Here is a 137,223-nt window from a genome sequence, read left to right on the forward strand (position 1 = left end):
TGGAATTATGAGGTACCAAAGGACTTGCACAGGTAGTCGCGAAAAGCCAGAGGGAACCCGAATGTCCGCTGATAGGACGGACGGACGGACGGACGGCCCCACAGAGGACGCTCTACGGCAGGGAGTAAGCCAGCACAACTCTATGCAGACAGGAAAAGTATCTGTCTGCAGATGGCATGAATTTATATACAGAAAGCCTTAAAGACTGTACATACAACAGAATAAAAAACGCGTCTGGCAGTTACAGGATAGAAAATCAACATGCAAGCCTCAGTTGTGTTTCCGTACACAAACAGCGAACAACTTGAAAAGAAGTCATGACAACAATTTCACTACAACAGCATCACAAAGAGCAAAATATTTAGGAACACACTAAACCACGGAGGCAAAAGACTGATCCACTGAAAACCACCAAACATAAGACACAAATAGATGGGAACACATCCCATGTTCATGGATTGGGAGGCTCGATATCGTTCAAATATCAGTACTATCCAAAGCGGTCTACAGATTCAATGCAACCTCTTTCAAAATCCCAATGCCCTTTTTTTGCTGGTTTGCTTTTTGTTTGCAGAAACAGGAAAGCCAGTCGTAAAACGCATATGGGCTCTCAAGGGCACCTCAATGCCAAAGCAATCTTGGAAAAGAAGAACAAAGCCGACTGCTTGCATTTCCTCATTTCAAGCCTTACTACAAAGCTACAGACGTACAGACCAGGGGAGAGAATGGCCTGGAAACGAGGCGAGCCCTCTCACATGTGGCCACACAGCTTTGACAAGGGTGCCAGGACCACTCAGCGGGAAGGGACAGTCTTCTCCACAGACGGTGCTGGGGCAATGACCTCTGCCGGCAACAGAACAGGTGGACCCTTACCTCACACCATATACAGAAGCTAGCTTGGCGTGGATCAAACCCAACAGCCAGAACTAGGGATCCCTTAGAAAAGACACAGAGAGCTTCCAAACTTCGGGTCTGGCCGTGACTTCTTGGACCAGACACCGAAAGCACGGGCAAGGAAGGGAAAACAGATAAATTGGGCAACATCAACATTAAAAACTTTGGTACATCAAAGGACACTGTGAAACGTGCAAAGGCAAACTGCAGAATGGGGGCAGGTATTTTCAATCCTGTGTCTGCTCAGGGATTAATATTCAGAAAATACAAAGGGCTTTTACAACTCAAGGACAAAAACACTATTCACACAAAACGAACCTGAATAGACATTTCTGTGAAGACACACGGACGGCCAACAAGTGCACAGACGGACGCCCCCTGCCACTGACCACGAGGGGGACGCAGACCACAGCCGCGAGCCAGGACCTCACACGCCTGCAGGTGGCTGTTATATCACACACACCACACACAGACACACACAGACACACACACTGAGACACACAGACACCTGTTGCTGGAGGAACGTCTAAGGGCGGGGCTGCTGTGGCAGATAATGTGCGGTCTCCCACCAAATGAAGCAGAATTCCGACGTGGTCCAGCAACCCCCCTCAGGCCAACCCGGGGCGGACTGGAAGCCGGGACGCAGGTCCTTGCACAGCGGTGTCCCCACGGCAGCACTAGTCAGCGCGGCCAGAAGGTAGAGACAGCACAAACGCCCACGGGCCGATGACTGCATAAGCGTCACAGGGCATGGAGTGTTACTCGGCCACGACAAGGAAGGAGAGCCTGGCACATGCCACGACATACGTGAGCTTTACGTCCATCGTGCTCGGTGAAGTAAGCCGTGCACGACAGGCCCAGTCCCGTGGACTCCGTGCATACAAGGGCCCAGAGAGGTTATCTTCACGGAGACACAGTGAGGGCGGGTGGGCTCCAGGGGCCGGGGGGGGTGGGGAGGGTCCGTGTTTACTGGGGACAGTTCTGGTTTGGGAAGAGGAAGAAGTTCTGGGGACGGACGGTGGTACGCACAACCCTGTGAGTACATTTAACACCACTGAACCACGCATTTTAAATGGTTATGGTGGTGGGGGCGTCTGCGTGGCTCAGGTGGTTAAGTGTCTGACTTTGGCTCAGGTCACAATCTTGCAGTTCGTGGGATCGAGCCCCACGTGGGGGGGCTCTGTGCTGACAGCGTGGAGACTGCTCGGGATTCTCTCTCTCCCTCTCTCTCTGCTCCTTCCTCACTCAAGTGTGAGCTTTTCTCTCTCAAAATAAATAAATTAAAAAAAAAAAAAAACCCAGACTGGGGCACCTGGGTGGCTCAGTCGGTTGAGCGTCTGACTTTAGCTCAGGTCATGATCTCACGGTTCATGGGTTCGAGCCCCGTGTCGGGCTCTGTGCTGACAGCTCAGAGCCTGGAGCCTGCTTCCTATTCTGTGTCTCCCTCTCTCTCTGCCCCTCCCTTGCTCACACTCTGTCTCTCTCTGTCTCAAAAATGAATAAAAACATTTAAAAAATTGTAATCGTCATGGTGGTAAATGTTACATTATGTAGGCTGTATCACAATAAAAAATAAATTCATTTCAAAAGCAATGTGGACAAATCTTAAAAATGTGCTATTTCACCAAAAAAAAAAAAAAAAAAAAAGAAGCTAGACCCAAAAAAGTACACTCTGTATGGTACCACTCTTACAAATTTCAAAAAGAGACAAAATGAAATTTCAGTGCTAAGGGATGCAGAGTGGGTGGAAAACCTACACTTCCAGAGTTCAGGGTCGGGGCCGCCCCTGTCGGGTGCCCGGTGTGGGGGGGCACCAGCGTCACATCAGGTAGCCGTTTCAGCGGCTGGGCGAACCACGCAAGCCGTTTCGCATCTCGGCGAGAAATGAAGGGTCATTTTCTTCGCCTGACATGCCTCTACACCCTCCCCCCTCCCCGCCCCGCAAGGCCAGAGCGATGCCCAAGGTCAAACACTTCTGGGAGGATGGCCAGCAGGTGGAGGGTGGGAAGCCCCATCCCGATATGCGTCTCCGGGCGGGGAAAACGCACCCACAGACAGACGGCAGGTGACCCTCGGCAGCTGGTCTCCAGCCCTGCAGGACGGGGTGAGAGAGGGGCGTCTGAGGTCTCTGGATTCTGCTCTCCCCGGACACGGGGGGCCGGGAGAACCCCAGGGACCACCTGCGGGAGAGCCCGGCCAGCCCCCGGCTGACCACCTGCCCCAGGCGCCGGCCCTTCTGCACCCGTGACCTCCACGGAGGCTGGGAGGCACATGACGTAAACTGCACACAGGAAGGGCACGGCCAGCGGCCACGGTCGGCTGCGGTCACCTGGGCCCTGGGACAAGGATGAAGACACCCACCCCACGCCTGCCTGGAGGGCAAAGAACACAAGCGTGTGACCCTCTGGTCCCAGGCCAGAGGCAGAGGCGCCAGAACCGGTCTTCCAGTTAGAAGCCACCACAACACCGGCTTTTGTTTTAGAAGATTAGCATCTCGGGAGCCTCTTTGTTGGAGCGCCAGGTGCCGCTGCCGCCTCCAGCCCCCTGCCCAGAGCCTGGACGGGAAGGACGCTTCCCGGGAGGGGCACTCACCGTGGGGGCCCCAGCGAGGCGGCCAGAGACCGGGGCAATTGCATATAAAGGCTCCACGTCTGGAATGCACCTGTGCCCTCCTCTGAGAAGGGACCTCCCCAAGGGGCCTCTGAGCCGAGGGTGGCCGGGGGCCTGCCTGGGATTGAGAATGAGGACAGAGGCCGCCAGCTGAGCCCCGGAGCAAGGCAGGGACAGCGGTGGGGGGCCTGACTTGTCCCCGTCACTCATGGCGTGACTTTGAGTGGCCGACCCACCTCATTTCCACGTCTATAAAAACAAGAAAGGACTCAGCGAGCCCACGTGTGGGGCACATTAGCACGACCTGGGACAAGGTAACAGCTGCCAGGCAGGTTAGCCTCCCCGGGCCACCGTCACACAGCACCACACACCGGGCTTAAAACAGAGAAATGTCCTCTCTCCCAGGCGGGAGGTCAGAGAGCTAAACCCGAGGGGTCAGCAGCACTGATCCCTTCTGAGGCTCGGGGGAGAACCTGTCCCTTGCCTGTCCCAGCCTTGGTGGCGGCAGCGTCCCTCCTATCTCCGCCTCTGTCTTCACGTGGCTCATCCCTCCCTGTGAGCCTGTGTCTCTCCCTCTGTCCCCCACGAGGACACCAGGCATTGGATTCAGGGCCCACCCTAGTCCAGGACGACCTCACAGCAATTCTTACCTTCATCACATCTGCAAAGACTCTTATCCCAAATAAAGTCACATTCTGAGGTTCTGGATGGACATGAATTTCGGGGAGACCCTATTCAGCCCCTGAATTTCCACTCGGGGAATGCTGAGCATGCCAGGAAGGCCAAGGCTCACCTGAATGGGGGGCACGGGTGAGGGCCCTCAGTGCCTAGCTGTCAGAACACGGCCGCTGGCGAGCAGGAAGGACCCCAGCCCAGGCGTTCGTCCGGTGAAGGCCTTTCCCCGTGGCCACAAGCAGCACCTCGTCTCGCGACCCCACTCTTCACTCTTGGAGTTGCAGGCGTCTTAAGACCCAACCTGGGCCAGGTGGGGAAGGTGCCGGGGTGGAGGGCACCCACCTCCTCCAGGATCTCCGGGGAAGGAGGTGGGCAACCACAGACTGCAGACAGACACCTGGGCAGCCGCTCCAAAGCTGCCGTGTGGAGACCCCAAGAAGTGAGGGGTCCTGACGACGGCAGCCAGTATCTTGCAAGAACAGCCCCCCAAAATGCTTTCCATGTTGAAATACAGAACCAGACTCCAGCCTTCCAGACTCTCATTCTGGGGGGTGTCTCCAAAGCCCCACCTCAGCCCACGGCCCTACTCCTACCCCACCCAGGAGGCAGGGGCCCCGCCCTGAGCCAGAAGGGGACCACGTCCCTCACCCCATCCAGGGGCCTGGGCCATCTGAGCGTCCAAACTTGCTGGGTCTTCCCCCCCCCCCTTCTTCATTCAGAATAAAGGTAAGACCGGGCCCACGGGGCAAGAGACTCCAGGACGCCCCGTGTTCTCACAGGCATGGCGCGGAGCCCCTCTCGTGGCAGCATGGATGGAGAGGTGCCCGGCTGCGGGCCTCTGGCAGTGGCGGCTGTGACACTGGCGGCCTGCGGGGACACAGCTTGTAAGGGTTAAGTTGTAGTGTAGGGCTAACGCTTAGCTTGAAAAATAACAACTTTGTTCTGACACTGAAGGTCAAAAGATAACAGCCTTGCTTTTACTCTTGTAAATCATACTTCACACTCTTGTGAATCAGGCTTTACCAATGAAGGAAACAAAAGCTCAAAGAAAGAGCATCAGAGACAAGGTCAAGGAGATCCACTGGTTGCAACTTAGCGGCAGAAAGTCTGAAATAATCACCTCATTCGATAACTGTTTCTGACTCATCTGGCAACTGTTTCTCTGTTGTGTTCCCAGATAATGATAAAATGTGATCAGCTTTAAAAACCCTGTACCCCGGCTGTTCAGAGCCACACTCTTATCACGAGTGTTGGTCCCGATCGGTCGGCCTTGCCTCTCATTGTCATAAACTTTGTTGTGACTGTCACTGGTGCCCGTAGCATTCTGTTTCAGGAGTCGTGTGGATGCGACAAGCTCTGTGGGGACGTACCTGGCAGAGCTCCCACCACGTCCAGGGGCTTTGCGGGCGATGCACCTGGCTCTCCAAGGTCTTGGGACCAATTGGCATCTCCCCTAGAAAATCCTTCCTCGTCATGACCAATGTGGTCGTTTTATTTCTAGCCATTCTGGGGCCTTAGGGGGCGGGGGGGGGGTTGTCTGAAGTCTCAGTATAATTTTCATTTCTTGGGGTGCCGGTGGGGTTGAACACTTCTTCAAGGTTTGGGCCGTCGACCCCCCACCCTGCTCCGTCCTCTGGGGTGCTACGTCCTCCCCGAGGCTCCCCCGGGCCCAGGGTGGGACCAGCTCCCCGGGGTGGCCTGGCCTCACCCTCCACGGCCGGGCGACGGTCCCTTCCCTGAGCTCTCTGCCGTTGCCCCTTTGGGGGTTCCACCTGTTCCCGCTGTCGCTTGACCCCATCCTGCTGCATGGGTGTCACACAGCCCCAAGATCCCATCAGCGGTCACAGGGCCACACTCACTCTGGAGGCTCCAAGGGAAGACTGGACCTTCCGGCCCCTCCCGGCTCTGGGGCTGCCTACACGGCCTGGATGCTGGCCACAGCCCCGACCTCTGCTCCGTCCTCAGTCCCCGGCGGTCCTCACACCTTCCTCCGAGTGTGTGTGTCCAGACCTCCCCGCTTTACGAAGGCCTCGTCCACACTGGGTGCAGCCCCCAGTGCCGTCCTCCTAACTTGATTAAACTCGAAAAGCCCCAACCTACAGGAGGTCACACTCTGAGGTCCTGGACGCAGAACCCGAACCCAGCTCTGGGGCGGGGTGCCGCTCGGCGCACTGCGGGATTTTGTCTGCGTGGGCGGAGGGCGGGCTCGCGGTCCTTCCGGTCCTTGCGGCGGCCAGCTGCCCCGGCGCCGCGTGCTGGGCAGACCGTCTCTTCCCGCGCTTCTCTGCAGGGCCACCCGCTACAGAAAGGCCCGCTCGGGACGGTCTGCGCGCAGACACTCCCATCAGCACAGCGGCCCTAATGGCAGACTTCGCAGCGAGAACACAAGTCTTCCGCGACAGACCCCACCAGCTGAACCTAGGGAGCGTCCGGGAAACTCGGGGCCGGCTGGTAAAGCTGCACGTGACACACATCCGGCTGGAATTCTGACCGGGATCGGTCCGCCGGACGGGAGGGAGCGCGCACGTCGACGGGAGGGAGCGCGCACGTTTACGCATCGGGACCTCGGACCCGCGTGCGAGGTACAGCGTTTATTTAGTCTGAGCATCTCGATACCAGTTCATAGTTTTCTGGGCAGAACGTCTGCGCGCTTTTCCTGTTGGATTCATTTCCGGCTACTCGACTTTTGTGTTTTACTGAGTCGCAAACTCTCTTCACCCTCCTCATCTCGCCTCGTTCACAGGGGTGTCTGGGGGGGGGGTGAGTCGGGTGAGCTGCCGACTCTTGACTTTGGCTCAGGTCGTGACCTCAGGGCTCTGTGCTGACCGTGTGGAGCCGGCTTGGGACTCTGTCTCCCTCTCTCTGCCCCTCCCCCTGCCCTGCTCGTCTCTCTCCCTCCCTCCCCCCCCCCCAAACAAGTAACAAGCGTTAGAAGAACCGTGCGCTCTCGGGCACAGAAACAGCTCCTTCTGTGCCGGTCCCGCGGTCGCTCACACACACCTTTCCAAATTCAGCAGCGCGACAGACTCACCTACAGGTGACGCTCTTCGCATAACTGCACACCCACCCACGGCCTCACCCACACCTGACACCAGTCTCTCCGCACGGCTTCGTCCCCACCTTTACTGGAAGGGCCGGCACCTGCTCGGTGGCGGTGGGGACCGCCGGCGCCTAACGTCCTCAGTCCTAGAAGGAAGCTTTCCACCTTCCCTGAGGCAGGATCGGGGCAGTCTGCCTGTTTGGGTTTTGATTTTCCAATTTTACCTAAATCCACGTCAGTTAACGTACGGCATAACAGTGGTTTCAGGAGAACCCGGTGATTCACCCCTACATAAAACACCCGGTGCTCATCGCAAAGGCGCCCTCCTCAATGCCCCTCACCCGTCTAGCCCATCCCCCCCACCCCCCATCCCGCCAGCAGCCCCCAGCATGTTCTCTGTATTTAAGAGTCTCTAACGGTTTAACGATCTCCCTTTAAACAGATTAGTTCCCTTTTGTGTCTAGGGCGGTAGGAGTTACTATCACGAATAGTTGTTGAATTTCACCAAATGTGTTTTCTGCAGCAAATACGATGATCGTACGATTTTTCCCTCCACTCTCAATGTGAAATGCGTTGATTCCCGATGGCTGAACCAAGCTAGCAGGGTTAAAGCCACTAGGCCTCAATACATCACGCTTTTCCTATACTGCTGGGCTCATTTTACATGTATTTGGGGCCCCTGAACTTTTATGCGTGTGACCTGTGATTTTTCCTTTCTTGTCATTGTCCTTGTCAGGCTTTGACATTGAGGTGTCACACTGTGAGGGGAGCAGGCCACGGGGATGTGAGGATGGGTGTGGGGAGAGAGCACAGGGTCCGGGCCTTGCTGGGGGTGTGGGTGCCTGGCAGGAGGGAGGGGGGCGAGGGCACTCATGGGAGCACGTGCAAGGAGTCCTGCGGCCAACAAGTGGGCGGCACACCGGGGCTCAGAGAACCTGAGTGTCCCCAGCCCATGGGGACACGGCCACCCACTTGTGCACTGGGCCTACTCTGCTCCCGCGGGCCCTGGGGGTCCCTGAGGACGAATTCAGAATTCAGCCGAGCTCAGGTCACCCCGCAGGGGGAGGCTCAGGACAGGACTGCGGTGGAGACGGGGCTCCTCTGACTCCCGCCCGCTTCCCCTACCCCACTCCCATTATCCCGGGACTTAGGCCTCCCCTTGCTCTGCCCAAATGGGCGGATCCAGGAGAGGTACTGGCAGCCCAGGCCGTCTCACAGCGCGGCGAGGTCCGGCCCCGGGCGCGAGCTTCCTCAGACCCCCTGTCAAGTGCCCGGACACCGTGAGCAAGCCGCTCCGATGCATGGGAGGCTGTCGGAGGACACCTCCCGGCCACCCGGGGCCGTGCGTCAGCCTCGATGGCCGGAGGTCCGGCGCTCAGCGGGAACGCACGGATCCTGGAAGCGGCCCAGGCGGGCCCTGTTGTTCTGGAAACGGCGGGACTGGCAGGACTGCCAGCACCGAGGGGGCAGAGCCTGGCGGCCAAGTGGCATTGTTGGCGGTGGCCGTGACAAATCGAGGGTCATTGTGGGGAGCGGGAGGGAGCCCGTGACGGCCCACCACGTGGCCCGGAACCCTCTCCCGGGAGGGGACAAAAGGGCCACGGCCACAGGCTCCGGACACCTTTCGTCCGTCGGCTACTCCCGCCTCACCATGAACATCCTGAGGCTGGCACTCGTGCTCACCCTGCTCGGTGGCCCCCAGGCCCTGCACATGGGCCCCCAGGACCCCAACTTCACTGAGAATCTGGTAGCCAGTGCAGGCATCAGGAGTCGGGGGGTGCAGCTGGGGGCAGCGGGAAAGGGGCCAGTTCAGGGCTCCCTCTGGAGGGAGGGTCGCCCCCCGCCCCGCCACCCCGCACCAGCACGGCCCCCTCTGCTCTCCTCGGCAGGTCAATGGCAATTGGTTCTCGATAGCACGAGCATCCAATGAACCGAAACTCCTCAGGACGGACTCAGACACGATGTTCTTCATCCACAAGACCCACGTGACCTTCAAGGCCATGCAGTTCCACGTCCACAGAAGGTAAGAAGTCTGGGAAGAGGGTGCCAGACGGGGCCGAGGTCCAGGGTCCCGTGCCGGGCCCCGTGGGGTGCAGGGACACCAAGGTCAGCGGTCGCACGAGGCAGGGCTGGGGCTCGCTGCCCTGGGACGGGACACACGTGTCCAGTGGCCAGCGTGGCCAAGCCCCACCCAGCGCCACCGAGGGGCTCCATGGACACCACGCCTTCCGGATGCCGGGTTCCAAGGGGCCTTGTCATCCTCTCCCAGGATAAAGGGTAGGTGTATCCCAATTGTACTGACGGCAAGTAAGACGAGAAGGAAGTTTCAGTACGTGCTGAAACGTAAGTACGAACCGGCAGCCTCGTCCAGCCCGGGAGTGGGGAGCCCCGGGGACTCCCGGGCAGAGAATGGCCAGGAGCTCGCCGGCCAGGACGCCGCCTCACAGGAGGGACCCACGGGCTGCGGCACCCCTCGGGCCCTCTCGGCGGCGGGTGGGTGGGGTGAGCTGGCAGGGGTGTCCGGGAAGGGCGGGAAGCCTGCACCCGGCCCTGCCCCCTCCTGGGGCCTGACTGGTCATGAGCACCAAGTTGTCAACGGCCGTAAAGGGACAGGAGGGCTCCCAGGGTCCGGCTCCCGCCTGGTGGAGAATCTGCACCCCCTGCCTCCCGCCCACCCCCCGGATTCACAGATGCTGGCCACAACACGATCTTCATGGAGAAGGCGGATCCCCACCGCTTTGTCACCTTCTGCGTCCACAACGGGAGGCACAGGAAGAAGACGGTGATCGTGGACCTCCTCGGTGAGTGCCCGCCACCCAGAAACCGCCCCCCGCCAGGGCAGGGCGAACTCCTGCCCCCGCCGGCAGGAGCCGGGGGGTGGGGGTCGGCTGCCATGAGGCCACGGGGGAACAGGACGGCGATCGGGTGTTAGACGAACAGGGGAGACCCACACACACGTCGGCAGTTCACGGAAGTCCCCTTGACCTTTAGCATCAAGAACGGAAAGGAAAGTCTTGAGCGACCCCATCCTCGCATCCACTCCTGCCTACAAGCAGAGAGACCCTGCAGTGGCCGGTGGCCCCGACGCTGTACCTGAGGCCACCAGGGCCACTGCCTGTACCACCGGGGACACGGTGTCCCACAAGAGCAGGTTAGCAGACGGTGGCCCGTGGGCTGTGACGCCTCCCTGCTGTCATCAGAGGCCTCGGGGTCTGGGTGTGGAGCGCGTCTTCTCTGTGACGTGGGAGGGTTGGGACACGTGGCTCGGGAAAGCGTGTTTAGGAGACAGGTGACCTCCCACGGGCCCACGGTTACGGGCCGTGGGTCGGACTTCACTGGTCACGGGGGTTCCGGAGGCGAAGATCAGAACGTCCTGACCTGTGGTCTCGTCACCCTGAGCCTCCACGAGGCTTCTCCGTTCTCAGACCTCCCTTCCCTTTCCCTTAAGGACACTGGTCGTTGGCTTTCGGGCGCATCCTGCACCCACCGTCTCCTCATCCCGACCCTTGACCACACCTGCTTCTAAACCAGATCCCGTTCCCAAGTCCCGGGGACAAAGACCTGACCGCGCCTTTCAGGGGACCCAGTCCAGCCCGTTGCAGGGAGCGCTGAGATGACCGTATTTAGTAAACGTGCAGGCTGACAGTCCTGCCTTGGGCCCCCAGGCCTCTTGTGCTGGCCCACGAGGTACAAGCGTCCAGGAGCCCCGGGCCGCACCCAGGCCGACTTCTGGCTCAGCACTCAGCACGTGGGAGCTGCCATGGGGGCACAGACCGGTTCTCCCCGGGGCAGAGACCGTTCAGGAAGGGCGAGTGGCAGCGGCCAGCCCCGCGGCCTCAGCACCGCAGCTGCCCCCAGCAGCCAGCGGCCCGGGGCCCAGGGCTGTTTGCTTCAGCTTCGTGGGGGTCAGTTTTGGGGCTGTGGTCGCGGAGCACGTGGCTTGGGTGCACCTTCGCGGGTGTTCCACGGTACCTTCCAAACACGGCTACGTCGACTCACTCGCCTTTAAACAAGCCTAGGGACCCCGACACCCGCAGATGTTCGTCAGACACCGGCCCTCCGTCCCGACGTGACGAACACCAAGGAATCACTGCGTGGGGACGGCAAGGGCCGGGGCACAGACGATGGGCCGGACCCCACCAGAAGAGGGTCAGGGGTGGCTCCATGGGGCCCTCACCTCCGCTCCGGCCTGACACGGAGCCGCCGGGCAGCCCGGCCACCCCGGTCACGGCAGCTCCTGTCCCCACGGCCCCACCCGCACCCTGAAAATCCCAGGCCGCCTCCAAGCTCCCAGAACCCGAGGCCCGTTATCCCGAACGGCCTTGGGGAGGAACAGCCCGACGCTCTGTCTGCAGGCAGGACCCCCACCGCGGGCTGGGACACCCTGCACACGTTCAAGAGTTGCTGCCAGAGCCACGGGACCGGCCCGACCGACATCATCAGCCTGACCCAGACCGGTAAGCGCCCACCCCCAGCCCGGCCTCGGGAGGCCGCAGGGGCTCAGCGTGGACCGCCACTCAGCACCAGTGCCCCTCCTGCCACAGACCGCTGCCTGCACGCCCGACCGTAGAGAGGCTGCTGGGCCCGGGTGAATGAGCTCTGACCCTGCAGGGGCTGCGGCGTGGGGGCCCCTCGAGGCCGGGTGACACGGCAAGTGCTGCTCCACGGGCACCGACCACCTACCATGCCAGCGGTGGGGTGTGGCTAAGGGCTGGCAGCTCGGGGAGACTCCAGCCGCCAGGGCCACGGCCAGGACCCGGAGCGGGGATGCCCACAGGGTCCCCTGAAGACTGTGGGGGCAGTGCCGGCCTGGGGATGCCCACAGAGTCCCCCAAAGGCTGTGGGGGCCTGGGGCGCTGGGGGGCCTGCTGCGAGGCTCGGGGCCAGTCTGCAGAAAGAGACCAGGGGACAGGATCTGCCCCATCGGTCCCCCACCCCCCAAACCCACGCCGCCCCTCTCGCTCACAGGAGCGTCTCCCACACCGGTATCGTCCCGTCGAAGCACTAGAAGTTCACAGTCCACCGGAGGAGCCCTTCAACCGCTCCCCTCCCCCAGGCCCCCGTTCCTGGAGACCTTTCCTGGCGTGCCCAATAAACACCTGCCCCCTGACTGAGTGTGCTCTGTGGGGGTGCTCTGGCTGGTGGCCACAGGGGGCCAGGGCTGCCGGGGGCAGAGAGGTGGGGACCCTCACGTCCACACAGTGGGGGGAGGCCGCTAGGGGTTCCCCAGGGTGCCAGGATGACGGCACAGGATGCCGGGAGGCGACGGGGCCAGACTCCATGGCCACATCGTAGGGTCGGGAGCAAGTCTCACGGGGGCAGAGGCAGCCAGTAGACACAACCTAGGTCGGTCCCTTGCTTCCAAGCGGGACCCAGCTTAGAGACCCCTTCTGGCCACATGCTTGTGTCTCTGTTAAATGACGGTGGCCGAGACCCCAGGCGCAGCATGGACAGTCACTAACCGCACCTCACTCCTCCCGGAGTCGTCAAAGCCTGGCAGGTGCCCGCCCGCAGCCCCTGGGGTGGTCACCTAGGTGTCCCAGGTTCCCCTGCCCTGGAGCCCAGCTGTGGGGAGCGCCCTGCCCCACAGCGGCCAAGCCCCTGTCCTCCCCAGGGCCACCGCCTGAGCCACACATCAAGCCCACCGTGTCCCAGGCCAGGGGTCCCTGGAGGAGGGGTCTCAGGGACAGGCTTGCTGTGCCGCACCTGCACCAGCCTGGACGGAGAGGACCTTTGTCCCATCAGAAGAGGGGACCCCCACCCCTGCTGCTGGAATGAGGCCTCCAGGCCACACCCCAGCACCCAGGGGGCCTCCCCACCCCTCGGGGGCCCACCCTAGAAGGCCACGCTCCCACCTGCATCCGCCCAGGGCCGCTTCCTTCCAGCTCATTCTTCCACCAAGAGCCAACAGTGGAGTCACCTCCTCACTCCCACCCCACCCCTGCCATCGGGCAGCTGCCCTCTCAGCGGCCCCCCGGGCCCCCGGCTGTTCCTGTGTCTCGCCTCTGCGTCCTTTCTGCCCCTAGCCCTCAGCCTGGGGCCGAGGCCAGGCCCACCCTGCGACGCCTGTGCGGATCACAGTCTGGGTGGGGGTGCCCCGTCTCCCTGCTCCTCCTTGCTCTAGCAAAATCTGTCACCCCGAAGCCCCCAGCCCTGCCTCCCGCTTTCCTCTAGGACAGGCCCAGGGCATCTCGCCCCCATCGCCAGCTCAAAAGCCCTGCCAGCACACCAGGGGGGGGAGGGGAGCGATGTAGGCAAAGGGACCTGTCCCATCACCCTCTGAGCAAGAGGCGTGGACCTCAGGACTGCTGCCCTGGCTGTGAGCAGGCCTGGGGGCCCCTTTCCTGCCGTGAGCACCCCGCTGTGCTCAGGGGATGGGCTGGGGGACAGCCAGGCCTGCTGGGGGATGACAAGGTGTCCTGGCTGTCAAGGGACCGACGGCAGGCACGGAACGGCACCGAGCTGGTTTCCGGCTCCCTGAGGTGTGTGACACGGGGGACAGTGAGGCCGGGCCAGTCAAGCAGGGGTCTCGGGAGGACCTCCTCTGCCTCCACTGGGCACCTGGGGTGGGGGACGGAGAACATGGCCCTCCTGCCAAGATCGGATGGGAGCCTGGGGGCGAAGGGGGGCCCCGGGACTGTGACCCCTCCCCAGCAGCAGAGCCCCTGGCCCAGCACCCCCCCCCCCCGGGGCTCTGGGGCAGAATCTGCGTATCCTCAGGGTTACACTGCTGTGGGTTACACACAACCACCAAGCAGCACCGAGCACCCTGACCAAGACGCCAGCTCACAGTGACGACCCCCCCCCCCCCGTTCACAGTGACCCCCGGTGACCAGGAGATCCAAGCAGGGGAGGGGCAGTGGGCAGGGCAGGAGGACAGAGAGGAGAGAGGGCTGCTGGAGGGACAGGGCTCAGGGAGGGTGGGACAACAGGAATGAACAGTCAGCTCTCAGCCCAAAGGCTGATGGGCACCAAACCCCAGCTGTGGGCACAGTCCCTCCAAAACGTCCCCATCCAAAGTGCTCGGCCTGAGGGTGGCTGGGGTCCTGCTGAGCCGTGTCCCTTCTGTGTGTCCTACTTGCAGGCACACAGGCCCTCCCAGCAGGGGTGGTGAGGAGGGAAGCAGGTCACCTCAAGAGCCGGAGGGGAGGTTGTGCCGAGCACTGCCCCCCCCCCAAATCCAGAAAACAAGCCTGTAATCACCAGCCTAACAGTTTTCCGATCCTTCTCTTGAACACGTGCAACGGCAATCACCACCACCAAGGGCTGGAGAGGAGGAGGGTGGGGACAAAAACTGTTCCCTGAAACCTGAGGCTCCTTCCAGCCCCAGCCAAGCCCCCACCAGGCCGTGTGGCAGCCCTGCTCTCCTCCAGCTCACCAGGGGTCCGTGCCAGCGGGGCCCCACCTGCCACTCCCCTGGGTGTCACCGACCATCGGAGGGAGGCCAGGCCCCAGCCAGCTGAGGGACGGGGCTCTATGCCCACACTGCCGGGGCCTGCAGGGCAGAGGCCGTGGGATCACATGGCCAGGGCAGAGTTGAATGCTGGTTCCAGACCCCTCTGGTCCCACTGGGGGCGCTGGGAGCAAGTCCACGAGCCCGACTGGGCCTCAGGATCATTCTCGACAGTGGCTCCAGGGCCCCCCCCCCCAACAGGCCCAAGATGGGGAGGCTGCCACCCGAGACAGGGCCCCGTCCTCCCAGGCAAGGCCTGGTGGTGGGGCAGGGTATCATCTCTGTTCCCGGCACCTCAGTCGAACTCCCGATCTCCCTTGTTGGTGCCGACCTGAGGTCAGCACAGGGCACGGGTGGGCCGCCCAGGGCTCCGGGCAGGACTGTTCTAGATCAGCCTGCCCAGCATCACCTGGGGTTTTCCACGGAGCCTGCACCGGGCCCCCGCGGAGACCGACCTGCTCCCAGGTGGGAGGGGCGGGGCTCAACAATTCTACCCCGGGGTCCCCCTCTGGGCTCAGGGAATGGGAGACACAGGGGCAGGGCCCGGGTGCTTGCTTCGGCCCTGACTCCGCAGGCAGCCGGCAGAGTCACCGGGGCTGTGCTCGGGGTGCAGGGGGTGAGGACAGGGCACCCGCAGTGCCCCACCCCGTGCTGCACACATACAAACACGCACGTATGCACGCACGCGACAACCAGGGAGGTCCTGAGGACTGTGCCCTGGGGCAACGGCTCCCCGGCCGTGGTCCCCTCCAGCTCGCCTCCATCCCACGCCAGCGCTCGTCACCGTTGTCTGCGGCCACTCACGGACAGAACGAATGGAACTTTCCAGCCGCAGAGACAAAGACACACGCAGGGGTGAGGCAAACAGCCTGGACAGAGGGCTCAAGACCACGGGAGAACCCACCCTCCCGGATGGTAGACGGCCCTGAGGCCCCTGAGCACTCTCCACGGGGGGCCTGGAGCCCAGCATCTCCGGAAGGACGTGAGTAGGAGCAGTGTGGTGAGACCCCAGCCAGCTTGGCTCAGAGACCGGCACCTGTCTTTGCCGTGGCTCACGGTCACGCCGGGTAGGGTCCGCTGCACAAGACCACGGGGGCCTGGGACGCCCCTCCCAGTAACCCAGCCGTTCCCCGGGCCCCAGAGGTCAGGGGCACCTGGGACGGCACTGGGACCTGCCAGGTGACCTCTGCAGGTGCCCTGCCCCGTGTGAGGAGTGCAGAGGTCCCCACCTCGAAGACGGAAGCCGGCCCTTTCCTCAGGGCGCCCCAGCCAGGGCAGAGGGCACTCAAGGCGCGACAAGTGGGGTCCCCGCCCACCTCTCCGGGGAGCAGGCCCGGAGCACAGAAGTCCCAGTCCTCGGGAGCCCTCCTCAGACTGCAAGGCTATTCAGGGACTTCTCAAGGCCAAGACCGTCGCAGGAGCAAAGCCCCAGGCAGGTGCCCACGCTCTGAGTGGAAGTGGTGCCATCTGCCCAGTGAATCGCACCGATTACAGAGAGGCGAAGCTCCAGGAGCTCTGGTTTCCGGAGAAGCACCGCCTTTAATACGCAGCCGGCCCTGCCGCCCCCGAACCCGGGATGAGCCACCCGGCACGCGACACGGGCACGTGTGGCACTGACCCCCTCCCCACCGCCTAGCAGGGAAAGAAGTCGGGGAAGATGCTGTCCACCTCATCCCGCAGGGCCAGGCTGGGGCAGCCGGCGTCCGAGCCCCAGGGGTCCAGGGGGCCGTCTGGGAGCTCCTGGGAGCCGGGCCCGATGTCTGTCAGGAAGCTGGGCTCTGCCCTGTCCAGCAGGCTGCTCCTGGCCATGCTCCGAGAAGGGACGCTGGCACCTCTGCCCTCCAGAGACCCTGGAAACGTCAGAGACGGGACACGTCAGCCTGGGCACCTGGGGCGCACGTGGCAAGGTCAAGGTGCGGAGAGGCCCAGCTCTGCCCGTCTGTCCTGCCCGGCTTGCAAGCCCCTGGCGCCCGAGGGCCGTGTGGGGTGAGTGGGCCCACACACACTGGTCCCCCCTGAGACCCGGGAGAACCCACCAGCCCAGAACAAGGAAGGCGTCTCCCACGACGCTGAATCTTATAGACTCATTCCACGTCCAGACACCTTTGTGGGGACGTTGTGTGCAGAAAAGGCACGGATCCTGAATCGCGGGTAACACACAACCAGCCCCAAGTGCCACGCGCACGCACACGGTCCACGTGCATGCTCGCCACCTTACGCTCCCCACCCCAGCGACCCCGACAACCACCAACAAGGAGTGAGAGACAAATACTGGGACCCCGATACTGCCCCGCACCCCGAGCTCGAGCACGTCTCCTCTTAATCCCAGCCACCTGCCCAGCCCCTCGTCCAGACCGCCTGAGACCTCGAGGCCTGTCCCCGATCAGGGCAAGTGGTGGCCCAGGTGGCGCATCCCCACTCACCCAGCCACCAGTCGGGACTGGCGCTCAGCAGGAAGGACGCCCCATCTTCCACATCACATCCGGACGCAGACCTGAACGAGGCCGGAAGAACGCACCCTGACCGAATGGTCCCAGGTGGACCCGGTCCTCCAGCCTCGAGATAAAGGTGTGTGCCCTCAAAGCTGGCTTCAGGTTTAAGATGCACTGGGTGCCCCCCCTTCCCCGCCAGACCCCGAGCCTGCACGCTGGGGACAGACTGGCCCACCCCGCTGCCTCTGCTGGTTTCTCTCCAGCCTCTGCCACGCTCCCTTCCCACGCCCCAGCTGGTGCACGCTCAACAAAACACAAACTCGTTTACTATCAGCCGAAACACAGACGGACTGGGAACACGACAACGTTTTCGGAAATGCATCAGAGAGCCACACGGCAGCGTCTGGCTCAGACAGGCCCGGGCTGGCAGCTGTGGCCCCGGCAGACAGAGAGGGAGGGGTGCGAACTTCCCAGGGGCAGGGGCGGGCAGAGCGCGGGCAGGGCTAGGAGGCGGTGTGTGGGGCTGGTGCGCGCGCCCACCAGGGCACCCACCTGGTGTCCAGTGTCATGGAAGAGTCGGCCCCCTCCATCAGGGGCCCAGCCTGGCCCCGGCAGCTCTGAGCCTCTTTGCTCACCAAAGGGGAGGGTGGCTGCCAGGAGCGGGGAGGCCAGGGTGGAGGCGACCTCAGGGCCTTGGAGGGACTCGGGTCTGGGGGCCGGGTCACCAGGCTGCAGGGCTCTACAAGAGAAGGCAGGTGCAGGTCGGCCTTCCCCACGTGGGCGCAGCCCTCCCCTAAAGGCCCCAGCCCCCGCCCACTGCACCCTGCACGGGGACACAAGGAGCTCGGGAGCAAGAGGCAGACAGACTCCCGAGGACAGACGCCCAGGGCCGCAGGGCTACGCACCTGGGGCCAGGGGAGCTTCTAGGAGGAGACACCGCTGACCTCAGGCCAGGCCCTTGGAGCTCAGATCTGGGACCCTACCCCCACCTGCCCGCAATCCTTGACCCCGGCCTCCACCCTCAGACCCAGCCCCCTTGCCGCGTCACCTCTGCACCCTCACGCCCTGCCTGTGGCCCCGGCTCTGCCGCCAGCCCTGTTCACAGCAAGCCCCCTCCCCTCCTCGACAGGCACGTTCCGGGAACCGGAAGACACAGCCTCGCCTCCTGTGGCACTCGGGGACTCTGGCACAGGGCAATCACCAGCACCCGTGTCCAAGAAGCGACAAATAGCTGGGGTGCGGGGTCCAGCACGAGAGAGACATCATCAGAAGTGCCTGCAGGCTTGGCCGGCACAGCACCAGAGAACAAAGGCCCCGTGCAAAGCCGATGACTCTCACTCCATACAGAAAAAAACATCAAAAAGGCACCGAGGGGGACAAAGAGTGGGGCGGGGGGGGAAGGGGGGGTCGCCCCTGGGTGGCTCAGTCAGTTAAGCGTCTGACTTCGGCTCAGGTCATGATCTCAACAGTTTGTGAGTTCAAGCCCCGCGTCGGGCTGCGTGCTGACGGCTCAGGGCCTGGAGCCTGCCTCAGATCCTGTGTCCCCCTCTCTGCTCCTCCCCTGCTTGCACTCTGTCTCTCTCTCAAAATGAATAAAGATTTTTTTTTTCAACGTTTTTTATTTATTTTTGGGACAGAGAGAGACAGAGCATGAACGGGGGAGGGGCAGAGAGAGAGGGAGACACAGAATCGGAAACAGGCTCCAGGCTCCGAGCCATCAGCCCAGAGCCCGACGCGGGGCTCGAACTCACGGACCGCGAGATCGTGACCTGGCTGATGTCGGACGCTTAACCGACTGCGCCACCCAGGCGCCCCTAAAATGAATAAAGATTTTTAAAAATTAAAAAAAAAAAAAAAACAGGCACCGAGAAGAGCAGGGCAGCGTGGGGGCCGCTCCAGAGAGCTGGCCATGACAGGGGCCAACAAGTTTCCTGGGGGACCCAGGGACCCCTAGAGGCCCAGGGCGGAGGAGGGGCAGGGGGGCCATCCTTGAGGAGCAGAAACAAGTCAGAGACCCGCTAGCTTGGACCCTGCTCCCCAGCAGACAAGCTGACAGAGAACCACCACCGCTCGTGGCTGACCCATCTGGGGCACCTGAGCCCTCACACCTGCCCCTCCCGGCAACCCTTGTCCTGAGGTCTGTACCGCGGCCGAAGGCAGCGTGGGGTCTCCAAGGCTTCCCCCCCGACAAGAGGATCCCGAGAGAACCAACATTAAGCGTCCGCGCCCCGCTCAGGAACAGACCCTGCCCTGCACTCCTGCTCACCGGGGAGGGCTGGCGGCCTGTCCAGCACCTCAGCCGCCCCCAGCGGGGCCTCGCCCTCGGCCACACCTGCGGTCGCAGCCTGGGGCCTAAAGAACAAAAACACAAAGAGAGAGCCCTGAACAGGCTGTGTCTGCTGCCCCGACGGGCTACCCAGCCACACGGGGGACACTCACACGGTCACGCCGGGTGCCGCCATCCCGGAGTCTGGTGCCCCTGCTGAGGTTGGACTTGACAGGGCCAGCTGCAACACGTCCCTCTGCCACTTGTGCCACGTCTCCTTGGACGGAGCGAGAGCCTAGAATTGGCACAGACGTGACACCCGACGACGGTCAGGCAACAAACGGGAGGGAACAACCCGCCGTTCCCTGTCACCCGCCACCCCGCTGGGGTCAAGGGAGTCAGCCCGAGAGCAGACGCCGGACCGGAAACACAGAGCAGGTGGAGACGCGCATAAGGGACTTAAGTGACGACGGAGCTCGTGCCCTGGGACGCCCGCCTCACTCGTGGAGGTGGAACCGGCACAGACAGGGCAACGCCTGCCGAGATCACGGCCGCCCGGGGTGCGCGGCGCAGGGCACGGGGGAGGCCAGCAGGTCAGAGCCGCCCCCCGGGGCCGAGGCGACTGGCAGCCGTGGGTGCGGACGGGGGACCCACACTCACGGCGGTGGGCGGCTCCTGGCTGGGCACCAGGCCGCCGGCCAGCCGCAGGAACTGCACGGACATCTCCAGGACCGAGGCCATGTCCTCCCGCCGGCCATCAAAGCGGGGCAGCAGGGCCCGCAGGCGCTCGCAGCTCACAGAGATCCGCTTCCTGCTTGCGGACAAGCAACAACGACCGTCAGCCCAGCCGGCCTCGGTGGCCAGGTCACCCTTCCCTCCGGGCACCTCGGGGTCTCGTCAGGTTGAAGAACAAGACCCCCCCCCCCTCGTTAGCTCTCCAAAAAAGAGGCTGTGCTTGTGCCCTAGACCACCAGCGCCAGTGATCCCAAGTGCACAACCTCCAGACGCCCACAGCTCAGGTCAAAGCGGGGGGGGGGGGAGGGGGGCTGCACTGGTGGCCACGGGAACCCCCCCTCCCTTGGGGCTTCTTGTTCACCGCGGGCACCAGTCACGGTCCGCTTACTGCACAGACCCCGCAAACCCTGTCCCAGCGGCCTATAACCCCCACAGGGCCGCAGGTCAGACGCCCGACGCCCACTCCCCTCCCCCACGCCCCCCCCCCCCCAGCAGCCCGGCCCCTCCTCCCCCGGCGCGGCTCACCTGCGCTCCCGCTCGCTGAGCACGTTCCGCGGGAGGCCGGAGCCCGCACGCTCGGGCGCCTTGTCTTCGCGGCAGCCCTGGGCACTGGATGGGGAAGAGCCGCTGCCCGGGAGACGCCGGGGCGCCGAGCTCCGTGAACCCCAGAACGCCGTAGTGGACGTCCTCCGGGAGCCCCGCCTTCCCCCCATAGGGCCTGCCCCACGGGCCTCGCCGGGTGGGCGGACCTGCAGCGCAGTCCACTCGCATTGGGTCCCCCCGCCCAGCACCCTTGACCCCCTCCAGCCCCCCAGTTCCTCACCCGCACCCCCCAGCGCCTGGCTCAGCTCCCCGGGACGCCATGACCGCGGCTGCACCGAAGCTGCGTCGCGCGCCGCCCCGGGACCCCCACGCGCCGCCCCACGTGTGCGTCCCGCCAGCCCCGCCCACTCACGTGTGCCCGCCGGCCCCGCCCAGACGCGTGCTCTGCCCCACCCCCCACTCGCCCCGGACCCTCAAGTTTCTCCCCCCGGAAGCTGCCAGAAAGTGGTGGCCTGGATCTGCCCGCTCCAGGGCCGACGTGTGGCCCGGGCTGAGTGGTCCTCCCTCCTCTTCCGGGGGGTCGGCCCACCTCCCACTCGGGTGTGGCCTCCCTGGGTGCCAGCCTCCAGCTGGGCTCTGTCTACAGGGAGGCGTGATGCCCTCGAGGAGCCTGACCGTGGAGGAAGGCGCGGGTAAATGGCCACTGTGGGAAGGGAGGGGCAGGAGGGCAGAAGCGGTGATTTTCGGGACAGGGCTGGGCGGCTGGCGCCCCAAGCAGGAACCGGCAGGAGCCCAGTCTGGACGTGGGCCCGGTGTCAGGAGGCCAGAGGTGGCAGGTTGGACTCCCCTACAGAGCAGTGGGTGTTACCTGAGGCAGGGACAGGCACAGGTGTGGGGGGAGGAGGAGATGAGAGTTTCTGGAACATTGTGCGGCCCGCGGACCCAGGGGAGACCGTGAGGCCCAGGTAGGGGGGTTCCCAGAGGACGGGGGGAGGCTGGTCTGAGAACTGCTCACCAAGATGTGCGGGGCTCAGGGGTCGGTTAGGGACAGGTTGGAGGGTCCCCACCTGCTGCTGGGGGCCAGCCGGTCTACAGTCCACGTGTGCCTGCCCCCTCTTGCAGGGCGCTCCACCTAAATGAAGTGTCATCACCCACCCAGGAGCCAGGGGGCATCCTGACAGCTCGGAGCCCACCCCGACGTCACCTTCCCCCGCTGCGCCTTCCCCGGCACCCCAGCGCCTGCCCCATCCCAGCCCCTTGCCACGCCTGTGCCTTCTGCCTGCCCTGGGCCCTGGATTCTCCCCACCCCTCAGCTCATTCCCCAGGGGCCTGCGGGTCTCTGGAGGGCTCGGTCCGCCTGCTCCTCTTGCTGGACCTCCAGGGGTGAGCTGGCGGAAGTCGCTGAACGCGGGTCTGTTGGTAGGACGGAGCCCTCCTCCCAGGACCGAGCGACCCTGCGGCGCGCTTGGGGTTCTCTGGCCACCGAAGTGCCCCCTCCTGTCTCTCGCGGTTAGGACGGCTCCGAGCGCCGCGATGGGGGCGGGTCCCGGGGTGGGGAGGGGCCCAGCCAGCTGCGTCCCCGCCTGGCCCTCAGCCGCCGCGGTTCCCGGCGCAGCCGGCAGGGGGCGCACCCGGCCTGGCGCCCGAACCCTGACCCTGGAACAGGCTTTTTTTTCTCTGCTCGGAGAGAGAAAAGTGTTGTGTTTCGGGATAAAGCAAAGAAGCTTCTCCCTGGGCTCCGCATCCGAGCCGCCGCCGCCGCCGCCCCGCATGCCGTTCCCCGACGGAGCGCGCAGCCCGGGGGGCTCGTACAGCGGGGCGCGGCCAGCGGCGTGCGGCGGGGGCCACACCAACCGGACCTTCGTGTTCGACGACGGCCGATGCGCCCCCAGGTAGGGCCGATGCGCCTCTCCCCAGGCGGAGGGAACCTAGTCCCCGCCAGCGCCCCCTCCCAGGCCCCTCGCACCCCACAACCGCGTGCCCCGGGGCCCCTCATCTCCCAGAGCCCCACACCCCAGGTGCCCATGAGCGCACCCATGAGCGCCCTCCCCCGCACCACGGGGAACAGGAGCGCCCCACAGGACCAGCCTCCGCGGCACTTACTCCGGTGACCGGCAGGTGCCTGGGGCCGGCGTCTGTCTGTCTACCCCCTTGGCGCGCAGGTGCCCCCAGTGTGGCCATTTTTGGGTGTGGGGCTCCGAGCAGCTCCGGGGTGCCGGGAGCCGGGCTGCGCCAGCCTCCCAGCCCCCCTCCCCCCAGCCTGCAGGAAGGGCCCACTGGGGTGCTCCCGCGAGGGGGTGGCGGCGGGCACAGGGGCAAGGGCACTCCACGTGGAAGCGGGTGTTCCAGGGCCCTGACTGCGTGTGGGAGGCAGGTGGGCTGTGTCGCACAAAGGGCAGGGATTTTGGCTTTTAATGGCTTGGTATTTTTGGCTTGTCGTTTCCCTTTTGGGCGTTTCCATTTGCTCACCCCTGTGAGAAGAGGGCCAGCTGACCTGGCTTCTAGGTGACCTGGGAGTCAGTCGTGCTGGGCCACCTTTCCCTGAGCAGTGTCCCGGGATGCCACATGTCCTGTCCATCCAGGTGACTGGAGCTCTGGCGGAGCCCAGGAAGGAAAACAGACCAGACCCGCTTGTGTCCCAAACCAGGGGCAGGCATGCGGGGGGGAGGGGGGGGTCAGGCTGGATGGGAAGCCCCCCAGGGAAGGGTGAAGACTCACCCCCACCAGGGAAAAGGAGGCCATGTGAGGACCCCCCCCCCTCCCCGCCCAGGGAAGGTCAGGCTGGGCGAGGGAGTGTAATTTGCGTGGGCTGGAGCGGGAGCGTCTGAGGCCAAGACCGTTAGGTTAGGGAGGCTGTCCTCGGCTGGGAGAGGGGAGACCTTTCTCCCGGCAAACGAGGGTCTGGTGGGGGTGGGGGGGACTTCTGCGACGACGGTTCCTGCACTAGGGTTTGACCGCAGGGGCAGCTCTGCAGTCTGGTGGCCCGGGTTTCCTCCTTCCCTGGAGCTTGGGCGGGCTCTGTCCTGAAAGGTGCTGGGTGATCCTAATAACGATGCTGTGGTTTCCTGCAGAGGTGAGGGTGTTGGGACACCCTTTCCTGCTGCTGGCGGGGGCAGCCCCCAGGCCGGCGGGTCAAGCACTTGGGGACCTGGGAAGGGTTCCTGGCTCTCTGGGCTGCAGGAACCTCTACCTTGGTGCCTGGACCCCTGTCTGGGCCCTGTGCCTGTCCCCGGGGGGTGGGGCCCCAGGTCCTAGCCGCCCCCGAAGATCCCTGGGCACTGCCTTTCTTACCCTGTTCCTTCCCCGGGTGCAGATGTCGCTGCCACGCAGGTGACAGTTGCTATGGAAGGGGCAGGGGCCTAGGGAGGGCCGGGCTTGCCCCAGAGCAGGCCGGTGCTGGCCTTCTGCTCAGAGCCCTCTGGCCTTTCCCGGAACTGCCGGTTCCCCACAGCCCTGCCCCTCCCCCCCACTGACCCCGGGGACTGGTTTGGCACCCTGCAAGCCCCGATGGCAGAGGGCACAGAGAGCTGGGGATGACGCCCTGCCAGGGTGTATGCCTGGCCGGAGGTCTCGGCCCGCCCTCTAGGCCCATATTAGGGAGCAGTGCATGCAGGGCAGCAGGAAGTGGCCCAGGCCCTGTGGGGAAGGTTCTCAGGGCCCGAGGCACAGCCCAGGCCTGGCCGGCACAGGGGTGGCTTCCCGGTCCGGGGACTGGGAGGAACTCAGAGCTCTGTTTTTGGCCGGGAGAGTCTACAGCAGCAGCTCAGAAAGACAGGGGTGAGTGGAAAGGGGATAGAGGTGGGGGGACCCACCTGGGGCTCTGTGTCAGAGTGCAGGTCCACGGGTGTGACCGTGTGTCCACACGTCCAGCTGGACCACAGCCTCTGAGTCCCCCAGCCAGCTTGTCCACCTGCCCGGGTCTCAGCAGCCCGTGAAGTTACTCGGGATAGTCACGGTGTGGCGGACGCCGGACTCTGTCACTTGACTTCCCCTCCCTACGGAGGGTCAGTGACCGAGTGCAGATTGTTTCCTGAGGCTTCTCTTTGGGCTCCCCGAGGACTCAGGGTTTTGTGGGCTGTTCCCAAGTGACTCCTGCCTCCAGGGGGCGGCGGTGCCTGTGTTCTCTTCCCAGACAAGCCCCCGGTTTTCTGAAATGGGGGGGGTCTGCCTGAGCGTGTCCAGACCAGGGTGGGAAGGGTGTGTACCTGACTGTGACGCGCCCCCGTGCACACCCCTGCGTTCCGCGTAGGAGCGCTGTGCTGGACGGAGTGGGGGCACCCGGAGTGTGCAGGAGGGCCCTGCCCCTGCCTGGGGCTGGAGAGGGGGGCGATGGGGTGTGTGCGAGTCTCTGGGTGGAGCCCCAAGATGGGTGTTGGCCCAGGAGCAGCCTCTGATCACACAGGTATTTTTAAAGTTGTCTTGGGAATTCTTTAGTGTGCGCGCACGCACACATGTCTGTGTGTGTGTGTGTGTGTGTGTGTGTGTGTGTGTGTGTGTGTGTGTGTGTATGTGTGTGTGTGTGTGTGTGTAGATGAGGCCGCCCACACTGACCCAAAATCTTTTTCTCCTCTGGAGCATGGAGATGAGCCAGGGGCCTTGCCTTGGGGCGTGAGGCCCGTACTAGCTACTGGACAGCTTACGATGTTTGCAAGGGGTGGGGGCAGGACCCGGCCTGGTCCCTGGGCCAGGACCTCTGGAGAGGCCTTCCAGAGAAGTCCGCCGTGCGGTTTGGTTGGACCTTCCACAGGCGTGCTCAGGGATCCACCGTGCGGTCACTCTGGCCTGTTCTATGCGGGGCAGTGAGGTCTGGAGCTTTGGACACGCCAGCCACCCCCAGTGCCAGCTCTTGTCGGCCTGTGACGTTGCCCCACGTGTTTATGGTGACTTAATCAGAGACTCCCTGCCGGGGACCTCGGCTGGCGCTCGTCAGGAAGGGCAGCCACCATCTCCTGGCTAGCGGAGGGGGTCCGGGGAGCCCCTGGGGACCCAGCTCTGGGCTGCTGGGCAGCGAGGGAAGGGGCTGTGTCTGGGCCCAACCAGTGTGCGACAGTGGGCCAGCTGCCCGCCCCGTGGCAGAAACAAGTCCCAGTGGCTCTAGTATGTTCCTCTTGTCAGTGTCATCCCTGCCTAGCAGCTGGAGCCGCCACGCCGAGACAGAACATGGAACCACGTTTCTGCCGTCGTGGCCACCACAGGAAGCTGGGGTCAGAGGGCAGGTCGAGCTCAGCCCCCTCGTGGGGCATCTGTAATCACTGTGCTGGGTGAGGCAGGGAGGCCGGCCACTGCACTGTGGCTGTGGGCACCCGTGGTCTCGGGGCCAGCGGCTGAGGACCCAGGGGGACCCAGTGGCCCGAAGAGGTCCACCCTGACCCTGTGGATTGTGGGGAAGTTACACAACTTCTCTACTGTTCTCCTGACCGCCCCTGTGGAGACCTTGGTCACAGCTGGGGGTTTGCACCAGCTCTGGGCATGCAGGGGCCTGGGGTCCTGGAGAGGCTGATAGCCTGGCGTGGAGCCCTTGTGGGAGGCCTCAGGGTGCTGGTAGGGATGTGACCCCGGACGTGTTGGCAGGTGCCGGAGGTCAGAGGACGGGGAAGCCACCAAGTTGAGCTGTGTGGACACCGGGAGCACGAGGCTTTAAGGCCAAGGTCTGCCAGGTAGAAGGTGTCACGTGTGGGCAGGTGACATCCCACCTGGGCTTCCGTTTCCACATGAGGCCCGCAGCACCTCTGCAGGCCACGCCAGCCTTCAGAGCCATTTGGTGCGGCCAGCATGGGGAGCTGGTGCGGTTCTCGGAGCGCTGAGTAGGGGCGTGGCAGGCCGGACGGGGCAGTCTCCTCCCAGTGGAGCCCCCGTGCCCTGCTGTGACGGAGGGGGCGCCGTCTGTCCTGGCAGGCTCCCAAGGGCCCCCCACCTCCATGCCGGCTCCGGCTGCCCCCAGCTGCACCTCTAAGCAGCCACCGTGTGTCCAGCCGGAAGGGGAGGGACTTGGGCGTCTTCAGCCATCGGATGGGGTGCAGCTCGTCGGCAGGACGAGCCAAGGGTCGTGGGTACCTGGGGACTGAGTCCTGGGCCTTGCAGTGGGGACACAGACCCGGGCGGTGGGTGACCCAGACATGCCGCGTCTTTGGGGTGTGCAACAGGGGGGGCTTTCCTGAGCCTTAGGTCCCAGCCCAGGTGGGCGGGGCCAGAACTGCAAATCCCTGTGGCTTCTGCCTCCCCTACGTCGTCGGGGTGGGGCTCGGGGAAGGTGGCGGGGGGGGGGGGGCGGCCCTGCGTCCACACCGCTACCATCCCCTTCCTGGAACACGGGTTTGATGGGTGCACGAGAACCCCACTCCAAAGCGTCGGTTCTGATGACTCTCCAGTTTGAATCCAGCTCAACGACGGGTTCTCAGCTGTCACCTTGGAACCTGATGCATCTGGGAGATGGTGGCCAGTGGCTGCCACAGTGTGGACTCAGAGTCCCTTCCCCTGAGGGGCGGGAGGACGCTCCCCGGAGACGCCTGAGCGAGGGCTGCTGAGCAGCTCGAATGGCTCTGGCTTTTTAATTATTGTGCAAAGGAAGCACTTAGCGTTTCTGTTGTGGTCAGCAGACAGGCTGCTTTCTGCTTCCACCGGGCGCCAGGCCCGCTCTCCGCTGCCCCCCACCCCGGTGATGCTGCACTGTCTTCCGGACTCGCCTGCATGCTGAGCGGGGACGCGCGAGGGCGTGCGCACACGTGTGCTCGCCTACGTGCCCGTGTGTACAGACATGCTCGCACACGCGTGCATATGTACATCCGTGCGCACGCGTGCACACACGCACCCCCCGTCCCCAATTCCTCTGCAAACGTGGCTCTCCAGGCTCCTTGGGAATTTAGGACTGAGTGTGAACCTTGAGGGACACCTCTTAGGAGAGGGACCGGGTCCCCTCAGTGACCGCAGGCCACGGGACGGCCAGTTTCAGCACTGCCGGCAGGTGGGGAGACGAACTGTTTTCCAAGGATGCCACACGCCCGGCCTGAGGAGACGGGGGCCCCTCGCCAGTGGCCTGCCCAGAGGTGGGCCCAGGACGAGAGGGCTGGGAGAATGTGGTTCTGGCCTGGGGACGCCCGGTGGTGGGCGTGGTCCCCTGGCCTCCTGGCCCCCAATGACGAGGCTGATGGTCTTCTCACGTGGCACCTTGGGCGACACGTGGCCTTTCTCCCCTGCCGTCACCCCCAAACTGAGGTCACTGTGCCGTGGGGACAGTCCATGAGTGGTATGCAGGCTGGGTGCCCAGAGGAAACTTCCTCTCCAGAAGGGTCCTTTGGAGTGGTGCCATGCTTGGATTTTGACACGGGACCCCGCAAAGTGTGGTTCCGTGCTGGGTCACACAGATTGGCCTGTTCATAGCACAGAACTGTCCTGAGTCACTGGGTGTTCAGACTGTTGGTGGCAGCGTCCTAAGGCTGGGGGGGTGGAAACCTGGGCCCGGGCGGGCTTTGGCACAGGTGAGGGTGTGCGGGTATTGGCTGTGGGTGGGCCAGCCCTGCTGTTACTTCTCAGACCACGCGAGGCTCCCTGCGGCTCCTCTCGTGTCTGTCCGGCAGACACGGACCCTGAGGCCGGATCCACGCCCTCCCTGCTCTGGGCCTTCCCAGACCACACGTGGCCACCAGCACGTGAGCGTGCTCCCCCCCTGCTCCCCGGTGACCGGCGAGGCGGGAAGCTTTTCCTCGTCCGTGCCGGCTGGCGTGCGTGTTCTTGGACCTGCCACTCGCCCATCCTTTGCCGCTGTGTCTTTTCTATGAGACCTGCAGACATTCTTGGGGGGAACTGACCGTGGTCATCCCCGCAGGCGCCTTCTCCCTGTTGAGCGCTGTTCTGTCCTTGTCCTTGGCTCTGTTCCTTTCCATGCTCGGGTCTCTGCACATCAGATGCCTTCCTGATGCCAGATGGCTTCCTCCCTGTTTCTCTCCCGGCTTTTTGCGAGGTGGGGGCCGCGAGGTGGGGGCCGGCGCTAGCCCCAGCGTAGCCTCTGAGTAGGTGGGTGTCAGCCCCACCCAGGCCAGGCACGCGCCTCCTGTCCCGTCAGCGCGGTGGGAGGCACGTGGTGCCCACCACCCCTCCCGCGCCCTCAGGTCCCTGCGGTGTGTCCGTCCTTGTGCCAAAGCCTACGCGTCCCGTGGCTGTGGCGCTTGGTGGTGACGGCGGCAGGCACGTCTTGGCTATCGTCACGTGTGTGTTTTCCAGTTTGAGTTTTGAAAACAATGTGTCGCGTTCTGAGAAAACGACGGTGTGTGCTGATGGGAGCCGATCGCCTCTGCCCTTTTGTCTGGAGAACGGACTGCTGAGCTGTGGGCGCCATGACCTCCTCGTGCCGGTAGTGACAGCTTCCAGCCAGTGTCTGGGCACCACGCGGTCTCCCCGGTGGCCCTGTGAGCTTCGTGGCAAGGGCAGCTCGGGGCGTGGGGTTGGCACGGCTGCGGGAGCGGGTCTTCCCGAGGTGGGTCTTCCCAAGGTGCTTCTGCTGTGCTCCTGCTTCTGCCCTGGCTCCTAGGGTGCGCTCAGGTGGGGGCTCGCTCACTGAAGCCCTCTTGTCTCTTCTAACAGCTTTCAGGCGGTTCCCTCGGGTCTTCTAGGTGAGCGGTCACGACGGCCGCAATCAGAGCTGAGTTGTCGGTGTTCATGGCTCTCCTTCCTCTCTCTGTCTCATGTGGCGGCCGTGACGCCCATCACGGTGGGCAGACTCACGTCCCAGGGAATGGCAACCCTGTTTCACAGATATGATGTTGGCCTAGGTTTCTGGAAGACTCCTTCTGTTGTTGGTTATTAAGAAGGTGTTTTCTTGCATTTAATTTATCAATGGATCTTGAACGGTAGCAAGTGCTTTATTTGCGTCTACCGGTATGATCCCGCTGGATTTCCCCCTCGAGTTTCTTAGAATGATGAAGCGTATCGCCCTTTTTTAAGATAAGTTTCATTCCGTGTTGTGTTTCGGCAACGCAGTGTTAATACACCACCGGGTCCCACCCGCCGACGGTTTCTTTGGGCTGTTTGTACTTAGAGCCATAAGGGACGTCGCCCGACGTCAGTGTTGGCTCTGTGCGCGTGTGATTTCAGTGACGCGTTCGGGCCGGCCTTGGGGACCAGGGAGAGCAACCCTTCTGTGCTTGGGCATCGGGTTGACCAAGGGGGCAGAACGCGAGTGTGAAAGCTCCCGGTGCCTTTGGTGGGAGGAGCGTGTCTTTGCCTGTTTGCCTTCCTGAGGTCTTGCCGACCGACCCCTTGAGCACCAAGGGGGTGGTAGTGAGAGGGACAGAGAGGCACAGAGTCCTGGCTCTCACCACCCGAAGGCAGCCGGCACCGGCACGTCTGGTACTGGGGACAGCTGCAGCATCAGCCCAGCCTGGCTTCCCAGCGCCCTGGGGCTCTCCTAAGCTTCAGGACCTCGTGTGGCTGCTTAGGGTTAGGGTTAGGCTCCATGAGCCCACAAGTGCTCAACTCAGAGCACGGGAGTCGTGAGTCCTGGCTTCACCCAGCTTGTTGCCGGGATCCCGTGCCACTGTCCTGCGGCCACAGTGCCAGGCGTGCCGCTGGCACTCAGCCGTGGCTCTCCCTCCCGCGGGGTTGGGGCATGTGACTACGTGTGCACCAGACTGCCCAGGGGACTTCCCTTCGTGCGCACCAGGCTGTGAGCTTCCTGTCTCATCCTTGGCCTCTCCCGCTGGGTCCCATAGGTCAGCGGCCCAAATTGGAATTCCCCAGAGGGGCCTCCAGCTGACCTGGAGAGGGCTGGATGGGGACTTGGCCATCCCAGGAACTTGACACTTGGGATCAGAGCCTTTATCCAGTGGAACGTGGCCAAATGTTGCTCAACGGCCCAGCATTAAAAGCCGATGCTGACTGAGCCCTCTTGGGCCAGGTATGCTGAACGTCTTGCATTTTCCCTTCTTTCACCTGCATCCGGTCTGCTCGTGAGGACGGAAGGCGTCCTTGCTTACGGAGGAGGAAACTGTGGCTCAGAGACGGGAAGTGACTTCCCTGGGCCTCCAGTGTGAACTGATGGGACAGGAGCAGGCCGCACTCGAGTCACCGGGACCCTCGGGTGCTGCCTGAGCCTCATGTGTTTGTGCCGACAGGGTCTCCAAGTACCCAAGAGGAGCAGGGCCTCCCCCCACCCTGCCTGGAGGCAGGGGGCCGCCCCACCCTGGCTCCGGAGGTTGGCAGGTCCCACAGATGAGGCTCCATGTCTCATCCCCAGGGTGTGAGGGCTGGGGGGGAGGGACGCCTTCTTTAAGCTGCCGAAGCACTTAGTTGTCGTAGAAATCAGTTCTTTGGCGTGGCCATCACAGGAGATGTGAAAGACAATGGGTACGGTCTCAGGGGCCCTAGGTTTCCTCCCCAGCCCCTCAGGTAGGCAGGGAGAAGGCGTGGGAAGGGGCACGTAGACTGTGTCTGGGCGGTTGCGCCACGGTCACGTTCTTGCCCCCCCCTTGGGCAGGGACTCATGCCCTGAAGCTCTCAGTGAGACACGCCTTGGGTTAGGGAGAGGTCTCGGCCAGATCCTGATGCCTCAGGGGGCATTGCTCAGCCATGTGTCTCCTACGGTGGACCCAGAGACCCTGGGGCCCCTGCCCTCAGCTAGCACAACAAACAGCGTCCCTGGGCCTTCCACGGTGCTGGGGGAGCGTGGCAGGATGCCAGGAGGCCTGCGGGGTTTCTGTTTACCACCCTGTGCTCCCTCGAGTGTCCAGTGTCACAGCAGCACCACGAGGGACGAGGGGCAGCACAGCCTTACCATCCACCCCGGGGCTGGGGACGTCAGCCTCCCACCCCCTGGTGCTCTTCCGGCCCCCGGCGTCCCCTGAAGCTGGAGGTCATCCGCGGACGCTGCCAGGTCTGAGCCTTCAGACCGTCGGAGAAAACCCAAAGCAGCTCACACTGGGAGGGAGCAGAGGCAGCCATGGTCTTGGGGTTCTGCCGTGGAAGGAGGCTTTCAGCAAGAGAGGGGCGACACGGCCCCAATCTCTGGCCACGTGGTTTCCCCTGCGTGCGCCTCCCCGCAGCCCCGCCAGCTTGTGACTAAGGAAAAACATGAGGGCATGCTGATGCAATTAGGAAAATGTTATTTTTCAAATGCTGCCAGATCCTCAGGGTTGACCCTGTAACCTGGGAAGAGACTGCACGGGCGTGTCAGGCCTGCGTCTGCAGGGACGGTCCTTACGCAGCTCAGCTCCGGAGGCTGTAGGCTCGCGGTGCCGGGACCTGTCTGTTGCAGGGGCCGGGGAGCATGGGGGCTCAGGGAGGGCTCCTGCCCTTCCCAGTGTGAGAAAGGAGAGGAGGGTTTCATAGCATCTCCCCCCCCCCCCACCTGCGTGAACCTTGAGCTCCAGGTGAGTGCCTGACCCCCGCCCCCCGCCTCGTGCTCCCAGCCTCCAGGCGAAGCCTGCCCTCAATTTTCCAGCTCCAGGAGCTGAGTGTGGGCAGCAGACTCCTGGACCTGCCCGAAGGCCAAGCCCAGCTCCTCTGTCCCCCTGCTGCTCTCCTGTCAGTCAGGCTCAGCCTGGGGAGCGGGCCCGCTAAGGTGGAGAACACCCTCCCTCAGTGCACACTGCTCTCCCTGCAGCAGCTTAGGAGGGGCCGGGGGGGGGGGCCAGCGCAGGGCCCCCCCACTCTCAAGTATCAATGTGGATGTGCTGTTCTCCTCGGGGTCTTGGCTCTCCGAGGAGCCTGGTGAGCCTGAGCCCAACAGGTGGAGAATTCCTGCCTTCTCACAAGCATGCCCCGAGGGCTGTCTGGGAAGCAACACGGAGGGATGGCCTGGGGCTGGACTCACCTAGAAGGTTAAGTGATACCAGAGGACCAGGAGTCCAGGGTGCTGGTTGAAGTCAGGAGCCTGGGTCTCTGTCTGCACACCTGTGACATTGGCAGTCTCTGTTTGCACACCTGTGACATGGGTGGTTTCTACGCATCTGTGACATGGGTGTGTGTGTCCCAAGGCATTCCATTAACAGATGTGCGGTTGCCTTGCTGGGTCAGGTGCTGCCACGCTGCTGTGGGGCTCACGGGGTGGCTAGTGGCCCTATGGTCTGGGGAGCAGAGAGGTGCTGATGTGCCGAGGGCTTTGGGGGCTGCTGGCCCCTGCCCCACACTTGTGCATGGGTAACTAGCTAAAGTTCACTTCCATGTGGAGATGGGGGCGGGGAAGGTGCAGGAGCCCTGGAAGACAAATCCTTGCCCCTCAAAAAGCGGTAGACCACCAGGGTCCCTCCTGGGGCCGGCCCCCACCCTTGGTTCCACCACTGCCGGTGTCTTTAACTCATGTGATAGGGGCAGGGGTCTCCGTGGTCTCAGAATCCTGGTGACAACAGGTAAGGGCACTCAGCCAGAGTTCAAAGAGATCCTGACACCCGCCCCCTCCCAGGTTCTGATCTGACCCAAGCCGCTTGGCCCCAGGCAGGCCAAGGACAAGGGCCTCTTCTGAAGGCTCCTGGTCATTCACCCCCACCCGTCCCCCCAAGAGCCTGAGGGCCTGGGAGGAGGCCTTTGGGTCAAAGATGGGTGTCCTGGACCCTGAGGAACCCCAAGCAGCCAGCCTTAGCAAGAACTGTGGAGGGGAAAGCAGGAGGGCTTACAGGGCCCTGAATTGGCCTTGACAAGCCTCCCGCCATGCCCTGGAGGTGCGTCGGAGTGAGCCCCAGGCAGGGGCAGTGAGTGCATCTCAGTGGCCACAGGCCTGGCGGTCTGGGTGGGGCTGCTGGGGGCAGGCCAAGGGCTGTGGGGCTTACAGTGTGTGTGTGGGGGGGGGGGGTGTCATGCAGGCAGGCCCTGAGAGGGGAGGACTACAGGAAGCTGGGCCGGGCAGAGTGGTTTGGGGGTGCAGGCGGGAGGGGGGTGGTGCTGGCCAGGGGCTGTGTGGGGCTGACCAGGCAGGTGGCAGGGGGGTGGGGGGGCGCAAGAGTCCGGCTGGGGTGGAGTGGGGGGTGCAGGCGGGAGGGGGTGGTGCTGGCAGGGGGGTGGGCACAGCGCGGGGCTGACGAGGGGGGGGCGATGGCTGCAGGAGGCGGGGCCGGGAGGGGGGGGCGCGGGCACAGCGCGGGCGCGGGCTGAAGGGGCGCTGGCGTGTGCCTGCAGGCAGCCCGGCGCCGGGGACGGCGTCCGCGGGGACGGCGCGTGCCTGGACACCGCCAGCCTCAAGATGAACGACCTGGACACGGAGGTGCTGCCCTTGCCGCCGCGGTACCGCTTCCGGGACCTGCTGCTGGGGGACCCGTCCTTCCAGAACGACGACAGGTACGGTAGGGAGGGGGTCGCGCCGCGGCGCGCTCGGAGCTGTCCGCGGTGCTGAAGGCCGGTCCGCTCCGCTGCCCTTCAACTTTCCCGGGCTTCCGGACGGGAGAAGTTTCGGGTGGGGGCTGGGCGACGTGGGAAGCACCTTCCGGGAGGGGCTCCCGGAGGGTGTGACTGAGAGCTGTGTGCTGGGGAGTCTTCCCAAACACCGGTCCCGGGGCCAGGCGTCCCCGCGTCTGCGCCCAGCCCCCCGCCCCACTCGCAGCCCTGCCGATTTGGGGGACAAGCCAGCGCCGGAAGCAAGCCGGTGGTGGAGCCCCACAGCCTGGCTGAAGGCTGGTGTCCTCCAGACTTTGGCTGTGGCCATTTGTCATTAACTGAGCGAGTGCCTTTCGAGCTTATGTCGTGGGTTCTTATGGAGGGTGACAGCATTCCCTCACCTCAAATTCTCCTGGGTGGACAAGAGCAGAATGAACTGGAGTCTTTCCGTAAGAGACCAGCAGAACCTTGGGAATAATTCATGCGCCGAGGGAGCTGGCAGGAAGCTGCAAGCAATGTTGCTTTTCTCTGCCTTTTCCCCAAATAGCTGTCTTGGGTAAACAGCGGCCCTTTAGCGCTGTCAGCCTCAGGAGAGACGCTTTCGGGCCTGCCAGTGAAGGCAAGTGCGGGGACTCACGCGGGGCTGGAGCCTGCGGGGCTTGGGAATGAGCCCGTTTTCCTTGCCTTGTGTGTTGAGGGGCCTTTGGTACCTGCTGGTGCCTCCCCCCTCCCCGCCCCCTCCCAGCCCCGGACCCGGCAGAGCGAATGTGCACGCCCCCTCCCCCCAACAGTGCAATTATTCCAGGTGGCACGTGAGGTGTCCAGGTTGAAATGGTCAGGACGCAGACTGGGCCTCCAGAGGATCAGTTGCTGGAGCCGCAGCTGGGAAAATGACATTAGTGACTGAGGTCGGTGTGTAAGGACAGTGCCCGTGAGGAGCTGCCGAAGCTCGCTGTGCCGACCCCTGAACACAGAGCTTCCTACCTGCCCACGCCACATCTGGCCGCGTCCTCCGAGCAGGGGACAGAAGACATAAACCGCCGTGTTCACCCACTCACGGCCAAGTTTGTGGGTTCAGCAGAGGGACCTTCTGCATTCCGTGTTCTCTCTTGTCAGACTGAGTGCTGTGGTCATAAGTAAGCTCACCCAAGGGCTCACACCCGGGAAAGAGCTGAGCTTCACTCTCTGGAGAGGCAGCGGGGTCAGGAGGGTCCTGGTGTGGTGTATGCGGCTGGGGGCTCGCCTGCCCTCCCGGAACGCAGGAGGCCGGGGGCTTTCCCGAGTCAAACCTGTGTGCTGAGCGTCCTCCTACGGCAGCACCGGCCCCTCAGCGCCTAGTCCCCTGGGACCTGCTTAATTCTTGAAAACAGCAGCTCTGGAGATTTTTCCAATGTGGGAAGGAATGGCGTCTGTCTCCCTGGGCAGGCCCAGGGCCTCTGGACGCATCGATAAATGCCAGTGTCTGTGGTTGATAAAATTAGAGCGACGCACCCCTCCCCTCAGTTTTCAGGAGTGGATGGCATAGGTATTCCCCTGCTCACCCCAGAGAGGAGGCGCCGGGCCTGGGTGGACATGCCTGGCCCTTGGAGCGTCCGGGGGCCTCACAGGTGGGGAGGGGGCTGCTGGTTTGCGCGTCAAGACAGGTTCCTGGTGATGTTACCCCCGCTGGCTTGGGGGCTGGAGGGGAGCCTGTGAGGCACAGTGCTGGCTGCCCAGGGTTCCAGGAGCAGCCACCTGGGGCGGGGGTGGGGACCTGTCCCGTATCCCCTGCCAGCCACTGTATCAGGAGCCCAGTGGGAGAAGTCTCTCTGTTTTCAAGCTTCTCTGGCTCAAGTTTGGCTTGTCCCTCTCATGAACCCTCTCGTGCCCATGGACATCGGGGCAGGCAGTGCAGGAAACCAGCATGGCGTACGAAGGGTGGGGTAGGGTACTGAGATCACCGGACACCCCCTTCCGTGAGGACACATACACAAGGAGGCACGTGCTGGGCTTTGAGCTGGCATCCAAGCTCAGGGAGGAGACAGTGAAAGCCTGGCTATGGGAGGCCCCCCCCTCGATGTTTGTGGCCCCTCGAGCCTCTCCCTCTGTGCTTGTCTCATGCTTGATGTCTGTGCCCCTCCCTCATCACTGATTCCCAAAGTGGAGGGTGGAAGCAGGCTTCTCCCCGGCCCGTCAGGACCCCTTCTGCACGTATGGGGAGCCTGTAAGGATGTTTCCGGGGGCACGGGGCCGGCAGGGGGCCTGGGCCTGCGGGCTGTCCGTCTGTGCCATGAGGTTGGGAGCTCAGGAAGACCCTGCCACCAGCACAGGGTTGGCCCCCTGCCCCTCCCCCCCCACCATCAGCAACATTCTCCCGGAACCCTTTCCCTCCCCCTGTTCTCCACCTCCAGCTCACGGGCCCCAGGGCAGGCTCTGGCAAGGGGTGGGGGTGGGGGGGTACTGATGCCCTGGCGTTCGGCAGGCTGTGAGTGGGCGGCCAGGGCTGTGGGCTTCCTGCTCTCCAGAGAAATAAAGCCACCAGCAGTGAGTCACTGCAGCCTCACACTGTGGCCTTGGAGGGAGGGAGAGACTCAGCCCACGTGGGCCGTGGGCCAGGCTGCAGCGCCCTCTGGGGAGAGGGGGGAGGGGGACAGGCGGGGGAGGAGGGCGGAGCCAGAGCTCACAGACCTTCCAGGGAGCAGCTGAGGTCTTAGGACGACCTTCACCGCTGCCTGCGGGACCAGGTCTTGGGGTCCCAGGGGGCAGGGCTCTCTGCAGAAGCGCACCTGGACCCTCCAAGGCCTGGAGCTCAGGACTCCCTGCCCCACCCTGGGACAGCCCGCTGCCCGTGTGCCCGGGGCCCAAGGAGCCGCTGAGGAGGCCCCTCCTGTCCCCTCCCAGCCCTGTCCGGGGCTGACCCTCCTGTGCTCCCGGGGTCTGAGTCACAGCTGGAGGCTGCAGGCCCCCCCACTGTGAGCCCTCCTCCTGAAAAGGTGATGACAGCCCCAGTCACCTTGAAGAGCACTGTGATGGGACCTTGAGTGACACGAGGGGGAAGGGGCTCTGCCACTGGGCGCTTTGCCGTTAAGAGTGTTTCTCCCCCTCCTCGCCTGCATCCCGGACAGGAGGCTCTCAGCCCCACTCCCCACCCCCGGGCTTAGGATGATGCAGGTGGGCTCTGTGCACTGAGGTACAAGGGGACACGGGGGCTGTCACACTGCAGCCTTGTCCCCCACACGGGGCACAGCCGTCAAAAGGCTGGGGTGGGGAAGCCACCGGTGAGGACAGAGGGCCTGGCATGTGGCCATCTCCCAGACTGCAGGACCCGGACCACCTGCTCTCCGCAGCTGTCCGCCAGCCAGGACTGGCCCGGCGGGGTGGCCGAAGCCACAGCTGGAGGCAGTGTCAGGGTCTGTGCCCTCCCCTCTCCCAGGCCTCTGAGTGCAGGACACGTGCACACGGAGAAGCATCGAGGGCCGAGGCTCTCGGGGGCTCTGGGGGCTGGGGGGGGGGGGACATCGGCCTGCTGGAGGAAGGACGAGGAGGCCAGGCCTCCAGGGGTCAGAACGCCACCCCCGCGGCTGTTTGCCTTGGCCCCTCTGACAACAGAGTGTGGAGCTGATGTGTCTCTGCAGTTGAGCAGCACCAGATAGTATTTCACACAACAAGCTGGGAAGTGGGGACAAGGCCAGTCCTGCGTTGCAGGGGCGGGGGGGCCTCAGACCCCTGCTGGCCTGCGGCGGGGACAGGGGACAGCCACGGCCCCCGGGGCAGGGGCTCCTCCTCGACCTCGGTCCACGGGGCCCCTCCAACCTGGACTGGGTGCAGGCAGGGCTGGGGTCTCTGCGGGAGGCATGCCCCTTCTCTGCCCCTCCCCTCAGCCGAGCAGAAGGGGATCAGGCCCCTGGAGCGTGCGCAGTGAAGCCCCCCCAGGAGTGGGGGTCACATGGAACAGCTCTGCCCTCAGGGCCATTCAGCTGTAACTGTTAATAAATGGACGTCACTGAGCCACACTGGAGATGCCGCCAAGCCCGTGCACGGCTCCGAGTGGGTTCTAACCCCTCAGGGTGCTCCCTCCGCTGTGCTCCTGCCCCTCCCCCAGCCCTTGGCCTCCCTCTTCCCTCTTCCCTCCCGCCACCCAGGGCTCCTGCAGATGAGGCAGGGGTAGCCTGGGAGGGCAGCACGGTGCAGAGGGCGGGACACTGTCCTTGCTCACTGGTACAGGACCCAGGACCCTCCTGAGAGCCGCAGAGGACAAGCGTTGGCAGGGATCTCTCGTCTGGAGGGGCGTCCGGGACAGCTCGGGGGCTGTGAGGGAAGCCAGGGCCGTGGGGGCCGCAGGCTGGCCCGAGTCTCGCACACGTGGGTTCCGCGCGTACCGATGAATACGGAGGGTGCTTCACGGTGGAGGGTGGCTGTGGACACGCCCCCCCAACCCGTGGCAGTCCGGCTGAAGCAGGGGCGGCGTGACGCCGGAGGAGCCCCGCTGCTCGGCCCCCGCGTCCGCTGGGTCCCTCCTGCGTGGGGCTGCTGGGCCCAGGCCTCCTGGGGGCCTGCCTTCCCCCTGCGGCCCGACTCCTGGACAGGGCCGACCCACGGGGTGGGACAGGGTGAGGCCCCAGCTCTGCCCCGGCACCTGCTCCTTGCCCCGCCCTGGCTGGGGGCCTGTGTCCACTGCCAACCCACAGGCCTCGGAGGACACAGCCGATCAGGGAAATGGTGGAGGGCCAGGCTGGCGTGGCCCCGATCAGGTTGGGGGGTGTCCCACCACCTTCAGCTCCACGGATAGCATTGGATGGTGCCCGGGCAGCGGGGACGTGGAACGAAAGCCAAGCCCCTCCTCTCCCCGCTCCCCAAGACCCCACTGGGCCCGGAACAGCCACCCAGGTGTCCCGCCTGCTGTCACACCAGCCTGTTGGATGAGCCCCCACCCTCCTCGCTCAGGCACGGCATCCCTGTGTGTGCTGACCGCAGCGTTGTCCTGCCTGTCAAGCCCCTGCATGGTGGCTGGGCGCTTTCTGGCTTCCCGCGGAGCAGGGCCGGGGCGTGGGCGCGTGGGCTCCAGGAGCCGATGCTGGACGCCTGGAGAAGGCTGCTTCTCCAGGATTCTGCTTGGGGCTACGTGACTGAGTCAAGGAAAAGCCTCTGGTGGTGCCAGGTTCTGGGCAATTCCATGAGCTTTAAGGTGTCCTTAGGGAGTAAAATTTGTGTCTTGATTTTTCCAGTCACTTTCTGGGCCCAGGGTTCCTCTGCCTGTGTCTCCCTCACTCCACTGTGGGCCGGCTGGGGCCGTCCGTTCCCCGATCCTGTTCCCCGGTCACCTGGGGTCCCCCACAGGGAACAAGGGCCTGGGGGGTGGCTGGTGCAGGGCAGAGACAAGGGCGGGTGACTCCCTGTGGAGGCTGGCCTCCTGGGGGCAGGTCAGGCCTTCCTCCTGCTGGAGTCCCTCCCTCCAAGTGGGGGTTCTGGGGACTTGAGTCACCTCTCCCCCAAGCCCGGGAGGCCAAGAGGGGACAGGGGGAGCTGCGAGTGGATGGACAATAAAGGGACACCGCAGACGGACAGGAGAGGGGCTGGGGGTGGAGGGGCACAGGCACGCGTGTGCTGAGATGGGTCAGCCGGGCTCGGGGACCTGTGTCTGCACTTGTGAAACGGGCGAGCTGCTCAGTCTTCTGGGGGCCAAGGGTGCATCAGCATTCCTGGCTCCCCCTGCCCGTGCCCTGGGGGCACCTGGGAGTCCGCATGGTGGGGAATCAGGTGTCCCCCGGGAGCCCCGTTCCCCATCCTGCCCCGGGACCGTGCAGGTCAGCGTGTGTCTCCGGAGACTTGTACGCGTGACTCAAAATTCAGTTCCTCCTCAACCGGTGCAGAGCACGGCACAGATGCCCGGTGAGGGGGCAGCCGGCATCCTCCGGGGTCACAAAGACCACGATCAGTTTTGGTTTCAAGTTCTAATTCCCGTTGGTCCCTTGATGTGCCGCTTACTGCTGTAACGGTATCGTGCAGGGACCATCCCGCCGCCTCCATCTGAAGCCAAGCCCGGGGGCGGCAGTGTTCAGGCTGTGCTTCAGTCAGCTGAGCTGCGTAACAAAACACCGCAGCTTAAACAACACATTTATTTCCCACGGCTCTGGAGACTGCGGGTCCGGGAGCAGGGTGCCCGCACGGCCGTCCCGGTGACGGCCCTCTTCCCGGTTTGCAGGGGTGGTGTGGGGCTGGAGGGAGCTCCCCAGTGTCTTCTCATAAGGGCACCAGCCCCATCCCCGGAGCCACCCTCATGACCTCAGCTAACCCTAATCACCCCCAAGACCCCCCACTCACACCATCGCACCGGGGGTTAGGGCCTCAACAATGAGTCCACGGCAGGCTTGGAAGGTTGAGTTGACGCCACAGAAGAAATGGCAGTTCATCCTTCCCGGGACTGAGCTGTGCTCTGGCTTAAACTCCTTAAGCTTTGAGGGCGACCCAGGGGCGCCTGGAGAGAGAGCCCGCTTGGAGCTTCCTCTCCCCTCCGGGCTGGGCGTGTGCGCCGGCTGAATGGAGGCAGTTCCTGCGGCAAAGGGACCTGTCCGGGGTCACAGCGCTGCTTAAGGGGGCCTCAGGAGGAGCGGGTCTCCAGAAAGTGCCCCAGACCCCTGTGGTGTTTTGACTGAGCCTCCACCCGGGAGGCGGGTCTACCTGGAGCCCGTGCGTGTGATCTTACTTGGAAATGGAGTCTTTGTAGCTGTGGTTAAGGTGAAGGTCTCAAGGGGAGCGCATTCTGGGTTAGGGCAGGTGCTACCCTCTGTGAAGAAGGTGTCTTACAAGAAAAGACACACAGGCAAACCCGCGTGAAGGCAAGGGCAGAGGCTGCAGGGACGCGGCCACAGGCCGGGAGCACTGGGGCCCCCAGGAGCCGGGAGAGGCAAGAAGGACCCTCCCTGGAGGGAATGAGGTTCTGCCCACACCTTGATTTCAGACTTCTGGCCTCAGAACTGGCAGAAAATAAATTCCTGTTGTTTCGGGCCTCCCAGTTTGTGGCACTTTGTTACGGCACCCCAGGACCCTGACGTCCCCATCACAGGGTGCGAGTGTGGTGGGGGCAGGCGGCCCCGAGAAGCTAGGGACCCAGGGACCCGGCACCTGCCCCCTTCTCCGGTCACTAAGGAAGTTTCCAGTGTGGGGTTGTGGAGCGCGTGCTGGGCCTGCAGCGTGGTCACTGCCCGTGTGGGGTGGAACCCCCGGTCCGCTGAGGTTGGACGGAGTCTGTGAATAACTTGGCCTCTCCTTTTGCTGGGGTGTTTTCCGGGGCAGGGCCTAAAGTGATATTGAAAATACACTCACAAGCGGAAATGCCGGAAAAGAGGCCCCCTCCCACTGGGCCGTGGGAGCCAGGAGCAGACGGACACCTCCCCCTACCCCCAGACAGCAGGAACAATGGCTCCTGGCCCTGAGGACTCCAGAGGAGGGGCTGTGGGGGCGCTGCATCCTTCGTGACCTTGACCCCCACGATAGCCCAGGGAGGAGGCTGCTCCTATGGGGCAGCAGGAGCAGGGAAAAGGCCCGGGGGTCAGGTCCTGGGGAGGGGACGGGCGGAGCCAGGAAGGTGCCTGTACTGGGCGGGGGCTCGGGTTCTGGTGCAGGGGTGTGTGTGGGGGGGGGGAGTCTGAGGGAGCAGACGTGGATGCCCCCAGCCTCTCTTCACAGCTGTGTGGGGGGCAAGGGCAGCTCCCCAAGCATGGCAAGGCCCTGGCCAACCCCACTGCATGTCTGTCCCTGGGTCCAGGGACAGGAGGCCCCTCTGGGGACTGAGCTGGCAGCACCCTCCTCCCCAGGCCCACGGGGTAGGGGGGCCGGGTCCTGGCTCCTTCCCTCCTCCCTGCCCGCATTCTGAGCCTTTGTGGGCTCCTCACCACGTGCCCGCCTCGGGGGTCCGGGGGTCCGGAGGGGCTAAAGAAGCGAGGTCATCTTGGGAAAGCCCCTCCCATCCAGCCCCTGGAGCCCAGGCCCTGCCCCTGCCCGCAGCAGCTCATTCTCTGTGTGTCTTTGTGTTTCTCTGCCTCTCTGGCAGGTTTTCCTGTGCTTTGGGCCCCCTTTCAGAGCACTTAACCAGGGCCCAGGAGCAGGGAGAAGGGCCCTGACCCTGTGTCCCCTTCTGGAGGGGAGGGTGGGCAGGGACTCCAGCTGAGTCTGCCCGCGTGTGGGGAGATGTGGCAGCAGGGCAGGGTCGGCCCCCCCGGGCCAGCCGTCTCACATCCCTCTGCATCCTCTGGGCAGGAGTGGACACAGGTGGGCTGTCTGGAGCTGCCCCAGAAAGACAGCCAGACGGTGACTCTTTGCGGGGGTCCAAAGTAAGGATTTCAAGACGGGGAGAGTACCCTGGTGGCCCCAGGTGCCATCGAAGTGCCCCCAAAAGAAGGAGGCAAAAAATGGTTAAAATGAGAAGCTGCGTTATATATGTTTTGCCCCAAGTTGAAAGAGAGAGAGAGAGAGAGGCAAAGGGAGATTTAACACAGACTGAGGAGCCCGCTTCAGGACAGGGGCAGAGATCCGAGGGACGGGGCCACAAGCCAGGGGACACTGGAGCCACCAGAGGTGGGAGGGGTCCCCTGGAGCGTCCAGGGGACGGCAGCCCAGCCGTACCGACCGTGGACTTCTGGGCTCAGAACTGGCGGGACCGTTTCTGCTGTTGAACCACCCAGCGTGCGGTCCCCATTAGGGCAGCCGCGGGACCCTCGCACGAGCTCTCCCAGCTGTTGGGGGAGCGGAAACGTCCGGAGAGATCCTCTCACTCCCGCCGGGCGGCAGGAAAGTGCCAGCTGTCCAGCCGCCCAGGCGCCCAGGCCAGGCCCCCATTGGGAAGTGAGTGTCTCACGGAAGCAGATTCCGAGTGGCGTTTGTGGGGCATCTGTGACTCACGCCCTGTGCTGGGGAGGGGGCAGGGGGAGAACGGGGGAGATTCTGGTGGTGCCCAGGAATTGGTTAAGGGGCATGGAGGTGAGTGAGGGGCCGGCGGGGTCGGGGGAGAGTGGCAGCAACCTGGCCCGGGGAGACCCGACCCGGTGGCCCCCAGCCCCTCGCAGCTGGTCTGCTCAGCCCAGGAGTGTTGTGTCCTTCCGGTTATCAGGGCTCAAACCGCTCTTGGTCCAGAATGGCTCCCGCCAGGTGCGGCCCCTCGGGATCTCCACGGCCGCCCAGGACCGTGAATACGATGAGATGTCCCGGCCAGGGTCAGGATGCGTCGCACAGTGTCGGGGGCTGAGCTTCATCTCTCCTAAAGTCATGTGGTGGACTTTTGACCGCCTGAGCCTCCCCGCCCACCCGTGCCTCAGAAGTGACCTCGTCTGGAAACAGGGTCATCGCAGGCCATTGAGTGAGCACGAGGTCGTCAGCGTGGGCCCTAACCCTGTGCGACTGGAGCCCTTTCACCAAGGGGGATCTGGAGACAGGCGCAGAGAGAAGACAGCCGTGTGCGGGACGAGGAGGCGGCCTCGGGAGCACAGCCCTGCCGGCGTCGTGGTCTTGGGCGTCGGGCTCCAGGACCGCGAGGGAACGCGTTTCTGTTGCTTGAGCCGCGCGCCTGTGTTGCTTCTTGACGGCGTAGCAAGGGACTGTGCGTGGTAATTCAGGTTACCGGTCGTCTGAGCGGGCCCCGTCCAACCACACGAGCCCTGTGGAAGCAGGACGTTTTCTCTGGCTGGAGCCCAAGAGTCAGAGCTTTGGGGCCCGGGGGAATTTGGCGCACCGTTCCTGGCTCTGAGGACGGGGGAGCCACGTGCCAAGGCGTGCGACGGCCCTTCATAAGCGAGCCGGTGACAGCCGGCGCGAGAAGGGGCGCGTCCTGCAGCCTCCAGGAACTGAGGCCTGCCAGTGGCTGGATGAGCTGGCGGGCGGAGTCTTGCCCAGAGAGTCCGGCCCTGCCTGACACGCGTCGGCCTCGTGGGCCTCGCGAGGCCCCACGGAAAAGCCGAGCTGAGAAGAGCCAAGCTAAACCCTGCTCAGACGTGGAGCCTACAGCACCGTGAGATGATAAAGGAGTTGCTTTAAGTGGCGACGTCGGCGATGATTTGTTACACGGCAACGGCAGCCGATACACCTCTTTCCTGCAGAACAGTCGCCGTCTGTGTGCGTCTGGGTGCCTCTTCCAGAGCAGCTCAGTCTGCCCCTCTGCCTCCGGTGTTCCTCACAGGCTGGCTGTCGGGTCCAAAGGCCGGGCCAACGATTTAGGTGAAGGGACATTTTAGGTGACATGTGGTCACACGTCTCCTGGTTTTCCCTCCACTGCGATGACAGCTGGGTTAGGGACAGCAGCACAGCCCTGCACATCACCCCTGCTGGCAAGAGGGACTTTGCAGACGTGATGCAGGTAAGGCTCTTTGCGGGGGGCAGGGGACGCTCCCGGATGGTCGCTGTGGCCCAGTGCTGTCACAGGGTCCTCGGAAGAGGGAGGGGGAGGGGCCGAAGCAGAAGTCACAGCGGCGTGAGGAAGGGACCCCGAGAAGCTGGCAGAGGTGGGGGGTGTCCTCCCCCAGAGCCTCCAGAAGGAACCAGCCCTGCCCACACTTAGATTTTAGGCCTCTGGGCTCCGGACTACGAGACGGTAAATTTGTGTTGTTTTAAGCCAGTAAATCTGGGGTGATTTGTTACAGCAGCAGCAGGAAACCCATCCACCGTGTTGTGATCATTGCCCATCGTGATGCTCAGCTGCCCCTGCTGTGTCCGCTGAGAGCCCTGCCCGCTGGGTTCTGTACCTTTCCTCCCCAATTTTTTTTATTGTGAAAAAAACACATAACAAAATTTACCACCTTTTTAAAAAAATTTTTTTTAAGGTTTATTTTATTTTTGAAGGAGAGAGAAACAGAGCGTGAGCAGGGGAGGGGCAGAGAGAGAGGGAGACACAGAATCTGAAGCAGGCTCCGGGCTCCGAGCCGTCAGCACAGAGCCTGATGTGGGGCTTGAACTCACAAACTGCAGGTTCGTGACCTGAGCCGAAGTCTGACACTTAACCGACTGAGCCACCCAGGCACCCCTAAAATTAATCGTCTCAAGGGCACAGTTCAGGGGCGTCTAGTGCATTCACGCTGTCGTGCATTCGCCCCCCCCCCATCCGTCCCCAGAACGTGTTCGTCTTCCCAGGCTGGACTCTGTCCCGTTACACGTGGACCCTCCCCTCCTCCCCCAGCCCCACCCTCCCGCTCTCGGTGTCCGTGGCTCCGACTCCTCCAGGGCTTCTGGTGAGCGTCCACTCCTACAGGACGTGTCCCCCTGTGACGGGCTGACGTCACTCAGCACGGTGCCCTCCGGGTTCGTCCACGTGGTAGCAGGTGCCGCGATTCCCCTCCTTTTTGAGGCTGACGTTCCCTGGTGTGGGCGGACCACGTCTTACGTACTCACCCTTCTGTGGTGCATCTGATGGACCCTTGGGTTGCTTCCGTGTTTAGCTGTTGTGAGTGACGCTGCCACGAACACGGGTGTGCAAATATCCGTTCGAGACCCTGTTTTCAGTTCTGCGGGCATACGCCCCAAAGCGGAGCTGCTGGGTCGCACGGTAATCCCGCTTCTCGGGAAGCCCCAGACCCTCCCACGATGCCTGCAGCGTCTCACGCTCCCGAAAACAGCACACGAGGCTCCCATCCCCCACACCCCGTGCCGGCACCTTTATTTTCCGTTGGTTCCAGAGCAGCCGTCCCGGTGAGTGCGTGCTGGTATCTCGTGGTGGTCTTGAGGTGTTTCCCCAGTGACCGGTGGCATTGAGCATCTCTTCACGGGCTCGTGGGCCCCCAGGCCGGAGCCTGGGAGGCCTAGCTGTGGTCCCGGGGACAGCCCTCTGGTTCGCCTCTCGCGGAGTGGGGCTGCGGGTGAGGACTCCCAGGATCCCGTGGGCACACACCGGTGCGGCTCCGGAGGGTGGAGGCAGGGGCCTCCCCTGGTTCCCCTGGGCACCGCTTCAGAAAGTCCGCGATGCCGGGCCTGCGCCCTAGGCCTGCTGCTTCAGGGTCGCCCCTTGCTGCCTTCTGCCGTTTCCACATCTTCCTGGGCCAGCCTGCCCACCTGCCCTCACACCTCCAGACATCGTACCCGGACCCCGTGGGCCGTACCTGCCCCGGGGCGCCCCTCCGGCCCGGCCGCCCACGGAGTGCCGCCCACGAGACGGCGTCTGGTCGGTGCGTGAAGGACGGATCGGTGACCACCCCGTCTGCTCCTCCCCGTCTCGGGTGTCACCGCCCACCCATCCCCTCAGCCTTGATTGACGCCCCCCATCCAGTCCTCCAGAAGCCTGGCTGCCTCCACCTCAGACACCCTGGACTCGGCCTGGCCTCGTCCCTATCGTCACAGGGATGTGAGGTGACGCCCCCCCCCACCCCACCCCCCCAGGACAGCCGTCCTGCAGCAGGACCCGAGCGGCGTTTATAGCGCTCCAGGCAAGGGCGCTCGCTCTTGTCTGCCCTCCCACCACGGCCGTGGGCTGGAGGTCGCCCGACTCTCCTCACGGTGCGCCACAGCCGGGGAACGAGGCGCCTCGGGCGGCTGGCCGTGCCCAGGGCCGGCTCTCCTGCACGGCCAGGGGACGCGGCACCGGCCGGAGGCTAAAGTGGACGACCGTTTTCCAAACAAATCAGTCCTTATGTAAGTGACACGGCGGCCAGATGGAAAGGCCTCCGCCACCAGCTCCCGGACGCAGCACTGACGGCTGTCTGGTGGTCCTTCCACGCGCGTCAGCCGGTTTCTCTCGTTAGGGCGCGTCATACAAAATGTTGGAGAAGCCTTGCCTTGTCACCTGACACTTATCCTGGACCCCAGAAGCCATCACTACTCTCAGAGCCCAGGACTGCAGCGGCCCCGGCGGACTCGGCAGACGGGCTGGCCCGAGAGGCGGGCGCTGCCACCTGGAGCCGCGGGTGGGCCGCAGCAGCCATCGAGGAACATGAGCTCGTGTCTGTGTGGGCAGAAGTGCATCCCGAGGGCCCCGCGGCTCCCGGCACCTCCCGGGGAGCCCAGCGAGCAGCCCGGACGTCCGGCCCTTCTCCGCTACTGACCGGACCCGGGGAGCCTGGCCCTGCCCGGGGACGCTGCCCGGACCCCAGAGCCACGGCTGTGGGGACGCCGCCTGTGCCCGCGGCCCCGCTCGCCGCGTGCCGCGTGCACCACCGCGTGTGGCTCGCTCGCCAGCGAGCCCCGGAGCTCTTCCAGCCGCTCCGCGTCCCTCCACGGGAAGGGGGACAAGCGGCCGCCATCTCCTCGTCCCCTCCTCGCGCAGGCAGGCAGGGGGCTTTGCCCCCACAGAGCCCTCATGTCTCCAGGGCAGATTCCTGACGGAAACGCGGTCGGGGGGATGCTGCTGTGGGGGTTTGCTGAGGCCGCCGAACGGCTCCGCACCAGCTGTCCCTGCCTCGCGATCTGGGGAAGGGCCAGGCAGGGGCTGGGTGCCCTGGGCCCACCTGCCTCCCGCAGACCTTCCGTAAGCTCAGGCCCCGGTGGTTTACTGGGTCATGCAGGTGGGGTGAAGAAACGGGCAGGCCAGGCAAGCTGGAGCCTCTGGTCTAGATGTCAGGGTTCGGGCAGGTCAGGAGGGCCTGGAGCCGCTGGCCGCTGCGGGGGATAGCCATGCATCTCCGCACCCCTGCGCCCAGGGCACCCAGAGCCAGAGCCTCGGTACCCCCAGCACCGGCACCTGCTGGCTGTTACCTGGGTGAGCCACCTCACCTCCCGGGTCCTCGATCCATTTCTCCCTGCCTCGGTCTCCCGGGGAAGCCACCTCCTACTTCGGTGCCTCCGTCTCCCCACTCTGCGAAAACGAGATCTTCACTGTCTCCTTGAGTTGTTCGTGTTCAGTGAGGTGATCAGAGCCGTCCCCAGCCGGGCGTGGGGTGCGGACAGGGCTCTACAAAGCAGCCGCTTTGTCCAACACGGAGCCGAGCTTGGCAGATGAGCACTGCTTGCTTGGTGAGTCCCCCCACGGACTTCCGGAGAGCCCTGGGAGGTAGGGACAGGGGGCGCGGGGGGTGGACCCACCCAGCCTGAGCAGGCACCAAGAACGGGGCCTGGAAGGCGGGCACCGCTCTGCGCAGGCCATCCGAGCCCCGCCTGGGTCCCCTGGACCCGGAGGCCGACTGTGACTTGGGCGCGCGGCTGCGCACCGAGGCTCCCTGGGCTCCGTCCGGCAGCGCCTGCCTGCGGAGGTGAGTGGCCGAGAACCACCAGCTGTCACCGCGCCACTACTGCTCCCCTCCCCCAGCGCCGCCGTGACTGTCGTGATTCTTACTACTACTTCCGTTATAAGGCGGCCCGGCAGCCGGCACCGAGACCCCTCCTGCCGGGGCTCCGTGCGCGTCCGCCCGCCCCCCGCCCCCCCCCCACCACCCCGCCTCCCGGCGCCCCCCGCCCGCCCGGGCCGATCCACTGCGGCGGCGGCGCGGGGAGCGCGGGGCGGGGCGCGGAGATGGGAGCGCCGCCCCCGCCGCCTCCCGCCCGTGCGCTCCCGCAGGATGGCGCGGGCCAAGCTGCCGCGCTCGCCGTCCGAGGGCAAGGCGGGCCCGGGGGGCGCCCCGGCCGGCGCCTCGGCGCCCGAGGAGCCGCACGGGCTCAGCCCGCTGCTGCCGGCCCGCGGCGGGGGCTCCGTGGGCAGCGATGTGGGCCAGAGGTAGGGGCGCGCGCCCGGGGGACCCCGCGTACCGCCGGGAGGGGCTCTGCTTCTCTGCCGCTCGCCTCCCGCACCGGCTCCGCTCGGCCGCACCTGCCGCGTCGCCCGCAGCCCCGGGAAGGGGGCGGGGGAGGGCCGGGTTCTCCCCCTCCGACCCCTCACCCAGGCGCAAGGACCACCCGCTGTGCTCTGGGAGCCTGTGCTCTCCCCCTCCCTCCTGCTCTTAGAGGCTGGTACGGTGGGCCTGCAGGTAAGACCGGAGGGAAGCAGGGAAGACGACCGGGGCACCCGGCCAGGCGGCTCGGGGACCCCTGCCCGGCCCTCTCCCACTGAGCCCACACTCCAGTGGGTTCCAGCCGCCGCTTGTGGCGAGGTGAGGCCAATATCCGAGTCCCCACTTCAGAAGTGGGCAGCATGAGGCTGGGGGGGGGGGGCTGGCTGAAGGCTGCATAGCAGATTGGAGCTGGGACGCAGGTCTGAGGCTCCCTGGGGGGCTAGTGCCTGAAGCTGGTGGCAACCAGGGTGCAGCAGTCCAATTTCCTGGGGAGGGGCCCGCCTGGGGAAGGGGGCCTCACCAGCCCTTCTCCAGCTCCGCTGAGCCCAGGGCTGGACGCAGCACCCCCATTTCACGGATGAGGACACTGAGGCTCTGTCTGCGGCACTAGTCCTTAGCCAGCAGCAGTATTTAGCCAGCACCTTCTCTGTGCAGGGAACCCTTGTAGATGCTGCGGGGGAAACGGAGATGAATCAGATCCGCCCTGGGTGTGGGCACACGTCGTGGGCACAGAAACCTGTGCCTGGCAGAGAGGTGCAGGCTGGGCCGGGGTGAGGCGAGTGGGAGCTTCCAGGGCCGCTGGCCCTACGGGGAGGGGCACAGGAAGATGGGCAGGGGCCCTCCAGGCAGAGGCGACAGCCAGGGCCAAAGCCTGGAGAGGGTGCGATGCCTCGTCAGAGTTGGGGCCGAGGTTGGCAGGGACTCTCGGCCCGGCAGATGGTAGGATGAGGGGTGCCTCGGGAGCCTCTCGCCTGCCCCTCCCCTCTGGCCACAGGCTACCCAGGCCCCTCCTGCCCTCACACCCTGTTTCTGGCTCCTCCGAGCACCCCTGGTGGAAAGCTGATGCCCGGTGGTTATTCCCATTTGCCAGAGCAGACTGCTAAGGCTGGAGATTAAGTGCCTCTGAGAGGCGCTGGAGCAGCTAATGGGCAGCCCGGGCGGGAAGGCAGCAGGTGCCGGCCAAGGCCCTGAGGACAGAGTCCTCTCCTTTCCATCCTCCTCCTGCGCCGCGGGGGGCAGTGGCTCCGGAAGCTCTGGTTACAGCCAGTCCAGCCGCTGCAAGAGATCGGTTCCCCTTGCTGTCCCTGTTCCTGCAGGGGTGCAGAGGCAGGTCCTGCCCAGCCTGCATCTGAGCCTGCAGTGCAGAATGGGAGCTGAGATGGCAAGGCCACCTCCTCCAGGAAGTCCTCTCCCCTCCCCGCACTCTTCTGCCCCCAGTTCTGTGCTGACCCTTATACGTGTGGCCTCGCTCTATCCCCAGCAGCCCCTGAGGTACAGGTATCAGCCTCCTTGTGCAGAGCAGAGAAGGGGGAACTGTCTATAGCTGCGTAGCTGGCCCGTGGTGTTAGGGCCTGGAGCCCTGCAGCCCCGTATCCTCAAATGCTAGATGCACACCGTGGAGTTTATTCTGGACAGGAGCAGTAGAGAGCCACAGCAGGTTCCTGAGCAGAGGAAGGCATACAGGGTTTTTGCTCCTTGGAAACTCAGATCTGACGGAGGGTCCTGCACAACCAGGGCGGGGTGACGGGGACCTTCTGTCAGAGGGAGCCAGTGGCCAGAGCTCCTGAAGCTGGCCCCATCTGCATGCCGGGCCCCCTTCTGGGGCCAGCCAGGATCAGCGCTCCTGGACCACGAGGCACTGGCCTTCGCCAGGGTGGCCCACTACAGCTGGGGAGGCAGCAAGGCACCGGGAGGTGCCTGCTCCCAGTGCCAGGGCTCAAGGCCCCCCACCCGACACAGTGCACCCCAGTGGCATGGATGCTGGGTGGGCCAGCCCGGGTCCCTCCCCCACGCCGGCCAGCCCGAGCGCCCTGGGCTCTGAGCTCATGGGTCTCCTCCTTCCCCTCCCCCATGTCTTGTGGGGCCAGGAAGGGGAGGGGCAAGGCTTAGAAATCACGACCTGGCGCAGGAGTGTTGAAGACCATCGTTCAAGAGCCTTTGAGCAAGGGGTCCAGTGGACTCTCCCCGTGGGTCGGGGCTGCGCTGGGGCCCCTTCCTGACCCCAAAAAGCCCGGGGCCGTGGGGCCTTTGCCCTTCCCAGGTGCTGCTCTATGTTTGGTGTGCCAGCCTGGACGGACAGACAGGGCTGGAGAGGAAGGGGCTGATTGCTGGGCACCTCCCTCCCGCCCCTTCTCCTCCCCCCCACCAGGTTTGGGTTCTGCACCAGGTGAGGGGCTCACCGGTGTATCCTCGGAAGGGACATCTGAGTGGGTGGCCTGGAGGGCACGGGAAGACTGCAGAAAGATCTAGGAGGCAGAACCCAGGGGTCTGGGAGTGGTGGCGGGGTGTGGGGAGCACTGCGGACGGCTGCTTGGGGTACCTGGAGGCACAGCCAGGCTGGCCAGTGGGACGCTCCCGTCGGTGTGGATGCCCGGAGGGGAGGAGAGGGGCAGCAGGCCAGAGGCCAGGATGGAACTCTGAGGTCCTGCTTGAGGCTGTGGGCAGAGGCCACTGTGTCCCCGGGACAGACAGAGAGTCCTGGGGAAGAGGGGGGCCAGGAGGAGGGCCTGGGCGGGGGAGGAGTCGCTGCGACCAGATGAGGCCGGTGCCCCGCCATTGGTAGCTTCAGGGCAGGGGACCTCCGCGGAGGGGCCTCACTCAGAGGCGGGCTGACAGGCAGGGTTTGGGGAGTAGAAGGGGAAACTCCCGCTGAGGGGCTCCGCGGGAAGCCCCGGGAGGGGCGGGGCCTGGGGCGGGGCCGTGGGGCGGGGCCTGGGGAGGCGGGGCCGGAACAGCTGGAGGCAGTGCCTGGTCGAGTGGCCCCTGGGGGCAGCGTGTCCCTCCTGCCTGTGGCCCTGTCCCCTGACGACGGGTGTGGAGGGGCAGGGCGCACCTCTGCGTGCAGGGTCCCGGGAGCTTCTGTGAACTCGGGGGCCGAGGCAGGAAAGGGAGCGAGGACGGCAGGAAACACCTTTCAGCGGCGGCCACTTTGCTCCGCTGGCCCCCCTGCGCACCCACGCCCGCCCCCCCCCCCCCCCGCCAGGTGCTCCGAGCCCAGCGTGCAGCTCCACACCTCGGGGTCCTTGGGGCTCCAGTGTGGTCCTGCTCTCCTGCTGTCCTTCCCAGAGTCCCGCGTGTCTGCCGTGACCCCAGGCTTGCCACAGCCAAAGGCAGTAGGCGGAGCCCCTTCCCCACAGGCCCGCTCACCCCCCTCCCCTTTAGGTGGCCCCCGTGGTCCTCCAGGAACCCGGCCACTCTCCTCACCCACCCTCCTTGAGCTCCACCGCCACAGCCCCACTGCAACAGCCTTGGCCTTGCCAGGCTCCTGCCCAGCCCCCTCCTCCCCACCCCTCTCCGTGCAGCTGTCGCCCCAACTCAGAGCTCGGGGCGGCGCCGGAGCCAGGACAGGAAACCTGAGGTGGACAAACATGTAGAATCTGCCCGAAGCTCCCGGCAGAGCCCTGGCCTCCCCTGCTCCTTGCGGAGCCCGGCCCCTGAGCACGCCCCCTCCAGTCCCTCATCGTCCCGGACCTCCCCGCAGCCCCACTGTGCCGTCCCAGGCACGAGGAGCTGTAGACCGGGGCACTCGGAGGGGGGCCTGCCCACCCGGAGGGCCCTGCACAGGCGGCGGGCGGCCGTGTGCGGGTGAGCCGGGCCGTGTGAGGGGCTGGCCCAGCCCTGCAGGCCAGCTCCTTCCTCCCTGCCATGGCCTCTGGAAGGCAGTGCTCTTCCCTGAACGTTCACATCCTCTTCTGGAACACGGCAGCATCGAGGGTTAAGAGAGGCTCCCTGAAGTCCTCTGTGCACCAGATGGGTACGTCATCAGCAAATAGACTTTCTGCATATACACGCATACGCACACCCCTCCAGAGCCCCCAGGGGCCAGTCCTCAGAGCCCCAGCTGCCACCAGCACCACCCCCCTGCCGGCCTCCCCTCCAGCCCAGGCCCAAAGCTGCCACCAGCCACCACCCCCCCACCCCAGTCTCCCCTCCAGCCCGGACCCCAGCTGCCACCAGCCCAGGCCCAGCCATCATGGCGTCAGCTCTTGTGGCCAATCTGGGAGAATCCCAGGGCAGGCTGCCCAAAGGGTAGCAGGTGTGTGATTGCTGGCCCAGTGGAGGGGTGTACCCGGGCGCCCCCCAGGAAGCCTCAGCTCCCTGCCTCGGCCTGTCCTCTCCCTGGGAAGCCAGGGTACGGGGCTGGTGGGCTCTGTGGCCGGGCCCGTAGAAAGCAGGGGAGCAGAGAGGAGGCAGACAGACTTGACGACGAGGGAGCCCTGGCTGTTGCGTCCGCCCTGTGGCCTTGTGTGGGAACGGCCTCTCGCCACATCAGCTTCCTGGGTATAAAGCGGGGCTGATGGTGCCCTTCCGTGGAGCTGGGGTCGCGGTGCCTGGGGCGGGCTCGGCAGGAGCAGGGACAGTGACCGCGCGCCGGATAGACTGATTCTTGCTTGGTCCTTGTGCTGAAGGCGGGCGTCTGTGGCCTTGGCCTTGTGTGCCGTCTGGCCTGGGCAGGGGCTGCATGTGCTGCGGGCGCTGTGCCGCTTTCTTGGGCGCCGAGGGGGCCAGGCCCAGTAAGCGCCTCACCACAGGCTGCCTCCCGTGGGCACCTCCGCCTGCCTGGGGGCTCCGCGGGTCTGGGGGTGTGCCCAGGGGTGCCCCCCCCGACCCCGCCGCTTCCCTCGGACCCTGCCTGGAGCTTCCTTGAGTGTCTGTGCCCCCACCTGGTCCAGGAGCCCAAGCCCTCCGTCCATCCGTCTTCCATGTTGATGTGACCACCCGTGTCTGTCCCCAGGCTTCATGTGGAAGATTTCAGCCTGGACTCCTCTCTGTCTCAGTAAGTGCTTGCGGGGAGGGGGCCGCAGCAGGGAAAGACAAGTGGCCTCCCACCCCCAGCAGACCCTGGGAGGAGGGGGCTCAGAGTCCAGTCTGCCCTGCAGCCAGGAGGGACCGGGCACGAGCCAGCCCTGGCCACCGCCGCCCCGTGCCATCAGGTGCTGCTGCTGGGGGTGGAGCTGAGGCCGGGGATGGGGCAGTGGGCGGTCCTCTGGGGAGGAGCCCTGGACCAGCAAACAGGGCCGTCCAGAGACGGACACCCACAGCCCTCAGGGGTGCCCGGCGGGAACGGGGACCCCCACCATTTGCGTGTGTGGGGACAGGCATGCAGATGACTGCTGGGACCCTCCCCCCTCAGCCTAGCCCCCAGGCACGTCCTGGCTTCCGTTAAGATCCGGGTCAAGTGGACGGTGGCTTTGAGGCTGGGGAGACCAACATCCTCCTCGGAGCGGCCACATCCTGTCCAAGCCCTGGGCATTCAGCGTGGCCACTAAGTGGGACCCGATGTCACCAATTACCATTGTCAGCGGCGACAGCCGCCGCTCACTCAGCTTCCAGCTGCTGCTGGCACTCGCCCCCGCCGCGGCCTGTGACCCGGGCCTGTGATTGCCCCGGCAGGTGTGTGGGAGCCGGGAGGGCTGGGCCGCAGTCCCGGGCCTCTGGCTCCCCAGCCCAGCCCCCTGCGCTACGGTGGTGGTGGGGCGGAGGGCCCCTCCGGCACCCGCAGGGCTCTCTGGGGCGCCTCGGGCTTCCCAGGGGGAAGCGGACGATTTGCGGCCACCCCAGCGTTGTCACCGGTAGAGCAGACGCTCCGTGCCCACCAAGGCCCCAAGGGGCTCTCCCAGGCCCCCGGCCCAGCCGAGGGTGCCAGGACAGGGGTTCTCTCCAACACGTGTGCAGGAGGTCCCAGGTGGGGCCGCCTCACGGGGGACACGCGGGCCGGGGTCACCCGTCCGTTGGAGAAGCCACTGGCCACCGTCCCTTTCCTCGGTCCCCCAGGCTGCTCTGCCCCTCCGGGTTCCCGACACGGGATGTCCCCGGCAGCGGGCCGCCCTGGGGCGGCAGGTGGCCTGCAGGAGGTGGCCTGTGGCGCTGGGCAAGAGCTAGAGGAAAGCCCTTCAGCCCCGGTGGACCCAGAGCCCCGCCACCCCGCAGGAGGGTCGTGGTGCCTGGAGGGACGTCCGCCACAGCGACCTTTGCCCACACGGCCACCAGCCCCCCATGGGCGAGTCTGCGAGCCTGGGGCTGGGAGTGGTGGGGACAGCGCAGCCTTCAGCCCTACCCCACCCCCGCCCCCGGTGCCTCACTACTCAGCAGACACCCTGCCCGTCCTCCGCCCCCAAGCCCGGCCCTTTGCCCACACACCTACAGGAAGTGCCGGTGCGTGGGGGGGTGGAGCAGGCCACATGTCTGTCCTGGGCTGGGTCCCTGGGCCGGTCACAGGCTCTGCCCTTGCTCACTCAGAATAGCCGGCCTCCTCGGGGTTGGCAGTTAGGCCGGGGCCCTGCCCTTTCTCTCGCGCGTCAGTCTGCGGGTTCCTGTGTGGAGGGAGCGAGCCACGCGGCGACACGCGGAGGGAAGCAGACAGTAGGACCCCGGCCCCATGTGAGTGCACGGCTGTCGTGGTCCGGCGGGCCGGCCTGCCGTGCTGTGTGCTGAGCGTCCGGCCACCCTCCCCGCCGCCGCCCTCCTGACTCTGCCTACGGAGCTTATTGGCACAGGCCATCTGTGCCGGGACCACCTGCCAGGATTCCCTGGAAGGCCTGCTCCCCGGGCCTGCCTGCCCGCTGGCCTCCGGGTCAGCCTGCCGGTCAGAAGGCAGACGTGCAGCCCAGAGTCCGCCTGCCCGGCTCGCCCCAGGGCGGCCACCCTCGCCTGGCGCGTCCTGTCCCGGTTTCAGGTTGGGGAGGTTGGAGCTGCTTTGCCGGCACAAGGGGGACTCTGTGGGTCCCCTCCAGCGTGGACAAGGCCCTGGCACAGGCAGGCGGTCGGCCTGGGCCCACTCAAACACAAGCCTCGTGGGGATGGGACAGAGGCAGCCGGGGGCTGACCCTTCCACCCCAGACATTCGAGAGGCCCTGGTCCCGTGCACAGCCCCAAGCCCCCGATGCCTCCGACCCCGTGGGCCAGCCTTGGGCCTTGGCGGGCCTTATTTTCCATGCGTGTCGGGATGAGTCTGGCTGGAGCCCTCCGAGGGGCTCCAGGGCAGGCCTCGGCAAGACAGCCCTTTTGTCTGTTCGGTCTGGACCCCTGTCCTCACCAGCCTGAGAGCTGGCAACCTCCGAGGACAGAGGAGCCTGGGGTGGGGCCCAGGTAGGGCCTGTCCAGTCCCCGGGGCCCACGGCCTGACCCTGGGGGTTACACCCAGGGCTTTCTGAGTCCCAGGCTCCCCTCAGGCTCTGGGCCCCGAGACCACGCCCTTGGGGCACCCTGGCTTTAGACCTTCTTCCTGCGCCCCTGGCGGCAGGGGGCCTCGGACCGAGTGCACGAAAGAGCACAGACACCGACGGGGGGAGGGCAGTAGACCCTTGGGCTCCACCGTGGGGTCTGGGGCAGCTCGATGTTGAGGCCGAGCTCCGGGACCACCGCACCGTGTGTTCTCAGGACCCCTCCCCCGGCTCGCGGGGCTTCCCGCTCAGCCCTTCCCTCACTCCCCAGAGTGGCTTCCGTGAGCTTGGTCACGCACCCCACGCAGGGCCTCGAGCCACGGCTGGACCGGGGTCCCACCCTGCCCCCTGGCCGTGGAGGGCATCAGCCAGGTGGATTTGTGGCCCGGGGGCCCGTCCTTTCTGGGCTGATGGGTGCCAGGCCCCGGGCCACGCATCGCGGCGGCCTCTCACTCAATCCTCCTTCGGGCGCAGGCACTTAGCAGACTTGAGAGGTTGAGCGTCAGATGCAGAGGGACAGGCTAACTCTCGCCAGAGCCAAAGCCCCCCCATCTGCCACCCTCCAGACACCCGTGGTGGACCTTTCCTGTCACTGCCCGCCCCCCCCAGGTGAGGAGGCCGGGGCTCGGACGGGTGCAGGGGCCACGGAGCAGCCTGGCAGGGGAGGCGCAGGGCCTCTGTCTGTCTGGCCAGACCCGTCCGTGACCCCGGGGCCCACCTGCTCCTTCCCGTGAGCTCGCTGAGCCGAGAGTGTCCTTCAACCGGGCCCAGGCTGTGCTGCGAACCTCGGGGCCCTCCAAGGTTTCCTCCTGTGTCAGCCCAGCGCCCCATGGGGGTCTAATTACGCTTGTCGCCTCGACCGTACTTCAGGCTAAATGGACAGCTCGTAACCTGCTGTCTGTGGTGGTGTCAGAAGTGGGCAGCCGCAGCTTGTGAAAAATTAAGAGTGAGAGAGGCTTCACAAGGCCCGATTCACGCGGCCACGTCCACCAGCCCACGGCGTCTCCTTCACCAGCCCTCTCCCTCCGCGGGCCCCCCGCCGCTGACCACCTTCAAGGGGCTGTCCCGATGGGTGTCTGCAGCTGACCCCGGGGGACAAGGGCTGGCCGAGAAGTGACCGGGGTTCCGTTTCTGGGGAGCTGGGAAGGGGCCGGGTGACCCGGAAGCAAAAGTGTCCAGGCCCGACCAGTCCCAGGTCAGCAGGCCTGACCCCTTGGGCCTGGGCAGGGGCGTCAGGATGCTCTACGTGCGGCAAGGGGCCGTTGGCTAGCGGGGGCAGGGGCGAGGTTGGGTCAGGTCGGGGGTCCCCGGGGAAGGAGCTGGGGATCGCTCTCTTTTGCCAACAGAGAGCACAGGAAGGAGCCAGGGACTCCGGCTTCCTGCTTCGTCTCACCTGCTGGCGTCTAGCTGTCCAGCAAGGATAGGCAGGGGACCCGGGGGGAGTGGAGCGGGGCTCTCAGCCGCATAGAGCGTGAGGTCCAACGTGGGGAGAGGGAGCGCCTCCGGCTCCGGCTTGGTCTGGGGAGGGTACCCCAAAGGGCAACGTCGGAGGGCAGCCGGGGGCTCAGAGCAGGGCTGGGGTTTAGAGGTCACCTCGCGCAAGCGGGCCAGGCGGGTGTCGAGGGGGGCCCGTGAACAGCCCTAGGGCGTCCCGCATTCAGAGTTGAGATGGGGGAAGCTGAGGTGTCTGGGGGGGGGGTCGACCAGAGTGGGGTGGGGGCAGGGAGGCCACATGGTCGGTGCCCTGGGAGGCTCAGGAAGGAAGGAGCAGGGCCGGGCCTCGCTGGCCAGATAAGGGCCCCGTCAGGGAAGTGGCCTGAGTGGGTGGCCAGGTGGGGAGTGGAGACCCCTCTGTGGAGGCTTTGCTTCGATGGGGCCGGAGGGTGTCGGGGGGGGCTGTTCCCGGGCTGGGTGCTCTTCCCTCGGGCTCACCGACTTGCGTCCATCTGCCCCCCTGAGCTGACCTCACCGGGCCCGGGGCCCGGGGCCCAGCCAGGCTTGTTGGACCAACTCCCCAAAGAGGCCCTCAGGAGCCCCCGACACAGCTCCAGGCGGCGCCTACAGAGAAGGGTGGGATTCGGGGCTTGAGGAGTAAGCCGGGAAGGCAGGGAGAGGGCTCCGAGGAGAGAGAGGAAAGGGGTCTGCGCTGGGGTGCAGTGGGGTACAAGGGTGTGCTGGGGGAGTGGGGGTGCCATGAGGTACAGGGAGTGTGGGGGTCTGCTGGGGTGCCGTGGGCACACTGGCTGTGGTCTGTGGGAGGCCCGTCCTGCCTCTCTGGCTCCGGGGGTCCAGGCTGTGGCCGTGTGACCCCTCCCTGCACCAGAACCCGAGGGAGGGGAAGAGCCCACGGTGCCCAGGCCTCCTCTGGGAGCCGTGGCCAGCGGAGCCCATTGTGGCCCAGGCGGAGGTCCCCCGCCTGGAGCAGGTCAGGAAGGTGCCGGCGCCCCGGCCGAGGGCCCGCCAAGGCATCGCCCTGTCACACCGTCCTGTGCCCACGGCAGGCTGCGGGGAGGAGGGCCGTCTCGCGCAGCTTGGAGACGGCGCAGCCAGCCCCATTCAGCCGTCGGGGGCAGAGCGGTGCTCGTTTCTGCCCCCAGGGGAGCCCGGCCAGGCGGAGGCCATTCACAGCCCGCCCGCCCGCAGGCCAGAGCCCCCTGCCCCGGGGCACGATGGCCGGGAGGTGGGACCCCCAGGACCGCGCTCCGCCTGTCCTACTGCCGTCAACGCCAGGGTTTCCGTCCTAGGGGGACACCGGGCCCCCACCGGGCCAGCGCGCAGGGCACAGCGGCCACCGTGGGCCTGGGTCCAAGGCTGGGGCGGTGCTGGGCGGTGGCCCGTTGCCCCAGACCCCGTGTTACCCCCAGGGACCCGACGGCCCCTCCCGACTCCGCCTCCTTCCCTGACACGCTGGGTGTGCCGTGGCCGGTCCCCGGGAGGACTCGCGGTGCCTGGGTATTGGCCAGGGGCACAGGCGAGCCTGAGGGAAGGAGAGCAGCCTGGGCTGGAGGGGCCACGGCGGGCCTGACGGCCGGTGCCTACGTGCCCGACCCTCTTGCGGGCTGCAGCGGGCCTCAGGGGACAGCCCCGGGGCCAGCAGACAGAGCAGCCGACCATCGGCTTCCACTCCTTCTTAGGGGACACTGGCGTTTGAGCCCTGTGCTGAGGGCCATCAGGGTTTGTTTAATGCTGGTAGCGGGCTGCCTGTGACAGTCAAGACTGAGGGCCCATGGCTGTCCGCCTCCGGGGGGCCTGGAGGGCCCTGGTGCCCAGAAGGTAGCAGCCGACCGGCCCCAGCTGTGCCCCGTGGCTTTGGAAGGGCTGGCGGGCGGGTCTGCCGGGACCACACGGGCAGGCTGGACACCGGGGCGCCGCCCTCCCGGTCCTGCTGTCCCCGCGGGTCTCTCTTGGCTCCTGCGGTGTGGGGGAAGCTGGTCCCGCCCTGGGCTTCGGGCTTGTCTCCCTGCTCGAGCCCCCACTGGCCAGAGCCCCCATGCCCCTCTCCCCTGCCCCCAGGGTCCAGGTGGAGTTCTACGTCAACGAGAACACCTTCAAGGAGCGGCTCAAGTTGTTTTTCATCAAAAACCAGAGATCCAGTGAGTGGGGGCCTGCGGGAGGAGCGGGGGCACAGGTTGGTGGGCGCGGGGCACGGGTGGGGGGGGAGGCCCCTCGGCTTCAGGCCACCTACCCCCAGTGGGAGGGGGGACCCGGGACGTGCGGGGACCCTGCTCCCCTGCTGGACCCCGGGCTGGGCGGTGGCCGTCCAGGGCACCGGCACAGCCTCCTCCCAGGCGGGCCCAGCCCTCCTACCGGCACCCTGGAGGGTCCTCTGGCCACCTGCCACCCTTCGCCGCTCCCCCGCCTTCCCAGCAGGAGCTTGGCTCCCTGGGACCCCATCTGGGGTGCGGGATGGGGCACGGGCCCTAGTCCATCAGTGTGCCCCCCAGGCCCCCACCCTTCTGTCCCAAGGAATGCGTGGCGTGGGGAGCGGTCTGCGCCCCATCTGGAAGGCAGGACGGGGTGGAGGGTCTCCCCCCGCAGTGCGGAGCACCCCTCAACCCTTGGGGGCAGCCCAGGGTGTCCCGGGGGCCCAGGAGCCCTGACCTGCATCCCCCGCCCGCAGGCCTGAGGATCCGGCTTTTCAACTTCTCCCTGAAGCTGCTTACCTGCCTGCTGTACATCGTCCGCGTCCTGCTGGATGACCCGGCCCTGGGGATCGGATGGTGGGCGACTGCGGGGCTGGGGGCAGCTTGCCGGGACAGAGGCCGGTGGGGTCAGTGGGGGGGGGGTGTGTGCCCAGCCCCCGGGGACTCTTTCCTTCCCAGTGTCCGCCCCTGCAGAGCGGGCCCTGGATGCCACTCAGGGTCCCGCTGACCGACAGGCTTGGCTCGGGGAGAAAGGTGCCCAGGCCGCGCACTGCGGCTGTGCGTGTCCAGCGGGGAGGGAGCGGCATTCCGCTGCCTTCAGCGGGGGAGGGGCGGGGTGCAAGCCGGGCAGGGCCACCGCACCTCCTGGGTCCCCTCGCTGGCACAGAGCTCGCGCTGCCCGCCTCCTCCGGGTCCGACTCGACCGCAGTAGAGTCGGTCCCTCTTGCTGCCTGGCCTTCCTGCCACCGGTCCTGCCGGTCGCCCGTGCGGGAAGCACGCTCTTCCCCTGGAGGCCGTTGCAGTCTCTTCTCCGTGCCCATGTCCGGCAGCCTCCGCGACGCCTTGGCACGACCCCTTCCCTCCCATGCTGGAGACCACGCTTCTCCCCTCCGCTGTCTCTGGGCTTCCGGTGCCCGGCTGTGTGGTTCTGGACAGTCCCGTCTGCCCCGTCTCTCCTCTCGTGCCCCCTCTGGGTGACTTCTTTAGCGCTGCGTCCGGCCCTGGCTCAGTCCTTCTGCATCACGCTTTAATTTCGGAGACTTCCTTCTGGCTTTCCGCCTCTCCGGAGGTGATGTCTCTAACCCTGCCTTTCTTACGTGTTTCTCGGGCTCAGTCTCTGCTTCTCCCGAGCTCACACCGGGTGGGTTTCTTCAAACGTCCAGCAACTTGGGCTCTGCTCACACTGAGAGTGGGGCACTCAGAGGCTGAAGGCCCATCGTTCAGGACAGGCAAAGCCTGGTCACCACTGTCACCTGGGACAGGCTCAGTCCTCAGAGCGGATCCGTCCCGCCTCTTCCCTGAGGGTGAAGTGTGGCCACTTGACTCCCGGGGCCGAGCTGGGAGGGAAGCTGGGGCCGGAGGACAGTGCAATCTGCGGAGCAGGGCGGCGGGGGGGTCCCCAAGCCAGACACCCTTTGACCCTCCCTTGGGGCCCCTCGTGTCTCCATCCCAGGTGGGGCTGTGCAGACCCAGCCGTGGTGGTTTGAGAAGGAAGACTGGGGGTCCTAACTGACTCTCAAACCGCTTTCGTCCCACCTTCTCTTTCCAGAGGCTCCTGGGACATCTGGTTGCACATCCCTACAGGGACCAGGTCTAGGAGTCATTGCCGGTCCCTAGCACGTGGATGGGCGGGTGGGAGGGCGAGTGGCCGGATGAGACGAGGGAGTGGCTGGGTAGAACGATGGGCAGGTCGGTGGCTGGATGAGTTACGAATGGGGGGCCGGTGGCTGGGCGGGTAACGGGTCGATGGTTGGAGGACGGTGGTAGGTGGATGGGAGGACAGCCGGCCACTTCTGTGGGCAGCGAGTTTGCAATAATAGCCCCAGTAAGGCTCGGGGAAGTGGGTCAGTTGGAAGAAGAGTGGGAAGGAGCTGCCTGTCACCATGGGGCTCCGTGAGAGTGGGATCCTCTCGGTCCGTGACCCTGGCATTACAGCTGGGGCAGAACGAACAGGTCTGCCCCTACCACCTTCCCAGAGGCTGGGCATCCGGCGGGCTGAGAGAGGCTCGTTCCTGGGGAGATTTGGGGTGCACCTGGGCGTCGGCACCTCAGGGTGGGAGCGCAGCTCTCTCTCCCCCTGGCTCGAGAGCATCGTCCAACCTCGTCTGCGGCGGCTCCGGCCTCCGGGAGGCACCGATTGCCCCGGGGTCCGCTCTGACCTCGCACGGCCCTCCCCGGCACCCTGCCGCCAGACGGGGCAGGATCCCCAGCTCTTTCCCGGCTCTGCCTTTCCCATCCCAGAGTGCTGTGCTCTCCCGCCCAGCCTGTCTGCCCCTCCCCGCCTGGGACCCTGCCCGGCGGTGTGCAGGGTGGGGGCAGGCCGTAGGAGCGCAGACGCCTGTCTGAGGTGCGGGGAGTTGGCCCTGGGTGGGGGAGTGGGTGCCCGCCCACCGGGCTCCCGAGCCCACGGCAGCCGTGGGCGGGGTCTCTTCCGGGGCCGGGCTGGGCCAGCTCTGTCTCTCCACAGCTGGGGCTGCCCGAAGCAGAACTACACCTTCAATGCCTCGTCCTCCGAGATCAATTGGTGAGTTCCCGGCCCAGCCCCTCCGGCCGGATGCCCGGCCTTGGCCGGCGCAGTGGGCGGCGCTAGGCGGTCCCCGCAGAGCACCTGAAGCAGCGGACCCTTTCAGAATTACAGGTGTCGCCCCAAGTGGCTTGACTCAGCGTCCCTCCAACTCCTGGCTCAGCCCTCAGACCGAGGGTGGGGAGGGGGCCCGCGGACTGACGGCGGGTGGGGAGGGGCCCGCAGGGAGGGCCCTCCAGTGGGTCACCGCTCCTGTCCGCACTTGCACCAAGGAGAGCGGTGCCCCCGTCAAGCGGTGCAAGTGACCCCAGGATGACCGTGACGTCTGGCCCAGCGTTTAGGACGCGTCCCCAGGGGCCCAGCCACCTCCTGCCTCACTCGGCTTGTCTGTACAGATGGCCCCGGTCCTTCCATTACCCAAAGGAGCACCGGCGTTTGAACAGACCCTGCCCCCGCCCCCATTTGCTTCACCTCCCGGGAGCCCCCCCACCCCCGGCTGGACTGGGGAGGAAGGGAGGCCCCGCGGCTCATCGCACTTGCCCAGGGAGCCTGTCCAGGGCGGGGGGGCCTCCCGAGCCTGCAGCCCTGCCCCACTCTCGCAGCTTTGGGCCTGGCCTCACCCTGACCTCCCAAGAGGCCTCCTTTCCTGCGGGACCTCTCCCTCCCTTCATGTCCTTGTCCCCTCGAGGGGGAAGGCAGGTGCCTTCCACCCGCCTGAGGAACGGCTCGGGTCAAGGGAGACCTGGGGGTGGGGCTGGGGGACACCAGCCCGAGGCTCACCTCCCTCCCTCCCCAGGGCGCCCATCCTCTGGGTGGAAAGAAAGATGACTCTGTGGGCGATTCAGGTGAGTGGGGGGCATGGCTCCGGGTGGGCCCTGCTCTCCCCCCCCCCCCCGTCCCACTCAGACTGCGCCCCTCCTAGGTCATCGTGGCTATTATAAGCTTCCTGGAGACGATGCTCCTCATTTACCTCAGCTACAAAGTGAGTCCCCCCCCCCCCCGCCTGGCCTGACCCTCCCCTCCGACCCCCAGCCCGTTCCCTGACCTCCTGGCTTGCCTTTCTCCCCCCTCCCCGCCCCCCACGGCCCCCAGGGCAACATCTGGGAGCAGATCTTCCGAGTCTCGTTCGTCCTGGAGATGATCAACACACTGCCCTTCATCGTCACGGTGGGTGAGCGGCCGGCCGAGGAGGGGGACGCCCCGGCCCCGGCCCCCTGACCCGGCTCCTTCACAGATATTCTGGGCGCCCCTGCGGAACCTGTTCATCCCCGTGTTTCTGAACTGTTGGCTGGCCAAGCACGCTCTGGAGAACATGATCGTGAGCTCCCGTCCCGGGTGCCGCGTCCCCCCCCCCCCCTGGCCCCCCGGGAAGTCGCCGGCCGGAGGGAGGAGGGGTGAACGTGCGCGCGGGGCGAGAGACCCGGCCCGCGTGACCCGGGCCCCTGGACGGACCCTCCGCTGAGCGTCGGGCCCACGTCCCTTTCCGGGGCTGTCCGCGGGGAGCCTGACGCGGAGGCGGGAGGGGGCGCGGGGCCGGGGGATGGGACCCGCTCACCCGCCTGCACCCGCGCTGCCGGAAGGGCCAGGCGCCGCCCCTGACAGCCCTTGTCCCGCAGAACGACTTCCACCGCGCCATCCTGCGGACCCAGTCGGCCATGTTCAACCAGGTCCTCATCCTGTTCTGCACCCTGCTGTGTTTGGTCTTCACGGGGTGAGTGTGCCCCCAGGAGCCCCGCCGCCCTCTCCCTCTCGGGGCCGTAGCTCAGGAGGGCCCCGCGGTGGCAGGGGGCCCAAGGACGGCCGGGAGTCCACAGCCCCAGGCTGCGGTGGGCCCAGGTCCCGCTCCTCTGGGACCCAGGGAGACCTAGGTCTGGCTTCCGGGTCCGCACCTCGGAAGGCTGGGCACCGGCCCGAGCCCCGTGGGGACCCTTTGGCACGAGGTCCAGCTGAGAACGAGGTCTGGGAACGGCCAGGGTGAAGAGTGGGGGGGAGGGGGTGTCCCCTTTCGTGCCCGGCTCCCGCCGCGGGTCCTGGGGTACCGGCCCTGCCCGCTGCTGGTGAAGGCGGCCACCACGTCCCGTTGCCCCGGCAGGGATGTGGGGCGGGCACCAAGGCCCGGGAAGGAGCGAGGAGGAGCCACGTGCTTCCTGCCTCCCCTCCCGCACGCCTGCCCACACCACGCAGACCGCAGCAGAGGGGGACGGGCAGCCACGGGGTCCAAAGCTCAGCCTGCTTTCCTCCCGGCAGCCAGTGTGTCCTCCCATCCCCCGGGGGAGGGTCTCGAGCACCTCTCTGTGGCACCCCGCGCTGTGTGCCATGGGCCGCCTAGGCCCTGCCGTCAGCAGCTTCCGGTGTGGCGAGGACTTGGGGTCACAGGTGCGGGAAGCGGGGCTGTCCGGCCTCCTGCCCGACCCCCTGGGTGAGGATGAGGCTCCAGGCGGGGCGCAGGCCCACCCCACTGACCCCCAGGCCCACACTCCACCAGTGTGGGTCCGCATCCACTCAGGGCATGTTGCCCAGGGGCCTCGAAACAGCCACGGGTTGGAAAGGGAATATCCAGGGGGAGACCCGAGGGGCTGGGCTGTGCCCACTCTGGCAGACCTGGATGGGAAGTCCCCGGAGCCGTCGCCCGCCCCAGGTGTCCCAGGCCCCTCCCACAGCCCAGGGCAGGGAGCACAGGGCCCCCCTTCGCCCCCCCCCCCCCCGCCCCAGGTGTCCCAGGCCCCTCCCACAGCCCAGCGATGCCCGGACTTCCAGGACCTGCGGCATCCAGCACCTGGAGCGCGCAGGGGACAACCTGTCCCTCCTCACGGCTTTCTACTTCTGCATCGTCACCTTCTCCACCGTGGGCTACGGTGACGTGACGCCCAAGATCTGGCCGTCCCAGCTGCTGGTGGTCATCATGATCTGTGTGGCCCTCGTGGTGCTCCCGCTGCAGGTGAGCCCCCAGCCCCCACACAGGCCGCCTCTGCCCAGCCCGGAAGCGGGCAAAGCCGGAGGCCCGAGACCCGAGGCCTCACGGCAGGGCGAGGAGCCAGGGTGGCGTTCTCGACGGGGAACCACAGGCCGCTGGTGCCGCGCCTGCCCCCTCGGCCGCTCCTCCGGGGCCGGGGACAGATGCTCAGGACCCCGGATGCCTCCTGGTTATTCGGGAAGAGACGGAGCGCCCGTTCCCTCCCCGAGTGCTTCCCTTTAAGCCCGCTCACTAGTTAGCACCGTGGGAGAAGCGTGGAGATGGCCGCACGCCCGCTAAGCCTCCCTCCCAGGAGGCAGCAGCGGGGTCTCTGACGGTGCCACAGACTGGGCCTTGGAACGACAGAAATGTGCTCTCTCCCGGTCCGGAGCCTGAGTCCGAGGTGTCCGCGGGGCCAGCCCTTCCTGGAGGCCCCGAGGGCGGCCCCCTGCACCCTCCCAGCTTCGGGGCTGCTGGCCCTGGGCCCCCCTGGCTTTTGGCTGCGTCCCTCCCGTCTCTGCCCCGTCTTCACGTGCCTTCTCCCCGTGGGTCCCTCCGTGTCCTCTTTTGAGGACACCGGACAGCGGACAAGGGCCCACCCTGATCCTGTCTGACCTTGTCTCAACTAAGCACGTCTGCAAAGACCGTTTCCAAATAAGGCCCCAGTGGGAGGTTCCGAGCGGACAGAGTCTCAGGGACGCAATGGGATCGGCTACGGTGAGGCCGTGTAGCCCCCACCTCAGCTGGGGGGGCACGTCGCCGGGCCACCTTACAGATGCCCAGGCCCGGAGCCCGTAGCACAGCTGTGGTCGGTGAGGCTGCAGCTGAGTGCCTGTGTCGGAGCCCCCGTCCTGCACAGGGGGCCCCCCACCCCGGGCCCGGCGCCTCCAGCTGTGGAGCCAGGCCTGTGCTTCGGGGTCACGGGGCCCGGTCGCCGCAACCTAGCAGGTGCTCCCTAAATGCGGTGAGCTGCTGGCACGTGGCCCGGCACAGGCGAGCACCAGAGGGGTCCTCTGCTCTGTTAAATACACGAATGGCCTCGATGCCGGGGTGGAAACGGCCGGAGACCCTCAGGGTCTGGCCGTCACCTGCGCCTGAGTCAGGCTGCGGGGGGGGGGGCCCGGGCAGGCCAGCACCCCGGCGGCTCTGCGGGGGTCCCGTCACCATGACGCTTTTATCTGTCCTTTTCCTAATCTAAAAGGACTCCCGACACTCCAGGCAAACATCCGGGGAGCGTGGGCTGGGCGGGTGGCATCCCCAGACCTGCGCTCAGCCCTGACACGGGCTCGTAACCACTCGTACTGAAGGTGCCCTTTCCACGTGCCCAGTTCCGGCTCCGGCTGCCAATTCCCCAGGGCGCCCTCGGGTTTCTCTGAAAGGGATCTCATCGTCAGCTCCGTGTCCGGAGTGCGGACCTCGGCACCGGATAACAGTCGCTCGGCCTCCTGGGCCGGGAGCCGGGGTGTCCGTTTTGCCCCCGCGTGGCCCGCCCGCAGTGCCACCACGTGGCCTGTGGTGTTGGGGGCCGGGGGAGGTCCACGTGTGTGCTCCCACAGGGGACACCGGGGCCCCCGCAGCCCCCTGAGCCCCAGGCCCCCCGCTGTGCCCGCTGTCCCCCGCAGTTCGAGGAGCTGGTGTACCTGTGGATGGAGCGGCAGAAGTCGGGGGGCAACTACAGCCGCCACCGGGCCCAGACGGAGAAGCACGTGATTCTGTGCGTCAGCTCCCTCAAGATCGACCTGCTCATGGACTTCCTGAATGAGTTCTACGCGCACCCCCGGCTCCAGGTGAGGCCCCCTGGGTGCCGTGCGCCTCGGCTCCCCCGTCGGCCCCCGCGTCACACAGGCCGGCACGGGCAGGTCGGGGGGTGCCGAGCGGCGGCAGGGGTGAGCCCGCGCGGGGACTGACGCGGCCCGGCCTGCAGGACTATTACGTGGTCATCCTGTGCCCGACCGAGATGGACATCCAGGTCCGCAGGGTCCTGCAGATCCCCCTGTGGTCCCAGCGGGTCATCTACCTCCAGGGCTCCGCACTCAAGGACCAGGACCTCATGCGAGCCAAGTGAGCGCCGGCGGGGGGGGGAGGGTGTGGCGCTGAGGGTGGGAGGGCACGGATGCCGCCGCCGCCGTGGGGCTGTCAGTCTGGGTGGGGCGTCAGGGCGGGCAGCGGCCCCAGCTCCCTGCCCGCCACTCACCCGGCCAGACAGGCCCCTTGCTGACCTCACCTCGGACACCTGGCCACACCCACCTCACCTGTCAGTCTTCCCCCCCGGGGATGCTCTCAGGTTCCAGCGTGGCTCCACGCGGAGCTGGGGTGGGAAGATGGGCTGGGGGCCAGTTTTCTTTGAAAGACGAGCTGACAGAGTGAGTTAAGGAGATGATGTCCTTACATGGAACTTTCTAGAATGTGCCGGTGCACACCCCAGGAGACCCCCCCCCCCACCGCCACCACATTGTCATTCCAGAAGCCTCTCCTCCTCCTTTGTGATGGAATGTGGGTGGCAGCCCGAGGGGAAGCAGGAGTGCCCATCTCCTGAGTCCCGAGCCCCACTATCTCACCTATAAAATTTCGGAAAGCAATCCAGCATGGAGGCGGCAGTGGCCAGGGGCCCAGCCTGTGACCCAGGACCCAGCTGCAGGCCAAGGGGCTGGGAGAGGCACGGGCCTGGCAGAGACAGATGACAAGCCAGGGTGGGTGGGGTGCAGGGTGGAGGGGGGGCGAGGGTGCAGGCCTCCCCACCCTGGGGGGAGCGAGCCGCAGCCAGAGGCTCTCCAGGTGAGAGAGGGACCAGAACAGGTCAGCCGGGTGCCCAGACCGCGGGAGGGACAGGCCAGCAGGTGGGCACATCTTCACCACCGACTGCCCCAGCCCCGCCCTGGCTTAATGGGGTCACCGAGGCTGGTCCGTGCCCCGACACCGGCTCAGAAGCACAGAGTGAGGTGGGGTCTCGACGGGGCCCCCCCCTTCCAGCTTCTGCCCTGAGCCCCCGACGTCCGAGATGGGAGCGTGGACGGGTCCAGGCAGCGCTCAGACCCGGTGCTTTGCAGGATGGACAACGGGGAGGCCTGTTTCATCCTCAGTAGCCGCAACGAGGTGGATCGCACGGCAGCGGTGAGTGCTGCGGGCCCCCCCCCCCCGCCCCGCCAGAGACCCTCCCCTCCTCCCGCCGGCAGCACTGACCCCGCCCCCGCACCCCCCCCCCACCCGCCCCAGGACCACCAGACCATCCTGCGCGCCTGGGCCGTGAAGGACTTCGCACCCAACTGCCCCCTCTACGTCCAGATCCTCAAGCCCGAGAACAAGTTTCACGTCAAATTTGCAGGTACGTTGGGGGCCGCGGGTGTGCACCCAGCTGAGTGTGCACCTTGAGGGCCGGGCCGTAAGTGGGGGCTGGAGCATGCGGAGGCGTGGCAGGAGGCACAGCTGAGTGTCCTCGCCCCGGCGTGGGGGGCGGTGGAGCCCACGTAAGTCTAGCCGTTTGAGGGGACAGTCCTGCACCCGGGCCCGGGATCAGCGTGGGCAGGAGCCCGGGGCCGGGGCATCCGATAAGCATCTCTGGGGCGTGCTCCAGCCAGGGGTGCCAGGGGGCAGGTGGGCGGGCCCCCGAGCTGGGCTCCGGAGCACAGGTGAGCGGGTGCCGCCAGCCCCGGAGTTCTCACCACGCTGGGAGTCGAGCACGGAGGTGCTGGGGCAGACGAGGTCGGGGAGGCGGGAGCTCCAGGGAGGGCGCTGGGCGGTGGGCCGCCTGCTGTGGGCCCAGTGGGGCCCGGGCGGTGACCCGGCCCCTCCTGCCGCAGACCACGTGGTGTGTGAGGAAGAGTGTAAGTACGCCATGCTGGCCCTCAACTGCATCTGTCCGGCCACGTCCACACTCATCACCCTGCTGGTGCACACGTCCCGCGGCCAGTGAGTGCTGGGGAAGGGGAGACACAAGAGGGGCGCCCAGGGAGGGTCAGAGCAGCCAAGGCAGGGGGGGGGGTGGAGTGGGGAGCCACCAGGGGGCTGCTGGGAGTTGCAGGCAGGGACCAGGGTGGGGGTGCCCAGAGAGCCCTGGGTCGAGGGCACAGTGACAAGGGCAGGTGGGGCCTGGTTTGGGGGAGAAAGTACATTTGGTTCCCCACCGCTGGGCCGGGGTGGGGGGGGGGGTCGGACAGCATCGGGGGCCGGGGGCCGCCCGGGGACAGAGACCAGGCTGGGGGCCCCCAGGGCGGGTCCTCCCGGGAGGCTCGGCCATGCAGGGAGGGGTCAGGGGTCAAAGCGGTGACTCCGGCCGCCCGCCCCAGGGAAGGCCAGGAGTCCCCAGAGCAGTGGCAGCGAATGTACGGACGGTGCTCGGGCAACGAGGTGTACCACGTGCGCATGGCGGAGAGCAAGTTCTTCCGGGAGTACGAGGGCAAGAGCTTCACCTACGCCGCCTTCCACGCGCACAAGAAGTACGGCCGGGCGGGCGGGGGGGGGGGGGGGCCCTGGGCCGGGACCGTCCCCCGGGCCTCTCCTCTCCGAGGCCGCTGGGGGCGCGGGCGCTGCCCCCTCCAGCCGCCCGCGCCCCCGCCCAGGTACGGCGTGTGCCTCATCGGGCTGAAGCGCGAGGACAAGAGCATCCTGCTCAACCCGGGGCCCCGGCACACCCTGGCCGCCTCCGACACCTGCTTCTACATCAACATCACCAAGGAGGAGAACTCGGCCTTCATCTTCAAGCAGGAGGAGAAGCAGAAGAAGAAGGGCTTCTCGGGGCAGGGCCTGTACGAAGGGTCCGGCCGCCTGCCCGTGCACAGCATCGTCGCCTCCATGGGTGAGGCCCGGCGCGGGCGGGCGGGCGGGCGGGGCGGGGCGGGGCGGGCTCGCTCGCGGGGCCTGACCCGACTCCGCGCCCTGGGCCCCTGGGAGCCTCTGTCCGCCTCTGACCCGGGGACCCGCCGCCCCCAGGAGGGCCTGGGGAGGGGCCCGCCGGCCAAGCTCAGCCGCTCCGTTCCAGGGACCGTGGCCATGGACCTCCAGAACACGGAGTGCCGGCCGGCGCAGGGCGGCGGGGGCGGCAAGCTGACGCTGCCCGCGGAGAACGGCTCGGGCAGCCGGCGGCCCAGCATCGCGCCCGTCCTGGAGCTGGCCGACAGCTCGGCCCTGCTGCCCTGCGACCTGCTGAGTGACCCATCGGAGGACGAGATGACGCCATCGGAGGACGAGGGGCTGTCCGTGGCGGAGTGAGTGCCGTGCACCTGCACCGGCACAGCCTCTCGACGGGAGGGGGAGGGGAATGGGCGTGGCCTGTGGAGGTCGCGGGTAGGGGGCCCCTGGTGCGTCGCCGGCCAGGCCTGGACGCCCCTGGCCCTTCCTGAGCCCTCCCCCTGCCCTGGGTTGGGGCCCAGGTCTTCCCGCTGCCCCAGCGTGTCCTCGGGGCTCCTCAGCCATTTGGCCTCGGGGCGGCACGCTGACTGTTGCCACCACGGCCGGGTGCCTGCGCTCCTGCAGCGAGCCTGTGACCGCTGCCCCCCCCTCCCCCCCCCTCTGGTCCTCAGAGGGAGCAGACGCGCCCTGGGGAGGGACCGGCTCTGAGATCCAGGGGAGTGCCCAGGGCCGCTGGACACCGTGGGGCAGGGGTGGGGCTGGCCTCCGAGGCCCTCCCTCCCGGCACTGCTGGGGGCCGGCCGTGGCCGGGTGGCCGCCCCCAGGGGGTGTGAGCTGGGCGCCGCTGGGGAGACTGGCCCGGCGCTACGCAGCCAGCGGAGAGGGGCGGGGGGCCGGCGTCTGCCCGCTCGCTCGCTAGGGTGCTGGGGGCTTCGGGGAGGGAGGACCGGCCATCAGAGCCCCTCAGGGCTTTACCCGTGGTTTCCCGGCCTGGTGTAACTCGTACGTGTGTCCATGTGCGTGCTGTGCGGCTCCTGGCCTCGGACCCCCAGGGAAAGGACCGTGCCCTGTCACAGCTATCCTCCCACACGCAGGCCAGGGGCACGGACGGGTCCGCGGGGTTTGGCGCCTCCGTGTGGCCGCCTGGGAGGAGGCCCTGCCATGCTCTGGGCCCCGGACAGAGGGCTGGGAGGTCCCGTGGGGGGCGGGCTCAGGACCACCTCTTGCGGGTGGCCGGTGGCCGGGGGGCCGTGCTGAGGGCTCCTGTCCTCCCCCAGGTACGTGAAGGGCTACCCCCCCAACTCACCCTACATCGGCAGCTCGCCCACCCTGTGCCACCTTCTGCCTGTGAAGGCCCCTTTCTGCTGCCTGCGGCTGGACAAGGTGGGTCACCTCCCGCCACACTGTGTGACGTTATCACAAACCTACGGAAAAACTGCCAAACCAACAGGGGACTCCTGGCCCTTTGCCCAGACTCCCCGGGTCTCGCCCTCGGTAAACGTGCTTCCGCTTTGGAGGAGTGATTTTGCCCGCCACCTGAGGGCAGGTGGAGCCCCCTCCCCTCACCCCTGCATGTCCCCGAGGGCGGGTGGAGCCCCCTCACCACACCCCTGTGTCCCCAAGAGAGTGGAGCCCCCTCCCCTCACCCCTGCGTGTCCCCGAGGGCGGGTGGAGCCCCCTCACCACACCCCTGTGTCCCCAAGAGGGTGGAGCCCCCTCCCCTCACCCCTGCGTGTCCCCGAGGGCGGGTGGAGCCCCCTCACCACACCCCTGTGTCCCCAAGGGGGTGGAGCCCCCTCCCCTCACCCCTGCGTGTCCCGAGGGTGGGTGGAGCCCCCTCCCCACACCTGTGTGTCCCCAAGGGTGGGTGGAGCCCCCTCGCCACACCCCTGTGTCCCCAAGGGGGTGGAGCCCCCTCCCCTCACCCCTGTGTCCCCAAGGGGGTGGAGCCCCCTCCCCTCACCCCTGCGTGTCCCCGAGGGCGGGTGGAGCCCCCTCCCCTCACCCCTGCGTGTCCCCGGGGGCAGGTGGAACCCCCTCCCCACACCTGTGTGTCCCTGAGGGTGGGTGGAGCCCCCTCCCCTCACCCCTGCGTGTCCCCGAGGGCGGGTGGAGCCCCCTCCCCACACCTGTGTGTCCCCAAGGGCGGGGGAACCCCCTCGCCACACCCCTGTGTCCCCAAGGGGGTGGAGCCCCCCTCACCCCTGCGTGTCCCCGAGGGCGGGTGGAGCCCCCTCCCCTCACCCCTGCATGTCCCCGAGGGCGGGTGGAGCCCCCTTTCCACACCCCTGCGTGTCCCCGAGGGCAGGTGGAACCCCCTCCCAACATCTGTGTGTCCCCAAGGGCAGGGGAACCCCCTCGCCACACCCGTGTCCCCAAGGGGGTGGAGCCCCCTCCCCTCAACCCTGCGTGTCCCCAAGGGCGGGTGGAGCCCCCTCCCCTCACCCCTGCGTGTCCCTGAAGGTGGGTGGAGCCCCCTCCCCACACCTGTGTGTCCCTGAGGGTGGGTGGAGCCCCCTCCCCACACCCCTGCGTGTCCCCGAGGGCGGGTGGAACCTCTTCCCCACACGTGTGTGTGTGTCCCCAAGGGCGGGTGGAGCCCCCTTGCCACACCCCTGCATGTCCCCGAGGGCGGGTGGAGCCCCCTCCCCTCACCCCTGCATGTCCCCGAGGGCGGGTGGAGCCCCCTTTCCACACCCCTGCGTGTCCCCGAGGGCAGGTGGAACCCCCTCCCAACATCTGTGTGTCCCCAAGGGCAGGGGAACCCCCTCGCCACACCCGTGTCCCCAAGGGGGTGGAGCCCCCTCCCCTCAACCCTGCGTGTCCCCAAGGGCGGGTGGAGCCCCCTCCCCTCACCCCTGCGTGTCCCTGAAGGTGGGTGGAGCCCCCTCCCCACACCTGTGTGTCCCTGAGGGTGGGTGGAGCCCCCTCCCCACACCCCTGCGTGTCCCCGAGGGCGGGTGGAACCTCTTCCCCACACGTGTGTGTGTGTGTGTGTCCCCAAGGGCGGGTGGAGCCCCCTTGCCACACCCCTGTGTCCCCAAAGGGGGTGGAGCCCCCTCCCCTCACCCCTGCGTGTCCCCGAGGGCGGGTGGAGCCCCCTCACCACACCCCTGTGTCCCCAAGAGGGTGGAGCCCCCTCCCCTCACCCCTGCGTGTCCCCGAGGGCGGGTGGAGCCCCCTCCCCACACCTGTGTGTCCCCAAGGGCGGGGGAACCCCCTCGCCACACCCCTGTGTCCCCAAGGGGGTGGAGCCCCCCTCACCCCTGCGTGTCCCCGAGGGCGGGTGGAGCCCCCTCCCCTCACCCCTGCATGTCCCCGAGGGCGGGTGGAGCCCCCTTTCCACACCCCTGCGTGTCCCCGAGGGCAGGTGGAACCCCCTCCCAACATCTGTGTGTCCCCAAGGGCAGGGGAACCCCCTCGCCACACCCGTGTCCCCAAGGGGGTGGAGCCCCCTCCCCTCACCCCTGCGTGTCCCTGAAGGTGGGTGGAGCCCCCTCCCCACACCTGTGTGTCCCTGAGGGTGGGTGGAGCCCCCTCCCCACACCCCTGCGTGTCCCCGAGGGCGGGTGGAACCTCTTCCCCACACGTGTGTGTGTGTGTCCCCAAGGGCGGGTGGAGCCCCCTTGCCACACCCCTGTGTCCCCAAAGGGGGTGGAGCCCCCTCCCCTCACCCCTGCGTGTCCCCGAGGGCGGGTGGAGCCCCCTCACCACACCCCTGTGTCCCCAAGAGGGTGGAGCCCCCTCCCCTCACCCCTGCGTGTCCCCGAGGGCGGGTGGAGCCCCCTCCCCTCACCCCTGCGTGTCCCCGAGGGCGGGTGGAGCCCCCTCCCCTCACCCCTGCGTGTCCCCGAGGGCGGGTGGAGCCCCCTCCCCTCACCCCTGTGTGTCCCCGAGGGCGGGTGGAGCCCCCTCCCCACACCCCTGCGTGTCCCTGAGGGCGGGTGGAACCCCCTCCCCACACCTGTGTGTCCCCAAGGGCGGGTGGAGCCCCCTTGTCACACCCCTGTGTCCCCAAGGGGGGTGGAGCCCCCTTGCCACACCCCTGTGTCCCCAAGGGGGGTGGAGCCCCCTCCCCTCACCCCTGCGTGTCCCCGAGGGCGGGTGGAGCCCCCTCCCCTCACCCCTGCGTGTCCCCGAGGGCGGGTGGAGCCCCCTCCCCACACCCCTGCGTGTTCCCTGAGGGCAGGGGGATCCCTCAGGTAATCTCAGCTCCCTCTCCCTCCACTACACACACCCCTGCACACACATATGCGTGTGCGTGTGCACTACACATATGTGCACACTCACACACGTATGTGCACACAGCCCAGATCTCGTTGCTGCTAAGGGGCGGGTCCCCACAACACCTCCCTCCCTTCCCTGACGTGACCGCCCCCCTCCCTGGCTCCAGCTCGCACTCTGCCGCGGGGACAGTCTCACGGCAGCCGGGAGGGGCAGACGGGCCGTGACAGGATGGGGCCGGTGGCTGTCGGCCATCCGGTGAGGGGTCCCCGGGGGAGCCCGGCGTCACCGCAGCGGCCCCTGTGTGCAGACGCGGGGTCAAGGGGTGGCGGGGCTGAGGGGGCTCCCACACTTGCCGCCAACCGCAGGCCCCGTGGTCTGCTCACCCGTGGGGGGGGCAGCTGAAGAGAAGCCCCCAGGCCGCGGTCCTCCATCCTGAGGACCCTCCCCGTGTCCCCGCAGTTGGCCCTCTGGTTCCGGGTGAACCGGTGCTTGCGGGCACGGTGACCTGGGGGGGGGGGGCGGCGGCTCTATCTGCGGGGCTAACGCTGGGCCCGCCCCCCTCCCCCCCCTCACCCCCTCCCCCCCCGCCCGGCAGGGCTGCAAACACAACAGCTACGAGGACGCCAAGGCCTACGGCTTCAAGAACAAGCTGATCATCGTCTCCGCGGAGACGGCGGGCAACGGGCTGTACAACTTCATCGTGCCGCTGCGCGCCTACTACCGGTCGCGCAAGGAGCTCAACCCCATCGTGCTGCTGCTGGACAACAAGTGGGGCCCGGCCCGCCCCCGCCCCCCCCCCCCCACGCGCACCTGTGCTCCCCACCCGCGGATGCCCCGCTCCTCCCCTGCCCTGTCCCCAGGCCCTCCGGGCCTTGGTAGCACCTGACCTCCCTCCCTCGTGGAGTCCCCGGGAGGCCTCGCCCCGGCCCCGGCCCCGGCCCCCGTGCCCCCAGAGCTCGGGGTCTGACCTGGGCAGGTCCCGCCCTCGGCCCGCGGTTTCCCCTTGGGTGAAATAAAGAGCAGCCCCGTTGTCGGATGTGCTGCGGCCCTGGGGGACCCCCAGGCAGGGCCAGGCAGGGCATGGGGGGCACGCGGCCCAGCCGGACGGCAGCCCCAGGGCCTGCTCCCCCCACAGGCCCGACCACCACTTCCTGGAGGCCATATGCTGCTTCCCCATGGTCTACTACATGGAGGGCTCCGTGGACAAGTAAGGCGCCGCCTCCCTGCGCAGCCCAGAGCCCAAGGGGTGGGGGTGGGGGCGCCCATTTCTTAGCAGAAGCCCCTCCCCCTGCCTCCTCCAGAGTCTCCTCCTACCCGGTGGTGGGGGGCCCAGGCGGTTGAAGACCACCCCCCGTGGAGGGGGAAGGAGGGCACCCAAAGGGAGCTCCCGGGACCCCCGACCTGGCCCTGACGGGACCCCCCCCCCCCCGCCACGTGGCCTCTCCCCACCGCCCCCTGCAGCCTGGACAGCCTGCTGCAGTGCGGCATCATCTACGCGGACAACCTGGTGGTGGTGGACAAGGAGAGCACCATGAGCGCGGAGGAGGACTACATGGCCGACGCCAAGACCATCGTCAACGTGCAGACCATGTTCCGGTGAGGGGCGGGGGGCTCACACCCCGGGCGGGTGCGGCGGGGCCGAGCCGGGTCCTGAGCCAGCCCCCCCAGCCGTCGGGGAGCCCGTCCCGTTGCTGCCTCTGTGACCGGGGACCCCTCCCTGAGCCCCCTCCTCCCCCCAGGCTCTTCCCTAGCCTGAGCATCACCACGGAGCTCACCCACCCTTCCAACATGCGGTTCATGCAGTTCCGCGCGAAGGACAGCTACTCTCTGGCTCTCTCCAAGTTGGAAAAGGTAACGGGCCCCGACCTGACCCCCCCCCTCCCCCCGCTCCCCGCTCGACCTGCTGTCAGGGTTCGGAGCCCAGAGAGAGTGGGTGAGGGGCCTCGAGGCTCCTGACCGTGTCGTCGGGAGCCTTCAGGGTCATCGGCCAGAAGCGGACAGTCGTACCTCTGCAGGCAGGGTCCGGGGCTGGGGCCGAGGCTGCCCGTCGTGTCCGTAAATACCGACACGGGGGGCGCAGACTGCCCGTTTCCTGCGCCCCCGACGCTGTGCTCAAACCGGAAACGTGGCCGGTCTCAGAGAGGGGCGGACCCCGTCTCGGGTCACACAGCACGGCGGTGGCCAGCGGACTCCGCCTTTCGCGCCTCGGGGCCCCAGGAAGGGCGTCAGCCGGCGTCAGCGTGACGCTCTGGGCCCGGGGACCAGCCACCGGGGACACGGGCCCTGGCTAGGGCACAGGCGGCTCCGCCCTGGTGCTGTGGCCCCCGCCCCGGCCGCTGGAGGCACGACTGTAGGCTGAGGGCACCACACAGGCAAGACCAGGGAGCCCGGGACGGCACCGCCGTGGACGAGGCCGGGAGCAGTGGGCCCTCCCTGCGGGCCCGGAGCCGCCGTCCACACCAGACAAGGGAGGAGCTTCCCCCCGAACCCACGCGTATCGTGGACCGCGAGGCCACCCCACGTGTCAGAGGGGCGAGCGCGAGGCGGGCAGGAGGCGGCGGCAGCGGAGCTCCTGCCCGGGCCCTCCCTGGACCGCACCCTGCCCGGCGCCCGGGGCCGCTCGGAGCCCGCGCAGCGGCCTGTGGGCCGAGTCTCCATCCCCCGGAACGACCGGAAGGCGGACGCTGGTCTCAGCAGGCCCAGCGTGCCGGGAATCCGTGTCCAAAGGCTGGGGCGGCCTTCCCAGCTCCGGGAACGGCAGTCTGACCGAGCACGGCCGGGGTGACTGACCGGCACGGGATCGGACTCCGGCAGACGTGCACCCGGCGCCCCTGCCCCCCCTCTCCTCCCGTGGTGACCCCAGCAGCCGACCCTCCTCGCTGTACGGCGTGGCCTCCGGGGGCAGGGCCGGCCTGCCCAGCCCAGGATGGCGAGCCCGTCGCGTGGCTCCGAGGTCTGGGCCTGGAGTGAGCACGCCCGGGCGTGTGACCCCGGAGGTACCTTGAAAGGCGGATCCGCTGTTCCTGGCCCATGTGGCCTGAGGTCCCGCGGCACTGGCAGAGCTCTGGGACCCCACCCACCCCCCACCCACCCTCAGAGCCCACGCCCCGCCCTCCCCCGCGAGTGCCGGGCCTGGAGGCCACGGAGGCCTCGTCTGGACGCCAGGCACGCGGGCTCCTGACGGCTCAGACGGACGGTCCGGCGGCGACGTCCCCCCACAGGAGCAGCCGAGCATTTCCTTGAAGCGCTGACGGCGACTTACTTTTACGAAAGTGGGCGTGTCTTCCGCTTCAAGGACCGTTGAAGGTGTTTATAAAGGGGACCCAGGCGGGCACCTGACGGGCGGCTGCTTCTCCGAGTCCCGTTAAAGGCGCCGTGCCTCCCCTGCGCCCTCCGTGCTCTCCGAGGCTCACCGGCGCCGCTCGGGGTGAAGGGACATGACGTCTGTAACGGCCGCTCGCCCTTGTGACGCGCCCCGAGAGCCCGAACGCAGACGCGGCTCACTCCACCGGACAGGGCGCCACCGCCAGCACCGGCTTCCTGGCGGCCCGCACCCGACGCCCTCGCCCTCTGGGTCCCTTGCCTGCCTTCTGCCTTCGAAGCAAGTCTGTCCCCGTGGGAAGGAGGGGGGCCTCTCCGGCCATCGGTCGCGGACGGAGCTCGGCCGCTGGGGATAATGGCCCCGAACGCGCCCACATCCTACTTGCCAGGGCCTGGCCAGGGTGCGGGGGAGACCGAGGGGCCTTCTAGACGGGAGATGGTCCCGTGTGGGCCGAGCGGGCCTAGGGTCCTCACCGGGGATCCTACGGGAGGGAGGGGCGGGTCAGGGGTTGGCGGACGCGCTGCTGGCTGTAGGGGCGAAGGGAGGAGCGCAAGCTGAGGGAGGCGGTCAGCTTCTAGAAACGAGATGGGCCTCGAAGCCACAGGAAAGTCCCCGCGGACGCCACAGAGTACGGGAGGCAGGCGTCTCCGTGGTTTCCGCGTGTGGATCCCACGCTCCACCGGCCCGTCCGACTTCACTTAAAACCACCAGCTCGGTGACAAAATGACTCACATCAGTTGGAACTCTGGGCAGCGAGACCCAAGCGAGACCCGCATCCCTGCTCCCGGGCTCTGGCCTCGAGTGCGCCAGCGGGGAGGGGGGACACGTAGCTGGCGCCGAGGCCTGAGGTCGGCCTGCGCTCGCGTGCACCCGGCCACCTGCCCTGCACCCCTGAGTGCCCCTTTCCTGCAGAGGGAACGGGAAAACGGCTCCAACCTGGCCTTCATGTTCCGCCTGCCCTTCGCCGCGGGCCGTGTCTTCAGCATCAGCATGTTGGACACGCTGCTCTATCAGGTCAGCGGGGGCGGGAGGCAGGGAGGCCCCAGGACGCCCGGCCGGGAGCCTTCTCTCCACCTCCCGCCAGCGTCCCGGTCCCGGGCGTCCCTCCCTGGGTCCCGTCGAGTCCTCTCCTCCCGGAAGGGCGCCGCCCTGGGCTCCGCTCCGGGCAGCCTCTGGGCTTCTAATCCCTTTTGACCAGCTGGACTGCGGCGGCCAGGAGGGGCTTCCCCGCGGGAGGCTGAGGGCGCCCGGCGGCCCCCGGGGTGCCCGGCCTCACTGCGGCCTCCCTGTCCGGCCAGTCCTTCGTGAAGGACTACATGATCTCCATCACCAGGCTGCTGTTGGGCCTCGACACCACGCCAGGCTCCGGCTACCTCTGCGCCGTGCGTCATGGGCTGGGCGGGCGGGCGCGCCATTCTTGGGGGCCCCGCGGCGGGCTCCCCGCTCAGACCACCGCTCGCTCTAGATGAAAATCACGGAGGAGGACCTGTGGATCCGCACGTACGGCCGCCTCTTCCAGAAGCTGTGCTCCTCCAGCGCCGAGATCCCCATCGGCATCTACAGGACCGAGTGCCACGTCTTCTCCAGCTCGGAGGTTCGGGGCCGGGGGTGCTCCCGATGCGGGGGGCTCCCATACAGCAGCCCCCGGGCTGTGGATGCGTGCCCCTCCCACGTTCAATTCTGGGGATCCGGGCCTCTGCTGTCAGGCCCTTCCAGGGTCCAGGGCACGCGGCCCTGCGCGTGGTCGGGTGGCGGTGGCCCCCGAGTGGGGCAGGGGAGGCCGTAGAAGGAGGGCGGCCTGGCGTGCTGGTCCCAGCCCCCAGGGGGCTCAGGCAGTGCTGGGGCGGGGGGCAGGGGCAGAAGCGCCCACGGGCACCCAGGCTGCCCCCCGTTTCCTTTGCAGCCACATGACCTCAGAGCCCAGGTGAGTGGTCCCTCAGACTTCACGTCAAGGCGTGCTGACGTGTGCACCGTCCCGCCTGAACCCCCCCCCCCACCGCCCCGAGTCCGGAGGGGCACAGGGCCCTGGGCTCTGGGCAAGGGCCCGGCCAGGGAGTGAGTCCCCGGGATGCGTGGGCCGTGGCGCAGCTCAGGGCGCATGGGATCACCCCTCCCTTACACGAGGGGAAACTGAGGCCCGGGGTGGGAAGCCCAGGCTCCTCCAACCCCGTGTGCCATCTCCATGTCCTGCTGTGGCCCCCTCCCTGACGGTCTGGCCCAACCTCCACACCCCCAGCCCCTCCCGGGGTGCCGCCCGCACCCCGCACCCCTCCCGCGTCCCTGCTCTCCCCCGCCCTCCAAGATGGGGAGACGGAGGTACAAGAGGGGCAGCGCAGGGCCCGGTGGGGAGCCACGGACACAAGGGTCGGGAGAGCTTGAGGGCGTTGCCCTCTTCCACCCGGCAAACTCGGGCAGACCCGGAGGCTGGCGGTCTGGGGCTCGGGAGGAGGGCCTGGGCCCCGGGGTCCCCCGGCGCGGGGCGGCGGAGGGGGGGCGGACCTCCCCGTCCCCGTCCCGGCCCTCACCCTCCTGCCTCGGCCAGTCCCAGATCTCGGTGAGTGTGGAGGACGGCCCGGACACGCAGGACGCGCGGGGGCCCTGGGGCGCGCGGGCGGGAGGCGGCGGCGGCGGCGGCACCCACGGCCGGCACTCGGTCGGCGGGGACCCCGCGGAGCACCCCCTGCTGCGGCGCAAGAGCCTGCCCTGGGCCCGGAGGCTGAGCCGCAAGGGCCCCAAGCCCGCGGGGAAGGCGGCGGCCGCCGAGTGGGCCAGCCAGCAGCGGCTCAGCCTGTACCGGCGCTCCGAGCGGCAGGAGCTCTCCGAGCTGGTCAAGAACCGCATGAAGCACCTGGGACTGCCCACCACCGGCTACGGTAAGGGCCCGGCCACCCGCCCGCCACCGGGCCCGGGGCAGCACGGGGTGGACCGCGGGGCCCGTCGGAGGAGCCCCTCTGGCGCGAGGAGGGCGCCCCCTTTTGGCCCTGGGGCCTCGGCCCCCCCAGGGGTAAACAAGGGACCGGAGCGGACGGCCCCGGCACGCAGGACCGGAAGCGGTGGGGTGGGGTGGGGCGGGGCTCCCCAAAGCCAAGGGCGGGGTCCTCGCTGGCCGGCGGACCAGCCGCCTCCGGGATCAGACACACGGGGGTGCGCTGTGCTCTCGTGGAGAACGGTGGGGGGGGGACCCCGGGCCGCCCCTCCGGCGCCTTCCCAGCAGCCAGAGCGTAGGGGGCGCGTCAGGGGGCAGCTGGACGGATGGCCCGGTGCCGGGACACCCTCCGTCGACCACAGCGGACGCCACAGCCGCCTGCCCGCCCGGCTGGCAACGCGGCCCCAGGCGTTAAGTCTTTGCCGGCAGCCCCCTTCTCTCTGGAGCTTCTCTTGGGGAAAAGCTCCCGACCTTGACCACGGGCGGGCCCGGAGGAGAGCAGACCTTGCTCACCCTCTCTCTGGAGCGGCTGCCTGGCGGTGGGGCTGAGGGGGCGCCGCTCCCGCCGCTGCCTGTCTGCGCCCACAGCCTGCCCGGGTTCCGCCCTGGGGACTCTGCCCCCCAGCGGGCGCCCGCTCTCCCCACCCTGCTTCGTGCCATTTTGCCTGGGACGGGACCCTGGAGCCCCCTCCAAGAGGGATCAGAGGCCAGAGTCTGGCAACCCCCGCCAGCCCCGCCCCCAGCTACACTGAACCTGCACCAGTCACCCTCGTCTCTCCCGGGGTCCCTGCCTGGTCGGGTGCTGCCACCCCTTTTCCGGGGCCCTGATGCCAAGGCTCCGGGCAGGGCACTCCGTGTGCGTCGGGCCCCACGGCCAGTACCCACACTCGCAGATTCCAGCCCGCTGACTCCCAGAGCCTGGCAGAGAAGGGACCCACCTCGCTTCCCCGGGCGGCGGGCTGGCCGGTGCCCGTGTGGACGCCCCCGGGTGCTGCTGCCTGCCCTCCCCCGCTGTGCGGCCGCCGTCTGCTGCTTGCTGACCTCTCTCTCTCTCTGTTTCTGTCTGTCCCTCTTCCTGTGTGTTCCGTAGAGGATGTAGCAAATTTAACAGCCAGTGATGTCATGAATCGGGTAAACCTGGGATATTTGCAAGGTAATTCTGCTCCGGCTGCCGCACCAGGGGGCAGCCTAGTGTCTGCCCCAGCCAGGCAGGTGGACAGGAGAGGAGATAGGACAGGGTCCCTGCAGGCGTGGGCTCACGTGCTCCCAGAGCAGCCCGTGGTGGGGACCTTGACAGCCCCCTCCTCCTCTGTCTGCGGAGGACGGACTGACCCCAGGAAGGCTCGGGGTTTGCGTGGCCCCTGGCGGTCACTGCGCAGCCCTTGGGCTCCCCCCTACTGACCGCGAGTTCAGTGAGGTCTGCTGTCCGCGTCTGTCCTCGCACACTGGTGGCTGCCGGCCCTCAGCTGGCCCCAGATGCCCCGCGGCCCTGAGCCCACCCTGCTCTGGGGAAGCATCCGGACAGACAGTTCCAAGCCTGGGTCCCACCTCCAAACGTGGCAGGGCCTGCTGAGCCCCGGGCCAGCGGCTGGGCCGCCCCGGGCCAGGTGGACAGGTGACGCGCACACCCCAGCAGGGGCTTCAGGAGGGAGCTCCCTTTCCAGTTGGGACAAAGCCTGTGCATGCTCCATTTCTCATCCAGGGGCTCTGGCTTCCTCCAAGAGGTCACCCCGCAGCCCCCCAGATCAGCCCTGGGACCCCAACAGAAGTCAGAGCAGAGTCTGGGCCACCGGCCCCGCTGCCAGAACCCCTTCCTTCCCCCCGCCCCGGGGCTCCGCGCAGCCCTAGGGAAGCCTCAGAGCCCCCGTGCCCAGGCGCCTTGGGGCGGCCCCCCCATACAGGGCTCACCCCGGAGGGGACACACCCAGGCCCAGGAGAGAAAACCTCGTGGTTCACAGCCCCGTCGGGGGCCGGCCCAGCTGGGCCCGTGCTGGCGAGTCGCTGGCATCTTCTGGGTTCCCGCCCTTTTCCCGAACCTGACACCCGTGATGGTGGTCACGGAGGGCCCACGGGGTCGGCACGGATCCCAGTCCGGCAGCTTCCACGAACGGTGCCCGGCTGCAGTTTTGCTTCCCCCCGAGGCTCCCAGGCAGGGGCGGGCTCACCTGCAGGGTCCCCAGAACTTGGTGGTGTTTACAGAGGCCCCTGCGTGTGGTCGCTGAGAGGTGCCCGGGGCAGGACGTACATAACACCGGAGGAGAGGGAACCACGTTAGCCAGGGCTGCAGGGTGGTCCCCGCCCCCAGGGAGGGCACCGTCACTAACTGCCGGTACGAGTGTATGCCTCACCCCTGCTCACCGCCTGCCCTGGAGGGCGGGTGCAGGCTCGGTGAGGCGCGGACCCCAGGGGACGGGGCCAGGAGTCACAGGCCCAGGTTGGGGATGGGAGTGGAAGGACCTGGCCTGCAGGGCTGGGGGAGAAGGGGGTGCGAGGATGGGGTAGGGAAGGTGACTCTGCCTTTGCTCATTTACCAGAAGAGCCACCGTCAGCCACCCTCCCCCCCCCCCCAGCATGGTGGTCACGGTGGAACTGACCTGTCCTGTCCTGGGGAAACCAGGGTCAGCGACTGACCACCCCCCAGCCCCTGGCACTGAAGCTGGAGCCGCACCCCTGCCCACCCCCCCGCTCAGCCTGCGCCCCACCCCGAAGCACACCACCAGGCCTGGCTCGGGCCAGTCCCAGGCTCTGCTAATTGCATCCACCCAGGGGGGGCAGCAGGGGCCCAGGCCGGGTGGGGAGGGCCCCACGGGCCCCCCAGCAAGAGAAGACGGGCGCCCGGCTGTCGCTGCTCGGCCACCGAGGGGTGGAACCAGCCGGCTGCCCGGCCCCCACACTGACCTCTCCCCTTACCGTGTCCCGACCCGGTGTGCCTCGGCACGGCCAGCCCGCTGGCACCCGGGATCGGAGGGCCTCCCCCGCACCGCCTCCCCTCCCCTGCACGCCCCGTGAGGCCCACTGGGGAGGGAGGCGCCTGCCGGGCCCGGGGCCGCGAGGTGCACCGACCGAGCCACCCTGCTCGCGGCCGGCAGCTCCCACCAGAGGGCCCCCGACACGGGCGTGGTCACCAGGCAGAGCAACTCGCCCTCCAGCGGTGGGAGGGACAGGCTGGGCAGGCTGTCCCGTTCCGGGGTGGACACGGCTGGCTGTGCATGTCCATTGGCACCCCCAGTCCCAGCCTGGGCCCCCGCCCGCCCCCCCCACAAAGCTGCCGCGCTCGACCTCTGGCTGCAGGGGTCAGACTCCGCTCCGCTCTGCTCGGCTCAGAACTTCTGGGTCCAGGGCCGAGACGCGGCCCCCCGCCCCAGTGGCCAATCCCCTTAACGCCTGCTCTGGGTCGGGAGGTGCCTTTAGACCTCACCACAGGGGTAAACGGAGGCCAAGAACCATTCGTTTCCCCGTCCGGGGACACGGGGCCTCTGCCAGGACGGGCCCGGCCCCAGCCCTGCATGCGGCCAGGGGCCATCTGTGGCGGGACGGCTGTTTCTCCAGAGCCCACTCTCCCCACCGCGGGCTGCGTCCCCACGGCCACGCGTGAGCCGGAGACCGGGCTGTCCCTGCGCCCCCGGGGCCCCGCGGGCTGACGCAGCAGGAGCAGGTTGTGGGGAAAAGGACGTGCGTCCAAAGCGCAGAACTGAACCGGGCGTGTGGGCCGCCTGCCTGGCGCGGGGGGGCGGGGTCAGGTGTCAAGGCGCGCGCGTGTTCGTGCAGGGGGCCGCAGGTGTGCTCCGTGCCTCTGCTCAGGGCCGCCACCTCCGCGACCGGCCCCGCGCGGGTCGCCGCCGGCCCCTCGCGGCTGACCCCGGCAGCAAGCCCGGACGGGCCGGGAAGACTCCGTGGCCGGGCCCGGCGGAGCGGACCGGGGCGGTGGCCGGCGGTGACCCGCACGGGGCCTGTGTCTTTGCAGACCAGATGAACGACCAGCAGAACACGCTGTCCTACGTCCTCATCAACCCCCCGCCCGACACCCGGCTGGAGCCCAATGACATCGTGTAGGTCCCGCGTCCCCCACGGGCGCCCGGCGGGGGCGGGGGCGGGGGCGGAGGCGGGGGCAGAGGCCGGTACCCAGGGCTCTCCCCCTCCCCGGCAGGTATCTCATCCGCTCCGACCCCCTGGCCCACGTGGCCAGCAGCCCCCAGAGCCGGGAGAGCAGCGTCGGCAACAAGCTGGCCTCGTGGCACCCGGAGACGCGGGACGAGACGCAGCTCTGAGCCGGCCCGCGCCCCGTCCCCACGTCGGCATGCATCGCGCTGCATGGAGCGCGGGGCCCCTGCCACACCGGCCCGGCCCTCGAAGAGTCCTCCCACGGCCGTGAGGGAGGACCGTGCCTCCGCGTGCCGGGAGGAGCTGGCGGCGAGGCCTTTTTTAACCTGTTTTTACAGACCCATCCGATCCGCGTCCCCACATGTACCGCAACTCGTGACGGGGCCCGGCTGAGTGGGGAGGGGTTCCGCCGCCCTGGCCGTGCCGCGGGCTGAGGCCAGGGTGCGTGGGGAGGGGAAGAAGCTGAGCCCGACACTCGCGTGCACTCACTCGCGCACACGGCTCACGCGGGAGCCCTGTTTTCACGGCCACGTACCGAAGGCCCGCTCACGGGGCTTGCCCGCGGCTCGCGTGTTTTGTGGGTCCCAGCTGGCCTCGGCCACACGGTGGTGAGGGTCTGGCCCCGGGGGGCTCCCGGCCGGTGAGCTCTCCAGCACCGTGCGCCGGGCGCGAGAGGGAAGCCGTAAACACAAGAAAGTTGCAAGCGTCCAGCTGGGCCGGGAGACCCTCCGGAGGCCGGGCGTGCTCGGGGGACGTGGAGGGGCCGGGCGAGACCCCCGCAGGGGCCCCGGGACACCTGAGAGTTCCTGCAACCAAGGCCTTGGTGACGAAAAAGGAGAAGACTTCCTTCCCCTCTGGTTTTACGTGACCCGTCGCACCCCGGCCCCTGGGCGCTGGGCGTTGGGCAGGGGCGGTGCGTTGGCACAGGGTTCAACGCCCGTTAGCGCCCGATGGAAGCACAATTCACCACGGGATGCCGGCCCGGGTTTTCTCCTCAGCAAGGGAAGGAGCCTGGGTGGTGGCCGTTGGTGACAAGCCGCCCGGTTCCTTTGTGACTGTGACAGGTGTTGCACGGTCAGTGCTGGAACCTTCTATTAAATGGATGCTTTCTGCAAACGTGAGGGTCGTGTATAAGCCATTTCCTCCGCGGCCCCACCCACCCGGTCGCACCCCACCCCACCCCACCCGGACCCCACGGGGAAGCCCCCGCCCCGAGGAAGGGCCGCCGGCCTGAGCCAAGACCAGGAGGCGTCGGGCCGGCCCGTGGGTACTGGCCGCTGGGAAGCACGGCTGGGGCGAGGGCTCCCTGGCGAGCGGCCCGGCGGGTGTTGGGGTCCCCTTCAGAGGGCGGGGCCGCCCCAGGGGGTGTGCGCCAGCACAGGGGCATCCAGGTCTGCGTCCTTCCTGTTCACGGAGAGCACCCCACGAAGCCGGGTGAAGGGGAGGGGTCAGCACGGCCTCCAGATGGCGGCAGCGGGCAGAGGGGCCTGCCCGAGGGAGGGCTGTGACCCCGCACCAGTTCCTCCCCCGGCGCCCCGCTTGCCTGGGACGCGCCGGCCCGGTGGCCCCCAAGCCCTCGGTGTGCGGCAGGGCCGGGAGGGCGGGCGCTGTGGACTGGGTGGGGGTCGCCCGGGGCCCTGGACAGTCCAGGCCGGCACACCGTGGGCCCCGGATCCGTGTCAGCGGCTCACGGAGCCCTGCCGGCTGGCATCCCCTCCCACACCAGCATCCGGCCGCAGGGGACCCAGCCCCCCCCTCCTGGAACCCACTGCCCGCTCCCTGAGGGAGCGGAGGGGGAACGGACGCTCCCCGCCACCAGGACCGGGAGGGGCTCGGGGCCTGCAAGTCTGGAGTCACTGGCACAGGTGGCGGGGACGGCACCAAGACACTGGGGGCAGGCTTCCCAGTAGGGGTCCTCAGACACCAGCGGACGCGCCTCCTGTCTTTTTCCCCGAGCCAACACAACTGCCCACGAGGGGCGCTCCAAGTCCGGGATGGCGGCCCGCCGGCCTGGGGCTGGGACTGAGCAACCCCGGCATTCCTGGCCCCCAGGGGCAGCCGGCCGGCCAGGACCACCTTCACCCCCAGTGAGGTCAGCAGGAGCTCGGGGACACCCAGAGCGGGGCCGCTAGCCCAGGACCGTCCACCGACAGAGCCGGGCCAGGCCGGGCCCTGCGGGCATCTCCCACGGGAACCCACGGTGTCTCTGGACCCTCTGCCTTGCCCTGGTTGCAGAGCACTGAGCTGGCGGTGAATGCCACCATCAGGTGTGGCCTGACCGTCCAGCCTGGCCCAGGGCCCGGGGTCTTCAGGGGAGGGGCCACCCCCGCCCAGGGCGCTCTGCAGGGGCCCCTGCCTCAAGGGGGCACTGGGCACGGACTCTCGGCCACACAGGCAGGCTCCTAGGGTCCCCCAGCTCCACAAGTGGACCCCTTCTCGGAGAGTCTCCTCAGAGGGGCTTCCCGGGAGGTCTGCAGAGTGCCTGGCTCCCGGGTCCTCACAGCCACTGGCCCTGTGCTTCTGGGGTCCGTCCGGGGCTGTGCCGGGAGGACTGCTCGCCCAGGCCACCTCCCTGTGGCCCCGTCCCACGTCCAGAGCCCGCAACTGGGCATCTGCCACAGCCCCATTCTGTCCTATCTCCGGGTCCCGGCCCTTCAGGACAGAGGGGGTCCTGGGACGCTCCTCACCCACCTGGGGCTCTGAGGTGGCCCGGGGCAGGGAGGGGGGCCTTCCGAGGGGAACCCCTTCCCCTGGTGCCTCCTTGAGAGCTGGTGCTGACATGCACGGGAGGCACCGGGCGTCTCAAAGCCCCTCTCCAAGCCTGAAAGACAGGACAACAGCACAGGCACCTTTGTCCTTGGTCCCCAAATCCAAACCCAGGAGTCAGCTGATGGAGACACACACCATCTCCAGAGACGTGTGCCCGGGGCTGTGCTCCACCCGTGGACTCACCTGGCCGGGAACCCACCTGGGTGACCTGGGGTCTCCCCAGCTGTTGTCCTGGCCACACCCCGCGGCCACGTGCTTCCCTCACCAACCCCCCCCCCCACCCCGGCCCTTCTGCTCAAAACACTTCCGATCGGCTTGTCCTCCAGCCCCCTCTCTGGGCTCCAGGACCTGTCATCTGCTCCTCCCTGCGCTTCTGGGAGGACTTTCTCATTTCTGCAAATAACGACCGTTTGGGTTTTTAATTTTTACTGACCTCTTAAAAAACAGCCAGTTATTTGACCCGCAAGACGACTTTATTTGGGAACGGCGGACGTGTGCAACTCAGAACCCCGGAGCTCCAGGGCGCAGAGCAGGGGAGAGGCGGCCGCCAGGGGCTGTTTCTCCTCCCTCCCTCCCGCGGGCTCCGTTCCTCCTTCCGGGCTGAAGGCGAGTGCTGGTGCCCGGGCTCCTCCTTCCGGACACCGCCGGTGACGCACTCCCGGTCTCCACGCGTCACACCTCCTCGGTCCTTCCGCTGTTGCCACGGCTCAGGTGTGCGGTGAGCCCTTGGCTGGTCCCTGGGGCCCAAGGCCACCTGGCCTCCCCCCCGACCCAGACGGGGATCCTTCCAGCGTCCCAACCGCTAAGCGTGGGGTTTGCGGGAGGTCTCGCCAGGTGTTGCCAAATGGCACGAGCTCTAACTGCAAAACGTGTCGTGAACACATACCGATGGCCGCCAAGTACTTTCCCGTAGTGTCTCTTACGCTTAGTGTGAGTCGCCCCCCGACGTGGGCACGCGTGCACTCCTGACCCACCAGGCACGGTGCTTACCGTCCCGCGCCGCCGCCGGGTTGGCTTCTCGGCTTCGACTGGCCTGCGGCACGTGCACTCAGCGGGGACAAGCCGACCGCAGCTTCCTGTTCTCGGGCTTCTCCTCGCGTTCCGGCACGCCGCCGTGCTGTCACTGGCCGGCTCTCCTGTGTCGTCTTCCCTTTCGGCGGTGTCCACTTCTGACACGCGTCTCTCCCTTCCCCCTTTTACTATTCTTTTAGCCTCCCCGCTGAAAGCTCGTTTCGCTGGTTTTCCATCTTTCTTAACGTTTTCAAAGTTTATCCACTTCCTTAAGCCATCTCTACCCCCAACGTGGGGCTCGAACTCACGACCCCAAGACCAAGAGTCGCCCCCGCTCTTTCTTAATTTTTAGCAAATACGTTTAAGACTACAAATTTCTGAGGGCGGTTTTGGGGGCACGTAGGTGGCGTCGCACAAAAGTACGCAAGCCACTCTTGGCGGGGGCACCTGCTCTCCCAAATATCAAGACTTGTGACCAGGTCACAGGAAGCGACCGGGGGCGAGGTGCCGCAGAGACGGACAGGTGGACGGGGTGCTCCCTCCTGTCGCCGCAGTGGCTGCGGACGCGAGCGCGCCACCTTCTCAGTTCCGGACGTCGGAGCCACGAGGCCGGTCTCCCTGCGGGACGCCCACTCCTTCCAGGAGTCCCCCGGGGAGGGAGGGTCCGCTGCCTGGCCCCTTCCTCCACCGTCAAAGCCCTTCCGCTGCTGCCGCATCTCTCTCTCCCGCCTCCCTCTCGCGCCTCTGAGGACCCGTGAGCACACGGGGCTCACAGGACAACCCGGGTCGCCTCCCATCTCAAGGTCGGCTGCCTTATCCCTTCCACCCCCTTGCCACCCAGCAAGCACAGTCCCAGGGTCTGGGGAGGAGGCCGTTACTCTGCCTCCCACGTGGACCGAGAGGCCAGGAGAGACCATCGCGGCTGCATCGCGGCAGAGGCAGGATGCCGGGGAAAGGGGGTGCGGTGCGCTCCGAAGGGCTCCGGGTCCTCAAGCTCCTGCAGAGAACGGGGACCGGGCTGCTCCCTCGCACGCGGCCAGGAACGCCGGCTCCAGGTGCACAAGGACCCAAACCCAAACGCCCAGGATACAGGCTGCACAAGTTCATTTCCAGAATACCTTCCTAAATAAAGTCCTGGTAGCTCTGATGAGAACCATGGCAACTAGGCCACATGAACCTGAGGAACTTGTGTGGATCAGGACACCAGACAGTGAAAAGCCACAGGACAGGACACTTGTCCTCATCTGTGTGTCACCTCTCAGAAATTCACCTGCCGGGAATTAATTAGAAAGAGGCAAACCACCCAGCAGAAAAACAGGCAAAAAAACATGAACAGGCATCTTGCGGGAGGAAAACCGAAATACCCAGCAAAGACGTGAAAACACGCTCTGCTTTCCTGTGACCAGGGAGATGCGGAGTCACAGCACCGAGAGAGGCCGCGGGAAGAGCCCGCACGCCAGGGGCCCGCGACCCCTGAGCTGTGCAGACTCGGCACTGGCGGGAGCACGGAGATCTGGAGCACGCCAACGTCCTCCCCTCGAGCCCTGGAGACACCGGGCTTCCAGGCCCGTCTCCCCACGCGGTCTGCACTGCATCACCCAGGCCGCTTCGCGGGTCTGACATGCACTCTGCCCCCGCCCGCCCCCCCCCCCCCCCGAGCGTCCCTCAGGTCGCACGGGTCTCAGCCGCAGCGCCGTGGCCCGGCCTAGCTGGCCGCACTTCAGACAAGGGTGCCCCTGGAGACCACTGACGCCCCTGTACTTCCTGCCCCTGCAGCTCCACGAGGGCTGGACGCGTCCCGTGTGCGGCATCCACACCTGTGGATGCCCAGGACGGCGGGAGCCGTGTCCCTCCGCGAGGGGAGAGACGGCTCCCGGCGCCCGTCACACTTGGGAGCTATTTACACCTTATGCTTTCACCGAAGCCGTTAGGTTTTAAGTAAACAAAATCAAATTTAACAGCGTGGCAAGCAGGGACCATCTCACTCAGTGAATCCGTTTCCAGGCCAGGCGAGGAGCAGAGCTCCGAGTGGGCCGTGTCAGCCAGCGCCCGCTCCGACTCGGTGGGCTCCAGGACCCGCCCACCCTTGCGGGAGGTCCCGCTGCCCTGGCCTCGCATTTCGGGCGAAGCCTGCCGTCCGCACCCCGATCCTAGGCGACGGTGTGCTACCCCTGCAGGGCCTCGAGACGAGCGGTGCGTCACCAGTTTTAATTTAGGAGCAAACAGGTCAGGATCGCGGCGTCGCCGTCAATAACCGGGTATAAACCCTCAGACTGAAAAAACAAACCCATGTTAAGAAAACCAAGCCTCTAGCACGGTTTCCAGATGTGTGTTCCGGAGCCTGGTACGGAAGGACTGGAGCCTCCGCAGCGCTGGGCCAGGAGCGGGAGCGCCATCCCTCGGGGCCGGGCCGGGGGCACCGGGAGGTGGCCGCGGACCCACGGCGACCGCCTGCCGCCACACTGCCCCGGGGCCGGTTCAACGTCAACACGGGACAACGCTCCACGGGCCAGAGGTCCCCACGCACGGAGGTTTTTGCAGGAAGCGTCAGTAACGTTGCTGCTTCCTGCAAAAACAGGCCGTCCGTCCCCGGAGCACTGACGCCCCCGAGTACCGGCTGCTTACACCGGGAACATCACCCCCCACCTCCTTCCCACTCTCTGCTTCTTCGCTTCCCCGTCCTACCGAGGGCGGTTTTCGCCGGGTCAGCCCCAAACGCTCACTGCCCACCGCGCGTGCCCGGCACAACGTCGAGCCCACAGGCGCGTCGGCAGGACAACCGGAGCACGCCCAGATTCTCTCGGGGGCCACCCCCTTTTCGGCAGCTAAGGTCGCTTGAGGCCTGTTTACAGCATGGCCCTCCCTCCACAAAGCCCTTCTGGAGGGTTCTCCCGGGCACTCGGAGCTCACGGCTCTGGCACGAGGCTGATTTGGCTAAGCACCATTCACTTACGAGTCTAAAAAGGCCCTTTGTGGAAACGCAGCAGGCTACACGCTGGGATTCGTTAACTTTTCTGTGGGTGAGCTCTGCTTCAGGATAAAAAGAGAACGGGGGGACCCCTGGGGGGCTCAATCAGTTAAGCGCCCAACTCTTGGTTTCGGCTCAGGTCATCATCTCGCGGTTCATGGGTTCGAGCCCCGCGTCCGGCTCTGCACGGACGGTGCGGGAGCCTGCTTGGGATTCTCCCTCTCTCCTCCCTCCCTCTCCCTCTCTCTGACCTTCCCGTGACTCTCTCTCAAGACAAATAACCTTAAGAAAAAAAAAAAAGAACAAGGATTGGTTTACAACGAAAACAAACATCATCTGGAATAAAAGGGCAAAAAGTAAATCCCGCCTCCTGCAAATCTGCAGGCGAGCGAGTCTCATCGGCTCGACTGAAAACGCCACGTGACAGCGGGCCTCCAGCGAGCCGGCGTGCCCCCGGCCCTGGCGGCCCCTCCGCGCCCTCTGGCTGCGGACGACCCCAAGACCGCGTCACCGTCCGTTTGACCCACCACGTGAGACGGCGCTGTGACCAGCCACAGGACTTCCTCTTCGTGATGACGTACAACAGTGAGGGGCAGTCTGTCCGGTTCTTTCTAGAACAAGAGAGCGGTGACACGAGATCGTTTCTTGCCTGGCGTCGTGGCCTTCTGTCCACCTGGGTCTGGTGGCACGTCACATCCTGAGGACACCTCCGCCTGCGCCATCAGCATGGAACGCGGGTGGAGTGTCCTGATGGCCCCAACACGGGAGCCGCGCAGAGGACAGGGGCTTCGCGCCCCCCACTGGCGACACACACCCGCCCCCACCCCACTTCCGGGGAAGCGGCTTCAATGCTGTTGCCGCGTCTCTGCAGCCAAGGAAGGTTTTCCCGACACACGCCTGTCACAGCCTCGCACCTGCGTGCGGGCCTGGACTGTGGCGTTTATGCATCTCTTCCCTCCACTGTTCACGCCGCCGTAAGGACCCACCGGCGCCATCGAGGAGACAGCAAGGCGCCCCGAGCTGCTGAGAAAAGACGCCACCCTGGGCACGACCTGCTTCTCCACCGACGCGGACGCACGCGAGCAGAAACGCAGCCACAGCCTTCCACGCGCCACATGCTCCGACACAAAGACGTTCAGACCCCATCCCACGGAAGGAGCCGGCACCGATCATCGAAGGCGACGCAAGGGAAAGTTTCTTTCAGCAAACACTTTCCCGTCCGAGTGACAACCACAGTTGCAAATGCAGCCAAGGACTGACTTGAGAGCCCCCCCCCCACTCCCGCCCCCTCCGCCTCACTGAGGGCAGCTCGGGGGTTGCAAGACCGGACCAGAGACGGCTCTGGTGTGGCACACTGAGGACACGGGGCCGACGGGCCCAAGGGCACCTGTACGCACACACATCTGTACCCACAACACTCGTGCACGCCTGTGTATGGGCGCGAGATAAACGTCACCACGGGACTCACCCACTCCAGTGTCATTTATCTCAAACATCCACCCTCTCGGGCCCCCGGGACTCTGTGTCAAGACCAAGAACTTAAACTTTGCACGTTCCATCATTTGCTCAACGCTTTTGTTACAAGATTAAGTTCTCTACAGGCAAACAAGAGTGGCAATACAAGACGTACATTTGCACGGTAAGAATTTACAACAGGACGCAAGCCCCAGAAGGGCTTTGGCGAGCGTGAAACATTGACAGAGCTACCAGTGCAATCCTAGAAACTGAAAAATAACGCTTGCCGCATTGGGCCCAAAGAGACGAAAATCTCAACCGCAAAACGCATCCCGTGTGTCTGAAACTTTCCATAGTAAAAACGCCCGCCACACCATTCAGCGCCCAAAGAACCCAGAGGGCGCCTACTGGCCCTTTAAGCACACACGTCAGCTGCCGTGACCGACAGAGCACGCCCACGATGGTCAGGGCACCCCAGAGGCTGACTCGCCACACCGAGAGATCCTGAACTTTCCCAGAAGTCTGGCGGGAACGACCGCCCAGCTGCCCGCCGGGAGCACCCCTGCGTCTCCGTCGAGAACAATCCCAGCCCACTCGCTCTGCGCGGCCACGTCGAAACCGGCGGCAACGCGGTCGCACGTTTTGACTTCGCCAAGGAAGCAGCTGGGAAGCCTCCCCACCCGACGGGCCAGAAGGAGGTGCTTTTCGAGAAGCGTGTTGGTCAACTAACGACGCGAAACTCCTCAAAAGACGCCGACCCACAGAAGGAGCCACGACAACCTCACACGTGGGTGATTACTAAAAAGCAAATTAATTACTTTATTACATCTCGGTGCTTTCTTAAAATAAATAGGATAAGATAATATCGAACACACAGCGAGAAGCACAGGAGAACAAGTTCACTCAGGACCCTTTCAGAGCACTCGGCTTGCGGCCCAGGCGGCCTCCACCACCCACTCGCAGGACGCGGCTGCCGCGGACACGGTACTTACAGACGAACCTTCGGAAGACGGGGGCGCAGACGGGGGAAGCGGGAGGGAGGCCCACAGCCCCCCCCTCGGGGTCTGTAGCCTGCTCCCCCCTCCCTGAGGCACGGGGCTCACTTACCTCGTACTCCGCCCACAGTTAGGGAGCAGCTACGTTTGCCTAACTTTTCCTACGGATCTTCGGCGTCTCTACAGTTCAACACAGATTCAAGTAACACTCCCAGGAAGACACGTGCAAAACTAACGTGACTCCGGAATCTTCTGGCCGTCGGGTCGGGTCAAGGCTCAGAGCAGCTGGTCCGTCACCCGGCGTCAGGCCTGCGACCACGCGACGGCCAGGCAGAGGGGAGCCGCGGCGCACACCCGGCGGGGCCGAAGGCCGGTCTCCCGGGAGCATCTGGTCCGGAGAAGCGTTAGCGACACGATGGTCCGGACCAACGTGGAGAGAACCCAAAGCCGCTCCACCGCAAATGACCACTTACGCCGCTTTTAAAGGCCCAAGGGAACAAGATTATCAATCTGGACGAGGAGCCGCGCACTCCTCTCGGGGCCTACTGCTCTTCGGAACAAGAATCAAGACAAGTCACGGAGCGATACGGCCGCCAAAGGGACCGTCGGCTTAGCGCGTCACCTCTCAAGAGAAACATGCTCAGAGTGAACACTGGTCTACTGTACCAAAATCTGTCTTTATTAAAGTGAACAAATCATCAGAGCGCAATCCCAAACTCCGGGAGCGATGGCGGTCACCTGCTCCGCTCGTCTATTTCCAATGAGGCGAAGGCCGGCTGATGGCACCACTCACCGTCTTCATGATCGCGTGGCAGAAAACCATCACGTCTGTAAACGTCATCTTAGTAGGAGACAGACTTTGCAGATTTCAGTGCTTTTAGTGAACTGGGGTTTTCAGTAAACGTTTTCTGAGCAGCAAAGAACAAGAATTTTTTTCAGAAATCTTAGAACTGGATATAAACATTGGCAGTAGACACAATCAATAAATATCATACAGTTTCTCAAACGAACAAGGTTCCCCCAACTTGAATTCCTTTCCTAACAACATTCAAACACCCTGACCCGAGACCGAGCCTCAGCCCTGTGACCCCCACAGGATTACAGCCGGCCGGCACGAGGGGGGGTGGGGGGGGGTCGGGTCACGTGCAAAAGGGGTCGGGGAAGGAGGTGAGAAAGAGAAGACCGCTTTCCATTCACACCGAGGAGAACTTCAAGTAAAGGGATCCACTGCCGGAGACCTCGCGACACGCGCGCCCCACGTCCGGCCCCGCGTGGCCGGCGGTGGCCGCGAGCCACCCGACACGGCGCCTCCTCCCCCTCCTCGCCCCACCTGGCACCCGGTGCGTGTGGGGGGGCGCCGCCGGGGAGGCTTTTCTTTTGTCAACCGAAGCCTCTCTGAAAAAGGTCTGCGACTCCGCACGCTTCGTACCAAACGAACGAAAATAATAAATATCGATCCCGTCCACGCATCCCGCAGGCCGCCCCGCCGGCGCCGGTGTCATTTACGAGTCTGGGTCTTCTTTGGCACCGCGGGCCGCTTGGGCTGCCACAGGTGGTTGTGAATAGTGAGGGCGTCCACGCTGACGGACATGGTTTTGGCCGGGATCAGGTTAAACTGTTTCCGGTCTGAGCTGTACTTATACAGTTTGTCAACCATCTTCTTGGCGATGCTCTTTGGCCCCGTGCCGGCTAGCTTGCAGATTTCTTCGGTGTCGGGGTAGTAGCAATAAAGTGCTCGGAACTGGCAGCCCGCGTCCCGGAACAGTATGATGTAGTGGTTGGCGTCACACTTCTCCAGCTCCTGCGTTGGGGAGTAGAGGAAAAGAGACAGGGACTTGAGGGCCACGCCCAACAGTCACGGCAGCCACAGCGCCCCCGCGGGTGCCCTGCCGACGCCCGGCCCCAGCCCTCCCGCCCCGACAGCCAGCGCGGCAGGCGTCACGGGCCACGGAGACTCAGATCGGGCTACGCGAGAAAAAATGCTTTTACGACGGAGTGAAGAGCCACACACGGTAGGAGCCACCGGAGAAACGCAAATCAAAACCATGCGGGACACCCCGGGGGGGCCACAGCCTAACGGGACGGTGGCCGCAGGTGCCGCTGCGGGTGTGAAGCTGGGACCTCCCGCTGCCCACCGGGGACCGGAACTCATGTGGGCGGCTGCTCCCAACGCCGGGGTCACAGCGGGCCACGGCACTTCCAGTCTGAGGTGCGCACCCGGGACGCCGAAGCACCCACGCCGGCACACCCGCACGCGCACACGCACCGGCACGCTGGCACGCCTCGCGCAACAGCACCGTCAGAACCGTCAGGGAGGCGCGGACGGCCGAATGGCCTGTTACTGGCGTGGCTACACGCCCCGGGGCCGAGAGCCACAGGAGGAGGGGAGCCCTCACCCGCACCCTGACACGGAGGGGCAGAACCGCAACGCTCTGGGAGAAAGGCCCCAAAAGGCCGCCCAGCGAGGGGTTCCCTTCTGCGAAACGACCAGGAGACGCGCATCCAGTGGCGGAGGGCGGGCCGGTGGGAGCGGGGCTGGAGAGCGGCCAAGCAGGACAGGGTTCTCTCTGCGCTCCCACAGCGTGGTGCCGGGGCCACCGCTCCGCCCACGGATGGGAACCCATGGAGCCCACGGACGGGGTGTGTGTGTGTGTGTGTGTGTGTGTGTGTGTGTGCGCGCGCGCGCGAGGAACACCTCAGTGACGCCGCCAGGAGCAGGAACCGGACGAAAGCGGCACTGCGGGTCCTCGTGACAGCGTCTGGCCCGCGGTGCTCTGAAGTAAGCGTTCTGTGTCGCTGACGTTTGTGAACAGATCCTCCTCATGCCCGGAAAGACCTATTTCGACGCTGTGCCCCCTTGCTTCCCAAGCCCCAGTCCCGGGGCTCCCGAGACCCGACCAGGGGGTTCCGAGGTCACCGCCCTCCAACAGCAGCTACCGGGTTCCGCCTTGACCCCGCCCCCCCCCCCAGCGTGCAGCGGGCCTTTCAGAGGCAACGTCACGGTGTCCCCGGAACACGCTGCCTGCGGAAGCAGACAAGGACCCAGGAACTTACAGGGTTTGTAAAAACGTCAAACGGTGCCATTGTTCTTCCTAATCGTTTTTTGCCTTAGAGACACTTATTTTTCAGAAACGCACGTTGGTTTCGTCACAGTACACAGGCTTGTCGTTAACTCAGAATAACACACAAATACGTATTTTAAAAGACTAACTGGGAAAAAGAGACTCCAACTCAACGAAAATCGTGTGGAAACACACATGCCGCTGGATGCACCTCCAGACACGGCCCCTGGGGGCAGCCAGTCCCATCACCGCCTCTCGAGTCCCCACTCCCACCCTCGCTCCCCTCACGTCCGTGCTTGGCCCGCAGCCAGCGTGGCGTTCGGAAGGCAGGTTGTCCAGGGTCCCTCTGCCCACAGACGCCCCGTGGGAGCTTCCTGGTGCCCTCTGCCTTCCCCTGAGCTCCTCCGGCCCAGCGGCTCGCTCCCACCTGCCTGCGGCATCCTCCCCCTAACCCGCTGCCCGGCCCCCCAGGCTCATCACCTCCTCACCTACAGCACGGGCCAAGCGTGGCCACCACCTGCCGCTGCAAACGACTTTATGGGGACAGAGCCACGCCCGTCCGTCCACACAGAGTCTGTGGTGGGATTCACACTATGACGTCGTGCTGAGCCCCGCAGAGCAGGAACCATTTCCTGTCTGGCCTCTTACGGAAGAAGCCGAGACTCCTCCATCGAGGGCCGCCTCATACCCTAGCATGCCAGCCGCACAGCCGGGACCTGTAAGTTTGCTCCCGGATGGACCCTCAGCACCTGGACCAGCATGACACATCAAAGGAAAGGCACGCCCAGCCCCACACGGTGCAGAGGGCGTGGCTCACTCCACACTGAACACCAGTCAGGCTAAGGGCACCTAAGTCCTAACCTTGACTCTCTACTTCCAAACGCCTTCCGCATCGTTCTTGCTGAGACCACCCCATCTCACCTTTAAAACAACCAAGGCCCAGGGCCCCCGGGTGGCTCAGTCGGTTGAGTGTCGAACGCGATTTTGGCTCAGGTCGCGATCCCAGGGTCATGAGATTGAGCCCTGAGGCGGGCTGCGAGCATAGAGCCTGCCTGGGTCTCTCTCTCTCTCTCTCTCTCTCTCTCCCTCTGCCCCTCCCCCTGCTCGAGCTCTCCCTTGCTGTCTCTCTCAAAATAAAATACAAAACCCAAGGCCCAGCAGCGTTCTCGCGGCAGATGTGACGAGTGTTGCCCGTAGGAAGGTGGCGGTCAGCGCAACTCTCACCACCGAACTTCCACCCGTGCGGTGACCTGAGCGGACACTGAGCCGCTCCTGCCGCCAGGCGCCCCTCCACCCTGAGGACACCCCTGCCGCCTCCTCCCGGCTCCATCCGCCCATCCGCCACCACCGTAGCCAAGGCCATCAGCATGCACAAGCTCCGCTCCCCCCGCTACCTACAATCACGCTGTCCCCCGCGGGTGCGCGACGTCCACCCACTCCCCCCCCCCCCCCCCACCCCCCGCTCCCTGCCGCACGGCCCTGCCTGAGCCTCCGGCTCTGTCCCGAGCGCAAGGCCCTCCGGCGCGGCTCGTCCGAAGCATGCTCTTCCTCGCCCCGCCCCTGCGCCACAGAGGCCGTGCAGATGGCTCCCGTGCGACGGCGCGCTCTCAGAAGCAGGGGACTCAGCAGCAGGGCGGCTCAGAGCCACAGCAAGCAACCGCCCTCAGCACGACTAAGTGCCGCTTTAGGAAGAACCCTTAACTTACAAACACCCTTCGTTCCACATAAAGACTCAGCGGTTGGTAACGCTGTGTGCCAACTGAACTTCAATAAAAAATTTAAAAACCTTAGTGCTGACGTTTGACACTTGCCTCTAATATGGAATTCTTGTGAGGCTCGTTCACTTTCCCAGCCAGACAGCAGTGAGAGATGGCGTTGTGAATAATCGGCTTGTTTGACTTGCTACTAGGCTCCTTGAACAGCTTGGGACCTGTCAAACAGGCAAGACCCACGACGTTAATCCCCGAAGATGCGCTCCAGGCGCACATGCACCAGAACCGACGGTCTCCCAGAGCCAAGCGGCAGCCAGCCTCCGTCAGCAAGGTCCAGCCACCCCAAATCTGTTCGGAAGAATTCTCAACGACAAACTAAGAAAAAGATTAAAGTGGCTGTTAATCTGTCCCTTTCTACTTTCTCATTGATCCAAAAAAAAAAAAAAGAAAAAGGAAATAGTACGTTTTAAATTCTGAGGCTCCCCAGGACACAACACTCGTCGCGGGGCCACGGGGACAGAAAGGTGCGTCACCCGCCATTGGGGTGGCCGGGGCCCAGCACGGCCTGCCCCACCCGGGCAAGGAGGTGCCCGTGCTCTCCACGGGGGGCGAGGCCGTTACCTGTGTACTCGGCCACGGAGGCGAGAGAGGACGCAGCGGACGCGGTTTCCCAGTCTCTGTCTGTGCTCCTGCTGGCGTTACGGCTCAGTGTGGGCAAGGCTTCCAGGGACTCAACTCTGCCGAAAGAAAGGGCGATGGGACAGGGGTGGTCACAGGCACCCCCTGGCGCCCCCATCCACACGGGCTGGTGGAACCCCGCCCCCCCACCATCGGTGCAAGGAAATCCGAGGTGGAGACTTCTGGCAACGCGGGGGCGGGGAGGTGCCTGTCTGTCCGCTCTGCCCTGGGGATCACAACTGTAAGCTTGGGCGAAATACAAAAGCCCGACACCTCAGGTGTGAGAGAGTGACCAGAACAGACCCGCTAGAGGGACGTCGGCCTCCACCAGAGGTCCACCCGAAGGCTCCACCCTGACAAGGCGGGGCAGCCGCACCGGGTCCCCGCTGGCTCGGGAAGCTGGAGGACAAAGTCTGGGACACTTTTGGGACGAGGCCTCGGACAGGGAGGAGGGAGGGAACACCGAGGGCTCAGTGCAAAACCCCGGGTCTCAACAACTCTGATCCCTGAGCCGCGTCCCCCAGGGCAGTGTCCACCGAGCACAGCAGAAGCCGGTAGCACCGAGGCTGTGTGAGCTGCTCGCAGAGGAGCAGGGGCTCAAGTCTAAAGCCGGCCCCGGCGACCGACCATTAGAACAAAACCCCAACTGGGATCTGGAGTCCCCGAGATGTGCCCTCCCCGAGGCCCGGGTGACAGGAAGCTACCAGACACATGACGAGCAAGAACAAGGTGGCCACAGCCAGGAGAGGACGCTCACGGGGAGGACAAGAGGAGACAACAACACACGCAGACGAAGGGACGAGGCAACGGCAGTGGTTACTGACGCCCCTGAGCAAACGGTGGGATCGACAGTCGCCAGCATCTTCTCCCAGATCCCTTCTTAAGCACAAAGGAGTTTCCCGGGGCCGGCAGGACCCCTGCCCCCGCTGCCGGAAAGGCCCAGTAAGGACACGCCTGACAGGCCGTGCCAAGAAACACACGCTCGCCAAAAATGCACAGCCTGAGGCTCGTCGGGGGGAATCCTCGCTGGGGGCGGCCCGAGACAGCCAGCCTGGACTGTCAGAAGCATCAAGGTCAAGGGAGGGAGAGGAGGGCAGAGGCCGGTCTGGCCTAAGGAGGCACAGGATTCACGTGACGAGCGGTCCGAGCAGGGTCCTCGGCCCTCAAGGACGCCATGGGACGGCTGGTGACCACAGACGGGGGCTGTGGGCCCCAGGGAAGCGCTATCTGGGAACTGTGGGTATCTGGGGACACGTCCTCGTTCACGGGAGAGACACGCGGCTAAAGTCGAGGCTACAGAGCAAAAGGGCTCCAGCTCGGCGGCAGCAGCAGCCGGCCGCGGAGAGATCGCCCCAGAAGCACCGCACGCAACCCGCCGCCCCGCGCTCCGCTCCCCCTTACCGCTGGGAAGGCGTGCCCCCCGAGTGCACGCTCTCGGGCTCGGTGGTGGCCGCGGAGGCCAGGGACAGGCTGGAGCCCGACTGGGCGCGGCTCAGGTGATCAGCTGGCGAGACAAGGGAGCTGCTGCGAGGCCCGCCGGGGGCCGCCCCGCCCGCCGCAGCCGCCCTGCCCGCCCCGCCTGCTTACGGGTGGAGGAGCACTTGGTCCCCGAGTCGCTGCACGACTCCTCCCGGTGGACGGACTTGGGCCGCGGCTTCCGGGGCTTGGCCTTCGGCTTCCCCAGCCCCTGCTCCTCCAAGATCTGCTGCTGCTTCCTGCGCAAATACTCCTGCTTGATGAGCTCCCGCCGCGCCTTCTCCTCCTCCTTCCGGATGCGCTCTTCCTCGGCTTTGCGCCTGCGGGACACACGCTCCCCTCAGGCGTGGGCGGCGGCCACCGCGCCCGGTGTCCCGCGTCGGACACCCCGTGCCCCGCCCCCCTGCATCCGACACCCCGTGCCCCCACACCCCTGCGTCTGACACCCTGAGTCCCCACACTCCGTGCCCCTGCACCCCTGCATCCGACACTCTGTGCCTCCAACACCCCACATCCCTGTGCCCCACACGCCTCATCTCTGTGCTCTGCACCCCTGCGACCCGCACCCCCACATCCCACACTTTGTGCCTCTGCGACCCTCACCCCTGCATCCGATTCTCCATGCCCCCCGCGACCCTGTGCCCTGTACCCCTGCGACCCACACCCCCGTGTCCTTCACCCTGTGCCTCCGCATCCCACACCCCTGCATCGAACAGTCTGTGCCCCACACGCCCACATCCGACACTCCACGCCCCTGCACCCCACGCCCCCACACCTGCACCCGCCTCCCCCGGTGGACACCCGGCACCCCTGCGGAGCCACGCGACCCCAGGGTGAGCACTGACAGCTCAGGGATGTCGTGCTGAATGAGAGGGATGAGTCCCAGAAGTGCCTCAGCCAGAGCTTGGCCTTGGGGCTGGGCGGGGGAGGCTGGGGCGTGGCAGCAAGGAAGGCGGGCGGACTGGGCAGACCGCAGGGGCGGGGCGGGGCGGGGCGGGGCAGGGGCGGGCGCCAGCTTACCGGGCCTCGTCTCTCTTGAGCTCCACCTCCGCCTCCAGCTGCTGCTTCCGCACCCGCGCCTCCTCGGCCTTACGCTGCTGCTTCAGGAGGAAGGCCGCCCGCTTCTTGGCGAGCTCGTCCTCGGCCTTCTGCTCATCCTACGGAGCAGACAGTGCGCATCACACCGAGGGACACGGCCCTCCAGGCGCCCGCACGCACGTGTGCACGGAGAACACGCGTGTCCACCGTTCTCCCTGATGAATTAGCGGGGGTTTACAGACGCTAAGATACAAACCGACACCAGTCCCAGAAACAGCCCAAACCTGGAGCGCCTAGGGGGCTCGGGTCACAATCTCCAGGTCTGTGAGTTCAAGTCCTACACCGGGCTCTGGGCTGACAGCTGGGAGCCTGGAACCTGCTTCAGATTCTGTGTCTCCCCCTCTCTCTGCCCCTCCCCCGCTCACGCAGTGTGTGTCTCTCTCTCTGTCTCAAAAATAAACAAACATTTAAAAACAAAACAAAAAAAAGAAACAGCCCCAACCGGCCACCTTCCTCAACGTCTCCTACTGAAGCCAGTTTAGCCGCACGGCTGTGCCCCGGGTTTCCACACAGTGAGCTGACACCCAGATCGATATCCGTTCATTTACAGTTTGAAAGCATTAAAAACCAAACCCTGCTTCTTGCTTTTGGGAAAAGAGAAATCCTGTGCCCTGCGGGATAAAGACCACGGAAACAGAAAGGACTCCCCGCCGTCCGCCTCCCTCCTCCACCTAAGGAAACACTATGAGAAAAGCAGAGACAGAAACAAAGCCCCCGGGGAACGTGCCTCCGCCCGCCGTGGCTCTGACACGTGCAGGTCACGCGGGATCCCCGAGTCGGGCCCGGGGCAGCAGCCTCACCGGCACGCGGCCCCGATCGCACCAACAGGCCCTGCCCCGCGTGCTTCCAGCAGAGTCGGGTCCTTGCGACATGGGGTGGGGGGCTCGGATCCCTCCCTGGCCCTTCGGGGGGCGGTGGGGGAGGTCCGCCGGCCCCGCTCTGAGCGTTAAGGTCCTGACCCGCCAGCTGAGAAGATGCCGGGAGCAGCTTACCTTGAAGAAGAAGCCGACCCCCGGCTTCTGGTCGCCTTCACTGGCGAGGTCCACGGCGCTCTGAGGGCCCTCCGTCTCCCCATCCTCGTCAGGGGCCTTCAGGTCCGAGAGGTCCACCTCGATGAGACTGGCCTTGCCTCTGGGGGGCTCATCCACAGGGACGTTCTCCTTCCCTGAGACCGAGGGGCAGCTGAGCCCCGCCTCCTTCACGCCGCTTTCCAGAACTTCTTTGAGGCTCATCTGTTCGGACAGAATATTTGCGTCTTTGGAAGAAGACAAGACGAGAGTCCGCTGGTTGTTCTCATCGTGGAGCCGGTAGCTGTCAAAGAAGTACTTCTCGGGAGGGTCACCGCCAGGCTCTGCGGCACCGTCCCAGCCCGGGTCGGAGGGGGTGCGGGGCGGGCAGGGCCGTAGGTGCGGGAGGCTCTCCACGCTGGGCGTCGGGGTCTTGCTGCGGGAGGAAGCCTGCCGGTCCTTGGGGACCTTCAGCTCGGCCGGCCTCCCGGAGCGGGAATTCCGAGCCTGGCCGAGACGAGGAGGTTTGCGGTGAGCGGCCGTCCCGGGCGGGGAGAGCGGCTCCACAAAGTGGATGGCCGCGCGCACCTGCTGGTCCGGGCCGCCGTGCTTGGGGCCCGGGCCCGGGGCCGGGGCCGGGGCCGCGGGCGGCTTCATGAGCAGCTGCTCCTGCTGCTGCGAGATCCTCAGGATGGCCTGCTGCAGTGTGCTGATGGTCTCGTTCAGCTTCTCGATGGACAGGTCGCACTCGCTCGCGTCCACCGCCTGGCCGGCGTCCTCCAGCAGCGCGGCGGACAGCGCCCTGCTCTTCTCCAGCTCGTGCAGCGCGGCCGGGGCCGTCGCTTTATGCTGCAGGAAGACCGGGCTCTCGGCGTCCACGTCCGGAGACTGCAGGGCGCCTTCCCTCCCCTCCTCCTTCGCGGCCAGCTCCTCCGTCCCGGAGGCCCCGTCGAAGTCCTCCCCGTCGTGCCGCGCACGCTCGCCCGCCGGGCGTCCGGGCTGGCGCGGCGGGGCGGCGCCGTCCGCCTTCCCCTTCTTGACCACGTGCAGGAAGGCGGCCTTCCCCAGCTTCAGCCGCTGCCGCGCGGACAGGGCCTCCACCTCCCTCTTCTGCGCCTCGATGGCCCTGCGCTTCTCCTCCAGCTGCATGTGCAGCTGCACCAGCTCGGAGGCCAGGAGGCTGGCGTGGTCCGCGCTCGGCCCGCCCGGGCTCTGCTCCCGCCGCTGCTTCCACGTGGTCAGCGGGGCCGGGCAGCTCTCCGAGGCGTCCGGCGTGGTCTTCTGGGAGCTGCTGGTGCTGGACCTGGTCTCGCAGCTGTTGAGCCTCTGGAGCTTCCGCTCCGCGAAGCTCGTCATCTTCACGCTGCCGCTGGCCGCGGAGACGCCGCTGACCTGGGACACGGCGCTCAGGCAGGGGCTCGAGCGGCCGCTGGCGTCGTCCTTGTCCTCGTGCTCCCTCACCTTCATGTCCTCCTGCAGCTTCGCCGACTCCTCCTCGCCGACGTACCCGGCCATCACCACGGGGTGGTCCTCGCCGACCAAGTCCTGCTCGGCTTCCTCCAGGTCTGCGACGTCAGAGTCCGAGTCCTGCCTCAGCACGGCCCACGGCTCGGGGTCGTGGGCGCCGGGGCTCCTGGCACAGCTGACGCAGAACCTGCCCTCCGCGTCGTCAGCGGCCCTGGCCACGTGGAGAAAGAAGCCGTCGGCAGACTGTCCCCGGGGGGACGGATCGAAATCACTCACCGCCTGCGGCCCCGTCTCAGCGGGCACGGGGTCCACGCCCGCGGGAGATTCCGGACAGGAGATCGGGGTGAAAGTCCTGGTCGGGTCACGGCCGCCGTGACTGCTGGGCGCCCTCTTGCGCACCAGGGGCTGGTGGCCCTCGCTGGGTCTCTTAGAGGCGAAGCTCCGTGGCCGCCCCTCTCCACACTCGTCCTCCTTGGCGATCGCCTGCTTCTCCTTGGCCGGCCTAAGCACGGCCGGCATCAACGGCTCCAGGAAGAAAGTCTCAGGCTTCCTTTCTAGGGTGTCTGCCAGTCTCTGGGGAGACCTGGCACTTGCCGGCAGGCCCCGGTCGCCGCCATGGGGAGCCACGTCCGTTCTGATGACGGCCACGAGCTCTTCATCCTCGATGTGGACGTCGTTCAGGAGGCTTTTGCCATCAGTCTTCAGCGCTACGGGCTGGGGCTGGTTCTGCGGAGTCAGGTTAATGACACTGGACGCCAGGCTATCCTTGCTGATGGAGCGGGCCAGGCTGACACTGTCACCGGAGCCGGGGTCCAGGTCACAGCTGGCAGCGTGATGGAGGGCAAAGGGCGCTGGCTGAGACACAGGCCTGCAACGTGGGGAAAGAAGCCTGTTGGACACGCCACCGTCTATTCGAGAAGGGGACTCAAACACATGGAGAGACGAGGCACTAGTTACGAAGAGAGAGCACCGGCCTTACGTCTAGGGGATTTAAGCAAACCCTTCCCCGGAGCAGAGGACAACAGAGACCAGCTCAAGTCCGGCAGTTCCCAAACACTTAGGGGAACACTTGGTTTGCGCATGAAGAGGTCCCGGGACCTCTTTGTGCCCTTAAAAGCTGCCGAGGCCCTCAAAGAGTCTTCATCATATGCTCATTGAGTGCTCGCTCCGGCAGCACAGAAGCTAGTATTATATATCGATACCAATGTTTACGGTGCTAACATCAGAGGTGAAACATTTCAAAAACAAAAAAAAATTATGGCAAGAAAGCCATCCTGTAAGGTATGACCGTATTTCCTAAACTGAAAAAGCTTATGTGGAGCGAAACACTCTCGTGATCCTCTCTGCTGTCTGCCTCGGGATTCGATCTGTCACAAGAATGAGAAAAACCGAGGAGAGGACACCCCAGCCCTGTGAGGAAACGGTTCTGAGCCACGGACTCCCTGGGTGGGTCTCGGTGAGCCCAGCGGCCCCTGGACCCCCTCCGGAGAAGGGCAAGGTTAACCTGATGAACATTTCACACAGAAACTTCCTTGAAACACAGAGTTCACCTGTTCTGTTTTTCTGGCCATGCTACTGCTGCACCTCGTGGCTGGCCATCCACTCGGGTTAAAGAATTGGACCGGTGTCGCTGATCTGCAGGGAGGAGGAAGCAGGGCGTTCGGTATTAAGCAGCTGACTTCGTAGCATCTCAAATTCTTGCAACCTAATACGGAAATTTCTCAAGGAAACGCACCATAATTCAGTATACCAGAACTGCCCAAAAAAAACAATGACAACCACAATACAGCCTTCAAGAGTTTCAGTAAGTAACACATGACTTAGTATTTAGTCCAAATCATGACATGAGACCATCGGACCTCTAACTAAACATCCATACGTGCAAGTCCTTGCTTATTAGGTACGACAGAACAATTTTCTGTATGCTTCATGTAATTAATGATACTTTCACCAGGGGTGCCTGGATGGCTCAGTGGTTGGGCAGCTGACGTCGGCTCAGGTCATGATCTCCCGGCTTGCGGGTTCGAGCCCCGTGTTGGGCTCTGTGCTGACAGCTCAGAGCCTGGAGCCTGCCTTGGATTCTGTGTACCTCCCTCTCTCTGCCCCTCCCCCAATCGTGCTCCGTCTCTCAAAAATAAATAAGCGCTTAAAAAAAAAAAAATGATACTTTCACCGTAAAGACTATACATTCTAGGAAACATCCACACAAAGTAAAATTTTCCGGACTAGAATGACCACACCAGAGTAGGAATATCCCACCGAGGACCATCACCTAATGCATAGGCTGCAGGAGGAAGGACAAAAGACCAAGGCAGGTGCAGGGGACGTGTGCTCTTACCAGGAAGGCCCTCCCCCTGCGCGGTCTTCTGCTGTCTCTGTCTCAGAGGCAGTAAAGGGTGTGACGGGCTAAAGGCAGAGGCGCCTTTCCCCCTGAATGGGAAAGAACAGGAAAAGAGAATCACCAGTGTATCAGTCTTCAAGTTCAATGGCAAATGTATGTAATAAACCACAGACAGAATCATGAATCACGGCAACATACGAGAAAATCACAGGTTCTTTGGGAAAAGTTAATTATTATAAAAATTAGCCAAGAGTACCAAGAACTTCAAACCCGGGATAAATATCCCAAAAGTGCCACTCGGGGACACAGTGGCTTGTGCACGCCCTCCCCTGCCTGGGGCTGCCGGAAGCAGAAGGTAAGGGGGGGGGAGGCCTCCCACGGCCAACCTCCCCTACTTTCCCTATCACCCCTGCAGAACACGAACTGCGATTCGGAGGGCAAACTGGAGAAGAGAAGCGGACGGGGACTCACAGGTGCTCGGGCTCCTCGGGGTGCAGGCGGTGCCTGTGGCCGCCTTCGGCTGGCAGGGCAGCGGGGGGCTGCAAGTCGGCCGGGCTCGCCGCCGCGGGGCTGCCCAGGAAGCTGCGCTTGGTGGCATTGGAGATGGGAACGGGAGGCCGACTACTCTTGTGGTGCGACACCGTTTTAGCTGCACAAATGGCAATTTACAGAAACGTCCGTGTTATTCGCAGTTACCGAAAACATTAGCAAGAAGCACCTAAAAAATGAAACATCCCGCAGACTTCTCCCAAAACAAGACGACTGCCGAAAGTGAAAGCCGCAACACCGGCAGGGCGGGAACCAGCCGGCGGCCGCGACCGCTGGCAGGGACACAGAGCCTCAGCCCAGAACCAGGGGTCCGGTGGTCAGGGGCACCCCAGGTCACCCACCCAAGTAAAACACACACCGCCACATCCCACAGCTCTCACGGGGAGGAGGGTTCTAGACGTGGCACGCTTTGACCTGGGGGACACCCCGCCCGAGCGGCACACGGGCTCCGAAGGGGGTGCAGAGCAGCCAAGGGCCCCTCCACAGACACCGCCACGCGGACCACAGGTCCCAGTGGGAGACACGCAGAGGCGGACGCTGGGCCCCTGCAGCCCCACGACGCCTGCTGACAGAAGAGAAGCCCAGGCCCGCTTAACAGGTGAGGCAACTCTGAATGCGGACAGATGCCGCAGGCTGCTGCCAGCTGGCCTGTCGTCAGCCCCGCCACGCAGGCACGATGCGCCCGCGCACGAAGGGGCCGGGGCAGGGCTGCACCTACACGGGGAGGAGAAAGGCAGGTGAAAGGCAGGCTCCCCCGGGCCGGCACAGAGCCCCTCAGAGGGACCGGTCCCCGAGAAGCCAGATGCCCACGTGGTGGCACGTCAAGTCTCTCAGACCCGCCGTGGGAGGACCGGTGACCCACTGAAGCAGACGGACACACGTCCCGCCTCGAGTCCGCCTTTCCGTCCGCAGGGCTCAGCCACGCCTGTAGCCGAAAGCGGCCAGCAGGTGCCCACGCCGCCCACGTGATGCCAGGGACGTGCCTTACAGCAGAGAGGCGCCGGGGTGGGCCGGTGACCCGTGAGCCCCGCCGTGCCCCCCTTCCCTGCCCTGCTGCCTCCAAGCCTCCCTCCCGCTGTGTCTGAAAAACCACCACCATCCTTCGGAGGGCAGCCCTTCCAGGCCAGAGCGCGCGTCGTCACCACACCCTGCAGCCAAACGCCACGAGTTTGCCCATCTCCGCCTCCAGTGCCGGCCCTGCTCCCAGGTGATGCTCAACACCTCGGGGTGAAACCCCAGGGGGGCGGGGGCGGTCGGAGACTCCCGGGAAGGCACTCAGGGTCCGGTGCACAGAGAGGGGTCATGTGCAGCACGCGACCTCACAGGACACAGCGGGAAGGAGAGCAACTGGGCAGGGACCAGGACGAGGCCCTCTGCAGAGGCAGAAGAGGCGACCAGCCTCTCAAGCAAGAGATGATGCTAAGGTTCTTGAGCTGGGGAAGCCAGTGACAAGGACAGGGAAATGTACCCGCGTTCTTCCCCAAGCCCTGGCACCGTTCGACTAGCCCGCGGCCAACACGGTGGGGACATCTGTCGGTCACCGTTCCCTTACCGATTAGGTGAAGCATCTCTGCGTGCGTTTACTGGGCATTTGGAGCACCACTTTATGGAAGTACCTGTGCAAGTCTTTTGCTTTTCTTCTGTTTTTTTTTTTTTTTTTTTTTTTTCTCACTGGTATGAACAAGCTTTTTATATGATCTGGGTACTGAGTATATGCTCTGGGTACAGGTATCTGTTGTAAGTTCTAGGAGTGTCTTTTCCCCTTTATAGCTAGTTTTCTTTTTTTTAACTCCTTATCTCCTTTCAATGAAAACAAAGTCTCAATTTTAAGGTGTCTGTGTTACTAATTGTTTCCTCTGTGGCTTTTTAGATTCTTTCTATGGAATCCCAAGGACATGAAGACATTCTTCCATACTGTCTTTTTTTTCCTTTTTAATGTGTATTTACTCTTGAGAGAGAGAGAAACAGAGCTGGAGCAGGGGAGGGGCAGAGAGAGAGGGAGACCCAGAATCCAAAGCAGGCTCCAGGCTCCGAGCTGGCAGCACAGAGCCTGATGCGGGGCTCGAACTCACGAGCCGTGAGAACATGACCTGAGCCGAAGTCGGACTTAACTGAGCTTAACCGACGGAGCCACCCAGGCACCCTTCCATACTATCTTCTGAAGTCCTTACAGATTTGTCCTACCCCGTGGCAAACAACAGTTTTTTCTGCCCCACAGAAAAGACTAGAGCTGCATTCTTCCCAACCGAGGAGGCCAATCACTCTCCGACCGAGCCGGATTCTGATCTTACGGGACAAGCACAGGCCCAGAGCTGCACGCTGGGAAAAGCTCTTTGAGGAACGCTCTAGGACATGATGCGAGAGCTGCAGACACACAGCTATGAGGACAGCGCAGGTCTCTGTATTCCCAGAGGAAACCACGTAAATGCCACTGTCGCATGACAAGGCGGAGACCCGTTAAGGGCGCCTCTGGAGTACTGTATTCGGCATCTCTGGGAGGAAACGGCCATCGATTCCCAGAAGGTTCGTCACTCACCATCTTTCAGTTCCTGAACATCCCTGGGCTGAACGAAATCTGGTTTGACATTCTCAAACCACCAGAAGAGCTCGGCAATAAAAACCATGACGTTCGGCTGAAAGAAAACAAACAAAAACAGGGACACGATAAATAGTTTATTCATCGATGGTTTTAAAAAATGTGTCTTTAATAATTCATGATTACCTTCAACACTAAGGGAGCATACAGCATGTCTTCTAAGGTGAGATAAAAGCATTTGTTAAGATACTCATTCGAGAACTCCCTCAGAAGCCGAATATTATACAGACTGTCAGCCATCGACGTTACCTCCTTCAAGCATATATCTGACGGGCAAAGAGAAAACTACAGTTTATCATACACACGCTGCTTCACAAGTGTGTTTGCATTTACATATGTATATATATGTATATATGTGTGTGTGTATATATATGGGTGTATATACACACACACACACACACACACACGTGTATATATACACATAATTTGAAATGAAAACATTTTAAATGAAGGGAACGGTGATGTTTAAAAGGATAACATTAAGACATTTAAACACTGTAATAAGTAGAACAAGTAACAAGAAACACAGAAAAGAAAGTAAGCACTCAAGAAAAAGACCGGAGAATCTCTAGGGTCTGAATTTAGTTGTTAACATCTAAAAAAGCATACCAGAAACTTTGAGATCTTAAGCCTGCGGTTCCAGAATGGAGAGTACCGTCACTTTTCAGTTTATAAAGGACATTGCTGCATAAAGCTGTTAACATTTTACCAAGTTTCTTGCACCAGCTGGACCCCTTGCATGAGGTCATCTCCACTGTGGGGGTGGGGGGGCGGGAGGCTACCCAAGGAGTAGTCCAGAATACCACTGTTCCCCCCAAACCAGGAGACGACGCGTAGCAGAGGTCTCCCTCCATGAAAGAGGCTGGGGACGGCTGGTCGGCGGCATCTGGGGCGCTGCTCTGCAGGCTGGTGGCGCCCCCACCGGACCAGCACCGCCAGACAGCCTCACGCAGCTCAGACTAAAACGGAAGGAGCCGTGCAGCTGACTTGAGAGAACTCTGCCTGCCAATACACGTAAGTAAGAAAAGAACCGATTTAAAAACAATTTTTCAAAATAATTTTATTCTTCAGAAGAAATCACCGGGAAGAGTTCAGAAGCACAGATTACATTTGCGGTGCCCCAAATTCACGACGACGAAGTCAGTCCTCCGCCGCGTCCTGCACGATCAACACAAAACAGTGCTCTAAGCGGACTGACTACGCACGGACACGGCTAACGGGCGGAGTGACTCCGCGCCCGGGCACCGCGAACAGCTGCTTCCTTACTTTACGCTCTGATTATGAAGCATTACAGACGTCGGGATCAGACTCCCAAGGATCGTCTGCTCAGACGGAAGCGTTAACACCACACCTTATCTGATTCAGATCTCTTCCTTCAGTAATGAGACGGCACAGCACCCACACCCCCACGGTAAGGCTCTCCTCCGCCGGAGACTGCTGCCCGCTCGCGGTCCGCGCGGCCACGGACGGTGCGCGTCCACAAACACTACCCTCTGGACCTGGCTCTCTTGAACCTACGCTCGCCATCCCACACTGCGCCTCCCGTTTGCAGCCTGTCCGTCCCCCAAACTCATTGCTGTGTCCAAGTCCGTGTACGTTGATGGGGGTAGATTCCAGGCGTTCATCTGAACAGCTGGACAGCGCTCCACAGTTTGCACTCTTGCACGCGAGAACCAAATCTGCATGTGCCCTCTGCGCCCCGCACACCCGGCCGCCCGGTGCTGGCAGCCCGGTGGGTCGCTGCCAGTTGGATGGGGGTGAGACGCCCCCTCGTGAAGCAGCACGTCCGTGACCACGGGCACAGTGTCACTCTCCACTTCTACTCCTGCAACAAGCCTGCTCTCTCTCTGTCTCTAGGTTGTTCAACTTCGTCTAATTTGTACAAATTCTTTACCTGTTATGGCCACAAAACAGTCGTGTGACGGTCCTTTGTCAATTTGTGTTCGTTCCAAATACTTTTCCATGGATATAGCTTGTCCTTTAATTTTCACACAGTTCCTCCGTCAGCACGCCGAATTCTCGTGTGGTTAAATGTAATAAAATCTTTTCTATCGCTTGTGCTTTTCTTCTTGTAATTTCAGGAATCCATCCCAACACCAATGTCCTAAAGGTATTTTCCCGTGTTTTCCTCTCAAAATTACTATGTTTTGCTTTTCAGGCAGAGATCTGTCATCCAAGGCAGGGACGCCCATCTCATGTGGACTGAAGCCAGATGGCCACTCGTCCACAGTGCTATGCGCCCTGGAACATCGCTGGCCGGGCTCCTTCGGGCCACGTGACTCTCCGGGGCCCAAACCACAGCAGTTTAGCCAAAGTAAAGTTAAACCAAACTTGGTCTTTGTCAAGCCAGGTACCCACACTCTCATTCTTCAAAATCACCTTGCCCGAAATCTGCACTAATCTACAACAAAACAGTGAACACGTAGGTTCTCATCTGCTGAACGGACAAGAAGCCATGGGGCCCTCGTGGTGCAAACCAACCCATGAACAAGTGGCAAGAAGGCACCCCACTGCCTTGCGGTGACAGGCCAGCTGATAAACAGAGGAGGAGGACAGGGCGAGCAAACTCCCCGTGGACGGGACCACCAGCAGGTCAAAGTCTGCTGGGAAACGGGCTGTTTGTTCAGTCTCAGAGCCAGTTCCCCAAATGACTGACGAGAAAGCGAAAACCAGCCACCTCAGACTGGAGAAGCCCGGCGACACCGCCTGAGCCAAGGGCGCCCCGACCTCACGTCCCCAGTCAAATGCACCGGGACGGCGCATCACTTTGGCGGCACTCTTGCCAGACGTGTGCGCCCTGAATCTAATCAGAGGAAACACGGGACAGACCCAAACGGGGACATCCGACAAACCAAATGGCCTATACCCTTCACAAGGCCGAAGCCAAGAAAGACAAGAATGACGGAACCGCCTGACAGCCACCTAGAGGGAGTAAAGCCGGGCCACAACCAGCAGTGGGAGCAACGGCCACAAAGGACACTACTGGGACAAGTGACAAACCGCTCGGACCGTGAGTCAGTGCTGCGTCGCCGTTAACTTCCCCGGTGTTCGCGGCGATCAGAGAGTGCCTTTGTCCCCCAGGTTGTTCTCAGACGGCTCACAGGCAGAAACAGAGCTCGTGTGACAAAATGTAACAACAGGGGCATGTGGATAAACGTACAGCCAAGAATGCCTTGTGCGTTCTTCTGTAAACATAAACACGTGCAAATAAAACGTTACAGGGGTTAATTTCATCCCTTAGGCCTTTACTCTTCCACGTGGATTTTTACCTTACTTTGTCCATTTCTGTAAAAAAAAAAAAAAAAAACAAAAAAAATTATGTACTGGGCTGGCAATAAATGAACAATAAAGGAAATCACAATTTTTATACCGATTATCGGCATCTGAGAAAACAGCTTAGATCTTCTTCCAAGGACGACAAACGGGTCCTCCTTTGTCCAGGACTCACGGCGAGCTGCTGCAGGGAGCAGGGCAGGGGCAGGAGGGCCCGACGTCGGAAGGCAAAGGCGCCGAGCCCGACCCCCACGTGGGAGTGCGTCCGCGGCAGCAGGGGCCGGGGCCTTGGTGGGTGGCATCGAGGCAGCAGCAGGCCGACAGCATCCGTCACACGCGGGCAGTGGCTCCTAACATGCAGTTTCCTGCACATGTCGTACGCGTCCAGGGTAAGTCCTCCCACCTTCCTGTCCCGTCTTCCTGGACTGAGCCTCTCGCTTTTCCGCCTCTTTTCTCCCACTGTCCGTTCCGCTTTTTAGATGTCCTTTCCGGAAGATTTCTTCAAAGCCGTCATCTAACGCTTCACTAAACTCTTATTTATTTATTTTGAGAGACAGAGACAGACAGAGATCGAGCAGGGGAGTGACAGAGAGGGAGCGAGAGAATCCCAAGCAGGATCCACACTGACAGGGCAGAAGAGTCTGACACAGGGCCTGAACCCAAAACCACGGGACCGTGACCTGAGCCGAAGTTAGACACTCAACCGACGGAGCCACCCAGGCGCCCCACACACCTCCGGTGAACTCTTAAATTTCAGCAGCCACGTTTTCTCTCCACGGGCCCGTTTCTGCCCAGTTACAGCACACCTCCGTCCAGGACACCGTGTTCCAGACGCTCTCCTCCAGCGCCAAGTCCGTGGCCACCGTCCTCTCTCGCCTGCAGGGCCCCTGCAGACTTGGCCTCGTGTTCACACCGGTGTCTTCCTCAAGTGTCGGGGGATCTGTGGCCACCCAGAGTCGAGCGCGGGGCACCGGGACGTGGGCCTCACAGTAGGGGGGCGGGCAGCGGCAGGGGTCTCAGTGATGGCCGACCAAGGGCAGCGGCTGTGGGTCTTTGCCCGAGGCCAGATTCTGCAGAGAAGCGTCCTTCCCAGTTTTTTAGCACCGTATATCCACTCACTTAGTCAATGACACAAAGTCGGTAAGACGACACGAAACGAGATATAAAACACGCTCCCTTGAAAAATCACTAACACGAAGAAACGCTGGTAAAAAGCAAAGGTCTTCAAGCACCTTCGTTCCACTTGAGACGGCGAGAGCAAGCGGGAGCCACGGGAGACGAGCTGACACCCCTCACACGTCAGGAGTGTCACACAGCAGTCCGGCGGCCACACACGTTAGGAAACGCTCACCGCGTAGGTGCGCTCACGTCTGTCACCGGACGAAGTCGCTCCGATACCGCGATCGCCCCCGTGCCCCTCGTCCTGTGGCTTGTTCTGTGCCCCTTCACCCTCCGGCTCTTTCGTCCACGCCCGCCCACCCCCGCAACGACCGGTTCGTTCTCTGCGTTTATGGCGACTTCGGCTTTGCTCTTTACACGCTCCACACACATGGAATCGCACACTATTTTTCTTGATTTCTTTTCTCTTGTTTCACTCAGCCCAACAGCCTCCAGGTCCGCCCACGTGGTCGCAGGTGGCAGGGTTCCGCTCCTTCTCGTGGCCGCCCGATACTCCACTGCGTTTATGAACCAAGTCCTCTCTACCCGTCAGTGACTCCTTCCCCGGCTGGAATGTACGCAGCCTCCTGGGGCAGGCGGACGGAGATCAGGCTCGCCTCCCAGCGTGAAGAATTTTACACAGAGCACCGATGCGGCGATCACCTCGTACCTGCCGGGCCGTGTGCGACACGTCTGGGACTCGAGCGTCTGGCTCAGCTGCCCCGGGAGCGCGGGCCCATCTCTGAGGCGTGTGGGGAGGAGGTCACCGCGGTGTCCCACGCCCCGGGCGCGTCCGTTCCCCTGCCTCTGCGGGATTCTGCGGGAGCGAGCCGGCCTGCTGCCCTGGCACGAGCCCCCTGCCCTCCTCGCCGCTCCCTCACGAGGTGCCGGCCGCTCCGAGACCAGACGTGCCCCGTCTCCTCCCAGACGGAGCCTGCGCTTCAGCCCCTTCCTGGTGTCGTGATCTCCGACTGGCGGGAGAGAGAAGACCACCCCCCACTCTCCTTCCTTCAGCGTTCTTTGGCTTTACCTCTTTTCTACCGCACGAGATGAGCCGAGTTCGCGCTCACTTTCCAGAACATGCCCTGAGGCCACCGGCTCTGGCGTGCGTGTGGTGCTCGCTCATTATGCAGTCAGTTGTCTCCTCAACACCGGCGTGTCCCGGGCGCCAGGTCTGCTGGCTGGGACGCGTCCCTGAACGAAACGGATGAAAACCCTGCCCCTCGTGCAGCCCGCACTAGACGACTGCGCCGAGCCTGCGACTTTGAGCCACAAGCACGTGACAGCATCCTCTTTGGTTTCCGAGCATTGAAGAGTTGAGAGGTTTGGAGAAAGACTTCGCGCTCTGCCGCGCCGCGGGAAACCTGTCGTGGTCTGCGAGCTGCTGAGGCTTCTTCTGGGGCCACGGTCAAGTCCACTCTTTACACACGCTTCCGGGCTCGGCTATTCTCAAAGAGCGGACGGCGTCGCGGTCGGCACGCTGGCCCACGCCCGTGACTCTCGTGTTCCACATCCCGTGGCCTTCCTCCACTCGTACCTGCTTCGTCAGCCAGGCCCCGTGACCGAGCTCGGGAGTGAGTCCGCTCGCTGCTCCTGAACGTCCGTCGTGTTTCTGACCTGCCAGCGTGCCAGGGCCAGACGCGACGAGGCCTGACACGCCACCACGTCCTTGCGGGCTATTCCTCCTCTTTCGTACGGACCCCCTCCTGCCAGGAGTCTGCTTTGTCTAAAGACCCCCAACAGATCGGCCAGAGGCAACTGCGGCAGGAACCGCCCGACCTGGCGAACCGCAGGCAGACCTGGGCAATATCGAGGATGCAGAGGACAACAAAACCAGGTGCTGAGGGCCCCGGAAAGTTCCATCACACGTTCAACACGCTCGTTCCCCTGTCTTAGTGTTCCCACCGCCTCCCTCCTGTCCGCCGTCACCGCGAGCATCCGGTGTCTCCTTCCAACATCCTTTCCGCCCACGCCCGGGTGCCAGGCCTGTCTGTCACCTCTGCTGGTTCTGCGCAGGCTGTCGGCCCACGTGGTCCTCCTTTCCCACTGGGCTCACGCGCAGCGGCCGGGGCACCCCCCATACAGCAGACCTCCCTCCTGCCGTGACCCAGGGCTTCCACTAGTGCGAGACTCAGTTCCACGAGAACCTTCCCCTCGCCACACGGGCAGCGTCTAGTTCAGCCCCTCCCCGTCCGTGATGCAGTCTGGGAGCTCTGTCTCCTCAAGAAAGATCCCTGGCCCAGGGCCCGGGGCCCCTGGCATCCGACGCATCTCCGGCATCTTTCCCAGGCCGGCAGATGGGCCTTTCCTAGCCCTGCCCAGGGTCCTGGTCACTGCCCCCAACCACACACAGCCCCAAGGCTAGAGGGGCACGGGAGACCAGACAGGACTCGGGACTGGCACTCCAGAGCAGAGACCCTCTGGAACCTGAGCCTCTCCCGCTCCTTCAAGTTCTGCTGTTGTTTTCTTTATAAAAGACGCTCTATCCAGCACTCTTGTACTGGGAGCAGGACCGACCCCTGCTCCATCCTCTGGTGCCAGGATCTAAGACAAGTATTTCACGGGCGGGGGAGTCGTCTGGCCGTGCTCTTGGCCCGTACCTCCCTCCTTCAGAAAGAAGGACGCTCAGCACAAGGTAAACCAGAATTCCCGTTCCCGAGGCCCCGCACGCGGCCACTGTCGGGCGGAGAGCACCTAAGACGCTGGCACCAGCACCACTCGTGCACGAGCCACTCAGAGACGGACTCTGCACCTTCCCAGCCCCCAAGCAGCTTCTAGGTGCTTTACATCAGCTGTAGCGGGATGGACAAAGTCCTCCCCGTTCTGAAACTTAAGAGAAGTCACGTACACTCAACACTCTACAATTTCTTCACGAGATACAGCTGCAGGTTAAGCGTGAGCACATGACCCGCTAACGTCCCAGCTGGCGTCTCAGCGAGCCACTTCCCAGGCTTTTGCGCGTGTGCATCAGGCTGCACGTGACGCTGCCCGGGCCTCGCGCCCACCCCGGGGGCGCTCCGCACTCACCATCCAGCTTCATCTGCTCCGGGCAGTAGTAGTGGACCACGGCCAGGAGGGCGGCCCCGTCACTGCCGTCTCTCATCAGGTCTTCCAGCAGCGGGAAGTAGGGCGGCTGCCTCGCGGACAGGTGCTCTCGGCGATAGCGCACCTGCGGGCGATAGAAGGAGAACGGTCCACGCGTGACGTGCCTCCACGACCCCGGCCGCTACGGGCAGGCCGTTAAATCTAGAACTGCCCCGATGCCCGCGGAATGATGTTTCGAACAATGGCGATCATATGGAAAAGCTCACACGCCTGGATGACATACTCGGCCTTGGACACACACGTCAAGATCCAGGGAACTGAGCGCCACGGCCACACTTGGGGGACAGCAGTTAGCTGCTAATGGTGCCACGGCTGTCCCACGCTACAGGGCGCGTGAGACCGGATACGGAATGTGTGGCTATGCTACCAAAAGCCGCATCCTCTGAGCAAGCGAGAAACAAGTTAAGCAGTGACCGCCCTAATGCTCCGAAGACCCACCTGACCGTTGCTTTCCTCCGCATCATCGGCACGAACCTCAGCCAGTAAGAAAAGTGCACAACAACGTTAACGTCTGGTCTGAGAAACTCCCCAAACCGGTTTGACAAAATTTCATAGAAAACATCCACCAGACCCTTTAGTAGCTGCAACGAAGCGTCAGGAAACTGAATGCACGCGAGGTGCCACGTAAAACAGGTGCTTTTCCAAGGTTTCCACACTTGCGCCTCTGGAGGGCAGGGTATGCACGCCACCCCGAGCCTCTCCGCGCGGCCCCCACGGCACCGCGTCAGGTTCCGAGCGTGCAGACACGCAAGCCGTCCGGGGAAGGGGGCCCTGTCCCAGACGTCCTGCCGCGCACTCCGTCCCTCCTGCGTTAACGCTTCCGGTCTGGACGCGCCTTCTCCAGTGGGAGAAAATACACGACAGAAGCGGGAGAGAGGAAACCAGCAGTCTGTGCTAACGACTGTGGGTCGCTGAGAGCTGCACAGATGGGTTCAGCCCGAAGAAAAACCATCTCTCGGCAGTTGAGAATCTAAAGTCGTCTGAATAAATACACACGGTAATCGATGCTGGAATCGGGTATAAAACACACCTAACACATTCTTTCAAAACGGGAATGCGGTTTATTCTGTGTCACTCAAGTCTGTGTTGATGGAGACCTTAACTTGTTTCTCGAGGCCCGTGGCGGGCCCGGGGTGCGGCATGCAGGGCGTGGGGCATGCTCCAGGCCAGGCTTCCACACAGACCACACGGCACACATGGGACGGAGCACGGCATGCGGTGAAGCAAATGGTTTCTCCACTGAGCACAGATGGCATGTGTGTAACTAAAATCAGGGGACACAGCTGAACTCCGGGGCCCAGGGAGCCCGTGTAGGACCTTCGAGTCAGGTTCCTAAAACCTCCAGGCTGCAGAGCAGCGGGCTGAACCATCCAAGCCTGCCGGCCTGGCCACACCCGCCCGTGCTCGTCCTCACTGGCCCGTGTGCTGTGCGCTGGGGGCACAGCCATGGCCACCAGCGTCTCCAAGGAGACCTGGATGCTCACTGCCCTTGGTCACGGTTTTCAGCTTCTACAAAGCCCTCCGCTGAGACTTTGCTTCCTACAGGACAGCTCCACTTCTGACGCTCTCTTCACTAAATAACACAAGTTCACACTTAGCGCTGTGGCCTTCAGGATTCGGGAAGTTAAGAGACACGTAAAGATTCACAAAAATGCTTTCCTCTTCTTTGTTACTGATCCATCTCAAAGAGAAGCAAAATTATCCACAAAGTTGGCCACAAAGCAGAACATGTCACTGCTCACGTGGGTCGGCTTCACCAGCTTAGAGCCGTGGTATTTCCTTTATGATAGAACTCTAAGGATAACCTGGTCTGAGTAATTAAACTAAAGGAACAGACAATTAAAGGGGTGTGCAAAAAGGGTGTTCTAAGACTTCACTGCAAAATGCACCCCTTGGAGTAGCCGGTGTTTTTCCACAGGAATGGCGTTAGCATGCTGGTTCTGCTCCCAGAATGCGCCACCAGGTGGGGAGCATGGCTAACGTGGTAGGTCCAAGTCACTAGCTCGTAACTTTCCTTTTACGGGAAGTTAACTTGGATCCCAGAAAGCCTGCATCCACGCTGACCTAACTCAGACCCTTTCCCCACCCTGGGCAGGCGGGTGGGCAGCAGGGGTGGTCCCAACACCCAGGGAGCTGTCCCTAGAGACAGAAGCCACTCCCTCCCTTCCACAAGGCCCTTTGTCCTCGGACGACCCACATGACACTTCCTGAGAGAGATCGCATTAGATACCACCATCAGGGAAGGTAACGTCAGGACAAAAAACGTAGACAGTAACTTGGGAAATGAGACTAGTCTCATTCCCTCCTTCCCTCCGGTGTCTGCGAGAAGAAAGAATGTACGTTCGTTCTCCCATAAAGAGTAACTAAGTGTCCGTAAGAAGAAACACAACCCTCAGTCTCTAAAATCACCTAAGAAACCGGGCAAAACCAAACTGGGCGTGTCTACGGAAAGCCTGCTGAGCCCAGAATCGCGTTCTCGCTAGTACTGCAGGAAAGTGACAACAACAATACCAAGGAGGACATTGGACAAAAGAGGCAGGTTCAGGTGTGAGCAGCTGTTTAATGGAAGCGGGTGATTGCGACAGGATGGCCGTCTGGATGCAGCGGGTGTGCGGAGGTCACTTACGGGCACTAACTTCCAGTACCACTTGGAGGGGGACTGCGCGGGAAGCAGGGAAGGAAGGCAGGAGACGGTGTCAGCGGGCGGGCCGCGTCCAGACCGCGTCACGCACACTTTCACACAATATTCACGGGAGAGCCGGGTGTCCTCTGACAAGTGAGACCCGCCCAGGGCGCATGACCTGGATGCCCTGTATCGTCACACGACCGAGGCGGAGGGGACACAGGCACCTCCACGGGACGCTCGGTGTGGACCGGCCACCACAAAGGACAGCTGCCAACTGCAACTCGGGGGGTGCCAGCATGTCCCCTGTGCCCACGTGACGGACAAGGAGGCTCACAGACATGCGGCCCGGGGTGTGCTGCCCACGGCCTCCCCCCCCAGCCCCCCCACCGCCGGCAGTGAGAGGACCAGGTAAGGGGTCGCAGGAGACCGCGGACGTGGCCGGGTCACATGTCATGCGCATTTAGGGGATGGGGATTCAGTCACACACCTGCTTGGCAAAAAACCACAATCACAGGGGAAGAAAAGGGCGGAAATGACCAGGACGCATAGCGCACCACCTGTGTCATTTCCACATCCATCTGCCTGAATTCCACGCAGGCTCGCAGAGGCGCACCAGCGGCTACGCTGGACCTCACGGGGGACAGACGCGGTTTTCAAGGGCACCCTGGACAGGAGGCAATTTTCTCCCCATTTGGTGAATCTAGAAGCCAACTCCCGGGTTGTCCCGTACGCCCCGCCTCCTCAAGCTTCAATGCGCCCGACCTCTCCCTCGCCCTCCCCAGTTAAATACAAGGCCACCCCCTTGCAGGGAGGAAAGAGGAGCACACGGTCACACCCACCACCAGGGCCACTCGGCGGAGACCTGGGAACGCCCTCCGGGCCGAGCACAAATAGAGGAAGCGAGCGGCGGACTCGGACAAACTTCGTGACAACCACCGCGAGCGTCACCAGACGCATTCCGGGAGGGTTAAGGGCACCCTTTACCTTTTGATGAGCCGGACTTTCCAATAACTGCTGTTTTAGCTTGACTTCTTTCTCTGTTATCTCTCTCATTTTAAGATTTACCTGAAGCAGAAAAAAATGCATTAAAAGGGTAACAACTTTCTCTGTGGGTTGTATCGGTAGCTTCACCTCCCACCCAGAGAGCCCACCTCGCTCGTTTGCAGTCGGACTCTCAGACGCAGGTTGAGAATAAGTGGTTTCGGCCAATTACACAGATGCAGAAATACACGCATTCCACACGGTCCGTGCTGGGCGAGACCCCAGAGCTGGCCCGCAGTCCCAGGACACACTCTATGCCTCCACACGCAGGCCACGCTCGTGGCCGCCCACAACAGGGCCAATGAGCCACGCCACCCAATGCCCGGGGTGCTCAAACAGCGCGAGCCGCCACCATCAGCAAATGCCGCCGGTAAGACAGTGTGTGGCAGACGCTCCCGCCCAGGGCCTAGGGGGTGGCTCGCACGTTCCCTGACCGTTCACAAGTAATACCAGATAAACTTCAATCATAAAATGTAACCGTGCGCTCCCTAGCTAACACGACTTCTTAGAACTTACTCTCTCCTGGAATGATTAACCCAACGATAAAATCAAAACTACAATTACAAAGTAACACCATGAGGAAAGACACTCATCAATGCTTCAAGGACATGGTCAAAGCTATGAGATGAAAAGACACAGAACCGAATGTTTTACTAAACAAGAATACACATGAACGAACTCATGCAAATCAAATCAAGAAGGTAGAAAATTTGTTTTGAAAATATGGTAAAAGGAAAATCAATACAGATAAATTTTAAAACAAATGAATCAGAACAGACAGTGGGGGTGCCTGGGGGGCTCTGTCGGTGGAGCGTCCTCCTTCGGCTCAGGCCACGGTCTCGCGGTTCGTGGGTCCAAGCCCCGCGTCGGGCTCTGTGCTGACGGCTCGGAGCCTGGAGCCCGCTTCGGATTCTGGGTCTCCCTCGCTCTCTGCCCCTCCCCCGCTCACACTCTTTTTCTCAAAAATAAACATTAAAAAATTCTTCTTTGAAGGATAGACGGATGGATAATATAGCAAGTATTATAAAACGTTATTTGTAAAATCTGGGTGGTAGGCACATTCACGTTCTCTGTGTATCTCTTCATGTTCCACAATTTTTCACAATAAAACCTTTTCACACGATGTGTTTCTGTCAGACGCGAGATAGTTTTCTAATACGGAAAAGGATTTTCTGATTAGATTGATGGCGATACCAACGAACGTAATCTTCGATACCGTTCATGAAACGTGACAACGTCGCAAAGATCTACACAACCCTCCCTGAAACTATTTTCCGAATGACCGATGTGCGACGTTACCAAGACACGGGGACTAAAAGAGCCAGGAAGGACACAAGAGCCACAAGTGGACTTTAATATAACCGAGGACAAAGGTCATGGCGTTAGTATCCAGAACATGCAGAAGAATTCTCCTAACAATAAAAAGACAGAGGATCTGAAAAGGGGTCTCTCCGGAGGAGACCGGCAGGTGGCCACGCGCACGAACTCGCAGGGGCTCCCCCCGAAGGAGATTCGAACCTGAACCACAAGACAACACCTCACACCCTCCAGAACGGCTAGAATCAGACAATCAGAAAGCAAGCGTCCGTGAGGACGTGGGACACTGGAGACCGGAGACGCCGCCGAAGAGGTAAGAAATGGCGAGGCTGCTCTTCGAAAAGGTCCGGTTTCCACACGCTTCGGCGATCCCATCCCCAAACACCCAAGAAACAGGACAGCACAGCACACAAACCTCGTCCACAACGACCACAGCAGCATCCACGAGGGCCGAGGACGGGCACAAGCGTCCCCCGGCCGAGGAGCGGCACGTCCGCCACACGAGGGAGCGGAGCACCGTCGCGGGCTACGACACGCTCCGGCACGGGTGACAGCTGAGAACGCGATGCTGAGTGCGGGCGGCCAGGCGCAAAAGGCTACCAAGCGTAGGACCGCGCTGACCCGAAATGCCACGGTCAGCAAGGGTGCAGACAGGAGGCAGACCCGGGGCGGCCAGGGGCCGGGGCGGGGATGGGCAGTGAGTGCCGACGGGAACTCTTCGGATGTGATCAGAACGTTTGGAACTGGCGATGACAGCTGTACGACTTTGTGAATATATTAAGCACCACTGAACTGGAGACTTCAAAATACTGCATTTTATAACCTCAATCTTATCCCAAAATTTTTTAAGTAGCTAATTGATAAGAGTTTCAAGTTCCATACTGCAATTAACCTCTGAGAAACTACTACCTGTCAAGTTGTGGTGTCGAATCAAAAGCAAACGAGCACGCGGACTTGCAGGGAAGAGGGAGGAGCGGGACGACCCTAAGGCCCCCGCTCGTCAGTGCAGACGACCCAGAAAACGGCCCGCAGACCGGCAGGACAGATCCCACGGCTAACCGTGCAGAAGCGGCCGCTTGGACATCAGAAGGGAGGACGGCATTCTGCCACAGCGTAATCTCAACAGAACGTAACGGCGCTCCCCTCTCCCACCCACACGTACTTAGGAAGCCAGACCATCTTCGCGTGCTCCCACGCAAACACTCTGGAAAAGCAGGCAAGAGAGTCCGGCTTCCCTTGCAGTAAGCCAGATATTAAAGAATCGTACAAATCTGTAAAATACCATTTCCTCTTTCAGAAAATATAGTTATTTTTGGTAAAAAAAAAAAAAAAAAGGAATACATTGTATTAATATGAAATGAGTTTTGTTATTTTCAAGCAAATTAATAAAAATTTTAAATTTTGTGGTTTTTTTAATGTTTATTTTTGAGAGAGAGAGAGAGAGTGTGAGTGGCGGAGGGGCAGAGGGGCAGAGAGAGAAGGAGACACAGAATCCGAAGCGGGCTCCAGGCTCTGAGCCGTCGGCACAGAGCCCGACACGGGGCTCGAACCCACGAAGCCAAACTCAATGCTTAACCAACTGAGCCACCCAGGCGACCCAATGTTTATTTATTTTTGAGTGACAGACAGACAGAGCATGAGTGGGGAGGGGCAGAGAGAGGGAGACACAGAACCCGAAACAGGCTCCGGGCTCCCAGCTGTCAGCACAGAGCCCGACGCGGGGCTCGAGCCCACGAACCGTGAGATCATGACCTGAGCCGAAGTCGGACGCTTAGCCAACTGAGCCACCCAGGCGCCCCTAAATTTTCTTGTTCTTAGTGTCTAATATGATAAATACTGACAGATTAAATTTTTTTAATTCTTTATAATCCAGATTTTTTAAGAGTGTAAAAGGGGACCTAAGACCAAAAGTTTGAGAGCTCCTTATGTACACAGAGGAATGAAGGGGAACAGAAATGGAAACTACTCGGATAAGCATTCCCTAGTTCCAATCACCTTAAAACACGCCTAACCGGACAAGCGCTGAAAACACAAGTCCCGTGATTTCGCTGAGGCTGCAGCAAAGTAGGTGGCAGTGGCACAGCGGCCAGGGAGGCAGAGGTCATCGCCGATGAGCCGAGGGACACGGCATCACCCTGCCTGAGGGCAGACGGTGGGGACTAAAGCCTGGACCAGCCCCAAGAACTCCCGGAGAAAAGGGAGTGCCAAAAAATGCCCAGTCTAAAATAAGCCAGAAGAGAAGAGGGAAGACGATAAAATGAGATGGATCGAAAGCCGACACCATGTCAGCCCGAGAGACCTCAATAATCACGTTAAATGGAACTGGTCTAAACAACAACAAGGCAGATTCTCGGACTGAATCAAAGAGCAGGGCCAACTCCACAGGGTCCGTAGGAAACTCGCATTAGGGAGCGCCTGGGGGGCTCAGTTGGCTGAGCAGCTAACTCTCGACTTCCGCTCAGGCCGTGATCTTGTAGTTCGTGAGTTCGAGCCCCGAGTTGGGCTCTGCGCTGACAGTGCGACCGCGCGGGGCCTGCTTCTGGTTCTTTCTCTCCCTCTCTCTGCCCCTCCCCTACTCGTGCTCGCTCTCTCTCGCTCTCTCTCTCTCAAAATAAATAAACTTAAAACCAATGTTTTTTTAAATAAACAAACTCGTTTTAAGTAGAAAGAAAACAAGAGGGGCACCTGGGGGGTCAGAAGAAAGAGGATCTGACTCTTGATCTCATGGTTCCAGAGATCAAGCCCCGAGACAGGCTCTGTCTGCACTGACAGCTCAGAGCCTGCTTGGAATTCTCTCTGCCCCTTCCCCACTCACACTCACTCTCTCTCTCAAAACAAATACATAAACTTGAAAGAAAGAGAAAGGAAGAAAGAAAAAGAAAGGAAGGGAGGAAGGAAGGAAGGAAGGAAGGAAGAGAGAGAGAGAGAGAGAGAGAGAGAGACAACATGAGAGGGGCTCCTGGCAGGCTCAGTCGGTGGAATGTGCACCTCGGGGATCTTGGGGTCATGAGTTCGATCCCAGTGGGTGTCGGGATTACTTAAAAATTAAATTTAATTAAATCATTAAAAGAGAAGAAGTTAAATAGAAAACAATAGAAGAAACCAGTAAAAACCTAAAGCAGGTTTTTAGATTAGAGAGACTGACAAGCCAGACCAACCCGAGGGAAGGAAAAAAAGTGACAGAAATCACCTGGAGCAAGAAAACACCAGGGGGCATCGCTACAGGCACACGTACACACGTTTAAAGGACAGTCATTTAATTCAACGAGGAAAACACAGCTGAGAAATTCCTTGAAAATCACGGGCTCCCAAAACGGACACAGAATTAAATACAAAACCTGAAATCGTGCAAAATATCGGAACACGCACCTAACAAAACATACACAGACAGGTGTGTTCAGCGGCGAGGGGCACGCTAATGAAAACCGCGGGAGGACAGCCCCGCACATCCGCTCGACGGCTACCGCTGACAGACAGACTGTCGCACGTGCTGGCACAAGCCTGCAGCGGCTGGAATTCTCCTACTGGCGCTGCTCAAAGTGGTGCCATCACTTTGGGAAATACCTGGGCAGTTCCTCCTAACGTTCAATGCGACTTTATCACCGACCCAGCAATTCTACGCCTAAGCATGTGGCCCAAAGAAAGGAATACGTGTCTCAGGTAAGACTTGCACACACACGTTCCCGGCAGCCTTCGTCAGCACAGACCAGAACTGGAAATGACCGCAGCGTCCACCGGCAGGGGAACGGGTAAACCGTGGTCTGTTCGCGCGATGGAACTCTCCAGAGTGTAAAAAGAAAACCACTGGCAGATGCACTAACGCGGATTAACTTCAGAATCACTTTGTTCCGCGAAGGGCACATACGCGTGACCCAGTTTTATCAAAACCCAGAAGAGGTAAAACTAACTTCTAACTGTAGAAAGCACGTCAGGGGCGATCTGGGCTGGAGGGCAAACCGCAAAGGGAAACAGAAGAACTCATTTAGGGCGATGGAAATGGTGCCTTGTGGCGAATGTTAAACAGCAGTCACTGGTCAAACTCAAAGAACTGGGCCCGTTCGCTGCGTGCGAATCATACAGCAGCGAAGCCGGGTTTTGTCTTTCAAAGACTACAGCAACGGGCTGGGCAGCGGTAAAAACGTCAAAAGCCACAGCAAGACGGTCACGGTAAAAGTCCACAACTCTGGGGACAGAGGACAGCTCGGTCCCTCACACAAAGAGCAGGGAATCTGGGGGACGGCTTGGTGGTGAGCCCCAATCCTGGGGAGGGCAATTTCTACCCCCCAGAGGGCCTGATCATCCAAGGGGAGGGGGGAGGGGGGAGGGGGAGGGGGAGAGTGGTCCCTAGAAGTGATGCACATAAAAAGAGAAAGAAACTCACAGCAGTCACCTGACAGGCCTGACTGTGACTCCAGAGCTGCGGAAGAGGGGGAGAGCACCCAGACACAGAGCCAAACACGAAAAGGAAGCGAACCCACAAAAATACCTTCACGAGTGAAAATGGCCAGCACGGAGGTGAGAGAGCTTAAATGTGCACTATTCACACAGCAGAAATCTTGGGAACATTATCTACAACCACAGTTTCAAAGGAGATCCAGATCTTATGAGGCATCAAAGACTGACGCTGAAGGGAAAACTCACCGCACGTGAACCCTCAGGAGCCCGAACCTTATCAAACATGGAGGCCGCTTTCGGTGGGGAGAGAACCCAGCCGCCAAATGAAGGTGGGAAGGCTTCTGGACCCGGCTCTAAACTGTCAGGCACCAGAGGACCCACACTGCAGAGGCCACGGCCACTCTCCCTGACGGAAAAGCTTGGGGGAGCTGACACCTCCTCTGAGTCCAGGGAAAGACCCTCAGTACACAAAGCACGGAGGCACGTCTCACCCCGCATCAGAGCTCACATCCGAGAGGAGCCCCTCGAGCAAGTGCCGGAAACCTCCTCAGCGAGCGCACCCCTCATTTGACACCGTGAATCCGCACCGGAAAGAAACCACACGGAGGCAGCAAGTGTGGGGGAGCCCTTGGCCAGAACTCACCGCTCAGTCGACATCAGAGAATGAGAACTCACACAAGGGAAAATCTATCAACGTAAGAAACTTAGTTCATTTGGAAATGCTAAGGAAATACAAAATTTGGAAAACACTGAACAAAACGATAAATATTAGGCAAGGACCAGAAAGGCCACAAAAAAACAAAGCAAGTACCAACTCCAGGAAAACCGAAGTGTGGCACAAGAAAAGGGACATGAGCTGTTGAAAAGTCATACCTGGTCATCTGACTACAGATCCAACCACAGTAGGCCGTGTGACCACAGTGGACCAGCAGGGACCAGACGGGAGGGTCACGTGAGCTAGCAGTAAATCAGAAGGCAACGCCCGCCAGAGGCCGATGCAGAGTCAGAAATACAGTGCACCTCTTTGAAAGACAGAGGTTGGGGCGCCTGGGTGGCGCAGTCGGTTAAGCGTCCGACTTCAGCCAGGTCGCGATCTCGCGGTCCGGGAGTTCGAGCCCCGCGTCGGGCTCTGGGCTGATGGCTCGGACCCTGGAGCCTGTTTCCGATTCTGTGTCTCCCTCTCTCTCTGCCCCTCCCCCGTTCATGCTCTGTCTCTCTCTGTCCCAAAAATAAATAAACGTTGGAAAGACAGAGGTTAACACCAGAAAATGCACGTCAGCAGATAAAGGCTGCACCACATGAAGATCATCTTCCACACATCAGCCAAGTCCACAGGCAAACGGGCGGCAGTAACCTGGAAAATCGTCTACACAAACACAGCAAACAGGGAACGCCCTTAATGGGATTAGGCGAAACTTGATCAGGCACGGGAGAAAAGGAATGCACCCCTCCCCCAAAGAAATATGGCCAAAGATCACAGACAAGTAATTTATCAAAGAGAAAGACAAACAGCCAAATGTACACTCTATCTCTTAAACTTCAACTTTACCAGTAAATGAAGAAATGAGAGTAGAAGATGACACTATTCCCCACCTTTAAAAAATGGGAGGGGCGCCCGGGTGGCTCAGTCGGTTGTGTCCGACTTCAGCTCAGGTCACGATCTCGCGGTTTGTGAGTCCGAGCCCCACGTTGGGCTCTGTGCGGAAAGCTCAGAGCCTGGAGCCTGCGTCCGATTCTGTGTCCCTCCCTCTCTCTGCCCCTCTCCTGCTCATGCTGTTTCTCTCTCTCTCAATAATAAATAAACGCTGAAAACACTTAAAAAATAAAAATTAAAATTAAAAATAGCAAATATTCTTTTAGTAATATCCAATCTATGGGAAATCATGGAAAAAGACACCTCGACGGACTAGGAGTACGAAAAAATTACTATAGTCTTTGTGGTCAGAAATTTGGCAAAAACCAATCAAAACCAATCAAAAGCCTTTACAAATGAACCTCAGCCATGTGGCCACCACTGCCCGCCCATTACACGTGGGAGGGAAATGCCCGTGGTCACCTACAGAGCCCGGCGCCTGAGACAACAGCAGGCGGGCACTGAAGCCGGCCCTGGAGAGACCCCTCCCCATCCTGCCGAAGGTCTCAGCTTTCGGCCCAGCACCTGGAGGGCCTAACTGTGCTTTTAAGCCTGGGTCTCACGCCTAAAAAAACTATGAGAACTTACTCTTTTTTTTTTTTAAGTTCATTTATTTTTGAGAGAGAAAGAGCACAGGCGGGGGAGGGGCAGAGAGAGGGGGGTACAGAGGATCCAAAGCAGGCTCTGAGATGACGGCAGACAGCCCCATGTGGGGCTCGAACTCATGAACGGTGAGATCACAACCTGAGCCGAAGTCGGACGCTCAACCATCAGAGCCACCCAGGTGCCCCTAAAATTATGAGAATTTATGTTAAAACCCATGTGTAGGTGGTAAGGTTACGGGCAGTTCATATTTCGTTTTATTTGCTTATTGTGTTTTCTTGCTTTTCTATAATGATCACGTCATTTCATTTATAAGAAGGAAAAACCGGGGCGCCCGGGTGGCTCAGTGGGTTAAGCGGCCGACTTTGGCCCAGGTCAGAATCTCACGGTTCGTGAGTCGGGGCCCCGCATCGGTCTCTGTGCTGACAGCTCCGAGCCTCAAGCCTGCTTTGGATTCTCTCTCTGTCTCTCTCTCTCTCTCTCTCTCTCTGCCCCTCCGCCACTCACGTGCTCGCTCTCTCTCAAAAATAAAAATAAAAAAGAAGGAGAAGCCAATAAAAGTTATCAGAGAGAAACAAGTTAGAACCTGGGTTTTGCAGGGAGGAAAGGTGTAGCACAGGGCATACAGTCAAGTCCCCTGACGAGGCTGTGTGGCAACAGCCGGCAGCCACACTTGTTGAATCACCACGCTGCGCACCGGAAACGAACGGAGCACCGCAGGTCAGTGGCTGAAAACACACACGTGAACTCGTGGCTACAGGAAGGCCGTGTCGGGATTACAGAACTATCAGCCAGGGCTCAGTTTCCTCTGGAAATGTGCACCGGTCCCGAACATCCTTCCTTAACCACGTTCCCGTGGTTCCCGTGGTTCCTGTGGTTCCTGCTTCCCACAGGCACGGTATTCTGCACGGCCAGGGGGCAGGTGAGACACGGTGCCCACCACCAGGAGGCAAACGTATGGGCACTGGCCAGTGTCTGAGTCCAGACGTTGCAGCGAACCCTGGAAAAGCCCTCTACCCCACCCGGCAATCGGGGATTTAAGGGGGTCTGCCCACGGACTGGATTCCCCCACCCCACCTCCGGGCAGGAAACCAAGTAAACAGCAGGGCAAGCGTCTTAGCTGGAAGTCACAACATGCACTTGACGTAAGGCCTTGCTCATCACAACCACAGAGGGGGCCCTCTCAGGGGAGCCGGCACACGCGCCACGGCCTGGCTTTGCCACGTTCTTCAACTAATTCCGCGGCCACTGATTTTTACTTGGTCTCTCATAAAGCCTTACGTTATAAAGAACACGTACACAAACCACATAAGGAAATAATTTAAATCTGGTGGGCAGACTAACACAACTACTTAAGTTTGTTTATTTATTCGGTGGGGTGGGAGGGGCAGAGAGAGAGGGAGAGAGTCCCAAGTGGGGTCACGCTGTCAGCGCAGAGCCCGACGCGGGGCTCGATCCCACGAACCGTGAGATCGTGACCTGAACTTCAATCGAGAGTCGGACGCCTGGCCGACCGAGCCCCCCAGACAGTTGTCTCAGCTGCCCCAAGACAACTCTACGAGGGGCTGCCCCGCCTTCCACGTCCTCACTCCGTTAGCTAAGTGTCCCCAGTTGAACACCTTTTTACACACAGAGACGCTTCACGACCAAACTGTTGTGGAAAGGTAACCCTGTGAATAATCCCGTGCCACTGAAAATACCTTCTCTATGCTCGTATGAAAGATCGTGCTGTAAGCTCCTAAACGTAAAAAGAGAAAACACTTAGAAAGACACCGCTTTTCTCTTCATAATCAAAACGCCTCTGAACTCGAGCACCCCTTCGGTGCACAGAGACCCTGAGATGAAAATAACAAGAACGTAGTAATTCAAACCGCGGCCACGCTCCGCGTGCTCACGAGGACACCTGTTTGTTCTGTCTGGACAGGAGCAGACGTGCTTCTCGACACAGCACATCCATCTGCCGCTCCTGGGGCCCCTGCCGGCACCCGGTTCTCGGGCGACACACGAGGCGGGCGCAGCTCTCGGGGGAGGACCTGCCACCAGGGAGCGCCCCGGCCCGCTCGGGCCGCTCGAGGAGACGACCCACGGCCCCAGTCCTCGCACCGGCCTCGGCTCCCAGCACTGACCTTGTTGACCCAGAACACCATGGCGTCCTCGAGGTCGTACGGAAGCTCTTTCGAGGCGCTGAACGTTGAGAAGCGCTTGACGCTGGCCACCACCTTCTCGATGCTGATCATCTCCACGGTGTAGGCCATCATGAGGGCGTCCACCATCGCCATGTGGGCACTCTGGGAGCAGAGGTAACAGTTAGGGTGGCCCAAGCCCACCTCACCTCCGCGGCAACCTGGCGAGCCCCAGGGGCTGGCGGAGGGGAAAGGTACGAGCACAGAGAGATGCGCCCAAAGCTGCACGACCGCGAACAGGGCCCGGGGTTCCAGCAGGAGCCCTGCTGCCGAAAGTCCACCACGCCTTTGCACCGTCTCCTCCCAGAACCCGAGGAACATCCCGTTGACCCACAGCGCGTCCTCCGCGAAACCCACGCGTGAAAAGCCACAGAGCGCAAGTCGCCAGAGAACAGCCAAAACCCAGTGATGTGGGAGGCACCCAAAGTGGCCGACCTAGGGCAGTCTGCAAAAGTCACATCGACGGTGTGGCTTCCAGAGAAAAGGGGGGAGGGGGGAAAACGGAGTCTTTTCTTCTTTATTTGTACACAAAAATACGATACGCGTGAACAGCCTAACAGAATAGGCCCGACAGCTGCACGTCACAACGTCTGTGAAATATCTGCCTCCGGACGTTTTCGTTAACGTGCCTCGACTTACCCTCCGGCGCACAGAGGGCTCGTAAGGAGGAAGAGAGCTGACGGGGAGCTGCTCTTTCCCCGTCCTCCACAAGTCACAGGCACTTCAAGACACACAGCTCAGGAGACCGCCGCGCAGCCGCGAGCCCCGCCACCCGGCCGGACGCTCCCACCATCTGCACCGCGGAGGGCCGGCTGGCGGGACGACAGGCCGGGGCGCCACACGAGTGCCCGCGGTAGAAGCAGTCGCGGTCGGTGACAGACCCTGCCTCCCCCCCGCCCCCCACCACAGGACACTCACCATCTTTATGGGTGCGTGGCTGAGGTCGGGATCCGTCACGGGGGTGTCGTCACTCTCCATCACGTAGATCCCTTTCCGGGACAGGGCCTGGATGACAGACTGGTGTCCCTGTAAGGCCGCCACCTGGTCCCCCTTCAGGATGAGGCTGCACACACGGCAGTAGAGCTCGCTGGACAGCAGGAGCTTGATGACGGGCGGCTTGATGTGCTCCTGCTCATACTGGTCAATGTAAAAGGGGTCCCTGAGGTCCTCGGGGATGTTATCTGAGCCAAGAAGAGACCGGCACGTGAGCATGATGCCAACAGGGGACAGAAGTGCCGTCAATCACGACGGGCACCTAACCACATAAAAAGACCCCATCGTCTCCTCGGGCAAAGGCGACCCGGCTGCCGACACCGCCTGGGCGTGTGGGCGATGCGCTCGCCTTAGTGACGTGGCCGCCACGACCTCCAGGGGTGACTCTCCTGCCAGACGGCAGCGAGAAGCACGTGTGGGAGCCCTAAGCAGGGAGCGGAGCCCAGGGGAAACCGAGACGCAAGCCGGCTGGAGTGCACGGCACCCGGTCACACCACAGGGGCCACGCGTGGCACAGGCAACACGCGGGCCCTCGTCACCCTGCAGATGGCGCGGGGCACACGTAGCACGGGTCCCGGGGAGGAAGTCAAGCGCGCCCTTTCCTGAGGTCACACTGGACACGACAGCGAGGCCCGACACCACAGCCAGGCCCGCAGGCACCGTGACAAAGACACGGCCGCAGGGACAGGCCCTCACCTGACCCCAGGCCAGGCAGCACTCGACGCCACGCAAGCCATGTGACTTAAGCATGCGGCAACTGTCAAGCTGAGACTCTCGTCCCTGCGTCACTAACGGGAAAACGGAGGCACGGGGAGAGCGTGCCATGTGCCCAAGGCCCCGAGCGGCAGAAGCCGACTGTGAATCCGGCCTGACTCACAGGTCTCCGCCACCTCCCACACAAACACACCAGCCACACGTGCACCGCTGGGGACGCTCAGTTTCTAAACGGCTGGAGCATGGTCTCCCCAAGTGTCCCTCACACTTGCCCTGCAAGATGTCCATCGCTGTGCCCCCAAAGGGATGGCAGACCGGAAAACATGAAACTGCGCAGGCTAAGGCTGATCTCCTTCAGTGAGGCCCCCAGACCTGAGCCCGTCCTCTGGATGCTCTGGAACAACCCTGCCTGTGAAAGAGTTCAGACGGGCCTGGTCTCTCCAAGGACACCGGGGAAGGACACCCACGGCACCTAGTGCCAAGACCCAGGGCGCCAGCGCGCCCTCTCCCCGCACAGTCCGGGCTCTCTGCGGCGACCTGGCGAGTGGCCTCCAACAGTGGCCTCTGCCTCCCCACCCCCCCCACCCCCATCCTCGCTGTCCTCATCACAGACGCTATTCTCAGGGCCCTGAATCACTTCCTTGTGGGTGTGGGGCTCGGTGCCCCACTGGCTCTCCTAACAGTGGCTAACATTCACACTGCCCTTCCGTTTGCAAGGCCTCGGTTCACGTTGCCCGTGACCGACACCGTAGCAGCCCTGCGGGCCCACGGAGCCAGCCCTTCCGAGGCGGGAGGGACACACCCTTGGCTCAGGGTCAAAAGGACCCTGTCAGAGCCCATCCTATTTTAAAATCACCCAGAGTTCTGAGACAGAAGAGATCATCCCGACCACAGAGGAAGGGAGCCCCAGGGCAAAACGCCGTGGGAAGATTTCTGCTGCCTTTGTAGGCGGGGTGACTTGTGAGTGGGGGGCCGAGGGAGGGACAGGAGCCGGCCCCACGCGCACCGGAGTGCGCCGTCCCAGAGAGCAGACGGCAGCCCGGGAGGACACCCACACGGACGATGCAGGACCTGGTTCTGACGGACGGGAGTCCAGGATGGGAGTCGAGGAGGTCGCGGGGCCAGGGGTCCGCCAGCCTAGTCCGCTTTCAGGTGCAAGAAGCCAGGTTGACTTCGGGCAGCGGGGACTGGGACGCAGGGACCCGGGCCCACCCCGTCCTCCTCCTCTCCCCACGCCTGTCCCAGCTCCATCGCCTCTGCTGTGGAGAGGCCTCCGTCGCTCCCTCACCTCTCCAGGACTGGAAGGGCGCAGGTGACTTCAGTCAGTCTCGTGGCTTGAAGGAGCACGGGCGCGTTGTCACCGTGAACACACGTCCTGACCCCAGCCACTTCCCTGGGTCTCCGTCCCTCTGCCCCTTAAGGTCCGCGCGACGGGCTGGTGGGCACGGGGCCTAATCCGCCTGCAGGGGAACTCCACCTCCCAACCTGCCCCTCCCGGCCTCATCTCAAGGTCAGCCGCTCACCAAAAGTTTCAGGGTCACCCAGTTCTCCTCCTGCCAAAGCCCTAGCAACTCTGGCTGACCCGCCCCCCCCTCCTTTTTTGTGTTTCACTTTTTTGTTGTTTTTATTATGTACTGCAGTGACGTGCGACCATAACCTTCTAGAAGGGATAGACAAGCATAACCGAGTTATTTTCATCAACGGGGAAGAGGCTTCCTTAATCAATATCCTCCACATCCTTTGACACAAAGTAACGATGAACTCCAGAGACCTGCCTATGGAACTCCACTAACAGGGACAGGAGACAAGCCTTTCTTCCTCGCCCCCAGGACCGAGCCCGGGGATGTGCACAGTGGCTGTGCTGGGGATGAGCAGCACACGGCCAGGACACCGATCCTGGGCACAATCTCGAACGACATCGTGCCGCAGTTGCTGGGGCCACACTCTTCCTTCCTGGCCCCCTAAAGGTGGTGACCCAGCCTCCTAGCCAGAAAATGACAGCTTGGGGCCACACCACAGCCACCGCCACGCCACCGTCCCCCCAGCGCCGGCCCCCTCGCCTCTCAGATTACCGATGGGCTCCCCTCCAGGACAGCAGAGACCTGCAGGCCTCAGGACAGAAAGGTCCCTTAGGGTCACAGCTCTGGGAGGAGGGGGTGGGACACAGGCACAAACGGAGGGTTGGCTGCAGGAAGCACAGGCGTCCAGGGGCACAGGTTCGGAAAGACACAGCCTACCCGCACCCGGGAACCCGGAGAGGCTGGACAGAACCGCAGCCAGAGCTCTGAAGCAGCTTCTCTGTCTACCCAGGAGAAAGGTTTCCACGGGCGGCCCACTTGGCGGAACTTTCAAAACTAATCGATATAAACTGACTCGGATAACCCACTTTTCAATTACACCTGAACACGCACGTACGAATCACAGAGCTGATCCCCATAACCTCCACATTTATGGGAAGATGACGCGTCAGCTGCAGGGAAGCGCTCCGGACACCGTGCGGCTGCGCCCCGCCCCCCCCCGGCCCCGCGCCCCCCAACCCCTGCGCCCCCGCCCCCCTTCAGGGCAGCCTCTGCCCTCAGCCGTGGGCGGAGGGGGGCCGGTTACTGTGCTTCAGCAGGTCAACTGCTGCAGGGGCTTTATGCGCCAGCTGTGAAATTCCCTCTCGGTTTTACTAAAACCCACAACTGTTTAAAAGACGACAACTTCGCAAGTGCCTTACGGCTACTGCCAGGGACTTAGTTCTCGTTCCCTCTACAGACTGCAAAGACGATCTGTCAGAATTACTCCTGTGCGGAGCCGTCATTTATTGAGCACCTACTGTGAGCCAAAGACGCACAGAAATGAGGGGGTTAACGGGGACGAAGACGTCACCACTCGGGGCAGAGCCTCTTAAGATGACAGCAATCACCAAGCACCGTGCACAAAACGTGCCGGGCGCCACGCAGGACAGGCACGGGGTGCTCTGTGCTGCTCTGGGGCGCAGATGAGCCAGCACCACAGGGCAGGGAGGTCGGGCAGGCTTCCGGGGAGGGAAGCAGCCAGGCTCTGGTGGCAGAGAGAGCGGGAACAGGGGAAGGGATATGAGACCAAGGGAGGGGGACGGGATGACGACACATGAGGGACACACAAAAGAACGACCCCGAGAGAGGGTTCTGGAAAACTGCGGCTCAGCACAGGAGCAGCCAGCCGCACAGGCCACTTCTCGGCTCACCAACAGGCAATCAACTAAGTACCTACCAGCACCCTTCACCAGGAGGGACTGGGGGCGCCAGTGGAGTCCCTCAGTGACAGGGACAGGCACAGGGGGCTCTGAAGGCCTGAAGGGATGTGACCAGCCCCCGTGGGGGACGAGGGGTCGGAGGAGTTGGAGGACATAAGTCCCTACCCACCAGAATCCCACCACAGTCAGCGGCCCGAGCGACAACGGAGGCGGGCCAAGAACCGGTGGCACCAGGAAGGGGCACAGACACCCAGGAGGCATGGGCATCGGGCCTGGGGTGTGGCCAAGGCAACAGACCTCCCACTCTGCCGACGAGATGCAGGACGGTGCCTCCGACACAGGAACCGGTAACGCGGAGGACGGTCAGGGGAGAGGGGCGGTTACTCTAGGCAGGACGTCTCTGAGGTGCCCGTGGGACCCAAGTGGAGACTTCAAAGCCGCAGGAAAATACGGAGATCAAAGCGCAAGGGAAAGGGCCTGGCCGGACACACAGGCTTGGGATCTACCACGCAGAAATAATTACGCAGCCACGGAGCACACGCACGGGGGGCAGAAAAGGTCGTCAGGTACACCTGGCCAACGGCCACGTGTGGGGCAGACCTGGGCAAGTGGGAGAAGGAAGCCGGAGACCGGCTCGGAGAAGTGATCGGGGAAGGGGGGGAAACAGAAGGCGGGCTCGGAGAAAACACTTCGAAGCAGGAGCGATCAGCGACCACGGCGGGAAGAAGATGAGACACAAGGCGGACTGAGAGGGGTCCGCGGATTTACAAGCAGGAGGCAGTGCCAGCCTGGGAGAGAGCAGCGGGAGGAAGGGTGAGGGACGGAGGGGCCAAGGAGAGGGCCAGCAGCCCCCTCTGCTTGGAGGGAGCCATGCGGAGGCCAGGGCACCAGGAGCGGGCTTGACCGACCACGGGAGCGCAGCCGGTGACGGGGGTCCGAGAGCAAGGTCTGGAGGCGGAGGTGGAGGCGGCCAGCGGGAGGGAGGAGCCCGCGTCTCTGGCAGAGAGGGCTGGACGGAAGGACGGAAGGCGGGAGGG

At 63.8% G+C, this 137,223-nt stretch overlaps 3 protein-coding genes across 6 annotated transcripts in view; 1 reads left to right on the forward strand and 2 right to left on the reverse strand.

Moving 5' to 3' along the window:
- Positions 1-16,304: 16,304 nt before the first annotated feature.
- SOHLH1 (spermatogenesis and oogenesis specific basic helix-loop-helix 1) lies at positions 16,305-20,818 on the reverse strand. The gene is made up of 7 exons (XM_047093773.1): positions 20,631-20,818; positions 20,031-20,181; positions 19,544-19,665; positions 19,371-19,456; positions 17,657-17,843; positions 17,096-17,166; positions 16,305-16,522 (listed from the first exon to the last, which is right to left on the reverse strand). Exons 1-7 carry the CDS (start codon positions 20,816-20,818, stop codon positions 16,305-16,307), a joined length of 1,023 nt encoding a protein of 340 aa, XP_046949729.1.
- A 1,600-nt stretch (positions 20,819-22,418) lies between these two features.
- KCNT1 (potassium sodium-activated channel subfamily T member 1) lies at positions 22,419-85,855 on the forward strand. Of its 4 annotated transcripts, none has more exons than XM_047093900.1 (31): positions 22,419-22,540; positions 33,750-33,908; positions 59,494-59,573; positions 60,101-60,200; positions 62,311-62,367; positions 63,164-63,212; positions 63,290-63,349; positions 63,460-63,534; positions 63,602-63,685; positions 63,984-64,078; positions 65,125-65,305; positions 66,943-67,107; positions 67,245-67,381; positions 68,368-68,431; positions 68,534-68,642; positions 69,118-69,226; positions 69,604-69,753; positions 69,877-70,112; positions 70,296-70,521; positions 71,443-71,548; positions 74,988-75,160; positions 75,528-75,599; positions 75,854-75,988; positions 76,132-76,243; positions 78,627-78,728; positions 79,013-79,096; positions 79,180-79,308; positions 79,618-79,638; positions 80,257-80,587; positions 84,605-84,689; positions 84,788-85,855. In XM_047093900.1, the coding sequence occupies exons 1-31, from the start codon at positions 22,419-22,421 to the stop codon at positions 84,906-84,908; spliced, it is 3,729 nt and encodes a 1,242-aa protein (XP_046949856.1). In that variant the 3' UTR covers positions 84,909-85,855. The 4 variants fall into 4 exon arrangements, with proteins under 4 accessions (XP_046949856.1, XP_046949857.1, XP_046949858.1 ...); XM_047093901.1 differs by lacking the exon at positions 33,750-33,908 and adding an exon at positions 81,731-81,793 and having other exon boundaries at positions 65,107-65,305; XM_047093902.1 differs by lacking the exons at positions 22,419-22,540; positions 62,311-62,367; positions 79,618-79,638 and having other exon boundaries at positions 33,814-33,908.
- Positions 85,856-94,597: 8,742 nt separating this feature from the next.
- Positions 94,598-137,223, reverse strand: part of CAMSAP1 (calmodulin regulated spectrin associated protein 1) — a 57,823-nt gene continuing 15,197 nt past the window's right edge. Inside the window, exons 3-18 of the mRNA XM_047093848.1 lie at positions 132,178-132,440; positions 131,203-131,364; positions 121,072-121,152; positions 117,384-117,525; positions 110,052-110,191; positions 109,866-109,962; positions 107,252-107,429; positions 106,778-106,869; positions 105,990-106,074; positions 102,958-105,307; positions 101,888-102,024; positions 100,979-101,187; positions 100,793-100,895; positions 99,335-99,450; positions 98,813-98,931; positions 94,598-95,740 (exon numbers count right to left, since the gene is read on the reverse strand). Coding sequence (XP_046949804.1) covers positions 95,438-95,740; positions 98,813-98,931; positions 99,335-99,450; positions 100,793-100,895; positions 100,979-101,187; positions 101,888-102,024; positions 102,958-105,307; positions 105,990-106,074; positions 106,778-106,869; positions 107,252-107,429; positions 109,866-109,962; positions 110,052-110,191; positions 117,384-117,525; positions 121,072-121,152; positions 131,203-131,364; positions 132,178-132,440 — 4,577 coding nt within the window. The 3' untranslated portion in view covers positions 94,598-95,437. The remainder of the gene's footprint in view (positions 95,741-98,812; positions 98,932-99,334; positions 99,451-100,792; positions 100,896-100,978; positions 101,188-101,887; positions 102,025-102,957; positions 105,308-105,989; positions 106,075-106,777; positions 106,870-107,251; positions 107,430-109,865; positions 109,963-110,051; positions 110,192-117,383; positions 117,526-121,071; positions 121,153-131,202; positions 131,365-132,177; positions 132,441-137,223) is intronic.

Source organism: Lynx rufus, unplaced genomic scaffold, assembly GCF_022079265.1.
Source record: "Lynx rufus isolate CCGP_SWC_20201006 ecotype Redwood Valley unplaced genomic scaffold, mLynRuf1.p SCAF_36, whole genome shotgun sequence".
In the NCBI taxonomy this organism is placed as follows: Eukaryota; Metazoa; Chordata; class Mammalia; order Carnivora; family Felidae; genus Lynx; species Lynx rufus.

Excerpts from the sequence above, each read along its gene's own strand:
- SOHLH1 (XM_047093773.1), bottom strand. The coding sequence starts at position 20,818 with ATGGGGGGAAGGCGGGGCTCCCGGAGGACGTCCACTACGGCGTTCTGG. Across the intron at positions 17,167-17,656 it reads TCCATGACACTGGACACCAG|GTCTGCGTCCGGATGTGATG; the intron begins GTGGGTGCCCTG and ends GGCCTCGTTCAG. Across the intron at positions 16,523-17,095 it reads CAGTCCCGACTGGTGGCTGG|GGTCTCTGGAGGGCAGAGGT; the intron begins GTGAGTGGGGAT and ends TGACGTTTCCAG.
- KCNT1 (XM_047093900.1), top strand. The coding sequence starts at position 22,419 with ATGCCGTTCCCCGACGGAGCGCGCAGCCCGGGGGGCTCGTACAGCGGG. Across the intron at positions 64,079-65,124 it reads CTGTGTTTGGTCTTCACGGG|GACCTGCGGCATCCAGCACC; the intron begins GTGAGTGTGCCC and ends CCGGACTTCCAG. Across the intron at positions 70,113-70,295 it reads CAGCATCGTCGCCTCCATGG|GGACCGTGGCCATGGACCTC; the intron begins GTGAGGCCCGGC and ends GCTCCGTTCCAG.